Genomic DNA, 143,019 nt, shown 5'->3' with positions numbered 1-143,019 from the left:
GACTTTAATATTAGATTTGATTTAAAAAGGAATGTTGTGTACATCACAAGAACAAAATTCCACTTTGTCTAATTAATTGAATTTGTGGCTATTTTGCTTATACTATTTTTAACGACATGAAACTATATTAATAAATCTTTATTTAAATAAATAAATAAATAATCCATATCTACAGTATAGTATACTGTGTGTTTTCTACCCTGAGCTGATTAGAGAAGCTCTAGCGTCTGATCCAAGGCATGTGAAATGGCTCAGTGTTAATCTGACCATGTTTCAGCTTTAGACACAAAACTGTGAATTATATATGAAAACATAGAGCTGGTTGAATTATAGCAGCATATTACCAAACACCATTTACTATTTTTTTTGCAGTTGTTAAATGTTGTACGAGCATTCTTAGATCAAAAATTAATGGATCAAATTCAGAATCAGGCTATTTCAAAACATCAAATGTAAATAAAGTGTTCATGTGTATAAATGAAAACAAAAGCATGCAAAAACAACAAAAACAGAAATATATGGTGAAGAAATGTGCTTACCACCTCCAACCTGATGGTCTACCAGAGTACTGCAATCCAAGAGGAGTCGTCTTGGATTTGGCAAATCTGGGAGACTTGAAAAATTTGGAAAACATGGAAGTGGCATCTTCTCGCTATACTAATGTGAACAATATATACTCCTATAATCGAACTTATACTATATCTTAATCCTTTTTGGAAAGCATGGGAGTCTTGGACTACTAGTTTTGGACCTGTAAACTTTCATGATAATGAGAGCCTACCTCCCTCCCTCAAGCCTGTTGGTTTGTTGCACTCTCTCTCCATCCCATTGTGACTCACTTGGCACAGAGTTTCAGAAGCTTTTTATTTTCCTCTTGTTGACTATAGATCTTATTATAGGACATCAGATTTACTGTCATGTTTCCTAACCGACACCGCAAATTTGTTGATTTCTACGAGTCGGTTCTTCTAAACAATTCGTTTTATAGAACCGGTTCTAAAATAATAATAATACTGAATCACTCTGAAACATTAAAATAAAACCATTTGTAATAACATATTCTGTTAATGCTTGTTTTATTAAGTGTGTTTAATGTGTCCGAGTTTGCACGTATAGCCTATTAAACACTAAACACTTTACTGAAAATATTCTTAACGATTAAAAAATATATATGCGATATTAAAAACAACTCGTATGCACATTTTTATGATCAAACAACCATACCTTCAAATCGTAAGCACAAAATCAGCTTTAAAAGTAATTAACCTAACTTAATTGTCAAATTTTCGGTTCACTAAAATTCCTCGTATTCAGTTTACTCATCTTTTCTGGACACATTACGAGTCGGACATGTTAGGAAGAGTTTTTAATTCAGTCATGAAACATTCAACACCGATAGGTTCTATCATGATTTGTGAGTCGGTTCAACTGATTCATCCTTTTCAAAGTAATGATTCATTCACGAGTCGGACATCATCAATTGACTCCCCACTGTCGAATCTGTGTATGCTGTATCTGCTGTCGCCATAGAAACCTTAATCTGTTTGCGGTTTTTATTACACAGATTATGCTTATTTATAATAATTGCCGTTAACGTCTTTATGAAATATATAACGTAAAATGCGGTTTTAAAACCACGTGTTTATATTTTTATATTTATGTATATGGCACAAAGCTTTGCTGAATCTGTTGTTTTTAATCGTGTACGTTAAACAAATAGTCGTTGCTAAGGCAGCTATCCCGTTAGCATGTCGAGTTTAAATCATTATACCTGCTGAAATATAACAGTTAACATTATGCGGGTTTTTATGGGTAGAAAACATGCGTGAAATGTACTTTCGGTTTATGGAAAAATGTTATCCATAATATTCCGTGTCACACTGGCTCTCTGTTAGCCACATAGCCATCTGCTCTTTCTCTCTCTCCGTTTACTGTCAGACTCAGACACAGTCACACGTGAATTCTAGAGATATTTCATCTCCTCTTTTGGACGAGGTTCGGGAATAAGTGCAATATGGAAACGAATGTTCAGAAAAGACGAGAAAACAAGAAGTCGTTACGGGTTAAGGTCATTAGTCTGGGAAATGCAGAGGTGGGGAAGGTAAGAACGGAGTGTTTTGAACCATACAAACATCGAATTTAAGAAACCAAGTGGTTCTTCACCTTTGTTTATTGATAAGATCATGTATTGTTGATACGTATATGTTTGAATATATCAGTAGTTTGATGTTTACTTCATTTTCTCTCTAGGAAGTAACTGCTTTCCATTATAATTACATGTATTGTTATGTATTTGATATAAGTTACATGGATAACGTTTCTGTAAAATATTCGTTGCTAGTAATCTGTTTGTGTTTGATTTAGGAGCTCTGTTCATTTATTATTATTATGTTTTTTATTACCCTGCATAGGTATAGAAGCATACTATGTAGGACATGTGGAGTATTTCATAATATTTCTGTTTGTTTCAGAGCTGCATTATTAAACGATACTGTGAGAAGCGGTTTGTGCCCAAGTATCTAGCCACCATCGGGATAGATTATGGTGTGACCAAGTAAGTGGTGTGTGTTAACATATCGTTTCCTTCTGTCACTGTTTCCTCAAATATGACCTTCAAATCATTTATTCTTGATACATAAATACCTATTTGTATCCTGTCTTGTCTTTTCTATTGGCTCAGACTATTATTTACTTTTATTGTTATTTATTCATCACAGCGTACCATTCTGCAATGATGCTAAATAGTAAATAATATGATTGTAGTGATTTCAATTGTGCATACCCTTCGATGCACTTATGCCCATTAATAAAGTATGATTACTGTGATTCACTGATGAAATGTAAATGAAATTGTGTTTTTCTCCCATCTCAAGGGTCCAGGTTCGAGACAGGGAGATAAAAGTAAACATTTTTGATATGGCTGGACACCCTTTCTTTTATGAGGTATTGCTTGATTTATCATGTGCATGCACTTGATTAAGTGTGTTTAAAAAGCAAAATAATGTGTAGACAAAAAAGTCTCTTGTAATGGAGTATTGTTTTTTTGTTATTGCTCTATGCATACATCTAACTAACCACAGTGTGGAAGTATTGAGTTGCTGTCCATGTGACGTCCTCCCTGAAGAACCTGATGGCATTGGCGTTTAACATTTTTCTTGTTGTCATCTCTTTGTCAATAGAAATAGATCACAGGTTTGTGATGCTATGAGAGTCTGTTGTTGGAGGGAATTGATGTTGTGTGTTTTACAGGTCCGCAATGAGTTTTATAAGGACTCACAGGGGGTGATTCTAGTCTATGATGTTGGTCTGAGGGAGAGTTTTGATGCTCTGGACAGCTGGCTCACAGAGATGAAGCAGGAAATGGGCTCACAGGCCAACATGGAGAACATCATCTTCATTGTGTGTGCCAACAAGGTGTGTGTGCCACTAGTGTTTAAATATCTATTGTGATATCTGCGATTTCTATGTGAGAGACTGTTATAAAGTGTGGTCTCTGACCCGTTAAGGTTGACCTGACAAAAAGGCGAGTTGTGGATGAGAGTGAGGGGAGACTCTGGGCTGAGAGCAGAGGATTCCATTACTTTGAAACCTCTGCTCAGAGTGGCGAAGGCATCAATGAAATGTTTCAGGTCTGTGCTCGCATACAACTCTTTTCATTTGACTACCCTGCTGTTTGTTTTTTATAGAATGACTGTTCTTTATTTGTTATGTGTCCACCTCCACAGGCCTTTTTCTCATCTATAACTGATATGTGTGAAAATGGAGGCAAGAGACCCACTCCAGAGGTCAGTGTAGGTTTTACTAAAGAGCAGGCCGACACCATCCGACGCATCCGCAACAGCAAAGACAGCTGGGATATGCTGGGGGTTAAACCCGGGGCCACGAGGTAAATTGTATGCTAAATGTGTCTGCTTGTGCTGCTGAACTTTTGTATATCATAATCTGGATGAATGGCTATTTAGATATTACCTTTTGCTCTGTATAGTGGGTTCTGTTGCACAGTATCAGGTTAGTGAACTAAACCCTTTCAGCTTTCCTCCACTCACATTTTTAAAACAGTTGTGCTGCTTAATATTTATGTAGAAACTGCTATACAAATTTTTCAGGATTCTTTGATTTATAGAAAGTTAAGAAAAACAGTACTGATTTTATACTTCGGCATTAAAAGAAAAAAAAAATCTAAGATTAACGTAAGTAATTTTGACTTTATTCTCAAAATATTTAGACTTTATTCTTGTAATTTCGACTTTATTCTTGTAATATGACTTTAATCTTGTAATCTTAGATTTTTTTTCACCGTTTTTACATTTTAAGTTGTAATTTTAAATAGAATAGAAATCTTTTTTAGAATTATAAATGTCTTTACAGTCACCTTTGATCAATTGAATTCATCCTTGCTAAACAAAAGTATTAAAAAACAAAAACTTTCAAACAGTAGTGTATGTATATATGGAGTGTATATATTAGGTTTGGGTCTGTTGCCAATGGCTGACAGTCATCACGATGTTGAGATGACATCGTGATTCCCCACAAGATAGCAGAGATCACTAGTGCAAGCCTTGTTGGCGTTGTATTTGGATTAGGATGTTGATTTGGCTCTGTTTTCTTAAACCCCACAAGTCAATTGATGTTAATAGGTTAGTGTGTTCCCATCTTTGTTTAACACATACACAATGCCCACTAGTGACAGAGGACATAATGTTGCTTCAATAACCATTAAGGAAACCAAAGTTAGTATTTACTCCCAGGTTCAGGTTCGCTGGAAAAGTTAGTAGAATGCCAGATACTTAAAAGCAAGCAACAAATAGCTGTTACCGATTAATACTGTTATTTCCCATTTAATTAAACTTTTGATACAACACTGCTGATTTTGTTAGCTTGGCAGGTTTAATCATGTGGGTCAGATCATTGGAGAATGCCTCCAATCCAATTACCTCCCTAAATTCTCTCTGCCAGCTTAATCAGCCTCTTGTATGGGGCCAAGCCCATCTTCATTAGCTGATTCTTCACCGTGATTCCTCTTTAGTGGGACCACAGCAGTTTGCCATATCAGCATTTTAAAGGCCTGTTTGATGTGTGCAAACTGAGGCTAATAGGTTTTTCTCTTTTTTTTTCTGCTTGTAGGGAGGAAGTCAACAAGGCATACAGGAAGTTGGCTGTACTGTTGCACCCGGACAAGTGCGTGGCCCCAGGCAGTGAAGATGCCTTTAAAGCAGTGGTTAATGCTCGCACATCCCTGCTCAAGAATATCAAGTAGGAGCATGTGCCCACACTCAAGTGCATTTCACATGGTTTCCATTTCAAACACACCCTCCACACCGTGTCTGTGATTTGCTGGATTGTTTTTGTCTTCGTTGTGCCATCTGAATATTAGTCGTTGTCGTCTTTTTTTTTTCTTTTTTTTTTTTCTTTTTTTAAGAACATTCTTTTTTGTTTGTTTCGGTTGCCTGCTGTGGTGTTTTGTTAATTGAATTTGTATTAATTATATATATATATATTTATTTATTTTAATTATTAAATGTGCATTGAAAACAGTTGTCAGGGTAGTTTAAATATGTTATCAAAATGTTTGAAGTACAAATAACATTATAGCACCACAAAAGTGTTTTCTTTTTCACCTCAAGATTTCGTCAAAAACCGACAAATGACTCTCTTTAAGGCCGAAACTTAACCATGTTCCCTTGTTTTAAGTTGATCAGCTTCACATTGCCATTAGTTGGAGTTGGAGAATTACCTCACATTTGCAGAGTTCCCTTCTCAGTGACGAGTACGCTTAAGGCACATGGAGAAGCCTCTGGACTCCAGCAAAGACTTCGCAACAGCTGAGTTTGACAGTCACCAAAGCTGTCTTGTTTATAATGTAATATACATGTCAATGTCCAAAGTTGTTGTAGGGAAACAACAATAATGCTGTAAAGTGCGTATCTGTCAAGCCTCAGCCCAGATCATGTGCACGTCACATCATCTTGGAGTGTGAAGATGACATTGGTGGACCCTTCCTTTTTGCAGTCTGTCCTGTGACTGTTGTGCTGCTTTTTCCCATAGATGTACAGGTGAAAGACCACTTATTTACCAACTTATTTCTGAGTCAGACTTGTTTAATCCCGACGAACCTCACAGTGACACCATGACCTACATGGATGATTCCCAGTTTTTCCTCTGCTTCACCTTAGCTCACTCCAAAGAGGAGGAAGAGCATGAGAAGAAAATGTTACTTGTCTAATACCTTTGCATCAGTGCAATATAAAAGTGCATTATTTAAAATAAAAATAAATTCATAGTTATTTTTATGTAAGTCTATTTAGTTTTAACACTAGATGTCTAGTATTTAGTTTTAACACTAGATGTCATGCACATGCAGTTTGTTAATTGCATGTTAACTTATGGGTACTACATATATACATATGTAGTACCCACCTCTAATATATATATATTAGAGGTGGGCATAGATTAATTTTTTTAATCTAGATTAATCTCACTGTGATCTTGAAATTAATCTAGATTAATCTAGATTAAAATGGCTCATTCAAATTCTGCCGAAGGCATTCAGAATATGTGTGTTACCCAAATAAAATTGACAAACAGTAAGTCTTTGAGAAGGGGTTTATCAAGCTAGGTGGTGCATTAGAAAAGAAGCTCATCTCCTGTTTCCAAAATGCATCACAAAGTGCTTGAGAAAGCTGTAAACTAATTCCACATTGCACAAGGTGCAAACAACATTACTCGTGTTTCACACCAATGTTTAAGTTTTTTTTTTTTTTTCAAGTTTGTTGGTGTCAAGGTACAGAAACCAAATAATAGCACTGGATAGTCTTCAATGAAAAAATTAAATATACAATCAAACTTATATTTATTCAGACACCTTCAACATTTCTCACATTATTACAGTTTTGCTATATATATCAAAAATTATATCTGGTTCCAGTTATATGTTTGACTGTTAAAACTACAAAGAAATTCAGTCAAGAGCAGTGAGTGATTTTCGTTTTCATTTTCTTGGATTAACATTACAGCAGCCAGTAGCTAAATTAGGCGCGGTCACTTTAAGAGACGATGAACGCATCCAATATTATACACGTCCCATTTTTATCCTCAACTATTTACTTTCACTTAAGAAATAACTGAGTTTTTTCGAGCATAATTTCCAAGGTGGATATTTTGACATATTTTGTATGTATTTGTCGGCACAAGAGCAAAAATAAGCAAATTCGATGTTCTACTGTTTTGAGACGCCTTTCTCTGCGCGAGCGTGAACACCAGAACACCGTGGTGTTGAATTGGGCTCTTTCACATCTTTTTGTTTGTTCAAACTGCGATTTGCATTTGTTTGTTCGGGTGCAGGAGGAACTTCGAGGTGAACTTCGCAGAAGAGAGCTCGGTTCAGTGTCGCTGTCCGTGATACGCGGCTCTCTCTCTCTCTCGTGCGCACCTAACGGCACGCGCTACTCTTTTCAGCTTTTCCCCGTCTAGTTTTTGGATGCTTTAATGTTTAAATCGACAAGCGGTACGGCTTAACAACACGTGAGAAAGATAAGCTTTCCTGACGATGCACAGCAGTGGCCCGTCAACTGTCCTGAGCATCTTTTTAGGCTGGCCTCAGCCAGTCAGTTATATAAAATATCAAGGTGAAAGTCATCATAGCTTGCTTAGTCCCAACCCAACTTTGAGAATAGATTAACGGCGATATTTTTTTTATCGCCGATAAGAGTCTCGCGTTAACGCAGCACGTTAACGGCGATAATGGGCCGTTATCGCCGTTAACGTGCTGCGTTAACGCCCACCACTAATATATATATATTAGTGGTGGGCCGTTATCGCCATTAACGTGCTGCGTCTTTCTCTGCGCGAGCGTGAACACCAGAACACCGTGGTGTTGAATTGGGCTCTTTCACATCTTTTTGTTTGTTCAAACTGCGATTTGCATTTGTTTGTTCGGGTGCAGGAGGAACTTCGAGGTGAACTTCGCAGAAGAGAGCTCGGTTCAGTGTCGCTGTCCGTGATACGCGGCTCTCTCTCTCTCTCGTGCGCACCTAACGGCACGCGCTACTCTGTTCAGCTTTTCCCCGTCTAGTTTTTGGATGCTTTAATGTTTAAATCGACAAGCGGTACGGCTTAACAACACGTGAGAAAGATAAGCTTTCCTGACGATGCACAGCAGTGGCCCGTCAACTGTCCTGAGCATCTTTTTAGGCTGGCCTCAGCCAGTCAGTTATATAAAATATCAAGGTGAAAGTCATCATAGCTTGCTTAGTCCCAACCCAACTTTGAGAATAGATTAACGGCGATATTTTTTTTTATCGCCGATAAGAGTCTCGCGTTAACGCAGCACGTTAACGGCGATAATGGGCCGTTATCGCCGTTAACGTGCTGCGTTAACGCCCACCACTAATATATATATATTAGTGGTGGGCCGTTATCGCCATTAACGTGCTGCGTCTCAAAACAGTAGAACATCGAATTTGCTTATTTTTGCTCTTGTGCCGACAAATACATACAAAATATGTCAAAATATCCACCTTGGAAATTATGCTTGAAAAAACTCAGTCATTTCTTAAGTTAAAGTAAATAGTTGAGGATAAAAATGGGACGTGTATAATATTGGATGCGTTCATCGTCTCTTAAAGTGACCGCGCCTAATTTAGCTGCTGGCTGCTGTAATGTTAATCCAAGAAAATGAAAACGAAAATCACTCACTGCTCTTGACTGAATTTCTTTGTAGTTTTAACAGTCAAACATATAACTGGAACCAGATATAATTTTTGATTTATATAGCAAAACTGTAATAATGTGAGAAATGTTGAAGGTGTCTGAATAAATATAAGTTTGATTGTATATTTATTTTTTTCATTGAAGACTATCCAGTGCTATTATTTGGTTTCTGTACCTTGACACCTACAAACTTGAAAAAAAAAAAAACTTAAACATTGGTGTGAAACACGAGTAATGTTGTTTGCACCTTGTGCAATGTGGAATTAGTTTACAGCTTTTTCAAGCACTTTTTGATGCATTTTGGAAACAGGAGATGAGCTTCTTTTCTAATCCCTTCTCAAAGACTTACTGTTTGTCAATTTTATTTGGGTAACACACATACTCTGAATGCCTTCGGCAGAATTTGAATGAGCCATTTTAATCTAGATTAATCTAGATTAATTTCAAGATCACAGTGAGATTAATCTAGATTAAAAAAATTAATCTATGCCCACCTCTAATATATATATATATATATATATATAATAATTTTATATATATTATTCAGCGTGGTTGCGTTAAAGTGCAAAGACAATTACATTGTTACAAATTATCTTTGTTTCAAATAAATGTTGTTCTTTTGAACTTTTTATTCATCAAAGAATCCTGAAAAAAATTTATCATGGCCTCCACAAAAATATTAAGCAGCTGTTTTCAACATTGATAATAATAAGAAATGTTTGTTGAGCACAAAATCTGTATATTAAAATTATTACTGAAGGATCATGTAACTGGAGTAATGGATGCTGAAAAAATACAATATAATATAAGTTAAACAATACTGTATTTTGCAATTTTACAGTTGAAAAACATATTTTAGATCTTTAGAGACTTTCAGAAACATTATACCTTCCCCAAACTTTTGAACAGTAACGCTAGAATAGGTTGTGGTCACTAGTGCCAAGACTATTTAAAAATCTATAAAAGTGCTGTTTTCCAGTCTTTACACAATATTTGAGGGTTTTGCTAAGTGCAAAACTAAAAATGATATCGTTATTCATGTTGAGACAGTAACTTTATTTTTATTTTTAATAGATTTGGTTGATCTGTAAATCTGTCACAGTGATGGTATCTGGTCCAAGGATAACGCAAGAAAAAAGGGGCTTTGTTTACACCAACACTGGAATAAATATAACAGATAAAACTGTTACATTAGCAGAGCTGTGTAGATGTGCCAACATGCATTAGTACAACAATGTTTTGTTTGGCCCTTGTATATTAACACTTCCATGTAGGTAACAATCACTGTAATGCAAGTGTATCAAATATTGTATTTTTTTTAATGGAACTGTGGCGTTTACAACACAATGTGAGTGTACATGTGCAACGTAACCATTATTTTTAGATATGTATCTGAAAGTACACGTTTTGTGATCTCTATTTAATTAGTTTTCATTCATTTTCAAGAGCATTTGCTAATGTTCTGCCTTGTTCGCTACAGTATGTTCGACTATGTAACAATGTTAGAGTTACATCATCTGTAATGCTGTACTCCTAAATGTATCATTATCTACACACGCTACACAATACTGAATCTTTTGATTGGAGTCACTTTTGTTTTGATTTTGTATGTATTGTGTGACACTGATTTGTATGAGTTAGGCATGAGTAAGAAGCATGTTTGTGATTATGCAGAATACAAAGATGAGGCCTGTTTACATGAATGTCAAGGCCATTGCTCAATGGGAGAAGTGGCTCTGTTTTATGCACAGAAGCATTTACTTTCCCCATTCAGCTTAAACAGCTAAATAAAGGAATAATTGGAAATCACTTTTTGCCTTTTGTTTTTAAAAATTGTATTGTAACCATTGCATTACAAACTAAAAGAGACTAAACTAAAGACAAACTACAGTTTCCCAAAAGCTACAGAATTCACACAGAATTAATTTGTGTTCACAGTGGACTGGGAAAAAAAAACCTGCAAGAGGTGTTTTCATAAAAGTTTAATACTTTTAACTCAGTGACATGTTTTTAGAATGCCATGATACGTGAGACACTTCAAGACACAACAAGCGAATTTGTCTGTTTAGCAGAAATTAACATAGAAAAACAATGGGAAGTTGCACAGTGGATGCAAAAATGCATTCAGAATAAATTACATTTAGACTGTTGTGCGCTATATAAATATTGTAAAAATTGAGCAAGCAGGTAAATTCAGCTAAAACCCTGCGCTGTCTCTGCTCAAGAGCAGTTGTCAACTATCTCATTTTAACATTAACCAGCCTATAATAATGTCTAAACACATTTGTATTCTATATAATCTAACAATGGGGCATGATGGCCTGAAGATATGGTAGATATCTTTTTAAAATAAACAAACTGCTTTCCAAAATGCTTTTTCAGAGCAGTACAATTACCTCAACAAATAAACTCCCCTGTCACGGACGTTATCCTGTTAGCTGTGACCATGAGGCCTTAATGGATCGTATGCTTTTGCATACGTTTAATCCCTTATATTTCAAACTGTTACTGCCTCTGTGTGTGTGTGTGTGTGTGTGGGGGTGTGCATTAGATCCAAAGCCCCTTTGACACTGGCTCAGTGTAAAGTTCAAGTCCACTTATTTTTGCCTCTAAACATTTCCATCAAGATTTTTGATATTTAATAGTCTAGATATTTGCTTGGATCATGGATGAGCAGATGCATGCATTGTTACAAGATTTGTCAAGCTTTCAGCACCACATCAATGGCCAGTATCCTTCCATTTACTTTTATTGCATTTCTATACACAGTTTAAATCGATTAGGTCTTCTACAAATCATTCAGGATTAGTAGTCTGACCTTTTGCGACAATAGTCTTAGTGCACACATTGCATGCATTGGAGGTATATTGAGGGCATTACAACTTGTTTTGAAGTTGTTTTGAATTTGTTTTGGTAATTGTTAAGTGGTGTTGAACTTATATTATTCTTGAAGGTAAAAAAAAACCTACTTTGGGGTATTGAACTTGTTTTGGGAGTCTTTTGGGGTATTGTACTTGTTTTAGGGGTATTTTTTGGAGTATTCATCTAATTTTAAGGTATTCCTGTGTACAAACTCATTTGGGGGTATTCTGGGGGTGTTGAGTCTTTGAAGGTGTTTAACCTGTTTTGGGGTATTTTGGAGACTAATTGACTTGTTTTGGTGTAATCTGGGGGTACTGACTATTTTTTGGGGTATTCTTGGGGGTAAAGAAACTTATTTGCTGGTATTGTGAGGGTATTTAATTTTTTAGGGGTATTTTGGAGGCTACTAAACTTGTTTCAGGGTACTCTGGGGGTACTTATCTTATTTTGGTAATTATTAATGGGTATTGAACTTGTATTATGGGAATTTTAGGGAATATTAAACTAATTTTAGGGTATTCTTTAGGGTAAAAACAGGAAGGATCACATTTGGGGTTACATAACTTGCTTTGAACATGTTCTTGTGGTATTTTAAGGGTACTGTGCTTGTGTATTGTCATCTTACATATAGTGTTGTTTCATGCTAAAGTTTGCTTTTGGGCTTCATTGTGATACAGCTTCAATATTACATCCCGACTATTGAATCATTTTCTTTTCTGTCTTCTTTCAGGTTTGTGCAGTTGATAGAGGTCTTGAGTTGAGTTTTAAGATCTAAAGCCTGTTCAGATCAAGTCCATATCATGGCTTTGAGTTCTACAGAAGTCACTATTCCGCCTAAAATATGCACAGCTATGCCCCCTTCCCCCAACCTGAAATGCAAGCAGCTGATGTGGCAGAATGCAGTACATCACATTATCGACCAACGAGGAGTGCATCATGAGGGGTGAACAGCCAATTCTCTAAAAATCATTGTTACAGACGCCTACATCAATGACATCAACAGGCAAATTCATAACAAAGATGCACGGGGTAATGCAGGCATGCATAAGCTGCATTCCTCAGCAGCCTGCATCCACTCATTGAGCACAACTCCACCTACACACGGAAGTCCACGACTCGCTCTGTGATGCTGACTTCTTTGTAAGCTGGGGCTCCACGGTACGTGGCATCTTCCTTCCGGTTCTCCACCACAAGTTTAAATCTCATGATCTCAAGCATCTGTACCAGCAGCAATCCTTCTGGTCAGCGCCGAGCTTCTCTTGTAGTCACTAATGTCATTGATTTCCTTACTAAACTCCATATTCTCTCCATGCCTCCACCAACCTACAGAAAGCTCTTTCCAAGGCCCTTGAAAGCCGTGATGAGGTCAAAACAAAATGGAGCTTGTCTGATTTTATTAAGGCCTTCATCAAGTTCCACGGCCATGTTTATCTCTGCATAAGCAAAAGAAGATTAACCTTTGAGTTTCACAGGCAGTTGGAAAAAGGGATAATGTCTTACTGTAGTGTACTGTATTGGAAGCAATGCAATGGTGGAAGCTTACTGAACGATATCTTTCTATATTTTAGGAGAATCACTGCATGAGGATAAAGATTCTTGGAGATTGTTATAACTGTGTGTCCCTAAACTGCACATGCTTGCTGCTGTGTGGACATGGGTCTGGCAATGATCAACACTATACGGTGTGTATGTTACGTGATTTGTACAACTACTTAAAGATTTTATGTATAATTCTCAATGTTTCTCCTTCTCCCAGTTTAATGTGCAGAGATTATAAGTAAACCCGTTCATACGTTTATTTCCTATAATGAGTTGCTCTTGCACCTTCATAGATCTTTTGTTGATGTGTCCAATCCTTCTCCTGGAGGTCCATTGTCCTGCAAAGTTCAGGTCCAACCCTACTTAAGTACACCTTAACCAACTTAAGTTTCCCTCTCTCTTTGTCAGTTTTGTACGTAAGGAGCAGAAGAGAGAAGTGGACATGCGTATCGGGATCCACTCGGTTCTGTGTGGGGTTTTAGGTCTGCAGAAATGGCAGTTTGATGTGTGGTCTTGGGATGTAGATGTTGCCAAAATGCTATACGCTGAAGGAATCCCAGGGCAAGTACCCCAGTTCATTAGAATGGCTAGATTCAAGATTTTTAGTTGTCACATACATGCACTCAAAAAAATTATTTTTCACATTTGTTCACTTTACCTGAACAATTAATGTTGAATTAATGCCATTTTGGCTATTTTTCAGTTCAACATGATTGTGTCATGTTAAACTGACTTAAAACTGTGACTCGTTGGTTTAACATAAAGTTTTCATTTTGAAAGAACATGTTTCAATCAAGTACCTCAAAATAAGTTTTACACTTCCTATCATGCTTTGCACAGGACTGGATATGGGGAGAGAAAATGTTGAAATAAAGTGTTATTTTATGCAGTTTTTAGTAAAATGTGATTATAAGGAGACTTTTTCATGTCTAATGCTCTATTATATGGGCATTTTAAAAGACTTTATATTGGTGTATTTTGTGCGAGTTACCGTTGTGGTGAAGTGTGGAGCTTGTGGTTGGGTTGAGGACCTGCCAAGTTAGCTAAAATTATAAAAATAGGGAAGTTGCGGCCCTATGGTTAGAGTTGAACTGGCAATCGAAAAGTTGTGAGTTCGAGTCCCGGGCCTGCAGGAATTGTGGGTGGTGGTGGGTGGGGGGAGTGCATGTACAGTGCTCTCTCCACCTTCAATACCACGACTTAGGTGCCCTTGAGCAAGGCATCGAACCCCCAACTGCCACCCCGGGTACCGCAGCATAAATGGCTGCCCACTAGTGATGGGATTTATTAAACGAAGCCGGCTGCAATGAATTTCTGTGCAAAACAGCTTTTACTACAAACACTTCCACACAAGAACATTGTTATCACACAAGAACATTTTGATAGAAAACTATTTTTTTTTAAAGTAGATAAAATTAGAATAAATAAAATGGAAATGTCTACATACTACATACTATTACTACTGTAAACTTTGCAAATAGGACATCAGCCCCTTCAAGTCAATGAACAATAACAAAGTGGGCTGCAATGAATGTCTGTGGAAAACAGCTTTTAGTGAAAAATTTCTATACAAGTACAGTATCACAAAAGAACATTTTTAATGATTTTAAAATAAGTTTTAAATGAACACAAAATGCAATGTAAATGCATGCACAACTAATAACTAATATCATCACGCTATAAAGGGTTGGCCTGCGCTGGGTGCGCCCCTCCCCCTATAACTGTTCTGTCTCCTGGAGGAGCTCATTTGTATGAACACGCATAGGAAAAAAGAACGATAGAAAGAACGGCTCCTCTCCAGTCGCGACTCGGCTCCCATCATTCATGTTTATGAGCCGTTCAAAAGAATCGGTTCGTTCGCGAACGTCACAACTCTACTGCCCACTGCTCCGAGAGTGTGTGTGTGTTCACTGCTCTGTGTGTGTGCACTTCGGATGAGTTAAATGCAGAGCACAAATTCTGAGTATGGGTCACCATACTTGGCTGAATGTCACGTCACTTTCACTTTTGTCACTTTCAATTACAACAATAAAGGTTTGAAAATGTAACATGTTTTGTCCATTTATTCAATAGAATTAAGAAAATGTAAGGTGCTTATATAAAGCAAGTAACAATAAGTAATTGAAAATGAGTAAAGTTTATGTATTATACAAGCTTAAATCACAGTTCATCAGTTTTCATAAAATGTATTTAATTCATTTACGTTAACTGAACATGAAAAGGTGAAGCTTAAACAAATATTAACTTTTGCGTTGGATTTATGTGATTACATTGGATGGAAAATTGACATCTAATTGAATTAAATAAGTTTTAACTTTTGGGGTTAAATATTTTTTTGAGTGTGGTTATATGGAGAGCATATGACCAGAAGTGAAATGTAAGGCAGTGCAATTATTAAAGAATGCAAACACAAGAAAGTTATACAAAATAATAAGATATGGAAAAAGTTTTTTTTTTTTTTAAAGAATAAAATAAATATTATAGATATTATAAATATTATAAATTATACTTGCTCAACATTATAGAAATTGCTGTGTGCAAGTGTCAATGTCAGTATATTCAGTATCTTACTGATAATTAAGTGAAGTCTTGTAGAGGTTAAAATGCTGAGTTTGAGTTTAGGAGCCTGATGGCCTGGGGCAAGAAGCTCCTCCTAGTCGCTCAGTTTTTGCCATCAGGCTACGGAAGTGCTTACCAGATGGCAACAAAATGAAAAGAGAGTTACCAGGGTGATTTGTGTCCTTAATAATTTTGACACCTCTGCTTTTGCAGCATTTGAGGTAGATGTCCTGCAGAGAGGGGAGAGCAGACCCTGAGATGCGCTCAGCTAAGCGCACAACTCTCTGCAGTGCTTTGCAATCTTGACTGTACAGTTGATTCCAATTAGAGTATCAAATTGTATAATAATAGGAGGATTCATACTGTATATCACATGCGACCATGGACTGTCTAGATGGGGTAAATGAGATGGAAGAAGGTCGAGACTATGAGCGGAATTAGTTTTTTTATGACAACAAGAAGCCCCCTGAAATACAGAGGACCAGCAAAGATGAGATGACATGGAGTGCTGAGCTTACTTTTGATAACATCATTGGAATGAACTGCGTGAGTCTCTGTTGGTTATAACCTTCCTTAGATCTGAATGCCCTCTCTAGTTAGTCATATAAGATTTAAAGTTATCAAATCTGTTAAATAGTGCCACACTATGCTATTCAGGTAATCCTTTAGTAACTTTATCACCTGCATCAGTGGCATAGTCCATTACATTAGAAAATAATTTATAAGTAGTCTCATGTTTGTTAAACCAAACATAAACATGTTTACTTCATGAAACTTGTGTCATCATTTATTAACCCTCCACTTGTTTCAAACCTGTGTGAGATTTTTTTATTATTATTATTATTATTATTATTATTATTATTATGTAGCACACACACACACACACACAAAGACATTTTGAAGAATGTTGGGAACCAAACAGCTGACGGTAGCCATTGACTTCCATACTATTGAAATCAATGGCTACGAGCAACAGTTTGGTTACCACCATTCTTCAAAATATCTTCAACAGAAGAAAGAAACAGGTTTGGAACAATTTGAGAGTAAATGAAGACAAAAAAAAAAAAAAAAAATTATATTTGGGAGAACTGTTATTTGAGTTATTTGTCTATACTGTTGTACTAATGTTGGAACTATTTTTCATAGTTATGCATAACAGACATAAAAAAGTGTTTAAATTCTTTATATTCCAATATCAATCAGTATGATAAAAAGAAAACTAATAACCATTATTTTTCTCTATTAACGTCTAACAGCAGCTCTCATGTTACTACTGCAATGTATTTTAAATGTGCAAATGCTCACTGCTTTATCATAAGATACTGTATTAGTGACAAAATGTAAATTTCAGAGACAGGCTTAATCTTTTTGCCTTTTTTCCCCTTAGCTACTGGAAGAGCATTACTTCCAGGACATAGATAAAATCAAAACCATTGGCAGCTGCTACATGGCTGCATCTGACCTGTCTCCTGAAAAACAGGTGTGTGCTACATTTGACATGTATGCCTGAAGAGATAACTAGATGCATGACATGCCAGTGACCATATCAATATCAGTCAGTGTTGCTAATAGTATTATAAGCATCAGTCTGATTAGATAAATGTTGGAATCAGATTATAAAAAGATAAATAAAATAAAAAAATATATACAATAATAATAATATTAATAATAAAAACATTGGCCAGTCTAGTCAGGAGAAAGCTTTAAAAAGTATTCATAAATGATCATGATTATTAAAAATTAATAAACATAACTAGAAATTAAATAATTAACTAGTAACTGAAAATGTATATTTTTAATCAATCAATCAATCACCTTTATTTATATAGTGCTTTAAACAAAATACATTGCGTCAAAGCACTGAACAACATTCATTTGGAAAACAGTGTGTCAATAATGCAAAATGATAGTTAAGGCAGTTCATCATTGAATTCAGTGATGTCATCACTGTTCAGTTAAATAGTGTCTGTGCATTTATTTGCAATCAAGTCAATGATATCGCTGTAGATGAAGTGACCCCAACTAAGCAAGCCAGTGGCGACAGCGGCAAGGAACCGAAACTCCATCGGTGACAGAATGGAGAAAAAAACCTTGGGAGAAACCAGGCTCAGTTGGGGGGCCAGTTCTCCTCTGACCAGACGAAACCAGTAGTTCAATTCCAGGCTGCAGCAAAGTCAGATTGTGCAGAAGAATCATCTGTTTCCTGTGGTCTTGTCCTGGTGGTCCTCTGAGACAAGGTCTTTACAGGGGATCTGTTTCTGGGGCTCTAGGTGTCCTGGTCTCCGCTGTCTTTCAGGGATGTAGAGGTCCTTTCTAGGTGCTGATCCACCATCTGGTCTGGATACGTACTGGATCCGGGTGTCTGCAGTGACCCTCTGATCTGGATACAGACTGGATCTGGTGGCTACGGTGACCTCGGAACAAGAGAGAAACAGACAAATATTAGCGTAGATGCCATTCTTCTAATGATGTAGCAAGTACATCGGGTGTTATGTGAAGTGTTTCCGGTTCCAGTTTACCTAATTAATGCAGCCTAAAAATCATTTAACAGATTTGGATATTAAAAGCATATTAGTATGTTATGTGTATGCCAGGTTAAAGAGATGGGTCTTTAATCTAGATTTAAACTGCAAGAGTGTGTCTGCCTCCCGAACAATGTTAGGTAGGTTATTCCAGAGTTTAGGCGCCAAATAGGAAAAGGATCTGCTGCCCGCAGTTGATTTCGATATTCTAGGTATTATCAAATTGCCTGAGTTTTGAGAACGTAGCGGACGTAGAGGAGTATAATGTAAAAGGAGCTCATTCAAATACTGAGGTGCTAAACCATTCAGGGCTTTATAAGTAATAAGCAATATTTTAAAATCTATACGATGTTTGATAGGGAGCCAGTGCAGTGTGGACAGGAGCAACCATCAAGTCTTAGACAGTTTTCTAGGTTATTACAAGCAGAGTTTTTAAGCCCTGTAATTAACACCTCTGTTTTTTCTGAATTTAGCAGTAAGAAATTACTCGTCATCCAATTTTTTATATCGACTATGCATTCCATTAGTTTTTCAAATTGGTGTGTTTCACCGGGCTGCGAGGAAATATAGAGCTGTGTATCATCAGCATAACAGTGAAAGCTAACACCATGTTTCCTGATGATATCTCCCAAGGGTAACATATAAAGCATGAAGAGTAGCGGCCCTAGTACTGAGCCTTGAGGTACTCCATACTGCACTTGTGATCGATATGATACATCTTCATTCACTGCTACGAACTGATGGCGGTCATATAAGTACGATTTAAACCATGCTAATGCACTTCCACTGATGCCAACAAAGTGTTCAAGTTTATGCAAAAGAATGCTGTGGTCAATTGTGTCAAACGCAGCACTAAGAACCAATAAAACTAATAGAGAGATACACACACGATCAGATGATAAGAGCAGGTCATTTGTAACTCTAAGGAGAACAGTCTCAGTACTATGATACGGTCTAAATCCTGACTGGAAATCCTCACATATACCATTTTTCTCTAAGAAGGAATATAATTGTGAGGAAACCACCTTTTCTAGTATCTTGGACAGAAAAGGGAGATTCGAGATTGGTCTATAATTAACAAGTTCTTTGGGGTCATGTTGTGGTTTTTTTATGAGAGGCTTAATAACAGCCAGTTTGAAGGTTTTGGGGACATATCCTAATGACAATGAGGAATTAATAATAGTCAGAAAAGGACCTAAGACTTCTGGAAGCACCTCTTTGAGCTTAGATGGTATAGGGTCTAACATACATGTTGTGGGTTTAGATGATTTAACAAGTTTATACAATTCTTCCTCTCCTATAGTAGAGAATGAGTGGAACTGTTCCTCAGGGGGTCTATATTGCACTGTCTGATGTGATACTGTAGCTGATGGCTGAATGGTTGCAATTTTATCTCTAATAGTATCGATTTTAGAAGTAAAGTAGTTCATAAAGTCATTACTGTTGTGGTGTTGGGAAATGTCAACACTTGTCGAGGCTTTATTTTTCGTTAATTTAGCCACTGTATTAAATAAATACCTGGGGTTATGTTTGTTTTCTTCTAAAAGAGAAGAAAAGTAATCAGATCTAGCAGTTTTTAATGCTTTTCTGTAGGATATGCTACCTTCCCGCCAAGCAATACGAAATGCCTCTAGTTTTGTTTTCCTTCAGCTGCTCTCCATTTTTCGGGCTGCTCTCTTTAGGGTGCGAGTATGCTCATTATACCATGGTGTCAAACTGTTTTCCTTAACCTTCCTTAAGCGTAAAGGAGCAACTGTATTTAAAGTGCTAGAAAAGAGAGAGTCCATAGTTTCTGTTACATCATCAAGTTGTTCTGAGGTTTTGGATATGCTAAGGAATTTGGATACATCAGGAAGATAACTTAAAAAGCAGTCTTTTGTGGTAGAAGTCCTCCCAGACTGTGGAAACTTAACACTGGACTTCAAGCGGAACTCGACGAGGGAGAGGGTATCACACCCGAGGCTGTGAAACATCTGCGGCGAGCAACAGATTTGGCATTACGTGCAAACAAACATACTGCTCAAGCAGCGGGCTGTTCTATGGCTGGCATGATGATGGTTGAACACCACCTTTGGCTTAATCTCACCGACATTAAGGAAAAGGACACATCTTTTCTTAAGGATGCTCCTATTTCAAAGGACGGTCTGTTCGGAGAGGTGGTCACTTCGGTGGTGGAAAAGTTTAGGGCATCGAAACAGCAATCAGCCGCTTTCCGGCATCTAATTCCCCTGACCAGGGAAACTGAATGGCGTCAGGCTCCAGCGGCGCAACATCCTCCCACCGCCAACGAGTTGCCTCACGAGAAGAGCCTTCACCTATGGCACCCCCTCGTAAGTACTGGGGTCCTAGAGTTTTTCCACCAGCTTGCCAGCGACAGCAAAAAAGGTTAGACCTGAGCTGAACAACAAAAGCCTTTCGTCCTTGGGCCCCTAACAGCAGTTCCTGATACTCTTGCTGTTCACCAGGGACTGTGCCCACCACCAGAGAGCGCTGTTGAACCTCTCACTGCAGTCCCCATGTTCTAACATTGACTGTCTCACCGCAAAAGGCGCCTTGAGCAGCATTGGATCTACCACTTTGAGTGCCTCTTCAGACACTCTGCACAATCCAGCCTTCAGAATTCGAGGGAAGGCCCAGGGGTCTGGTGAAGATGGCCTATTTTATGACGGCTCACAGCTGCCGCATTTTCGCTAGTGACGGGGCCTGATGTTCATCTTGTTGGATTAAATCCTGCAGTGGACACGCTTCAGGATTATACACAACAAAACACAGCGACTATGACGCATACACTTCCCTTGCTTACGGACGCCGTGCGCCTTCCGTGCTCGGACATTTTAATGCATATGGAAATGCTGCAGCAGGCGGAGGCTTTGAAACCACTAAAGAATTGGACCCATTGCACTTAATCAGTCATTATTTATAAGAGGAAAAACATGTGTCTGGACTTTGTGTTAAATGTGATCTTCCTGAATCAGTTGAACCTATTTTAATAAAATGTAAAAGATATGACAATGAAAGATTACAACTTACACAAGCACTTATTATAGAAATAAATCAGATCTCATTTTAGAAAATGTTAAATAAAGATGTGACTATAGAAATGTTTCAATGATTAAGTATCTCAAAGAGTTGATAAATAGGATTTAAAGAATCACTACTAAGTTTATTATTATCATTCATTTTATTATTGTATTTCTTTTATCTCTTTTATCATCTTTTTTCTTTTGTTTTAATTTTTCATCCCGACGTGACAAACGCCAACTTTTCTGGTTTGTATCACTGCTTTACATTCGCTTCTTTTTTTAGTATGAGGTAAGGTACAAATGCTAAAACTCTGTTACCTAGTTTTCTAACTGGTAACAAAACAGCTTTTTAAATTTTTACAAGCTCTCACATCTTTTTCACGTGTTGCTTAACGAAACTTATCTGATAGTTTTTTGGACTTGTTTGTTTGTTTTAGATAAATAACCAGTAACATAGTTTTCTTTTTAATTTGTAACGTTTTTACACTTCTGCCTCGTAGGACAAAAAACGATCATTACATTGTTTCCATTTCTGTCTGTTTTTATAACCTTTTTCTTGAAATGCAATGTGTACTTAAAACCTTAATAAAATCTTCCCTTATACCATTTTCATGATTTCACCCTTTTTAGAGTTTAAAAAAAGCACATAGAGCCCAACACTTCTCCCTCTCTCCGAAATTCCTTATTAGGTTCATAAGTTCATATTTAGGTCACTGGGGTGTACAGGGAGGGGAGGGGGGGTACAAACAGGTGTCCAGAACAGATGTGTGGTATGGACAGATGAGGACCCAAGAGCGATTATGCAAAAGAAGCGTCTTTAATAGAGTAGCGTTGAAACAGAAATGAGTCCTCGAAATTACAACAAAAGGCGGCCGATGAGCCGGTACCCAAAAATGGTAAACACAGTCTTCTATATGAAATGGGCAAACAGAATTCTTGAAGATACACAGGCCGGCGCTCAGGCAGCGTGTAGAGATAAGCGTTAGCTGGATAAACACAGGCGGCTGGCACGGAAACTGTCCAGAGTACTCGTCAGCACCAGCAGGACTGGACAGAGAGCAGAGCAATAGGTTAACCCAGAGCACCGTTAGATCTGAGCTGTGACTGGAGCACGAAAGGCAGGATAGGGTCCGACACGACAGGACAAGACAGGACTGGCACAAGATGATTGCGAAGCATCAGTATCTACAGCAAACAAAATAATCAAGCAGAGAACACAAAAAATGGGGACTTAGAAATAGCCAGGGTGATTGGGGAGAAGCGGAACAGGTGTGAATCTATTAGCGAGACAGAGGAGTGATAATGAGGAACAGCTGAGGAAGAGTGTGAGTGTAGCGAAGAAAAAACTGCAAAGGGGAGGGGGGAGGAGAGAAGGAAAACCGAAAACATGACAGTGCCCCTCCCCTAAGCAGCGCCCCCTGGCGCTCCCAAGGGAGGAACCTGGCGAGTGCGGAGGAAATCATCGATGAGAGAGCGGTCCTCTCCTCAGGACCGTAACCCTCCCAGTCAACGAGAAACTGGAGACCCCGACCACGACGACGCATATCTAGGAGTTTACGCACAGTGTAAACGGGAGCATCCTCGACACGAATGGGGACAGACGGGGGGGGTGGGAGCTGGCGCGCGTACGAACGGTTTAATGCATGAAATATGAAAAACGGGATTGGATGCGACGCAGATTGGGAGGGAGTTTTAGTTTGACCGCGACAGGACTAACGATCTTAGAAACCTGATAAGGTCCGATAAAGCGGGGGGCCAGCTTGCGGGAGGGAGTCAGGAGAGGTAAATTTTGGGTGGATAGCCACACTCTCTGACCACAACGATACTTAGGCCCTCTGATACGATGCTTATTGGCGTACTTTCGAGAACGGGACTTGGTGCGACAGAGCGCGGATCTAACTATTCTCCAGGTGCGCTTACAGCGATTGATGAACGCCGTCACTGAAGGGACATTGGAGTCCGCACTCTGCGAGGAGAATAAAGGAGGCTGATAGCCAAGGCAAAAATTAAACGGGGATAAACCGGTAGCGGACGTAAGTAAAGAATTATGGGCATATTCTGCCCAGGGCAATTGCTCTGACCAAGATGATGGGCTACGAAAGGCTAAGCTGCGTAAAAGGCGCCCAACAATCTGATTGGTGCGTTCAGCCTGGCCATTAGTCTGGGGATGAAACCCAGAGGAGAGGCTGACAGACGCGCCGATGAGGCGACAGAATTCTTTCCAGAACTGGGACATGAACTGAGGGCCCCTGTCCGAAACGACGTCAGAGGGGAGACCGTGTATCCTAAAGACGTGATTGACCAAAACCTGAGCCATCTCCTTGGCCGAAGGAAGTTTAGGAAGGGGGATAAAGTGCGCGGCTTTAGAAAATCGATCCACTATAGTCAGAATGACAGTATTACCTGCTGACGGGGGTAAGCCAGTAATAAAATCAAGGGCTATGTGAGACCAGGGCCGGGACGGAGTGGGTAGTGGTCTTAAGAGACCTGCCGGCGGAGAACTGCTAGATTTGGTCTGTGCGCAGACCATACATGACGCAATGAAACGTCGCAAGTCACGGTCAAGAGTAGGCCACCAGAAGCGCTGGCGAATAGTGGAGAGTGTGCCCCGAACGCCGGGATGGGCGGTTAATTTGGAGGAATGAGCCCACTGAAGAACTGTTAAGCGTGCCGAAACGGGAACAAAAAGGAGGTTCTTTGGGACATTACGCGGAGCGACGGAGTGAGACAGGGCGCGTTTAACTACCCTCTCTATTCCCCAGACCACCGCACCAACAACACGAGAGGGGGAGATTATTCCCTCGGAGGTGGGGGGTGAGTCTGAGGAATCAAAGAGGCGAGAGAGAGCATCGGCCTTCACGTTCTTAGACCCAGGGCGGTATGAGATCGAGAAATCGAAACGGGCGAAAAATAGAGCCCAGCGAGCCTGACGTGCGTTAAGCCGCTTAGCGGAGCGAATGTACTCTAGGTTACGGTGATCTGTCCACATGATAAACGGTAAGGAAGCACCCTCTAACCAATGACGCCACTCTCCCAAGGCCAAACGTATGGCCAGCAGCTCACGATTGCCTACGTCATAGTTGCGCTCCGCAGGCGAGAGACGGTGGGAAAAAAAGGCACAGGGGTGCATCTTATTGTCGGATGAGCGTTGGGAGAGGATGGCTACCACCCCCACCTCTGACGCGTCGACCTCAACCGTGAATTGTTTAGAGCTATCAGGGGTCACGAGAATAGGAGCCGAGACAAAAAGAGACTTTAAGTGATCAAATGCCTTCTGAGCGGACTCGGACCACCTAAAACAAGACTTGACTGACGTTAAAGCTGTAAGGGGAGCTGCTACTTGACTGAAGTTACGTATAAAACGTCGATAAAAATTAGAAAAGGCCAAAAACCGTTGGAGCGCGACACGAGAGTCAGGGATTGGCCAATCGGAAACCGCCCGAACCTTAGCAGGGTCCATACTAACGCCATCTACGGAGATCACGGAACCAAGGTAGGTGACGCTGGGCGCGTGAAAAGTGCATTTCTCAGCCTTTACAAACAGGCGATTCTCCAGTAGACGCTGAAGGACTCGGCGCACCTGCTGTACGTGTACCTCGAGAGATGGGGAGAAAATCAATATATCGTCAAGATACACAAAGATGAAGATATTAAGCATATCTTTAAGAACGTCATTGATTAACGTCTGGTAAACAGCTGGGGCGTTCACGAGCCCGAACGGAAGCACCCGATACTCGAAGTGCCCAAGCGGCATATTAAACACAGTCTTCCATTCATCCCCCTCCCTTATACGAATGAGATGGTACGCATTACGAAGATCCAATTTGGTGAAAACTCTAGCCCCCTGAAGCAAATCAAAAGCTGATGACATGAGCGGTAAGGGGTAGCGATTCTTGACGGTCACGTCATTAAGCCCACGATAATCGATACAGGGACGTAACGACCCGTCCTTCTTTTTGACAAAGAAAAAACCTGCCCCGGCTGGCGAGGAGGAGGGGACAATGGTCCCGGCGTGAAGCGACTCGGAAAGATATTCCTCTAATGCCTTACGTTCGGGCGCGGACAGGGAGAACAATCTACCGCGAGGGGGGGTGGTACCGGGTAAAAGTTCTATACTACAATCGTACGGTCGGTGAGGAGGGAGAGAAGTTGCCCTTGAACGACTGAAAACCGCCCTCAAGTCATGATACTCCTCCGGCACCCCGGTCAAATCACCCGGCTCCTCCTGAAACACAGAAACAGAGGAAACAGGGGGGTTAGCAGACAATAAACACTTGACATGACAAGACAGGTTCCAAGAGAGGATGTTATTATTAGACCAGTTAATGTGGGGATTGTGTTTAACTAACCAGGGATGTCCTAAAACTAAAGGAGCAAAGGGGGAGCGGAAAATTAAAAAGGAAAGGGTTTCGTGGTGATTACCAGAGACAGTGAGAGATAAAGGAGTGGACTGAAAATGAACCCTGGGTAGGGAACTACCATCTAGGGCAAGAAGGGGAGTGGCCTCCTCACGCTCCCTCAATGGGACACCTTGCTTGCGGGCCCAGGACTCATCTAGGAAATTCCCCTCAGTCCCAGAGTCTATTAAGGCATTACAGGAAACTGATAAACCAGACCACTGCAGGATGAAAGGAATGACAGTGCACGACTTTGAAGGAGAGATAGAAGTAACGCTCGCCAGTAATCCCTCACCTACTGATGAGCGCTGGCTTTAACTGGACATGTAGCCACGAAATGGTTGGCTGCGCCACAATACATGCAGAGGTGGTGAATGATGCGACGTTCCCTCTCCTTGGCGGAAATGCACAGCCCACCTAACTGCATGGGCTCTGGTTCAGGCGGAGTAGGTTGGGGGGGGGAGACGGGTGCAGCGGCAGAACGAGTGGGGGGATCCATGAGCCTAGAGCGGCGGCGGAGATCAAACCTCTTCTCTGTCCGTATGGCCAAATCAATGAGGAGGTCAAGACGAGTCGGGAGATCATGGGCGAGGACCTCGTCCTTGATGCTGGAACTGAGTCCCTCAAGGAAAATAATCCACGACTGAGCGTCTGCCCTGATGGAGAGTGGACAAGATGCGGGACCCCTCTTCTCCGCGGGCCGAACGGTCAAATACCCGAATCATCTCCTCCTTGAAGTAGTCAAAGCTAGCGACGTACTCGACCTCAGCCTCCCAAGCAGCAGTTCCCCACTCGCGGGCACGTCCAGTCAGGAGCGAGATGACGTAAGCGACCCGTGCTCGCTCTCTAGCGTAGGTCACTGGTTGGAGAGAGAAGACAAGTTCACACTGGGTGAGAAATGACCGACACTGTGAGGGCTCACCGGCATAACAAGGGGGGTTATTGACTCTGGGCTCTGGGGATTCCAACCCCCTGGAAACAGGAGCTCCTGCTTTGAGTTGGTGAACCTGTGTAGACAAATCCGTGAGCTGGGCGGCCAGGGAGTCGACCGCGTGCCGAGCAGTGGCTAGCTCCATGTCATGTCTTCCGAGTATGGCTCCTTGCAGCTCAACGGCAGTCTGAATCGGACTTGCACTCCCTGGGTCCATTATTGGCTTGATAATTCTGTGGTATGGACAGATGAGGACCCGAGAGCGATTATGCAAAAGAAGCGTCTTTAATAGAGTAGCGTTGAAACAGAAATGAGTCTTCGAAATTACAACAAAAGGCGGCCGATGAGCCGGTACCCAAAAATGGTAAACACAGACTTCTATATGAAATGGGCAAACAGAATTCTTGAAGATACACAGGCTGGCGCTCGGGCAGCGTGTAGAGATAAGCGTTAGCTGGATAAACACAGGCGGCTGGCACGGAAACTGTCCAGAGTACTCGTCAGCACCAGCAGGACTGGACAGAGAGCAGAGCAATAGGTTAACCCAGAGCACCGTTAGATCTGACCTGTGACTGGAGCACGAAAGGCAGGATAGGGTCCGACACAACAGGACAAGACAGGACTGCCACAAGATGATTGCGAAGCATCAGCATCTACAGCAAACAAAATAATCAAGCAGAGAACACAAAAAATGGGGACTTAGAAATAGCCAGGGTGATTGGGGAGAAGCGAGAACAGGTGTGAATCTATTAGCGAGACAGAGGAGCGATAATGAGGAACAGCTGAGGAAGAGTGTGAGTGTAGCGAAGAAAAAACAGCAAAGGGGAGGGGGGAGGAGAGAAGGAAAACTGAAAACATGACAAGATGGCTTTTATGACCCTCATCAATCAAATTTTTGGAGACAAGTCACCCTGGATCCTTTCTTATATCTTTAGCCTATGAGGCGTGCAGAATCACTTTGCCCTTAGGAATTATAGCTCATTCCACAAGAGCAGTGGCTTCATTGCAGGCTTTTCTCAGTGGATCTTCTATAGATAATATATTTTATTCTCATAAAAATATGTGAGATGGATTAAAGAGCAGAGATAAAAGCATATATTGTCGCAGTCATTGTTTATTTTCATCATGTTTCATCAGTGTACCGTCTATCTGTATTTTATTCAGCTACATCTACAGCGGAAGCTGAATTTCCTGGAACTTCATCAGTGAGTCTCACTCGTGGAGTTTCTGCCCGAGGGAAGAATTTTATGAATGAAAAATACATTTATTTGAGTACTCATTATTGCTCACAAAACCCTAATTTGAGTAAAAATAGCTAAAAAAAATTTTACAAACTTTGAGGTAAAAATTTGCAATTCATTACGTTCTTCTCCAGGGGAAAGAAGTGTGCATTTGTTATATTTATACTTCAGTACTCAGTTTTGTATATTATAGTGTAATAGTGTTATTACAAAAGTAATATTCCTTATTTTGTTCAATGTTTTTATTTAGAAATAATAACCATAATCATTATTAATTTTATATAAATTGGCCAAATTGTGCAGTGGTTTGTGCAAGTTTTGGATTTTGGATGCCCTGTACAGAACATTAATGTAAAAACTTTCAGCGCCTGTAGCACCAGTGTGCCCTGTACTGAATATTAAAATGAAAACATTCAGTATCTGCAGCACCAGTGTGCCCTGCAGAACATTAATGTAAAAATATGCAGCGTCCGCAGCACCAGTGTGCCCTGTACTGAATATTAAAGTGAAAACATTCAGTATCTGCAGCAGCAGTGTGCCCTGCAGGACATTCATGTAAAAATATGCAGCGTCCGCAGCACCAGTGGGCCCTTTAAAGGACATTAATGTAAAACACTAGTGTGTCCTGTTCAAGACATTTATGTAAAAACATTCAGTGTCTGTAGCACCAGTGTTCCCATTACAGGACATTAATGTAAAAAAATTCAGCATATGCAGCACCAATGTGCCCTTTATAGAACATTACTCTAAAAACATACCGTGTCTGCAGCACCAGTGTGCCCTGTACAGGACATGAATGTAAAAACATTCAGTGTCTGCAGCACCAGTGTGTCTGTACAGAGCATTAATGTAAAAAAAACATTCAGTGTCTGTAGCACCAGTGTTCCCTGTACAGAGCATGAATGTAAAAACATTCAGCGTCTGCAGCACCAGTGTGTCCTGTACAGAACATTAATGTATTTGCAGCACCAGTGTGCCCTGTACATAACATTAATGTAAAAAATAAATAAATGTCTGCAGCACCAGTGTTTCTGTATAGAGCATTAATGTAAAAACATTCAGTGTACAGAGCATTAATGTTAAAACATTCAGTGTAGCACCAGTGTGCCCTGTACAGAATCTTAATGTAAAAACATTCAGTGTCTGTATCACCAGTGTGCCCTGTACAGAATATTAATGTAAAACATTCAGTGTCTGTGATTCAGTTTTCAGTGCTATATGAAAAAATAAATAAAAACAAATTACAGCCCTGGTTTTTACTGGAGGAAAAATAGGAAAATAACAGATAATAAAAATTGGTGTTTTATCTCCATCCTGCCACCAGAGATCACTCAAAGACCAACAAACATATTAGGCTACAATGTTTACAAAATTATAGTGTTTACAAAACTGACAAAAATAACTTTTCTATGTACTTGTGTACAAATAATTGTTTCTTCTCTATTTGGTTTTCTCAAAAAAGTACATCCATCTCCTTTTGTCAGTTTCCTATTTAATCTCTGTCCTATATGTTGGTGGCTCGTTAATATTCAACATATGATTACCATACTGGGCAGAAATGCAAATTTAAAAAGTACTAGTATCTATTAAGTTCAGGATATCTCTGTTCTAAAAAGTTACTAGTAACTAAAAAATAAGTACTACTTCTTATTAACAAGAAGAGTATAATTAAAAACTAGTCACTATTGAAATGAGTACTAGTATCTAATGTTTAAGTACTAGTATCTAATGAATAAGTACAAGTAACTTTACAAAAGACACAAGTACCTAAAGAATAAACACTAGTACCTAAAGAATAACCACTGGTAGCTAAAGAATAAGCACTAGTACCTAATGAATAAGTACTAGTACTTAATATAAAAGATACTAGTATCTAATAAATAAGTACTAGTAACATGAATAAAAGATACTAGTACGGCTTATAGATTAAATGTTACCCCGGCTTGCCATACATTTAATGTTTAGTTTCGCAATGCTTATAAAACAGTCCCCTCCTGCAAGTTATTCTCCAAACAGCAGCAAGCGTGAGCTGATAAGAATCTGGTCACTTGACGCTGAGCTCAGAGGTCCAACACACTAACTCACTCGCTGCAACGCTCATATCACTAATTTGATTTTAATAGGAATAAAAAAGAAATTAATTAAAAAAATGTCAATCACAATGGAAGAGATGAAAAACAAACTTCAGTCTCCAGGGGATGACCTTGTCTTCTTCGTTAATGGAAAAAAGGTAATCGGATGATTGAATAATTACATTGTTTAGTGTGTTTCACTACTGTTGCCGGTTTAGTCATAATGTGTTTTCCATTATTAATTCCGTGCAGATCACTGAGAAAAATGCAGAGCCTGAGAAAACACTGTTGACATATCTAAGGAGAAACTGTATCCTTTTGATCTTTGGAATATTAGACCATAACCACAACATTTATAAGACACTGATATTCCTGTCTTCTGAAAGGAATTGTTTGCTGTCTGTTGGGGTTTGGGTCACCTACTATTCATGAGGTTTGCTCAGTCAGGCAGTTAATTTCTTAATATCATATATTAGTAGTATACTGTATATAATTATTTTAATAATTAAATTCAGTATTTCATGCTTTTTGCCTTTCTGTAAACCAAAAAAAAAAAAAAAGTAATGTACATGTAACTAGTTTTATAAGTCCAACATTTGACTTATTATACAAAAAAACTAAATGAACCAAATTTTAAGAGGTCATTTTGAAGGGATTGGAACAAATACTGGATAGAAATAAATATAAAATAGAAATAGAAAGTGTGCGCTTATAGTATGAATTCACAGTTGGTTAATCTTTGTTTTTATCCTCAGTGTTTTAAGACATTAATTATTTACACAACTGCCATGTGATGTCAAACGTGAGATTTACTGATCCAAGCATGTCATTTTTGATTACAGCGAATGTCAGCTAGGTATTGACCATGAAATCATACATTGCCATTATTTTGTAGTTTGTTATTATTTTCTACACTGATTTGGGAACACTTACTTTTTCAGTGTGATTGTTTTCAAGCTGTTTTCCTTAGTGTCACTTCTTACAGTGGGTCTGACGGGAACCAAACTGGGCTGTGCTGAAGGAGGTTGTGGAGCCTGCACTGTAATGGTGTCCAAATATCATCCACATCAAAACCGGATTATGTATCTTTTTATGCACTCACATCTTGCAATAAAGTGCATCGCTGTCCTTAAAGCATGTAACAGGTTCATGGTAGCTGTTAATAATTTATATCTCATTAGTAAAGGGTTCTGAATCATTCGCCAGAGTTGTATAGTTATTCCTTGATGCAAAGCTTTAAGTCACTATGCGGTCAATGCCTGTCTAGCTCCGCTATGCTCTTTGCATCACTGTGCAGTAACAACCGTGGAGGGCATCGGCAGTGTGGCGAGCAAACTCCATCCTGTACAGGTCACAGATTAATTTTATTCTTCCAGAATTAAAGATAATAATGAAAAAAGCATATCACACTATAACATTAAAGGCATACTCTCTTTTGTCCTCAATCCATTACAGTTTTAACATTAGCTGATATATCACTTGATATGCTGGTGTCCTGTTCAATTGTGGTACAGTAGCTCTAACAACAATAATCTTTTAATCCAGGAGCGAATTGCAAAGGCTCATGGGTCACAGTGTGGGTTCTGCACTCCAGGAATTGTGATGTCTATGTATGCTCTTTTGAGAAACAACCCTCAACCCAGCATGCATGATATTCAGGAGGCTTTTCAAGGTATAGTAAGAGCATAGTTTCTGCATCTTGTTAAATTTGATACCTTATGGAAATATATATGTATTTTCTGAATAAATCTTTTTGTTTTTAATTTGTTTGCACACAGGTAATTTATGTCGCTGTACTGGGTACAGACCTATTCTAGAAGGCTACAGAACATTTACAAAGGTAAAATAACAACTGAGTAATGATTATAAATAATAAATATATTTAATGATATAAAAGAATAATAATTAAAAAAAACTATAAACTGTTTAATTAATATAAAAGATCGAAGATAGAGGTAACTGGCGCAATCTTTCTGAGATAGGTGCAGAATGAAAAGTGTACGAATTTGGCAAAACAGCAGGCACAAGTAAATAGAGGAGGTGTGAAACAGTTCAACATCAGCTAAGAAAGGCACAGAAATCAAAGACAGGCAACTTGAGGAATGTTGATACTTGCCCTGGTTGCGTTCAGCTCACAGGCACTGAACCTGTTTGGATGCCAAGCATAGGGAACCAGCAATACAAGCAAATACAGCAAATACAAGATGAATTTGTCTATGTAGTCTGAGCTGGCATAACGACACACTGATGTAAAATATTCAACAGAATTATCATAGGGAATATATTTTTGTCTATTGATTTCAGGATGGGGGATGCTGTGGTGCAAAAGGACAAAGTAATGACTGCTGCATGACTAATGGACACACACAAGAGCATGTCAATGTGAGTAGAACAGACATCCAGACACCATGCTCTATTTTCTCTGAGTACAAACACATTTTTGTCCTAAAGCCTTGCCATTCATGATAAACATGTAGCATACTTGGATTGGAAATCAATGACATGGCAGTCATTGCTGTCTCATAGGAAACCAGTCACATGTGTGAACTGGCACTCATGAGCATGTGAGATCAAACCTACAGCCATGAAGCAAAAAGTAGATGCTTCAAAACCACTGTTTTACAATGTTATCTAAGGACTTTACAAATAATTCTGACATTTCTTTCTCTATGTTTAGGACAATTCAACACTTCCAGCTCAGAAACTGTATGACCAATCAGACTTTATGCCACTGGACCCGACACAAGAGATTATATTCCCGCCTGAGCTCATGGTGCGAACAAAATAGTCTTAACTGCATTGATTGACCATCGTAGTAAAAATAGTAAAAAGGGGATTACTGCATTAAATAGATGCATCAAGACCTCTAAGTTATATTTGTGCTCTACAGAGTTTAAGTAAACAGCCCCAGAGAGAATTGAGGTTTGTTGGGGAACGAGTGCTTTGGATTCAACCCTGCTCCCTTGAAGAACTCTTGGAACTGAAAGCGACTTATCCAAACGCTAAACTAGTGGTTGGGAACACAGAAGTTGGTGAGTCTTGCATACATTAATAGAATCACTCCGATAGTTTGTTTTTGGCCAGTCTAGACAAGGACTGCATCTGAAATGGCATACTGTAGTAAGAGTAGGTACTTAATTTGTCTAGTTTGCAACTATTAAAGGTAAGGTAGGCGATTTCGGAAAGGCTATAGCAAGCTTGCTTTGAAAGCATAAGATCCCACCCTCCCTGCAAATCACTCTCCAAAGCAACACCTCCTCCAAAGCACATGAATATGCACAGGCAGACCAGAGGCTAACCATTGTCGCTTAGTCTGCAAATAGAGTAACGTAATGTGCTGATGATATGTCATGTCTGAATGTCTAAATACATACATTGACTGGCAGGTAGGACTGCCTATCCTAGCCTTCAAACTGAGGAATACTATTGGGTGAACGCTTTAAGGTCGTACACCTTCAACAGATGAGGCTTATAAGAGGCTTTCAACCAGCATAACAAAAAAAATATTTTGAACGAAATCACCTGCCTTTAAAAAGTATGTTCTCTATAGCATCTTTGTAATCTGGATGACACATAATGTCATTGTAATTTTTATATAATGACAATAAAGATTCTGATTCTGGATGTATTACATCACTGTCACTTTCATACAATTAAAAGTATGACATAAAATGCTTATTCATTCAGGAAAAAAAAAAAAAACAAGTAATTGAATCATTCACTCAACCATTAATTCAATCAGAAAGTAACTGTGTTGCTCAGTGACATGAAACAGTAGAATCAGTTTTGCTGATGAGGCAAAAATAGACAAAGTAACTTGCAATCATGGCTGTGTTCCACTCCACTTTTAGACACAAATTCGTGAACTTCCCTAAACACTGGTTCACACTACATGATTTTTTGCCCAATTTTAGCCTTGATTTTCCCCTCCCCAAACCAATCTATAATATAAACACTTTTTTTTTTTTTACATTTATAACAGCCCAAGCATACAACTTTACATATAGAATGCTGCATCAAACTAATTTGTGCGGGGAAAATGTAAACAATAAAAAACTCCATAGCAGATTCTAAGTGATCAAGGGATTAGGACGTTCCGATTCAGTCCAGTGCAAGGGTTCAGGCAGTAGTGGGCACTCATGAAACGTAATCAACATCTGAGTAAATGAGACGGAGGGAAGTTAGGACTGAAGGGCATTAAAAAATGAACTGAAACACAGCCATTGTGTCTAAAATGTAAGTATGATTACATATTATTTTTTTTTTTTTCTTTGTGCAGTACTCAAAGACCATAATGCGGAATGCACAGCTTATTTTAATTGCCTTGAATCTCTCCTCTAGGTGTTGAGATGAAGTTCAAAAACCTTCTTTACCCTGTGATTCTGGCCCCAGCTTTCATCCCAGAACTGAACATCATCCAAAACACACGGGATGGTAAGAGAGCCGTACACCTAAAAGGATGCTGTCAGTGTATGTTGTTTAATGGTTTAAAGCAAATATTACTTGTTATATTGTAATATTACTATATGGTTAAAACTGTATGTCCATTCATTTTGTCCTCAATCTACTCTATTAGTGGCATTTCACTACTTCGGTTAAGTTATAGTTGACAGTAAATCTTTGCTTGTTTTTTTTGGTTCACAGGGATTCAGGTTGGTGCATCAGTGACGTTGACTGTGCTGGGGGACGTGTTGCGTGCAGCGGTGAAGAAGCTGCCTGCTCATCAGACGGAGGTCTTTAAGGCTGTTCTTGAACAGCTGCGTTGGTTTGCAGGACAGCAGATCCGTAATGTTGCGGTATGTCATGTCCCTGAAAACAAAAAGTGATATAATTCACTTTTATATAATAAGATAAGATAAAATATAAGATATATATCAAAGATATAAGATATTAAGTGTTTTATGTAAGTTAATGGGCTTGAAAAAAGTTAATGTATGTTTGATTTAATGAAGTGCATAACTTGAAAAATAAAACATAGAAGTGATTATGAATGATTAAAAGTCACATTTTCAGTTCCTTTATGTGACTGTCATATTTATGTTTTCAGGCTGTTGGTGGCAATATTATGACAGCGAGTCCCATTTCAGACCTCAACCCTGTGTTTATGGCAGCCAGCTGCAAGCTAACGGTGATGTCAAAAGGTACAACATTTATTTGTCCTGTTCAAGGATCAAAGGTTGTAGCATTTCTGATACAGAGGCAGAGGAAATGTAGAAAAAACAGATGCAATCTCCAATGATATCCTATTGCATTAATGTGCAATCATTTTACATATAGTTCTGCTGAATGAGTCTGAATATTATGTAATAGCTAGAAGTCTAAATTAGAGATACTTTTAAATAGTTTTATAGTTTCCCAGTGTTTTACAACTGATTGGAAGATTGTGGTACATAGTACAGGGGTTAAGGATACTCATGCTAACTTTTCACAGTACAATGTATCAGTCTAGAAACATATACTGTAGGGTATTGACCTTGGGTATGTTTTATTGACACTGTGACCATGTTCTTTGTTTTATACCAGCAGAGAACAGTTGATAAATGAATTAAATGTTTAATGTATGTTTTATGAACTATATAAAAAAATCTCCGTCTGATGTTTATAGGAGAGAAACGTGTTCTTGAAATGGATGGCAAGTTCTTCCCTGGTTATAGAAAGACCATTCTGAAGCCAGAAGAGATTCTGTTGTCCATTGAGATTCCATACACAAGAAAGGTCTGCATTCAAAACATTCTGTGATTAAAATCACATTTTGATAATTTTGTCATACTTAACAATTCATTAGACTTTCTTTCTCTCTTTCAAATACAAAAGAGATGTGGTAGAATCTACTGGTTAATCTTTGCCATATAATGAAAGGGAAAGAGCATTTAGAATGTAATATATTAGCAAAACAAAAGTGGCCCAAAAGACATGCATGTTATATTCCAGTACAATACCTGGCTTTGTGCAAAGAAAAAAATGGAATTTAAATTTTATTTAAATCTTCTTCTACATGTTTAAACTTTATGCATTACAAATTAAACTGGGTTTAGGACAACATGATGGAGAGTAATGATGACCGAATTTGCTTTTTTGTGTGAACTACACTATTGTTTAAAAGTTTTATGTCAGTAAGATTTTTAAAAAATAATTACTTCTATTCATCAAAGATACATTAAATTGACCGAATGTTACAGTGAAGAGTTTTTAGCTAGAGAATCCTGAAAAAAAAAGAAAAGAAGACATGTTTCTTGAGTAGCAAATCAGCATATTAAAATGATTTCTTAAGGATCATGTGACATCATGTGATAGAATCACAATAGAAAAAGATCTATAATAGAAAACAGATATTTTTAATTGGAATACTATTTCACAATATTACTTTATACTGTATTTTTTTTTTTTTTTTTTTTAAATCTCACTAACATCACTTTTTAACGGTGTAATGTATCATTCATATTTCACATGAAATAGTTTAAATTTGGAGTCACTCTGTGCATTTGTGTTTTAGGGCCAATACTTCTCAGCTTTCAAACAGTCTCCTCGCAAAGAGGATGACATTGCCATTGTCACATGTGGGATGAATGTATTCTTCAAAGAGCACTCCAATATTGTGCAGAGTATCCGGATAAGCTATGGAGGAATGGCCCATGTAACTGTCCTGGCCACGGACACATGCAACAGGTTACTCAACAGGTAGAATTTCTGATATTCTTTTCTGACATTCAGCCTCATTCAAGAATCAAAGCATCAGTTTCACTCAATCTTTATTTGACTGAAGGCAATGGAATGAGGAGCTCCTAGAGGAAGCCTGCACGTCATTGGCTGAGGAGATGAGCCTGTCTCCTTCAGCTCCTGGTGGGATGGTGACATACAGACGCACACTGACTATCAGCCTCTTCTACAAGTTCTTCCTCAGTGTCCAACACAAGCTGTCTCTGGACCTGCTGAAGGAGGTATTCAATATAGTGTTTTGCACACTTACACAATCAAAAGTTTGAAAAAATCTACTTGGCTACAAAAAATGTGTACTGGTAATTATTATTTTTTGCAATTTGCAGATGTGCTCAAAAGTTATTTTTGGACATTGATTCTACTCTTTATTACTTTCTAACAGTCCAAGACTTTATGTTATTGGTCACATGACTATTTTAAGGGTTCATTGAAAAATGTGTCAACTCTACAGGGTGTGACTGTGGAAGACATCCGACCCGAATATGCTACTGCTACTGAGCTCTTCCAGTTGGACTCACCGTCCAGTGTACAGCTCTACCAGGTACAAATGTATCGGCATTTAACAGCTTCATCTGTGCTTTATGTGTTGGCTGATGAATCATGTTCTTTCACGAAATTCTACATGACGCAGTCCGATAGGTGTAACTCAGTCAGACATAATGACATCACTTTAACATGGCACAGCTGATTGGTCCTTTTTTGTACTGGTTCGAGCGGTTCACTAAGAAGATCCGTTTAAATAGAACAATTAGCTCATGAACTGGACATCACTAGTGCTTCAGAAAACCCTTCACCTTCCCCAGCTCCACCTGTATAGATCTGCGACAGGGTGATTCATGTATGCTATATAAAGGGTTTTTTTTTAATGTTTTTATTTTTTTATTTTTTTTTTATTGTGCATAAAATAACTGTATTTCTTTGTTTGCAGGCAGTTCCCCCTGGTCATAATAGTGATGATGTGGTGGGGCAACCAATCATGCATCTCTCTGCGCTGAAGCAGGCCACAGGAGAAGCGATCTACTGTGACGACATCCCCTGTTATGAAAATGAGCTCCATTTGGCTTTGGTCACCAGTACTAAAGCTCATGCACTCATAAAGTTAGTTGAAAATAACGCACGTCATGTTTTGGAGTGATTTAGTGTTGAGTTAAAGCCAAGTATATGACTTGTCATGTGCACATTGATGTTGTTAAAAGTGAACCCACGTTCATTGTTTTTATGACTCACATGTCATAAAAAGGTTCAGTTCTGAACTATAGTGCTATATAATTACAATAATTACCCATGATTATGTGTTAACTAAGCATGTACGTGTTTCTCTTTGTAGATCCATTGATACCTCCGATGCAATGGCAGTTCCTGGAGTGGTTGCATTTATCTCTGCTAAAGACATACCAGGAAGTAACATGACAGGACCTGTTGTTTATGACGAGACCGTTTTTGCAGATGATAAGGTGAATTTCCTGTGCAGTATTTCTAATGAGAGACCTTTTTACACACACAGCTATTAAACTGTTTTGGCTTTTATATAGAAGTCCATTGTTAGTTGTGATGCAGATTGGATTAGGCATAAGGCAACCATATCGCAAGGGCTTTTGCATTTCTTTCGCAAAACAGAGAGTATCATTTGGAAGTCATAGTATATGACGTCATGCATTTGTGACAGAAGTTTACGGATTCCCGTGTTAAATGTATCTCACATGCATCTCACTTGATTGCAGAGTAGGATATTCTATGACAAGGCGTTTTTCTACGGCATAATCATTTATTGATGCAGTTACACTTTGTCATGCGCTTTCATGGTTGAGTGTCTTGGACATGGTACAGTTAAAATATAATCTTAATCTACGTTATAAAATGTCACACATTTGCAGCAAAGCCCTTTATTGCTGTTTCTTATGAAAGCCTGTTTCCATCTTGCAAGAAAGTAAGAGAAATGAAGTTACTTTGTTACAAATATGATCATTGTGAGCTACTAAGTGTAATTTATGAGAAATTAGGTCACAGTTACGTAGAAATACATGTAAATTGGAATATATTTTACAATTACCTTTTTTTCTTCTGAGTTGGAAATGAGTTTAAATCACTTCTGTTCAAATGTTTTTAAATCTTTCATATGTGGCATTGACAGTGTTATAAACTGCTGTTCAAAAGTTTGGGATCAGTAAGATTTATTTTTTTTTTTTAAGAAATGAATTAAAATCGATAAATGAATCGAAAGTGAAAGTACAGACTTTATTGTTGAATAAAAAATGTATTTTAAAGTAAATGCTTATTTTAGTTACATTAAATTATTTGAAACTCTTTTTTTAATCTTTTTTTATTTTATTTTTATTATGAAATCTCTCAGTCTCTACAAATATATTAAGCAGTACAGCTGTTTTTAATATTAATAGTATGTAAATGTAGTAAATGTTACTTGACACTGATTTAGGAGTTATACAATTTAGCTTTTCATCACAGGAATAAATTATATATATATTATTTTTTTTATTTTTTATATATATATATATATATATATATATATATATATATATATATATATATATATATATATATAAATATAAACAGTTAGCGGTATTTATAATTGCAATAATATTTCACAATATTACTTCTTTTTTTTTTTACTTTATTAATTTAAAGCAGTTGTGATGAGGAAAATCATTCAAAGAAAATTCTGATTGCTATCATTATGATTGGAATGTGTGAAGTGTCTCACATGCATATAATGTGTCGCTTTTGTATACTCATGTAGAATCCTCACACTGATCTTTCATGCTAGGTCACATGTGTTGGACATATAGTGGGGGCCTTTGTGGCAGACACACAGGCCCATGCTCAGAGAGCAGCCAGAGCTGTGAAGATCAGCTATGAGGAGCTGCAGCCTGTTATTGTCACCATTCAGGTCTGTATTTACTCCACATTCACATGTACTCTCACCAAAGCAAATAGAATCATCTAGCTATGCAACAAAGGTTAATGTGTGGTGGACAGAACCCAAATGTAACACAGTCAGCAAGTTCTCAAAAAGTTCTTTATTTACAAAAAATGTGAAAAGCAACACAAAAAGGGGTACATCAGACCAGACTTTAGCCCACAGAGCTGGAAAATAAAAGATCTAGACAGGAAACAGAAGGGAACATGGCACACAGAAAAAAAAAAACATGACATGACAGAAGAGCACATGGCAAATGAACACCAACACAAATCACACATTCAGAAAACAGAAAACAAGGCAGGAGACAGACGAAAGTGTCTGGATGTCAGGATCCAGACACCAAAACCAAAATCAAACCAAAGGAATTTACAGTTCACATAAATTTGTGTATTGAAAATAATACACAAAAGGCTTTAAAAAAAATCAGACAGTGAAATGTAATCCTCATAGGACTGAAAATATGACCTACAACTAATTTTTGGTTTCAAAACCACAGATATACAATATTATTGCAAAACATTTGGTGCTGTGCTCTGATCTTTCACCCCTGCTTAGTGGTTTTCCTGCTGTCATCATTACATAACAGGATTTTTCAAGGTTTTCAGGGAAACATCTTGTTTAAAATACACAACACAGAGATAAGCTTGACTGGTTCGCTAACAAATTTACTCTTTCAAACAGGATGCTATTGCCAACAAGTCCTTCTTTCAGCCGGTGAGAAGTATAGAAAGAGGAGATGTTGCTAGAGGTTTCAAAGACTCTGATCACATCCTGCACGGTACAACCTTGTTTTTTATTTAAAATGATAATGACACACTGCATTAAGCCTCTTTGTGAAGAATGAACATTATCTAAGAAAGCTTCATGTTATTTAAAACCATGTTTTTTGTGAAACACACAGTCTGTGCTTCTGTGGTCTGCGGTTTTCTTCCACACTATTTACATTTACAGTATATCAAACGATTCTTGCTCAGACCTGTTCCTCTTTCATTTCCCGAGCTGACACTAAATATGTGATTCTGCAGGGGAGATGCACATTGGAGGGCAGGAACAGTTTTATCTGGAGACTAACTGCACACTTGCTGTCCCTCGTGGAGAGGATGGAGAAATGGAGCTGTTTGTGTCCACACAGTCGGCCTCCAAGACTCAAGTAAACAAAAGAGATCACTCTCTGTAGGGGACTGGTCAAAGATCTCGATTTATATCCACATTCTCAATCAAAACAGAGTTGAGACTGCACAAGAGAATGGTGATGGTGATGGTAGCTTGACAAAATGTAGAATTTTTGAATTGTATCAGAAAATTGTAATGTCAACAGTATCTGAAATGTAAAAAAATGATGTGATATGTAGTTGATTGTACTGTCCTAATGCAAATCATCTGCGGTGTTTACCTCAGGCCCTAGTGGCTAAAGCTCTGGGAGTGCCTGCCAACCGTGTGGTGTGCCGTGTAAAGAGGATGGGAGGAGGATTTGGAGGGAAAGAGAGTCGGAGCACCATTCTGTCCACTGTGGTTGCTGTTGCCGCACATACGTATGAATATTTATAACACAAACTAATGGAACCGTGCTGATGTGGCTATTTACATTAATTGATGTTGTAAGTAGCAGTGTGAAGGGTAAACGTTTAGTTTGGCCTTTCTCTTTTAGGGTCAAGCGGCCAGTTCGCTGCATGCTGGATCGCGATGAGGACATGCTGGTCACAGGTGGACGGCATCCATTCTTTGGACATTACAAGGTGAAAAATTGTGCAAATTAGCCAGATATTGTCCTTTAGGTTCTTGCACACCACGATTGGGCGATTAAGTATAATGTCTGTACACTATTGTCCCCGTCCTTGCTAGACTATTCTCATACACTCTTGCTCTGTCTAGGTTGGGTTCATGAACAATGGAAGAGTGATGGCAGTTGAAGTGACGCTCTACAGCAACGCAGGCAATTCACTGGACCTGTCATTGTCAGTGAGTAGGCGTCTCAAAGTTTTGAAAATCTGTCGCTCCCTGGTGGTCAATAATACACATTACAATATTTTTCTTTCTTATATTTGAAGCCTAAATGTGTATCCTGTCTATCAATGCACAGATCCTGGAGAGGGCACTGTTCCACATGGATAACTCCTACAACATTCCTAACATCCGTGGCACTGGCTACGTGTGTAAAACCAACTTGCCGTCTAACTCAGCGTTCAGAGGCTTTGGTGGGCCGCAGGGCATGATGGTCACAGAGAGCTGGATGAGTGATGTGGCTTTGAGTTGTGGTCTGCCTGCAGAAGAGGTTCATACTCGCTCTCACTGTCCATAGTACACAAACATTAATGTCACATGTAACAGAACACTCTCTACTATTTCCAGGTGAGGAGGATGAACATGTACAAGGAGGGGGATTTCACACCCTTCAGTCAACGTCTGGACCATTTCACCATCGATCGCTGTTGGGAGGAGTGCATGCAGCTCTCAGACTTCCACAAGCGCAAGGATGCAGTGGAACAATACAACAGGTTAGAAATAATCATAAATACTGAGCTCATCAACGCAACCAAAAGCTTCTGCAGTTTAAAGAGGCGTATAGTAATAAAACATGTTTTCTTTGATATTTTAAGTTTATTGATATGAATGAAGTGGAAATTATATTAACTTTTAAAACCTTTACTGACATAATAAGATAGAAAAATAATAACAAAATGTATATAAATAGTAAATAATAATAAATAATCACTAGCATAAATCTCTTTCTCTCCTTCAGTTTCTCTTTTTATAAACAAATTCAATTAATTGTATTGTTTTATTGTAATATTTAATACTGATATCATACACTGTACACTTTTCAATGTCACAAGAGCAGCGTCAGTATTGTTATTGTTAGCTAAATCAAAAATGTAAAAAAAAATATTATTGGAAAAAAGCAAATATGTATAAAAAAGGATGATAAAAAGAAAAGTCTTAAAAGACAAAATAAGAATGTTGCATTGGCAATTAACTGGAAAACATAAGTTGAGGTTAAAGTATCAAAATGACTTAAACTAAAGCTGAAATAAAAACAGAAAAAATAAATAAGATAAATTACAAAAGCACATAACAAACTTACTGAAACTTAATCTAAAAATAAAATAGTATATTAAGATATACTATAATAATATACATATAAATATATAATGTATACATATAAATATATAATAATACTTGGCAGCATAAAGTCAGAGCCAGAGAGCCAGCGCTTTATTGTTAGATTTTGTTTGTATATTGTTATAAAAATGTTCTCAGTTTAGGTACTTGGGTAAGAATTGCTGTATTGCTGTACTTTCATTCCAGGCAGCATCGTTGGACCAAAAGAGGATTATCCATCATTCCCACCAAGTTTGGAATCAGCTTCACTGCTGTCTTCCTCAACCAGGTCAGCCCTTTCCCTCTCAGGCTCCAAATAATTATTAGAAAGAGATTATGTGACTGATGGATATTTTTGATGCAGGCAGGAGCACTGGTACTTGTGTACTCAGATGGTTCGGTTTTACTAACTCATGGTGGAACAGAGATGGGACAAGGCCTGCACACTAAAATGGTCCAGGTAATGCAAACAAGGCACAACAAAAATACTAGATTAAATTGTTTGTCACAGCTGTTCATATGAATTTTTGTGTTGTGCAGGTGGCCAGTAAAACTCTTGGAATCCCCTGCTCAAAGATTCACATCACAGAGACCAGCACTAACACAGTTCCCAACACCAGCCCTACGGCCGCCTCCGCCTCCTCCGATCTTAACGGCATGGCCATCTATGTAAGCCTCATGCAACAGATATTCATATTTATGTACACTACGGCTCAAAAGTTTGGGGTCAAGAAGTTTAACATTTATAGTGATTGATCAAAAGTGACAGTAAAGACTTTTACTATGCTAGAAAAAAATATATTTTAAATTAATGCTGTTCTTTTGAACTTTGTAGTCATCAAAAAATCCTGAAAAAAATGCTTTTCCACAAAAATATTAAAGTAACTGTTGTCAACATCTATTATTATTTAATAACTATTTAATTTCAACAAATGGGCATATCCGAATGATTTCTGAAGAATCATGTCGCACTAAAGACTAATAGCAGCTGAAAATTCAGCTTTGCCTTCAAAGGAATAAATACTATCTTAAAATATCTTAAAATAGAAAATCAGTTATTTGAAATAGTAATAATATTTAATATTATTACTGTACTTTTTGACCACATGAATGCAGCCTTGGCGAGCAAAAGAGACTTCTTTCAAAAACACTTTTATCGACCCCAAAGTTTTAAACAGTACTTTATGTCAGCAACTGAACTAATCCACAATATTTCAAATCAATATTTGTCAACAATACACAATAACACCCAATTTTTTTCCACAGAATGCTTGCCAGACATTACTACAGAGACTTCAACCTTACAAAGACAGAAACCCCGAAGGCTGCTGGGAGGATTGGGTCAGCATTAGTTTTTGTATGCAATTATTCATCAGATGTTTCATATGTTTACTGTATTTTATATATTACATGGTATTCACATTTGCAGGTGAAAGCAGCATATTTCGACAGAGTTAATTTGTCTGCCAATGGATTTTACAAGTATGTTCATTTCAGAATGGTTACTTCAGCTACACTGAATCAAATTGTAACACTTTTTAACAAAAATGTCCTCTTTAGGAATTATTATTCATTTTATTATATTTTATAGGACTCCAGATCTTGGCTATGATTTTGAAACAAATTCGGGAAGGCCGTTTAACTACTTCAGTTATGGCGTGGCCGTCTCAGAGGTGGAGATAGACTGTCTAACTGGCAGTCATAAGGTAATGCCAGTGTGAAACTATTCAAACTTGTTATATTCAAATACCAGTTTTACTGACAACAGGACAGCCGGTCTGCATTATATATTATATATTTGAGATCCATACTTCAAAGTTAACTCTATCTCTCCTGTCAGAATCTTCATACGTCCATAGTCATGGATGTGGGCATGAGTTTAAATCCAGCGTTGGACATTGGACAGGTATGTGCTCCAAAAATATAATAAAATGGATTACACCATTGTCAATTCATCTTAAATCTCACCAGATTTGTGGCTGTGTGTGCAGGTGGAGGGTGGGTTCATGCAAGGTTTAGGTCTGTTCACGCTGGAGGAACTACGCTACTCTCCTGATGGTTACCTGTATACTCGTGGACCTGGGATGTATAAGATTCCCGCTTTTGGGGATATTCCCACTGAATTAAAGGTCTCGCTGCTCAGAGATGCTCCTAATGAGAAGGCCATCTTCTCCTCAAAGGTTAGATGAACCACAACAACTAACTCCTCTGTAAGATCATTGTTTGAGTCTGTTAACTCTTATGGCTGTTTTTTTACTTAGGCTGTGGGTGAGCCTCCTCTCTTTCTGGCAGCCTCAGTGTTTTATGCAATTAAAGATGCCATCACAGCGGCCAGGGCTGAGTCCAATCTGACTGGACCTTTCAGACTGGACAGCCCCGCCTCGCCTGAACGGATACGAAATGCCTGTGAAGACAAGTTTACTAAACTGGTATGTAGTTACTTTGACTGTTGGCTTGATATAATGCGTAATTACACACTTGCATGAGATCTGAATCATGGTCATTTCAAGAGCAGATATAAACATTTAAATCAAGTCAGATGTTGCCATTTTTTTACGTTTGGACTCGATTTTTATTTTAATTTTTTGACAAGGATGCATAATATTTACCAGAAAGTGACAATAAAGATATTTCTAATGGTATAAAGGAATGAATCAAATAAATGCTATTCTTTTGAACTTGCTGTTCATCAAAGAATCCTGAAAAAATATTTCCAAAAAAGTATTACGCACCACAACTGTTAATAATGAGAAGAAATGTACATTATCATATTAGAATGATTTCTGAAGATCACGTGAAACTGAAGACTGGAGTAATGATGCTTTGCCATCACTGGAATAAATTACATTTAAGGTATATTGAAATAGAAAATAGTCATTTTAAGTTGTTAGAATATTTCAGAAGATTACCGTTTTTATAGTTTCTGATCAAATAAACGCAGCCTTGGTGAGCATGAGACTTCTGTCAAAAACCAATGTTTTGAACGGTAGCATACATACAACTCCAGAATCAATTATGGCTTTCATGGAGCTGTTTGATGTGATTTTATTGTTTGATATCATGGGCCTACTGAAGTTTGTTGACCATTATATGTTTGCATTTATTTTAGTGTCCTCCTGCGGATCCTGGCACCTTTATTCCATGGGCAGTCCAGGTGTAAGACACAGCAAATCAAAATGGACTGTTTACTTTCTTAACGCACATTCTTCATCTCGTGTATGATTTATCTGTGCATGTATTCCAAAGGAAAAAAAAAATTATGTTGTTGTAATCTTTAAGCAAAATTCTGCTGGTCAGCACAGGTTGTTGGATAATGTTAGCTAAAAGCCCCCAAAAAGTGACATATTTGACTCACAAGCTACTTAATTCCTGATGGGTAAAATCAAGTCCTGCCCCACATTTGTTTTTTACATTCTGTTTCAATCTGAAATACGTTTATCAAAGTAAAATGGGTTGCAAATGGAAATTCACATTGACTTTAAAAGTCCTCAAAAATTAAAATGCACAACAGCAAAGGCACTAAGAGAAGAACATTAATTACCAAAGAGAAAGAAATTCTGATAATTTTGTTGTGAACAGATTATACTGTGAAAACAAGAGCACTTGTGCTTTTTTGACCTCTGTGTGCTCTTAGTGAAACGTACATTATATATGTGACCCATTACCACAAAACCAGTCCAAAGGGTAATTTTTCTACATTGAAATGTATACATCTTCCGAAGGCTGAATAAATAAGCTTTCCATTGATGTATGGTTTGTTAGATTATGACAATATTTGGCCGAGATACAACTATTTGAAAATCTGGAATCTGAAGGTGCAAAAAATCTAAATATTGAAAAGAATTGCCTTTAAAGTTGTCCAAATGAAGTCCTTAGCAATGCATGTTACTAATCAAAAATTAAGTTTTCATATATTTATGGTAGGAAATTTACAAAATATATTCATGAAACATGATCTTAATATCCTAATCATTTTGGCATAAAAATAAAATCAATAATTTTCTCCCATACAATGTATTTTTGGCTATCGCTACAAATATATTGTGGTGGACTGGTTTTGTGGTCCAGGGTCACGTATAACAGCTAAATGATTTGTGCACAAAGTAATTTTAGTATCTCATTGTAGAAATTATTAATTTATTTTGTAACTGAAGTTGTCTAATAATAGGGATAATAATACTGAGATAAAGTGAGTAGTATTTCTCAGGTCACGTGAACTCAATATGATATAAAGGTCACTATAAATATACAGTGCCTCTTTAAATAGTATTATTTACTACTATCATATATGTGACTTTTACTTATGGTAATTGTATAAAATCATAGTTTATTCAAATCTAAATATTGCATTATTTATGAATCAGATTAGACAGTGGTTGTCATATTAATGTCTCATGATTAAATTACTACTGTGCATATTCATACAGTTTGTTGAATCGTGTTACAAATTCTAATTACTTCTCTATGATTTTTTTTTTTTTTCAGAACAACTCAATGTATTAAATAAAAGTCTGTTCTAACGTTTACATGAGACTGATACCTTATTAAGGTTTTACTGTTTGTCACTGAAAAGCTCTTAACTGAGAGTAACCGTGTGTTCTATAGAATCCTGAGAGATTCTGGACGTTCTTTGTATTTCATTCCAATCACTTGTAGCTGCAAAGGTTTCTGATGGCAGAAGAGGGCGCCTTTAAAAGCCTAATTCAATTATTTTGATTTGTAAATGCAAAGGAGAGGACTACATACTGAATTTACACAAAAGAGGATGACTGTTATCAAAATCACAGGACAAAAGCTCGAAACTGCCATAAAATTTACAGATCCATCTTGTGTCTTCTCTTAAATAACATGACAGACTGGAAGCCCTGGTTTCTGTAAAGATTCTGGGCTTTCCAGTTTTTCAAGAGGTTTCTTGGACTTGTTTAACATACAATGGTTGTATCAGTATTGTCCTTGTAATTAGCTGAGATTTACTTCAATCTGAAGTTGAGTAAAAATGCACTGTATTAGCACAGTAAAAATATCAGTTAAACATTAACATTAAAGATTAAAGGGTTAAAAAAACGAGAGTTCTTATACTTTCTGTGAAAACGCGAAAATTTTATATTTTCGCATATTTCATATGAAAATATGAAAAAAAGTTAAGAGGAATCCCAGCAATATTAATGCGTGACCAGAAGACCTTAACAGTTCCTCAATTATCTGATAATTCTTTCCATATATCTCAAATTGTTTTGAAAGGAAACGTGGTTCAGTTTACTAGCTTCAATTCGACTTGTTTATTCAGGGTCGTCCTGGGCATTCTGCACACAGGTAATGTGTCAAAGTGACATTTTAGCATTAAACCAAATGCGAAACTCGTCAGAGAACATATAGGGTTTGACCTGCGCAGTAACCGACGTAACTAAAAAGCGAATGCTGTTTAAATGATTTGAAAATAACACAAATATCCGGGATTTCCGGTGGGAATATACGGAAGAGAGGTGTTCTGAGCGCTACGTGGCCAGTCACAGTCTATGGTGGCCACCTGTGACAGCAGCATCGGTCGCAGCAGCTCGTGTTGACAGTCTGACATGATGGAGTTTGACAGAGCAGAACATGACAACGAGACGATAGAGAAAACCAGCGAGAACGGCATTAACACCGAAACTCACTCCTCAGGCACTGAGGAAGACTGTAATTCATGCGAAGAACATGAAGGACCTCAGAAATCATCATGGAGTTTGGAGAGAAACTGGGGGTTTACTTTAGACGAGCTCTTCAAACTTGCACTGAAATTCTTTAAAGGTAGGGTAACTTAAACACGGATTACCAAGTAACCCGGACTTTCACTTTCCCTTTTCTGTTCGTCTAGTAAATGTTTATCACTTTATTTATTTTGTCCCGTCACACCTGCGGTTATGACTTTCTGTTTATTGGTAGCAAAACAAAATTAAAGTCCCTTTTCTGTGAGTCATTAGATCGACAGCAGTAATAACTCGTCCTGTACAGGAACTGAAATGCCATTTATATTAATCATTATTCAGGTTCTCTTAGATGTTGTCAACGAGTCCATGAGGATTAATGTAATTGTTGTCATTGTCTCATAGAGATGAATGGGAAGGCGTTCAACCCAGCATATGAAGAAAATCTCCGTTTGGTTGCACTACATAAACAGATCACAGTTGGTCCTTATGATCCAAACACATGTCCAGAAATTGGCTTCTTTGATGTCCTGGGAAACGACAGAAGGTAATGTTGGAATAAGTGTATAAAAGGCTAATTTTTGTGCAAATTATGACTGGATAAGGCCATTAGAGTATTATAAATTCCATATAATATTGTAGCTTGATATTAATGCTCTTGCCAAACATTAATGCACATATAATAGACAATATATTACCAAATATTAATGCACTTACTACCAAATTATATACCATGGTACCACCACAGCATGTTTTATAAGGATGTGCAAAATAACATTATGTATGTGCAGTGCTAAGTGGGTTTTGTTGTTGTTTATTCTTTTAAAGCCATATAGCATAATCCTAAAATGTCTATAAATGCTTCATTTAGTTTGTTTCACTCTATCTCTCAGAAAAGAATGGATACGGCTGGGCAGCATGGCTAAAGAAGATGCCATGGAGGACTTTGTGAAGCTTCTGAACTCCTGTTGTAGTCTGTTTGCACCATATGTGACATCACATAAGATTGAGAAGGAGGAACAAGAGAAGAGACGGTGTGTTCTGCATTAGTTACAGTGCCTAAAGTTTCTTATAAAGTAGTCTATTAAACTGTTAAGTCTTGTAGGAAGCCCTTTTAATCCTGTGTGTGTTTGTGTGTTTAGAAAAGAAGAGGAAGAACGTCTCAGGCTGGAGAGAGAAGAGCAAGAGCGACAGCGACTGGAAGAAGAAGCACGGCGTAGAGAGGAAGAAGAGAGGAGGATAAAAGAGGAGGAACAGAGAAGAAAAGATGAGGCAGAGAGGTTACAGATAGATCGGCAAAAGTAAGTGCTAGTGGTGTGCTGATATTCAATGAATGGTTTCACTTTTCTGAGCATAATGTTGCTCTAAATATAGTTGAACGTGACATTTATAGTAAATTATATGAGTTTAAATCAGTATTATTTACCTGTGTGTATATATATATATATATATATATAGAGAGAGAGAGAGAGAGAGAGAGAGAGAGAGAGAGAGAAAGAGAGAGAGAGAGAAAGCACATATAATATCAAATCAAAACATTAAATAAATATATCAAAATACATTTGAACTAAGCTTTCAGTAGAATTCAGCTTTAAAAAATTGTTTATCTCTATGTGTATTATTATCTATGTGTACAGAGAACAGATTATGGCTGTTCTGAATGCACAAACGGCAGTGCAGTTTCAACAGTATGCCAAAGAGCAGTATCCAGACAATCCAGACCAGCAGCAGTTACTCATCAGACAGCTGCAGGAACAGCACTACCAACAGTACATGCACCAGGCCCTCCGCTTACAGCAGGTATGAGTACAGCCAGAGACTTTAGATTCAAGTAAGCTTCTTACCATGATTCTTAAAGGGCTTGTCAAGATTTTGACATAATAAGAGTACTTTGTACCTTTAAAAAAAATTCTGCAAAACATTATATTTTGTTGAAAAAAAAAAAAAGCTCAAAAAATGACTAGTGTGCATATTTATATTATTATCTCTGCCGCTGACTATACAGATTTAATGGAGAGTTCACACAGAAACATGAAAGTAAACAATTTCAAACATTTTTGTTTGTAAATAATGATTTTATGTGGATAATGCTTTCAAAACATTTATTCACGTGCAATCATGAGAGGGCGTTGATACTTATTACTATGAAAAGACATAAGTCAATCGTAACATTTGGCGTTTATACTAGCAAGCATCGAAGGTCGGAATGAGGTTTGAAAATAATCATTTTTGCAAATATATGTTTTTGTGAACAAAAAAAATATTTATATTTTATTTACTTCATTTTAACTGAACCCCAAGAAACATGTTACAATAATAAATAAAATGTCATAAACCCTTTATATTTCTCCTGTATGACTTCAGATGGCCTTGCAGAAGCAGCCGGACTCAAATGTGAATCAAATGTCAGAAGCTCTTCCTTCTCCTTTGTCATATGAAGCTGTATCCTCCTGCAATCCCAACAGCCAATCAAATTCATTCGAGAGTCAGGAACAACAGACAGACTCAAAAGCCTTCCATTTGTGTGTAGAAGACAAAACAGGAGGTGTGTCTGTCTATCTCTTCTTTGTTAAATTGATCAAAGTGATAGTAAAGACTTTCACATTATTTTCTAACGATAGTGAAGGCGTTTATCATTGCCATTTCATTTATTAATAAAAAAAATATGAAGACAGAATAGAAATAGAATAATGACTAAAGAAACGTACAGATTTGCAATCACAGGGACCAATTGTATATAGTTAAACAGTTTATAAATATACAGTTCTTTTCATTTTGAATAATATTTCACAGTATTCTTGTTACTGTACGTGTTATTTTTTATTTTAAGATTTAGGTATTTGTGTCTATTTATGGTTGTATTCCACAGTAATAAAAATATACAAATATAATTGTAAAATAAACGTTATTTGTAAAAATATAATTTTAGCATACAAGTGAAAATAACAGACATGAAACACTTCTTTGCCCTTTTTCTTTTCTTTCTTGAATGCAGAAGTGCCTATCATTGCTTCCTCTATGTGGACACGGCCTCAAATTAAGGAGTTTAAGGAAAAGGTGATGCACGATCAGGACTCCGTGATCACAGTGGGCCGAGGGGAGGTGTTGACACTACGGGTGCCCACTCATCAGGACGGCTCACACCTGTTTTGGGAATTCGCCACCGATCACTACGATATCGGTTTTGGGCTGTACTTTGAGTGGAAGGACATGAGCATGCCAGCAAGCACTGAAACTACTGAAACTAAAGAAGGTAAGAGCATGGATCTCTTTGACAGAGAGAAATACTTAATCAAATATTTATTTTTGTTTTATTCTATTTCCTGATTTAAGGCACAGAACAAGTTGAAGGAGAGAAGCAGGCAGAACAGGGCAGATGTCCACTGGTACATGAGATTGTTCCTGTTTCCCGTCGTGACAGCCATGAGGAAGTTTATGCAGGCAGTCACCAATATCCTGGTCAAGGAGTTCATCTTCTGAAATTTGACAATTCCTACTCCCTCTGGAGGTCAAAAGTTGTCTATTACAGAGTTTATTACACCAGATAAACATCAGCAGAGCAGGTTCTGCATTTACAGTCCACCTTTGAGCATGCTCTTTAAGAGAGGCCTAGTGCTCAAGCTTTTGAATGCAAAGGAATTTGCATTGTGCTCTCAAGATACATGTATCCTGCTTTGGAGTCATGATCCGTGGGCATCCTATGCTTTTTAATATATTTTTACATACAAGAAGACCATTTTTCCAATATCTTATGTTTATTATGTTGAATCAATGAAGGAGTGGTGTATACTAATTATTTTATTTTATTGATGTGATTGATTCCAGCACTTTAAAGTTTAAGATGGATCCTAAAACAGGTGATATTTCACCATATTTTTCTTTGGTTTATAGGACTTTTTTTTTGTGTGTGTGTGGGTGGTTGAAGAGATCAAACAAAAGATTATTTAATAATTGTTTCTTTTTATATTACGGCCTAATCTTACTGTAAACATGATTGGTCCATTTTATATGTTAATTATAACCAGGATTTGTTAACCTTTTGAGAGGTTTTCTATATGGTTGCACAAAAAAAGCGTATTTGTGCATACAAGCAAGTCAAGAACTAGTAGTACTAGTACTCCAAAATGTTGGCTTTCTGGTAAAGGTTCTTATTGATATATTTTGGTATACAATATTGATATATTATAAGTGGCAGCTAATCTTGCAGCTAAGGTAGGGATTTTTGTCTTTTTAATTGTCTTTGTATTTTTTGTATTGCCCCATTGATATCTGTAGACCTGTGGGACGCAGTGCAATCAAATTTTTTATTTAACATTGTGTGAGGAGGGTTTATTTTATGTGAAATAAATGCTTTTATACCCTTCATAAGTGTGCATGTTTATAAAGTATATTTAAATTATCGTGGAAATTATTGTATAGGCCCAATTAATTTTTCTGCATTTTGTCAGCAATATAGTAACATATATATCCAAAACTTTAAAATCACAAGGTTAAATTCATCCGGCCGGCACGCATAAAGATACAGACTTTTTTATTGCAATAGTTCATACTTTATTGATGCATAATCAAACAGTATATTCATACATATTAAATTTATTTGGTAGTAAAACAAAATAAAAAATGACTCTAGTGTGTGTACCATAGTTTCTTAATATAGTATGTAGTAGTGAATCCTAAGTTCATCTTTAGTTACGTGTTATAGCAGCATTTATAGCACTGCGCAAAGCAGACAGCAGCCTGATCTTGTCTTCTTCTCTATCTGTAGCACAGATCCACTGACGCTTCGGGCTCTCCAGCTGAAAAGCGTTTCGAACATCTGAAAAGATTATGGATAGGTTGAAATGTATATATAATTGCATACTTTTAACTTTCATAAATACGACATATAAGACATAATTATTTATATATTTTGTCTGGTAGAGTAGTGTGGTATTGCTAACATGATGAACATTGCATTGCAGTATGAAGTTCTAATGAGACGTACACTTTGTGTCTGTGATTTCTGTGAGATTTAGACAGTGAAGAGCCACGGAGGCCAGAAAGGTGTGAGTCGTGTTCACTGTCAGGCAAAATGGCACGTTTGACACGCTCCTCTCAGTCAGCAATAGAGCATCATTGAAGAGAAACAACCCCAGGTCACTCACATGCTCATACATCCTGAGAAGAAAAAGAGAGAGAATAAACTCATCACAGATCAGCAGGCTTGCTTGAGTAAATCTGTTTCCATAAAGGAATAGTTCACCCAAAAAATTACAATTTGCTTAGCATCCTCAACCAGGTCACCTAAGATGTAGATGAGTTTGTTTCTTCACTTCAACAGACTTGGAGAAATGTAACATTATTTTACTTGCTCACCAATAGATCCTCTGCAGTGAATGGGTGCCATCAGAATGAGTTCAAACAGCTGATGAAAACATCACAATAATCCACACGACTCCAGTCCATCAAATAATGTCTTTTGAAACAAAGCTGCTTTGTAAGAAACAAATTCATCATTAAGGCAAGTATTCCACTTCAAACCGATGTTTCCAGCTAAAATAGATCATCCATAATATGTGACCACAAAGGAAGCGTTATTAGGAATTATGGACTCATATTTTGGCCAGAAGCTACTGTTTAAAATTAAAAGGCCTTAAATTATGGATTGTTTCTTACAAACAAACAGTGACGAGTCGTGGATTACTTCTGGATTATTGTGATGTTGTTTTTTTCAGCTGATTGGACTCTCATTCTGACGGCACCCATTAACTGCATTAAATTGCTGATCAAGAGATGTAATGCTAAATTTCTTATTTACTGATTTAATTGATGAAAGATTTCAGATTTCTCACCTGGCCAAAGGTAAGAATTGTCCATTTTGGCATGAACCAACCCGATCTCAAAGCAATTCGTACATTTTTCACAAGGTGGCTTATTCGTACGAATTTGTACGACCACACGCGTACAAATTCATACGATTGTTGCCAAATCGTACATATTTTACGAGTTGCACAATTCGTATGAATTTGTACGAATGACCTACACCTAACCCCACCCCTAAACCTAACCGTCACTGGGGTCGTATAAAATTGTACGAGTGAGTTGATACAAATTCGTACGAATAAGCCACCTCGTAAAATACGTTGTAAGATAGCGTTGGGTGAACAATTTCTTTAATAAAAAATATTTGCTTCTTATTAATTCAAACATATCGAGTTATGCTGTTGTTAGTTATCTACAAACAGAATATGACTGGCTTCCTGTAGACGGAGAGACTCCAGTTTCAGTGTCATTTGATCTCAGGTCAGTGACGGCACCTGAGAGAGGCAGCAATGTCTCCATTAAGGCAGCTCAGTAATGCCACATCCTGCGTGGTGACCAAGTATCTGCTTTCCTCCAACAAATTCTGAATAAAGTACAAAAACACTCTGTTATACTGTGTATGAACACTGACGTCTGAACATACACATGGCTGTCCATCCCAGACTTTTCCTTTTCTTTTAAGTACAGAACAGCCTGAGAGAACCTGATCTCTGTAAATAAATGGCTGCTGTAAACTATGGCTATGGTAAACTTACTGGGCAGCTTTGGATTGTGCTCTGTGCCTCCATGATCCTCGAGTCTCGATCAAGACTCTTTTTCAGCTGGGAATGAATAGCAAAGTATTTTCTTAAATGACGGTAAACACATCCATGTTTATATTAATTCACTGAGCAGAGCACTTTGTTTTTAATCACACCTTGTGGATGAAGCCTCTGTAAGTCCGCAGTGAGTTGAGAGCAGACGATAACTTTGTGTAGTCCGGATGCTCAGATGGTGTGTGTAGCGTTAATGCCTGAAGCAAAGTCACATACACCTCCACTCGTGCGGTTGGTGTGAGAAACAGCTCCTGGAGACTGGATATACGTTTGGAGAGTTGCTAGGGCCACTCTTGTACAACTTTTCTCAATTGTCTGAAAAGCGGCAGAGCTGTAATTTTTACAGTACCTCAGCATTCTGGTAGCAACAGTCCGGTCGTGTCTCTTCAGAAAGCTGCGGAATACAGGAAGCATCTCACGGCACTACAAAACATGCAAAATTATGTAACAGATAATGACTCAGTATATAAGATAATGTTCATGAGTTTTATACACCGGAAGTATTAAAAAAAGTTTGGTCTGTTTGTTTTTAAGTCTTTTATGCTCATTTAAAGCTGAATGTACTTGATCAAAAATTCTATAAAATCAGTAATAGTCATAGAAATGGTAATTATTAAAATAATATATATATATTTTTTAATGTAATTTATTCTTGTGGTGCCAAAGCCACATTTTTTGCAGTCATAACTCCAGTGATCCTTTAGAAATCATTCTAATATTTGGGGCAAGGAACCTTTCTTATTCCTATTATCAGTGTTTAAAACAATTGTGCTGCTTAATATATTTGTGGAAAGCATAATACTTTTTAATGAATTCTTTCATGAACAGAAAAGAAAAAAACATCAATATGTTAGATTTTATTTTTTGGAACAATGTATATTGTCACTTTTATAAATTATTATATATAAATATCAGGAATTATTAATTCATATACGTTATTCGTTTTATGCGGTTGTACCTGAACTTAACCTTCCCTTGTCATACGTAGGTCAAATCATCTGATATTTCAAAAGACGTGCTGACATTGGCAAATTCATGAGAGTCTGCAGGGGTCTCTATGTTAGCATTTGCAGCGTTATCCTGTTTCCTGTTTTTTTTTTTTTTGCATGCCTTTGCACATTGCTTGTACCACATGATTTTGATTTTGGCATTTATGTGTTTCAAATCTTTAGATTTAGTCAAAACTGCTTCACTGCTTCGATTATGATGACAATAAAATATTATACCAAGATATCCACTTATGGTTTGTTTTTAACATACCTTGTCTATAGTTCTGAGAATGGCAGGATAGTTGTTGAAAAAATTAGTGTAGACCCGTAACTTGGTGCAAAACTTGACACAAACATCCCCCACACACTGCAGCGGACCCCACTCCTCCCACCTCTCAGTCAGCTCCTTCAGAAAAACACTGTGAAGAGCAGAGTCTTAGACAATAACAGAGAGATACAGAAACAGAAATGCATATGTGGAAGCATGGAAATCTTTGACCTGTTTGTCTCCAATATATCCAGCAGAGGGCAGAAGATGGTGATGAGACTGACCGAGCTGATGATGGCTCGGTTGGAGTCCAGTGCCGCTCGGAGAGGGGTGTAGTACACTGTGGCCACGGCTTGAAGGTGTCTCACGTATGTTTTCTCACTATTTAAAAGCTCTTTGCACACAGCACTGCGTTTGTCTGCATCACTTTGCAAGCCCTAACAAAAAGGACACATTTTTAAGCACTTAAGGCATTGGGTAAACCAAATGAATGATCTAAAACATAAACATTAATAGTAACCTTTGGAGATTCTGGATTGAGGCCATTAAAGGAAGCACTTTCTGTAAGAAACTCCATGTTCTTCAAACCATTGTTGACTGAAACTTTCAGTAGAAAGTGACCCAAGAAGTCTAAGGGATCATCCTACAGCATGACAGTGAATCAGCTTCAGTATAATGCAGCAAGATAATCTGAGATTTACTGGAACAAAATGTTTCTTGCTTACCGGAGTCTCATTCATCAGGGTCACGAGTCCATGAACCAAACACTGTATGACCTCTGATTTAAGGGAAATGACAGGCATCTTAATGTGATCCCAGAGGAACAGACCTGGAAAGGCCACACAAACAAGGACAATGGTTTGAATACATAGACAGGAGGGTAAATATAAGGTATGTAATTGACGTAACTGCACAAGACTATGTTTTCATTTCTGACTTGCCCAGGATGCGGCCTCTGATCTCTTGACACATGAAGTGCAGCTGTGGCCCCAGCTGTTTCCGCAGATGCTTACAGGCTTCCTCTACCCATTCGGCCTGTCTGCACCAGCTAAGAAGAAAGGTCTCATGGAGGTACACCAATGGAGGAAACTCACCAGACCCAGACCACTCACTGAGAACTAGCAAAAACACAGAAACAAGTGATACATGACGTAATATATTAATAATCTAAACGAATGAATAAATGAACAAACAAGAAATGTTTTTTTTATCAATATTCAAATTAATGTTCTTTTAAACAATATTGTTTTAAAGCTTTTAATTTAGTTTTAAATTTTAATTTTAAGTTTTAACATTTTGCTGTATGCATTTGTCTTTTTTTATCTAATTTATTTATTTTTTAAATGTTTATAGGTAGTATTTATAAAGTTTTAGCTCTTAGTTTTGGATCGTTTTTTATTTATTTAATGCTACAATTGATTGCTTTTGTTGTCCTCATTTGTAAATCGCTTTGGATAAAAGTGTCTGATAAATGACTATATATATATATATATATATATATATATATATATATATATATATATATATATATATATAAAACATATTAACTGTAATTTCCTGTAACTGACTGGATGAAAAACATTTGTAATTCCCAGAAGTCTCTGCATTGCATTTCGAATTTTGTTTGAATTTGATGTTTTTTCTTTTAAATAATTATGCTTCCTCTTATTTATTTCTTATCTGTTATGTTTATTGTTTATCATGATGGTGTTAAGTGCTTGTGTGAATGACACTGTGCACCTTCCATGTATCTTATTATTTAAAAGCTGCTTGTGAAAGGCTTTGATTCATCACGTGACTTTCTCATCACCACCACCGGTTACCGGTGTATTACAAAGGTACAAAACAGATTTCAGTACTTCAATAAGTTGGTATATTAACATTATATCAGTTAAATTAAGGTAATAAATTGTAAATTTAAGCTAAAACTGTTAAACCTAAAATGGTGTTACCATATTTTTTACGGTATAATTCTGGCAACCACAGCTGGCGGTTTTTTACCGTGTATTTAACAGATAATTATTATTATTTATTTTTTTTACAGTGTAGGTCACTTCATAATTCTACTTCCATATGTGATATTTATATGTGTTATATGGTACTTTCGACTGAAAGTAATAACCCACTCTAAATAGATTTTTCTGTAACTCACTGTGCTGGTAGGAGCCCGTACAGATCCCTGTGGGAGCTCTGACATTCAGACCAGTCAAAACGGACAACTTCCTCATCAGATCCATCCCTGCAACTGAGCCATAAAACAGTTCCTGAGTGAAAGCTACTTACAGCAAATGTGACATAGGACAAAATGCCACTGGGACAATACAGACAAACTCTACCTGAAGCTGCCAGGGGAGCAAAGATGTTCAGACTCCCTCCTTCTGAAGCAGGAACTACCCAACCACACAGATTCTCCCAGAACTCCCTCACACCTGGCTTTAGCAATGTCTTCTCAGTTATGCTCATTCCTGGATAAAAGACAATGTAGTCAATGTATACATACATGCATATATAAATGTATATATACAGATACAGATGATGTTTGTTGTGTTTTGTTGACTTGTTCATAATTTACAGCTTATTTTGTATTGCAGTTTATTAAAGTGATTCAAATATTTGGTATAAATTTGACAGCAGCTGTGTGTTTTACATGGTTATAAAATCTGCCCTCACTGAGAAAAACTATTCCAGCAGGAAAAAATTGTCTGTTATTAATTTTCTTTGTATACAGTTAGATTGGACCCAACGTTGAATTACTTCTGAATTACCATCTGTGAGAGTTATCTCTTCTGTGCTTCCTGTCACCAAAATTCCAAGACTTTGCACCATCCTGCCTTGAATGACCCTTTCCGCCAGAGAAACCAGAGCCTTCAAGGTCATTCCTTGTGAGTCATACGGTAAAACCACAACAGACACTTGCACCGCGGCCAGAAGCAGCTAGAAATATAAAGTTAAAATCCTTAAGTTCATAAACAGCTGTCTATCATTCAACAAGAGACATAGCTCAATGATAGACAAGAATGAGAAATAACATTTTACTTCATATCCAGGAACACTGGATGACACAAGCAGGAAATGAGGAAGAGGAGTACAGGAAGATTTAACTGGCTGGGTGAACACTGAACTGAAAGAAATCAACATGCTCAGGATTATTTTTTAAATATTGTTGTGAGAAAAATTATAAAAGGTATATGGTATATATAGGTATATATAAGGTAAAGGTATACTAAAATATGACGCATAGAAAAATCCAGAAAGATATTCACCAATGTTGCTACCATGATACTGACCTCCTAGTTTTCAATAAATTGGTGGCACCTGTGCTCCCAAGAGTGTTCAAGCTTAAATCAAGCCGTGGGTCTCGTATATCCACATTAGAGAGTGAATTTTCCAATCGGCACTTGTCCTACATAAGAAAGCCATGACAAATAACACTTTTGTGTACATTTTCCTTGAATATAGTACAAGACTAAGACTGTGTTACATTCAACGTGACGATAAGTAACTAACACATGATCACCATAGTCAGTGATTTAATGCTGATTTGTAATTTGAAATACTTCAAATAAAATTAAATTAAAATAAATAATGCAATGAAATAAATTTGGACGAGTCATGTTGATAGACAATTGGTTTTTGCTGTACACTTTTATTGTTAGTGTCTCACCCCAAGTTGAACAAGAGCAGCAGTAAGTGGCTTATGAATGGTTCCAGTAAATGATGTGCCCAATTTACTGGTGTTTAACCATGCCCTCCTGGTCTTCAAAGCAGCTTCTGTGGAAAAATCCGACAGAAATATGAGGACCAGAACATTGGCCAACTGAGATTATTCTTACTTAGAGAATTTATATGAGTTAAAACTCCTTAACCTCAATCAGATCATTTCATCAGGACATGCATAGTACATGAAATGCATGAACCTTGGCACTCACTTTTATGCTCTGCTACTTTCTGTCTGATAGTTTGTCTTATGTTGTGTTCTCTCCATCTATCTTGCTGCTCCTCTGGTGCTGTCAAACTCTCATTCAAGGTACCATAGACGCCTGCTGCTTCCCGTGGAGTTAGAATATCTAAACTGGCAGTACAAGCCACATAATGTCTTTTCCATGCCCCATACTCATGATCTGATGGGCTGTAGGGAAGAAACCAGCCCAGACGGATACACTTCGGAGACCACAGACAATCCTAGAGAATCACACAGAGATCGTACTGTGGGTGAGGAACCATATGCAAAACATTGTCTTTGACATTACTGGCATTCATTCTGAAATTGTTATTTACCAACACTTCTGTTCTTTGAATGAAGAGAGAAATATGATAAAAGCCAATTATCTAATAAAGTAAAGGCACTTTTGTACTGATTAAATTCTTACCTGCTCTGCCAGAAGCTTCCAATGCCAGCACACCTGTGCTGCAGAGCAGATGTCTCGAGGACTAAGGAAGGACATGATGTAGAGAGACAGAAAGCGAGGGAGCACAGCTGTGAAGTCCATTCGAGTGATGGGGACTGATTCTGCTAAACAATCCCTGGTGAACCTAAAAGGATAAAATAATAATAATAATAAAAATAAATAAATTAATTAAAAAATATATTTGTCTGATAAAGTGCAGTTCTTATGTATATAAATCATGTAAGATCAGAACTGAAAATTCACTTGAGCTGGGTTTTGGAGCATCTTTTCAGCAGCTGAGAAATAAATTCTTTTCTTTGTCGGTCTGTCCACAGGTCAAACCAATGGAGGACGAGAGCTGTTCTTTCCTGAAAAAGCTACAAATGTATTAAGTGAGATTATGTGGTTCTAAAAAATAAATAGCGCGCACAAACACACGAAATATATGTAAAAAATAAAATTAAAAAATTAAAATAAAAAAATTACACAAAAATCTTAATAAATCAAAATGCATACATTTAAAATATTAGGTAAAAATTGTTAGCCTGAATGCACTGTAAGTCGTGAATTATATGTATTATAATTCATATTTATTTATTAAAAAAAAAAAAAACTAAAACTTTTTCCTGACCTGTTGGTTGCATGCTTTATTTGTTACAGGCGTCCATGCACTGAATCTGGTTTCTGTGGCGTCGAAGCGCGGCGCGTCCGTCAGCGACTGTCTGTAGTCACTAAGATTCATCTGCAATTGATTAATAATATCCGGATTTCCGCGGGTTTTTGACTTTTGATGGGTTCTAAATTCCACAGACGTCATAATAACAGTTAAGGTGGTTTAAACAGTCCAAAACTAGCACTTCCTGTCTCGTTTTATAGATATAATAACAAGCGGAGACATTTGATTAATTTGCAAATGAATATTTTAAATGAATATGAATGTATGTATGTAATGTATGTGTTCTGCTAAGTATCGGCTGGAGTTTAGTTCTAAACAAACCTCTAGTTTAGTCTAGTAAACGTCCAAGAGAACAAGCACATACTACACGCACTCGTTTCCCTGGAGACCAAATAACAAACGAAGCTCTGCACATTCCTTCACACGACTCGTGTTTCTTTCAGCAGCTCTTGTGATTTTGCTCGGAGACAATTGTTTTTACATTTATGTTAAAATAAATAAACTGCATCAATACTTCAGCTAATCTACATAATTGAGAGATCAGATGTGGGGTAATACAACTTGTACTTTATTGACAGAAGCATGAATAAAACATTTAATCAACAATCAGCCAGTAGCTTATGTTACACTTTACAGTTCCAACATTTCAATTCAAAATAAAATATATAAATATGACTATAACCAAGAATATACAATGTCATTCTATTTTCATTCTGCAGTATCAGGAAACTGACATCTTGATGAAAATATCTGATAGTTTCTTTCTATTAATTCCCTTAAGACAGGACAGAAATAAATACAAACGGAGCCCATCAGTTCCTTGTTAAAGTGAATTAGTGAAAATGCAAAGGTGCTGCTATTGAACTACTCCAAGGCAACATTTAAGATTAGAAGTCACAATGTTATCGAACATTACCTTATGGACGTATATTTCATGTGGAGACATATGATGCTATGAGAAGGACAAGTGAGCATTACATCACAACTGTTTGGATTTGTTCTTTGATATCATATCTATAAAATAGATTGCAAACAAGCCAAACTGACCAATTCTAAAGTTTAAGATCCAGAGTGTCACTGATATGACTGTAATACTGGTGTTTCTACACAGCTTTTCTGTGCTAAATATGCACGCAGTATTCTCCATCGTAGGGCTTTTGCAGTTCATATGCTGGAAGTTCTGGGAACATCTTGACTGTCAGCAAGGTTGAGCTTTTGTCTAAAGAATTATAGTTAAGGATACTCATTCAAAGCATATGAGAAATCACTTGCTTTTGACAACTTATGTGTATAAAATAATTATATGTGTAACTAAAAAAAAAGTAAAAAAAAAAATGCTAAAAATTGACTCATAACCCCCAGGCCATTCAAGATGTAGATGAGTTTATTTCTTTATTAGAACAGATTTGGTGACATTTAGCATTACTGTACATTGCTTGCTCACTAATGGATCTTCTGCGATGAATGGGTGCCGTAAGAAAGAGAGTTCAAACAGCTAAATCTTCACAATTCATCACAACAGTTAACGTCTTGTGAAACAAAAAGATTAGTGTTTATAATAAATAAATGAATCAAGAGGTTTTTAAGTTCAACCTGCTGTTTCTGATTAAAATACAAGTCCACTATCCATAAAACCACATTCAACAGTGAAAAAAATCATCTTGGACTCGTATACTGGCCAGAAGCAACAGTGCAAAGTTAAAATGCTTTGTTGAGTTTGTTTTTTTTACAAACAAACAGTTTTTTCAGCTTCAAAACATGTTAACTGATGAACTGGAGGCATGTGGGTTACTTTTCACTTTTTCACTGGAGGAAATATTATTATGGATTATGGACTTTTGGTCAAAAGCAGCAGCACCCATTCACTGCAGAGAATCCATTGGGGAGCAAGTGATGTAATGCTAAATTTCTACAAATCTTTTCCAATGAAGAAACAGAGTACATCTTGGATGGCCTGAAGGGGAGTACGTTCATTTATTTATTTATAATCATTTTTGGGTGAATTATTTATTTTGCTATACCCCTATAACATCATCCAGTTGAAAGTCATCAGCATGACTGGTGAAACCATGAAAGGATACATTGAGGAGCTCAACTCTTCCAGCTAAAGGAAAAAAACGTGAACTTCATTAGATTGTCTGGATAATTACATGAATTAACACATAGATTAGTGGATTTGTGACTAAATATTTAATATTGCTTTGCTTACATTTAAAAATAGTTTATCCATGTTAGTGTCATAAGCGGACTTCATCTGGTCTTCTGGCAGCTTATCAACTTCTCCATACAGGTCAAAATGCAGACAAGCCAGTGTTTCCTGCATTTCTCTCACATGCTCCATCTGATCAATGGAGCACTCATTGCCTGATTCAGAGAAGATTTTATTTTTAATCAAAACTGTGAACACACTTTAATGTAGCTGTACTGTACAGTAGGAGCTTACCAAAGGCTTGTAATTTTCCAGAGTGGAAGTCATTAAGAAGGCTGAGCAGCCCCTTCTCCATCTCCTGGACATCAGACACGTCTGTGAGAAACGAGTGCTGGATGTGGGCAGACTGGTTACTCTTACCCGACTGACTCTGAGGCCTCGGTTTGTCTCGCACTCCCCTAAAACCCCAAAACAAAATGAATAAAGGGACCAAAATATGAAGATTGAAATATGAAACAGTAACTTTAATAACTTACACAGATTTAATATGATGATAGATGACGCTCACCTGCGATACTTTGTCCTCTGACTGGAGTGCGTGACCTTACCACCAACACCGAATGATCTGCTGCTGGATGTTGTTTTTCGTGCAGTGACTTGGGGACGAGGCTGGTTAGAAGACGGTTTGGGGATTTTACGTTTCTTCATTTTTGCTTCCATTGTGTCATCCAAATGATCTACAGAATAAAATAGTGATGAGCAGAGAAGCCATTGGTAATGTCACATAAACAACGGTATCCAAAGCGTTTCCAATATATTTCCAAATGTTTTATTACTAGAAACATAGTAATTACATATTTCAATAATGAACCACAAAAGGTGGTGTGACCCGAGACGTTTCAAGTACTGTTTGTTCTGCTCTATAAAAACTGTTCTTTTTTAGACATTTCATGTCAACCTTTTTGTTTAGCAGGATATAGTATTGTGATGAAGTAACATTTAAATAACCATTAAATGATATAAATATAAATAAATGTACATTTTAACTTGATTTTGTAGCCTCCTCGGATGTTTCTCAGGCCCCCTAGCGGGCCCCTGGCTCGGGTTGGAGCCACTAATCCGCGATTACACTAAAATGTTAAGCGTTTTACTCACGATGAGCAGGCGACAAAATAATTCACACTGTCAATCAAAATACAAATAAACACTGTACGGTGTATTAAACAGTGTTATCACGGTCATTAATAATTTTACAGTAACACGGAACATGTAAATATTACACGAACGAGTCGAGATGCGACGCTGAGTCGTTAGAAAACGTCTACTAGTAACGTTAATCATGAGAGCAATTTAGTAACATGCACTGTATCATACGTATAATTTTACCGCATGTAGGAAAGCCTCCACTGTTTAGACTGAAATATTATCCCCTCTGAAAGACATTATCGATAGCATTAGAATGCTCTAAAGTTGATACCATGGTTGATACCATAGACAGTAAAAGATACAGCTGACCACCAAGTTTAAAAAAGGCACTTCCGGGATTAACACGTCATCGGGATAACATCATCACGCACTGTAGTAAACCGTCGAAAACTACAAATATATATATATATATATATATATATATATATATATATATATATATATATATATATATATTTATATTTTATCAACGAAAATGACTACTTAGTTCTTTTGAAATATTGTATAACAAACCAGTTACAGAGAGTGACTTAAAGATAAAAAATCACTAAAAAAGCCACTCGCTACAGTGGACCAATTTAATTTGATTAAAATACCAATACTAATAAATTACTTTTTTTTTTTTTTTTTTTTTTTTTTTTTTTTTTTTTTATTAAAACAGTTAGAACAAAACAATAATTTTCAAATAACAAAAAATAGAGACAGAGAACATTACAACAACATAATACAAAAAAAAAAAAAAAAGTGTTTAAAATAAATAAATAAATAACATTACCAAAAACAAAGAAGGATACAGAAAGAGGGCATTACTCACATGAAAGAAAACTAATAAATTACTTATATACTTATGGATTACAAAAATGACACGTCTCTTCCGGTTTTATTTTTTATGCTGGAACTAAATAGGCCAAACCTTTTGTTTGTCTGTTTTTTCTTCTTCTATTTTTGGGTGATCTATTTAACTGTTATCTACCTCTCATAAACACTTCACCCCATACAACATCTTTTCTGGTGTTGTTGAAAATTATCTTTTCTATTTATACTCGCTTGTCTCTGACGCATGCGCACCAAGTCAACCTGTCTCATAGCCGCACATGCGCAGTGTGCGCCACTGTCACAATCTGTCTGAAGGAATTTCGGAAAGAGTTTGGATCAGCGCGAACAATACACGCTTTCTGAAGACTTAAACCGATCGATACAAGTCTTATCCGTCTCTTGTCCTGGAATCAACTTCAGTAAGTAGCGAGCGAACCGTCTTGCTCCAGCTGGTGTCCAGTAACGTATTTCAAAACAAGAGGATGTTAATTCGTTTCTACTTCCCCAAAGCGGAACTGAAACTTCTCTATTAATTAATCAAATACATTTTATCAGTAGCGTTAAAGAACACCGTGAAACATCATGAGTAAACAGTAAGTAAAAAAAAACTGTCCGTAAGTAATGGTGTTGGGATCTTGGAGACTTGGGGGAATTCACGAGGACTTTCCCACTTTCAAAGTAACGTAAGGTCACTAACATTCTTTCTTCAGTTAATGTTACCTGGCAAAACTTCTCTGACCTTCTGGCGCTGGGTCTTAAAATCAGCAGCTTTAAGCATCATTGCTTTGAGTTTATACTCTCTGATAAGATCAGATTGTCTTTTTTAAGACACAAAAAAATATATGGTTTCTTCAATATTGGTTCGGAAGATTTGTCAGATCTTATTTAGAGAAGTCATTCTATAGTTTTACCGCATTCTATAGTTTTAATCCCATATGAACATGATAAAGGTCCAGATAGTGCAGTTAAAAGTCTGTCTGATGCAGAATACAGTGAAAATAGTGTGAGAGACATGACGTAATGACTTTACCTTGAGGAACCGGTTTTTGTTGACAAGCTGGAAGTGCATATTTCTTAAAAAGGCGTTCTCATGGATGATGCGTTCAGTGAAGTCAGTAACGTGTTGTTCAGGGTCATGTTAAAACATTTAAAACACTCTTGAAAAGCCTGGATAAGTAAGTTAACACCAAAAGAAGTGGATTTAAATAGATAGTTTACAAAAAAAAAAATTACAATTCTGTCATTTGTTCACCTTCATGTTGTACCAAACCTGAATGACTCTCACAAAGGCAGAGTTCGTCTTAGTCATTATTATCTTACATTGAATCTTTTGTCTTTTTGTGGTCAACAGAAGAAATTAAGTCATACGGGTTTGAAACGACATAAGTGAAACATTTCAGATGAAATATTCTACTTAGTTTGTTTCTGTGGATTTGCATCTACCTTACTGGAATTTGGAACGGGAAAAGGCTGCAAAAATGAAGGAAAAGCTATATGAGATCTGTTTCCTGTGCAGACAGGCCTGTTACACACTCATAAGCACTTTATTAGTCTTTTTACTGCAGTCTTACTACTGTGCATGTGAGATTTATACTGTAAGGTGTTACAGTTATATGCTAGTCGATAATTGACTTGTCGTGTCCTCAGAATGTGTTTATTCATTAATGTTTTATAAGTATTTCTGCTCTTCAGGGTTCTTTACAATGTGAGCCAAAATGGCTTGTATGTTATGTTGAACATGTCATTGACAAAAGCTTGATAGAAACATCACACTTTTTTATCTCTTTCACACCTTTGTTAACAGAGTTTTAAACAGCATAGATGTACGTATTTTCAGTTTTTGTTTAAGGGCGTATTATCATTGGTGTTGTCTGTGCTGTTTATGACCTCTTGGGGTTCTCTTAGGTGTAACACACTTTTATTGAATTTGTCATTAATTTTAAAACCCATTTCACCCTCAATTTTGTCAGGTACTCAGCCTTGTATCACAAAAGTTGCAGTTAAAACTCACGCTTTGGTATGTAAGACTTTCAAAAAAATAAAAATAAAATTAGTGAATGAGTAGTATGGACCACTTCTGTAGTCCTTAATGGAGTTTCACATTAAGGAAGATCATCTGAGCAACATGAGGCTGAGTATTGATGAATGATAATATTTCTTTGGTTGTGAATTTCCATGGGAAGGCTTTCTCTGTGGGCACCTTTTGTTTTTGTGGGTATGACTGGCTTCTGAACTTTGATTGACCTCTGACCTCCAGACCCCAGAGCGTTGAGCTTAAGGCCACAGGAGGGGCGGCGAACTTGGACACCAGCAAGATGGCAGACATGACAGTGGAGGACATCACAATGAGAGCCAACCAAGTTACAGATGAGGTATGCTTGTCATCTATTACTATAGTGATATAACGAAGTCTTTCTTTTTTTTTAATAGATGTGATTTTGCAAGTTCCTGTATGTGTGCCTTTGTTTGTGACAGCAAATTCTTTTTTTCTCTTTTACTCACAATTTTATTGCCCTTTTTTTTTTTTTTTTTTTTTTTTACCTTTATAATACTTTTCTTGCACTAACAGTTTTAAGATTTTCTTCATGTGTTCTTGTTGATTTAGCTATTTTCTGTGCTACAAAAGTTGTCAGATAATAATAATAACATAATCCTTTCTTGCTTTACTTATAACTTTGTTTCTTTCTCTCTTTCTCTTTCTTGCTGCCTCTGAAGGGACTCACATGAGCCTGTGTGCTGTAATAAAGACTAATAGCATGAAGGGGACACTGTGCTCATGCACCACAGCATGGGTGACTGGGGGTAAACTAGAGATCCAATAAACCCCCACCCAATTTTTCATTCTGACATTCTGACACCCTTAGAATAGAATTTCCCTGGTCAAAAGTGGATTAATAGCCATAGTTGGAAAAGTTTCACACATTTTTCACAGCTTTGCCTCACCATTGTGTTCCTGTGTATATCATGTGTTCCATGCATGGTTTCATAGCATTATCAAGGCTTTTCACATTTCGGACAATCTGTGACCCTGGAGCAGATTAAGTCGCTGGGGTATATTTGTACCAATAGCCATAAATACATTTTATGGGTCAAAAATCATTAGTATATTAAGTAAATATCATGTTCCATAAAGATATATTGTAAATGTCCTACTGTAAATATATAAAACTCTTTTGATTAGTAAAATGCATCACTGAGAACTTCATTTGGAGCAATTTAAAGGCGATTTTCTCAATATTTAGATTTTTTTGCACCCTCAGATACCAGATTTTCAAATAGTTGTATCTCACCCAAATATTGTCCTGTCCTAACAAACCCTACTCAATAGAAAGCTTATTTATTGATCGTTTTGTGGTCCAGGGTAACATTTCTGTGTTCACCTGTGTTCATCTACCCTTTCTGGCTTTATGAGCCAAAGACACACTGAATTGTTCAGTGTGCATTGTTTTATTTAAAGTTTGCATGCAGAACTCAAATTAATGTTCCACAGAATAGGTGCTGTGCCACATTACTGTAGCGATTTGACTACCTTTTGAATATGTGCGTTTTGTTTCTTTCAGTCACTTGAAAGCACTCGGCGGATGCTACAGTTGGCAGAGGAGGTACGATTTTTCCAGTGAAGGCCAGAGGCTTGAGAAACATGCTACTGTTATTTTGATGTACAGATACAGAATGCCTAGAGCTATCTTCATTTGCTCATTTGATTTGTATATTTTCAGAGCCGGGAGACGGGTGTCAAAACAATCACCATGCTGGATGAGCAGGGAGGTAAGTGACTGCATCATTCCTGAAACCTACATTATATCGTTGATATACTCTAAAAAAAAGTTGTTTAGTTGATGCTGGCTCATTTTATTTGTTGAAATCTGCTTCATTCTGTCTTGATTAGAGCAACTGAGGCGAGTCGATCAAGGAATGGACCAGATCAATCAGGACATGAGGCAGGCCGAGAAGAACCTGACTGATCTGTCCAAATGCTGTGGCTTGTGTGTGTGCCCATGTGACAGGTTCGCTATTGTAACTCCACTTATAATCTCCATTATGTTGTTTCATGCAACAACAAGTTCAGTAGTATTTTTGTGGGGTCTTCTCTTTGCTTTATTGAAATTAAATGAATCTCATTGAATGAGATTATTGAAAACCTCTTTTCTTTTAGAGTGACGTCTATTGAGCATGATGGGAGATATAAGAAGACTTGGGGCACAGGTAGTGATAACCCCGGCATGGAGGGAAAAGAGGGCGGAGTTGTATCCAGCCAACCCACTGCTGTTCGCAATGGACAGGCTGTTTCGAGTGGGTCAGGGGGCGCATCTGGCCCCTACATTAAGAGGTGAGGGGGGAAATAGCACTAAATAATAGGATTACATCCAGTGTCAGACTTAAATCTTTTGATTTGAATCAATTGTAAAAGCAAGTGAATAAAAAGGGTATGTTAAGCTTAAAATAGATTATAAAATCTGACATTAAAGCCACACTTTCTTCTCTTTTCTGTGGTTTTACTGTCAAATATTTGTGGAGCAAGACTGTTGCAAAATCATTTGAAGAAGCTTCCACTTTGTTGCATGCCAGTGAGTCAATATCAGACTGAACACGAACATTGGTCATTTTGCTTAATCAGATAGTGAGTTCCTGTCTGTGCGTGCATTTCTTGAGCTAGAATAAGCTACAGTCCTGTTCTCTGTTAGATAGTTTTTAGCTATTATTAGGATACACTGTCTTTGCCCTGCCACATGAAATATTTTTGGTGGCTGAATCATCTCAAATTTGACTCAATGTGTGTGGAATTTTTTTTATTTTATTTTAAGATCTTTACAGCTGGTTCATACTTCTGAATATTAATTTAGATTAATAAAAAGTGCTTTTAACAATATTACAGTATGTCTTGAGGTATATTCTGTGTATGTACTGTATGCTTTTTTTGATATTTCTGCTTTCACAAAAGAGTCACAAATGATGCGCGAGAAGATGAGATGGAGGAGAATCTGGACCAGGTGGGCGGCATCATCGGGAATCTCAAGAACTTGGCCTTGGATATGGGCAATGAGATTGAAAAACAGAACAAAACCATTGACCGCATCACTGATAAGGTAAATCTACACTGTCAAAAAACTAGACATGTAATTAAGTGGACCTGTGAAAATATTGATATTTATTTATATTAACATTATTGTTTTTAAACAATTTAATTAAAATATATAAGATATATTTTATATAAATATATATTATTTTTCCCAGGCTGATATGAATAAAGCTCGTATTGATGAAGCCAACCAGCGAGCCAACAAACTTCTGTAGAGAATGGACACTGCTAGCATCCCTTAGGAGCCTGATTGTTTCCTCCCTCTCTCTCTCTCTCTCTCTCTCTCTCTCTCTCTTTCTCTCACACACACACTTTCTGCTTTACAGCAATGAATTGCATCAAGTGAGTTAAGTTCTTCCAGTGCCATATGTGCCTTTTTTTGCCGTTCTGTTTGTACTATTGTAAATAGTTGGACACATGCACACAGATCTATTCCAGAGCCTCCTGTACAATCATGTCTTCACCCTTAATATGTGAGCCAGATATGCTGGACGCACTGAGTGCAGTTGTTTCTGTGTTTTGCTCACTGCTGCCCTCTCAGTCTGTAATGAAAGGAGTCTAATCTCTGGAGATGGTGATGGGTTTTGTCCATCCCTCTCCCTGCTCTTCAGTCAACACAGCTAAATGTTTCACTAATCTGAATGAAGGGCTAAATACTTACGACAGAACTTTTAATGTTCTGGTTCGCTCCTCTTATATAGCCGTTGATGTACGTTTGGGCTAATGATATCATTTTTGGTTTTTATGTAATTTTTTTTCTGTTTAGCTTTATCTGTGACTGATCATTCTCATATTTAATTATCTTAATACATTAATGGGCCTTGTGAATACAGTAAGTCCTGTTCAATGTTTAGCTGGAAATGTATGGTAACGTCCTTTTTAATAGCATAATTTACCATGCTATATAGAAATAGGACATGTCAATATGTATCTATTATACTGCCAATAAACCCAATAAAATCATTTCTTGGCCTCTTTCCTTTTTTGTGTGTAGAAGTAGCTTTACCAGTGGAAGGTGCTGCCACATTTCTTTGTTATTTTATGGTGAAATTAAATACATTTTGGTCTAAGGTCTAACCTAGCAGAATATTTTTTAAGCAATGCAACAAATTTTTATGGAAGGCTTGATCCTGACGCGAAATCTGCATGGAGAAATATTTTGACCTTATGAAATCTCAGATTACGTGGATTTCTTTTTTTAATGACCAGTTATGAAGAAAGATCCATCGTAAAAAATGAAAATTGAAAGAACAATCATTTGTGCTTCAACACCTGCTAATATCTCTGCTGCCTGTATAGCAAATATTATTCCTCATTATGTAGCAAGTACAACAACTAGCTCATAAGATAAGTTTGTTTAAATATATATATATGTTTAGCTTTTATAAAAACACTTTTAAAAGAATTCTAATGTCTGTATGGTCTTTCCTAGCCTACCTTGCTTAGGATTGTTTTATGGAAATGTATCCAAGATGCTTCAAGAAACCTACCTGCAAAGCTACCTGCAAACCTGCACATAAATGCACAGAGGACAAAAGCTGCTTTAAATGCAAAGGATGGGCATACAAAATTTTGATTCAGATTAGTTAATATAATTTAATGGAAAAAGAAAATCTATTTATGACATTATTTTTTACAGCATTCTCATTTTTAAGCATTTTAACAAGTGCCTAAAAGGTAGGTTTCTTGAAGCATCTTAGAGACATTGCTACAGTTCTTCTGGATTGAGTCTGTCTCAGTTTGTTCTGTTTCTTCATGATGATGAGATCAGATCACTGGCTGTTGTCAGACTATCTAACTGGATTATTACAATTAATGGCAAAATGAATGTTTGGAAATGTAAACTGATATTTCCTACTGGCACATTACAGCAAAAAGAAAATAACTGACTTAATCAGAATCAGAATGAGCTTTATTTCCAGGTATGTTTACACATACAAGAAATTTGTTTTCGTTACAGAATCTCTGCAGTGCAACAGAATGACAGCGACAGAACAAAAAAACACATAATAAAATAATAAAAAATGCAAATAAGTAAGTAAGGAATGACAATATACAAATTGACAATTGTATGGCAGGTATATTATAATAAGCAGTTACGTATGTACAGGTACTGTATATTATTTGCAAAAATGTAATTGTACATTTACTATGTGTGCTAGATAAATAAGTGTATGTGTATATAAATATAAATAGTGTAGTGTGTTCCACAGTTATTATCAAGTGTTCATTAGATGGATTGCCTGAAGGATGAAACTGTTCCTGTGTCTGGTCATTCTGATGCTCAGTGCTCTGTAGCGTCGACCAGATAGCAACAGTTCAAAGAGGGACTGTGCTGGATGTGAGGGGTCCATGGTGATTTTGCCAGTCCTTTTTCTCACTCTGGATAAGTACAGTTCTTGAATAGAAGGGAGGGTTGTACCGATGATTTGCTCAGCAGTCCGGACTACCCTCTGTAGTCTTCTGAGGTTAGATTTAGAAGCTGAGCTGAACCAGACAGTTACTGAAGTGCAGAGGATGGATTCGATGATGGTGGAGTATACTGTAACTGTTTCAGCAGCTCCTGTGGTAGTTTAAACTTCCACAGCTGGCGAAGGAAGTACAACCTCTGCTGGGACTTTTTCACAATGGAGTCAATGTGGATGTCCATTTCAGGTCCTGAGAGATAGTGGTGCCCAGTGCTGTTCATTATGGTGAGTGGAGGGTGAGCAGGGGGATTTCTTCCATGATTAGCCAAAGTCCATGATCATCTATACAGTTTTGAGCGTGTTAAGCTCCAGGTTGTTGAGAGTGCACCAGACAGCCAGCTCTTAAACCTCCTGTCTGTAAGCAGACTCGTCTCCGTCCTGAATGAGGCTGATGATTGTGGTGTCATCTGCAAACTTCAGGAGCTTGACAGAGGGATCCTTAGACGTGCAATCGTAAGTGTACAGGAAGAAGAGCAGTGGAGAGAGAACAAAGCCCTGGGGGGCACCAGTGCTTATTGTACGGGTGCTGGATGTGTATTTTCCCAGCCTCACAAGCTGCTGCCTGTCTGTCAGGAAGCTGTTGATCCACTGACGGACGGAGGTGGGCATGGAGAGCTGAGTTAGTTTGGGCAGCAGAAGGTTTGGAATGACAGTGTTAAAGGCCGAGCTGAAGTCCACAAACAGGATCCTCACATAAGTCCCCGGTCTGTCTAGGTGTTGCAGAAACCAATGCAATCAAATGTTTTCTGCATCATCCACAGACATGTTTGCTCTGTAGGCAAACTGACGAGGATCCAGCAAGGGTCCAGGGATGTCCTTCAGGTGGGCCAGCACCAGTTTATCAAATGACTTCATGACCACAGACGTTAAAGCCACAGGCCATGTTTCATGTTTGAAGCATGAAGGGACTTCACACAGCTCCAGTGATCTGTTGAAGATCTGTGTGAAGATGGGGGTCGGCTGATCAGCACAGGATTTCAGACAGGCTGGTGTAACACAATCTTGGCCTGGTGCTTTTTCCTTTTCTGCCTCTGGAAGACCTGGCCTACCGCATCCTCGCTTATCTGTATTACCGGTGTCGGGGATAGGGGGGTTGCAGGAGGTGTGAATGGTGAAAGCGATTGTTAGGAGAGGTCTTCAGGACGTGTTGCAAGAGTTGTGAATGGTGTTAACGGTTGTGTGGAGAGGCGTTCAGGGCAGGTTATGGGTGTTCTTTTAGTCAAACCTGCAGTAAAACCCGTTCAGATCGTCTGCCAGTCATTGATTCTCCACAGTGCTGGGGGGTAGTGTCTTGTAGTTGGTGATCTCTTTCAGACTTTTCCACACTGATGGTGAGTCGTTGGAAGTTAACTGTGTCCTTATTTTCCCAGAATAATTCCTCTTTGCCACTTTGATCTCCTTTTCCAGTGTGTATTAAGCCTGTTTATACAAGACATTGCTCCCCTCCTGTAAGCATCTTCTTTGGTCTAATGGACCTGTCTGAGTTTTGCAGTAAACCACGGTTTGTCATTGTAGTAAGTTAGGAATACAGACATCCTCAGAGAAACTTATATAAGATGTTACAGTCTCTGTGAGTTCGTCCAAATCAGTGGCAGCAGCTTCAAAAACACTCCGATCAGTGGTCAAATCAATATTGTAAATCCTGCTCTGCTTCATAAGTCCATCTTTATACAGTCCTTAATACAGTGGTGAAAATACTAGTGTTATAATAATTTTTTGCCACCACTGTATATAAGAAAGAAGAAGAAGAAAAAAAAAACATAAAATTAAAAGGACAATTGTTTTCCCATGTAGGTCAAAAAGACACTCTCTCTCTCTCTCTCTCTCTCTCTCTCTCTCTCTCTCTCTCTCTCTCTCTCTCTCTCTCTCTCTCTCTCTTCCAACCAACCTTTGCCACCTCACTTCCTCTTTAGAATGGTTGCCCACAAGAAGTAGCAAAGCCAGGTACAAAGAAGAGTAAAGTTCCCACACCTCTCACAAGGTTTTTTGTGATGCGAAGAGGAAACTTTAACATGTACAACCGAATGATCACAACACTCAGAACTGGAGCATCTTCAGAGTAAGTAAACAAACTTACAGGAACTAAAAGAATGAAATATAAAAAAAGTAGCTAAATATTCTAATATCATCTGTAGACACTCCTCTCTTTATATTTTTGCTGAAATTCTGCTATTTTCAATAGCTTAGTAGTGTGACTTGGAAAAAGGAATCACATTTTGATTGAACCACACCCTGATGCGTATTGGTTTGTATAATTATAACGCCGGATTTAAAGTCTAATATTAGGGTAGGGATATTTCCATGGATTTCTCTGGCAATCTTTGTTTATATCCAAATGTATAATCTCAAATTTGACTAACAATTTTCCCAGAGCAGAATCCCAGTTCAGCAGAATGGCAGACATGTCGGTGAAGGAGATGAAAATTAAGGCCAACCATGTAGCAAATGAGGTACGTTTGAGGATATATAAGAAGATGAGATGAATCCTTTTTGTTCTTGTTCTTTTATTTGTTGCTGTTTTTAAGTTCCTTTAAAATTACCAGCCCATATAAAAGCAACAATCTTTCATGACTGGAAATAAAAATACTTATTTTGCCCCATCTAGTTATTTTGCAGGTCAAATATGGTTTTGTGAGAAGTGTGGAAATATAGTTTATCAGAAGTATCAGTGCATTCACTCTTCATTCATCTGAAATATTTAACATATACTTTTTTTCATATGTGTGTGTAAGCAGCACTTATAATACATTTTCTCTAAATCTTTATACTGTCACAGAATGAAAAAGGTAATTGTGACTTTTATTTTACAATTATTCTTATTCTTATTATTTATCAGCAATTATATAGCTAACATTCAGCAATTCCGTTTTATTTAATTTTTTAATTGTGACAATCCTGAAAATTGTGTAGAATTCTATTTCAGGCTGGTATGAATGAACCTTGCATTGATGAAGCCAACCAGCGAGCCAACAAACTTCTGTAGAAAATGGACACTGCTAGCATCCCTCAGGAGCCTGATTGTCTCTCTCTCTCTCTCTCTCTCTCTCTCTCTCTGCATTGCATTCTGGGAGTGAATGAGCGTGGCGAGGGAGCGTGCTTGGTGGCTCTGGTGTTTGAGTTGCTTTTTCCTCTTCTTCTTTTTTTTTTTTTTTTTTTTTTTTTTTTTCCTTTTTTCTTTATTTTTATTTTTTGTTTGTGTGTGTGTCTATTTTTTGAGATTTTTCTTTTTTGTTTGTTTTTTGTAGGGGGTGGTTTGGGGCGTGGGGGAGCATGGCGGATGCAGGTGTGCGGGTTTTGAGCTCACTCACGCGTCGTCACGGTGTAAAGGTGGCGTCTGCTGTGAGCGTGGAGAGCTGTTGTTTAGCTGTGGGTGAAGTTGTGGGAAATAAGAACGTATTGTCTGCCTCAAGGATGAATAGTGCTATCGTTATCTTTTTAAGTACAGTAGAAAAAGCTAATGAGTTAGTTCAGAGAGGAATTGTAATTGATGGCGTTCTTACCCCTGTTTTACCACTTTCATTATCGTCAAAAAGAGTCACTCTCTCGAACGTACCGCCATTTATTAGTGATGAGGTATTAACACAAGTTTTGTCTCGCCATGGAAAAGTGGTCTCTTCGTTTAAAAAAATTCCAATTGGTGGCATTTCTCCTCTACTGAAACATGTTGTGTCGTTCAGACGCTCAGTTTACATGATTGTGAACAATGACGCTGACCTAGACCTTGCGCTGAATTTCCGAGTGGATGATTTTGACTATGTGGTGTTTATAACCACCGACAGGATTAAATGTTACGGCTGCGGCATGGCCGGCCATCTGGCCCGAGCCTGTCCCAACAAACAAGGAACAGCTAGCGTGGAAGGCGCAGCTAACGGCGGTGAGCCGCCAGCCGATGAAGCAGCCGCGGTGGAAGCAGCGGTGGCACAGGTGAGCGACCGTGTTGGCGCTCGTGGTGCTGGGACTGCGGAGAACACAGTGGTTTCAGTGCAGGAGGAAATCCAATGTTCAAAAGAAGTTGAAAACGAGGGAGACCAAGGTGAGTCAAGCGATAAAAGAGTTGTTGAAACTGATATGGGGGATGTTCGGGAGGTTGATGGTGGGCCTATTGAAACTGGTATGGAACAAACAGTGTTTAAGGTGCCATTGAAAAGGAAGAAGTCAGACAAGTTTTGTGATTTTCGGCATTTGAAGAAATTGGACGTTGAAGGTGCCTCTGATCATGTCGACTCAGAGAGTGATAGTGAGTCATCTGACTCGAGTGTTATTCTGTCACAAAGTGAGTTTTCCAGCCGCGATTATGATGTAGATGACATAAAAATGTTCCTTAAGTCAACGAAAAATAAGAGAGGAGTTTTAGTTAATGAGTATTTCCCAGATGTAGGACAGTTTGTGGAAAAAACTAAATGTTTTATGGCTGAAGGGCGTTTTTCAAATAAAGAAGTGTATCGGTTAAAGAAAATAGTGAGGAAACTCAACGTGGATTTGAATGATGGCAGTGAAAAAGTTTAATGCTATGAATATGATTCAAAGCTGTCTGTCTTTTTGCTTTTTATTTTTGAGCATGACTGAAGTGTGTATTGCATCCTTAAATGTGAATGGTGCAAGAAATAGCAAAAAAAGAACTGAATTGTTTGAAGTTATTAAGCAAAAAAAAATTGATGTTGCTTTTATTCAAGAGACACACAGTGATATTAAAAATGCGGCAGACTGGATGCAGGAATGGGATGGGTTTTCTGTTCTGAGTCACAACACCACACTTAGTGGTGGTGTAGGAATTTTATTTTCAAAAAGTTTTTGTCCAGTTTCATATCAAGTTGATGAGATTGTGAAAGGAAGACTCTTAAAAATAAGAGCAATTTTTGAAAAATACGTTTTAATTTTTATCTGTGTTTATGCTCCTACATCACCAATGCAAAGATTGTTGTTCCTAGGTACACTAGGTTCCACGTTACAAAACTGTAATACTGAAGAGTATCTGTTTTTAGGTGGTGACTTTAACTGCACAGAGAGTCATATTGACAGGAATCATATTGAGCCTCACATGGCTTCTCGTGAATGTCTTGTTAAGTTTATAAACATGAATGATCTGTGTGATATTTGGAGGCATTTTCATGATGGTCAGAGACAGTATACATGGGCTCATGCTCGTGATAGTTTTCTGTCTCTTGCAAGATTAGATCGTTTTTATAGTTTTAAACATCATTTGGGTATTTTTAAAAACTGTGTTATTTGTCCAGTAAGTTTTTCTGACCACCATATGGTTGTGTGCTCCTTCTTTCTAAATCAGATTAAGTCTCGGAGTGCCTATTGGCATTTTAATACAAATCTTTTGTATAATAAAGAATTTAAGGAGGTCTTTAAGGTATTTTGGGAAGATTTTAAAAAGGAAAAAGGTTCGTTTCAAGATTTAAAGCAGTGGTGGGATTTTGGAAAAGTACAAATAAGACAGTTTTGTCAACAGTACACTTGCAATGTCACCAAAGAGTTAGATAATTCTATGAAAGCCTTGGAGACAGAGATAATTAAATTGCAGAACTTAGCTGATGCATCGAGTAATCAAAATTATACAGAGATGATTTCGAATAGAAAAACACATTTAGCAGACCTGCTGGGGTTGAAAACACAAGGAGCTCTGATTCGTTCTCGTTTTTTTAAGTCTTGAACAGATGGATGCACCATCTAAATATTTTTTTAGTCTTGAAAAAAAAAACGGGCAAAAACGTTTTTTGCATGCTTTACGCTCTGAGACAGGAAATATTTTAACTAGTCATGCAGGAATACGTGAAAGAGCTTGTAATTTTTATGAAAATTTGTATAAGAATGAGTTGGGAGCAGGGTGGGATTCTGAGAGTCCATTTTTTGTAGGTCTGAGTCAAGTGTCAGAGGGGGGCAATGCAGATCTCTCAGGTGCTTTAAACATGGGGGAATTGTTTAGTGCCCTGAATAGTATGGATTCTGGAAAAGTGCCAGGAATTGATGGACTTCCAGTTGAATTTTATAAATTTTTTTGGACCGAAATAGGGGAGGATCTATTGTTTGTGCTTAATGATAGTTTGGCCTCAGGCAGGTTGCCTGTGAGTAGCAGTAGAGCTGTCATTACACTCCTCCCTAAAAAAGGGGATCTTTTAGAAATCAAAAACTGGCGTCCTGTTTCGCTTTTATGCTCCGATTATAAATTGCTTTCTAAGGTTTTAGCTAATAGGTTAAGGAAGGTAATAGATCAGGTGGTGCATTCAGATCAGACTTATTGTGTTCCGGGTAGGTCTATTTTTGATAATATTACCCTTATGCGGGATATTTTTGATGTCTCCAAGTTGCTCGGTTTTAATATTGGACTTGTTTCACTGGATCAAGAAAAGGCTTTTGATAGGATTGAACATCCTTATTTGTGGAGAACCTTAGAAGCTTTTGGAATTTGTCAGGATTTTATTGATAAAGTGAAAGTACTTTATGGTGATGTTGAAAGTGTACTAAAAATAAACGGTGGCTTATGCACTCCCTTCAAGGTTTGTAGGGGTATAAGACAAGGTTGCTCATTGTCTGGAATGTTATATTCACTTGCTATAGAACCCTTGTTGCAACAACTAAGAGAAAAAGTTTGTGGTTTGAATTTACCTGTTTGTAAAAACAATATAATTTTATCTGCTTATGCTGATGATGTGGTGGTTTTAATTGATGGCCAAAATGATATACATGTGTTAATGGAAGTTTTAGAGGATTTTAAAGCTTTATCATCAGCAAAAATTAATTGGAATAAGAGTGAGGCGATTTTAATTGGAAACTGGTCAAAAGGGAAACCAAAATTGCCTGATGGCCTGAATTGGGGAACAGGTGGTTTTAAGTATTTGGGAGTGTACTTGGGAGATGAAACATTCCTTCAGAAAAATTGGGAAGGGGTTGTTGATAAGGTAAAAGGAAAGCTTGAAAAATGGAAATGGCTAAAACCAAAGATGTCATATAAAGGGAGAGTATTAATTTTGAATAATTTAGTAGCCTCCAGTCTTTGGCATAGGCTGGCTTGTCTGGATCCTCCTTCACAAATTTTAGTTGAAATTCAGGGCATCATGGTAAATTTTTTCTGGGACAACTTGCATTGGGTGCAACAGGGTGTGTTGTTTTTACCTAAGGAGGAAGGTGGCCATGGTTTGGTACAATTGAAAAGTAGATTAGCAGCATTTCGTTTGCAATTCTTACAAAGATTTTTGTATGGATCAATAGAAAATGGATGGCGGGCTGTTGCATGCTCCATCTTACACAGCGTTATAGGGGTGGGCCTGGATAAATCCTTGTTTTTAATGGATCCTCTCAAATTGAATGTGAGCAAATTGCCAGTGTTTTATGGAAATCTGTTTAAAGTTTGGAACCTTTTCAATTTAAGGAGGAATGAGATGACACCTTCTATCCACTGGCTTTTGGAAGAGCCTTTAATAAATGGAGCTCGTTTTGATTTAACGAAGGACAATTCATCCTTTCATGGACTAAATGCGCTATTGTTGGATTCACAAATTTTTACTTTGGGACTTTTGATTCACATTGCCGGGGTGGACTTTAAAAATACAGAAGAAGTGGCTTCCTGCTTAAAGATCAAGTCTATGCGGACTGTTGAACGGATGCTAATGAGTTGGAAGTCACTGGTCAATGATGAAGAAAAAAGACTGTTACTGGACACTAATGGAATAATAAATGCTCCCATTTTACAAGAATGTTTCCCTCTTTTTAAGTTGTTTCCCAAATTAGAGGGTTGTAAGGGACCTTTTCTGGATGGTGGAAATTGTTTGTGTTTGGACTTTTTGACAGCAACTGGTAAGGCTTTTTATAAGATATGTGTTAAAGTTTTCAATAAAAAGGTTTTGAATGGAAAAGTTGACACACCTTGGCGCAAAATATTGGGTATAGAAGAGAGTGTGAAACCTGAATGGAGGTCACTGTATAAGCCACCGTTACCCAAAAGGTCAGGGGATATGCAGTGGAGACTTCTTCATGGCGCCATTGCAGTAAATGCTTTTATTTCTGTTATTAATCATGAAGTTTTGTCTGATTGTCCTTTTTGTTCAAAAAGAGAAACCGTGTTTCATGCTTTCATGGAATGTAACCGATTGAAACCGTTATTTTTATGTTTGGAAAAAATTTTCATTTCTTTTAATGAATTGTTTTTCATGAAAATTTTTGTTTTTGGTTTTAAATTTGTTAGAGGTAACAAGTTTACATGTCAGCTTTTGAATTTTGTTTTAGGGCAGGCTAAATTAGCTATTTATATGAGCAGGAAAAACAAGGTGGAGAGATTGTCTGGTGACAATGTGGTGGTTTTGTTTTTAAATTTGGTGAAATCAAAAGTGTTGGTTGATTTTTGTTTTTATAAGTCTACGAAGGATTTAGACACTTTTGAGAAGAAATGGTGTGGTAAAGGAGCTTTGTGCTTAGTTATTGAAGAAGAGTTGTCTTTTACATCTTTGATGTAATTTTTATTTCAATGCTTTTATTTTTTGGTGACATGATGTAACAGTTAGAAGTGTTGTAGCAAGTGTACTAAAAAAATGTGATTTATTTGTAATAAAAGGTGTTTCAAAATTCAAATTCTCTCTCTCTCTCTCTCTCTCTCTCTCTCTCTCTCTCTGTCTCACACACACACACACACACACACACACACACACTCACACACACTTTCTGCTTTACACCAATGAATTGCAGCGAGTTATGTTCTTCTAGTGCCATATGTGCCTCCTGTACAATCATGTCTTCACCCTTAATATGTGAGCCAAATATGCTGGACACGCCGAGTGCAGTTGTTTCTGTGGTTTGCTCACTGCTGCCCTCTCAGTCTGTAAAGAAAGGAGATGGTGATGGGTTTTGTCCATCCCTCTCCCTGCTCTTCACTCAACACAGCTAAATGTTTCACTAATCTGAATGAAGGGCTAAATACTTACGACAGAACTTTTACTGTTCTGATGGCTCCTCTTATAGCCGTTGATGTATGTTTGGGCTGATTATATAATTATTTGATTTTTATGTCACTTTTTTCTTTTAAGCTGTATCTGTGACTGATCATACTCATATTGAATTATCTTAATACATAAATGGTCCTTGTGAATACAGTTAGTCCTGTTCAGTGTTTGGATGCAAATGTATGGTAACGCCCTTTTTAATAGCATAATTTGTTTTATTTGGACTGACTCTTGGGACTGAGGATTGCATAGTAGCCTAATTATTTGAATCGTTTGAGGCATCGAAGAACAGTGCCTTTATTTCAACTCTTTAAGACTTTCTGTGTCCGCTGTTTAGGAGACTGCTGAGGAGGGTCCACGTGTGCCGTGAAGCCTGGAGGAACTGTCCTCAAGTTATCAGCCAGCCTTGTTCTCTCAAAGTCTGACAAATCTAATACCACATATAGGATGTAACATAAAAACGAAATCTAATGACATCCATTTCTTGTGGCCACAACTTCTTATGTTGAGGGAACTACATGTTTTTCTCGTGGCCACGGAAAAATTTCAGCGAGCAGGCTACAGATAAGAGACAGAGGATTCCCTTCATTTCCCTGTTTTAATTCCCCTTTGTGTTTGACTGAACTTTGGTTTGGTTTGAGATTTTTTTATCAGTTGCAAAAATTAAAACCATGTCTGATGTACCAATATTGTTTGTTGGTATAAAGGCTTGCTTTCTTTCAGTGAAATACAGCCAGGGTATTTGATGCTAAAAATTTGATATTTATTTGAAAGAAAACAGTTAAACAGCTCAGGGTATTTTCCCATGTAGGTCAAAAATGGTCTCTTCTCACCCCTATTTGTGCCACCTCACGTCCAGTTAAGAATGGTTGGCCACAAGAAGTAGCAAAGGCAGGTGCAATACCTGTCATAATCTAATAATTTCAAATATGCAACTCTATGGTTTAAACCATTGGTTCATCAACATACAAGTTCACACACATGATTTTAAAGAACATACAACTTCAGTATCTGAAATCTCTGGTCTGGAGTAAATATCAGAGGTGTATTTTGATGTGGAATATGGTTTAGGGGTGGGCAAGTACCTTCAACAGCCCCTTCCTGACTACGTCACTTTGAGAAGTTATGTAAATATGCTGTTTCTCCTTTTGTGCTCCCACAACTCTCTCTGAGGGATTTTTGTGATGCAAAGAGGAAACGTTTACATGTACAACTGAATGATCACAACACTTCAAGAGTAAGTTCACAGATACACATACACTTACATGGCTAAAAGAGTTATACATTATAAGTAGCTAAATATTTTACTTTATAGACAATCCTCTCTTACTTTTTCTTTTGCTGAAATTCTGCTGTGCATAATTGCTTAGACTTGAATCAAGTTGAACTGATTGTTTGTTACTGAGCTAGGAACCATTAAGTTAGAGAAAAATATTGTTTTGAATAAACCATATGATATGCATTACATAATAATACTGTTATTGTAATTACTGAATAGGAGGCTAAGAATAGTTTTTATTTTAATGCAAATGTATCATCTTACATTTGACTTACAGTTTAAGATCCCAGTTCAGCAGAATGGCAGACATGTCAGTTGAGGAGATGACAGCTAAAGCCAACCGTGTAACAAATGAGGTAAGTTAGTTATTTGTTTCCACAAGGATGTATAAGATGATTAAATGGATGATTCTTGTTCTTTTATTAGTTGCTGTTTTCAAGTTCCTGTAAAATTCCCAGCTCATGTGAAAGCAACGTTCTTTAATTTCTCTAAACTGAAAATAAGATTTTTCTTTTGCCCCATCTAGTTATTTTCAAATATGGTTTTGTGAGAAGTGTGGAAATAGTTTTGTATAACCACAGTTTATCAGAAGTATCAGTGTGGATATGCTCTTCATTCATCTGAAATATTTAACACACATATTTCTCAGCAAGTACTAGTTAACATCTAGCAATCAGACTTTTTTCTTTTAGAACTGCAACAATTCTGATGACAGAATTGGGAGAGATAAACTCAGAACTAAAAAAAAGTCACAGTTACCTTACCTTTATCACATGGTTTAAACAAGTTTCCATGAATATTTGATGTTAAGGTTTGACTAACTGTCCTTTTATTTGTTTTTCAGTCACTTGAAAGCACTAAACGAATGGTCCAAATGACAAATGATGTAAGACATCTTATTTTAACCAGTTTAACACTAGAGTAGGACTACTTCTTAAAAACACGCTGAAGAAAACCTATGCCATTATTTATTTAATATAGTTATTTCATACAATATACTTCAAATCCATCAACATATTTTTGACATATCACTTAAGACTTACTGATATCAAATTATAATCAAGCTTTGTGTGGAGGATTTTTGTTTTTACTACACAATGAACATTTCCTAATATTTTGCCTAAAAGATATTTTGATATCACTATTAATAAGGACTGTATCATCTCTGTAGAATACTTTAAATGTAATATATTTAAAGTGTACCTGAAGTATACTAACAATAATTCTACTTTAGCACAATCAAATACACTCAAGTATATTTTAGTTGGACTTCAGGAAGACTTCCACACAATTAAAGTGCATTAATTACTTTGATTTAATTTTGATTTAATTTACAATTACTTGAACTTGAAGCCTGTGTATTTTTGCAGAGTATCAACGCTGGGGTCAAGACAATGACTATGTTAGATAAGCAGGGAGGTGAGTCTCAATTCTCCTGATGTCTAAGAAGATGATGCAATGGATCCTTCTTGTTCTATTATGAGTTGCTGTTTTTAAGTTCCTGTAAAATTCCCAGCTTATGAAAGTTTCATTTCTTAATTTCTGTAAATTGTAAATACTTCCCCCCCCCCCATCTACTTATTTTCAAATATGGTTTTGTGAGAAGTGTGGAACCAGTTTATCAGAAGTATCAGTGTGGATTTACTCTTCATTCATCTGAAATATTTAACACATAGTTTTATTTTACAGTTCTTTTACTCTGGAAAACACTGGACTCTAACAATGCCTTGAGAAAAAAAAAAAAAAAACAGTAAAAGGGATACCCCAAAATGAAAAGTTTGTCATTAATCACTTAACCCCATGTCATTCCTAATTCATAAAAGCTTTCTTCAGCTTCGGAACAAAATTGTATATATTTCGGCTGAAAACCAGGAGGCTTGTGACTGTCCCATAGACTGTCAAGTAAGTTACACTGTCAAGGTCCAGAAAAGTATGAAAAACATCGTCAGAATAGTCCATCTGCCATCAGTGGTTCAACTGTAACATTATTAAGAGACAAGAATACTGTTTGTACGCAAATAAAACAAAATTAACGATTTTATGCAACAATTCGTCGCCACTATGTCTGTCCACATCAATGTACTGCCATTTTGAAGAATATGAGTTGGACGCAGGCAGCATATGTTTTTCTGTGTCAACCACGCCACAAGGATGCCCTGTTTTCTTTCAAATAAAAGCGTAAATACACGAAGAAAACGCATCTTTTTGATGTGGCAGACACAGAAAAGCATATGCTGCCTGCGTCCAACTCAAATTCAACAGTATTCTCATCGCTTCATAACATTACGGTTGAACTACTGATGGCAGATGGACTATTCTAATGATGCTTTCCATACTTTTCTGGACCTTGACAGTTTAACTTACATGGCAGTCTGTTGGACAGCCACATGCCTCTCGGTTTTCATCCAAAGTATGTTACATTTTGTTCCGAAGACGAACAAAGCTTTTATGGGTTTGGAACCACATGGAATTAGGGAATTAATGACAAACTTTTCATTTTGGGCTGGAGTATCCCTTTAATGTAAAAAAATAAAACATATACATAAACCCATATAAGAAATAAAACTGTTATCGAATAAGCATGTGTGTCCTGTTCTCTGTACTAAACACCTGAAACACTGGTGTCTCATTTTTTACTGCAGTCAATGCAATTTGGAAATAACTCAAACCTGTATGTGTGTGTGTTCAAATTTTCAGATCTAACCCCCTTTGTAATCATTAACAAATCTGTAATTTTAACTGATTGAAATTACTTTGTATTTAAATTACGTAATTATTCCCCAACAATGAGAATATACTATAATGTACACCTTTTTTTTTTTTTTTTTGCCAGTGAAATTCAGCTAATGTGACTGCAATTCACTTCTTCTTCTTCTTCTTCTTCTTCTTCTTCCCTTTTTCTTTCTTTTAGAAACACTAATGAATGTGGAACGGGAAATGGACCAGATTAAGCAGGACATGAAACAAGCTCGAAAAAACCTGAATGAACTGTCCAAATGCTGCGGCCTGTGTTTGTGCCCATGTAACAGGTTAGCTAGAGCTTAGATCTCTTCTGTATTATCTGAAATAATTTGCCTATAGTCACCCTTAAAACAGCATTAACCAGCATAAACCAACTTGGCCATGCTGGTCTAATCTGACATTTTTCAGTAGGGACAATAAACTAAGTTGGCACATTAAGTTTAAGGTTTTCACCTCATTGTTTATATTTGATGTCAGATTTCTTTGGATTTGAATGGATTGTTTATAGACTGAAGTCCACCGAGAGTGGCTGGAGAAAAAAGCAGGTCAGGGAACCAAAGGAAAGCAAGCAGAAGGTGCTATCAAGCCAACCGACTGCTCTTCGCAATGGGCAGGCCTCCACCGGCCCCTACATCACGAGGTGAAGGAAAAACAGCACTGAGAGTGACAGAATCAAACATTCATAGTGATCCAATGTGACTGCTTGTTTTGTTTCTGTAAGAATAACAGATGATGATCGAGAAGATAAGATGGAAGAGAATCTAAGTCAGGTGGTCGACCACGTTGCAATATTAAAGAACATGGCACTGGGCTTGAACAACAAGATTGAAGATCAAAACCAAAAAATGGATCGTGTCAATAATGAGGTACAGTTACTATCAAGTTACTTCACAGAGATATTCAGTAGCTAGCAGTACACGCATTAGTGGCAACTTTTATTTTGCATACTGGCATTTTGTAAGTTTCTGTTTATTAAGTCAACAAATATAAATGTCAATATTTTATTAAATTGTTTTGCCAGATTACAACAGTTACAAGTGAGGTTGCTGCGGCGGAAAAACAAGCCAGGAAACACCGATAAGAGAAATACAGAAAGGACCACCATCCTTCCCATCCTACAATTTTTTTTTCTTTTTAGTTTTTTTTTTTTTTTTTTTTTTGCTTTTTCTATAATCTGCTACTAACATTTCATTGTGACTTTAACACTTTTTGTTGCCATAAGTGCCTTTTTATTGTTGTCATCATTATCTTGATGTTTGTAAATTGCAGGATACAGTTGTGCCCAGTAATCTGCTAAACGAAGCTGTAGAATGATTGAGTTTTTCTAAAGCTTTTGATTGAAGTGCATGTCTAATATTCTCTGGACGAAATGAGAAGTGTTCATAAGACCGGTCAGATCAGCACTTAAATTATACATAAGCTAAGGCTTCAAAAAATTTCAATGAATGAATCTCTTTCATTTTAATGCACCAAACTGTCAATAAATGATCCTTTCCTCATGTTGTATTTTTTATTTTATGGGCCCTGGCCTTTGTTCTCAAACGACCAGCAGAGGCTGCTGTTAGACTGTTCTGAAATCCAACCACAAAAAATGTTTCCTAAGATGGAGGACCGAAGAAGAATGCTGCTTATTCTCTGCTTATGTAAGATAATTTTCTCTAAACTGGTCATAAAATATGAAAGCAGAACAAAACATTTACGATGAATTATCCTTGCTTTTCCAGCTATCCCTGTCATCATTTGTGTTCTCAAAGGTAGACACTGCAGTAAAAAATGCTTTTTTTTTTTTTTGATATGCTGATATGTTTACTATATGAATATTTACATTTTTACAGTAGTAGAGCCCATTTTTACAATCTTGCTGAGGGTTGTGTAAACTCACAATACAACTTTGCTTGCTCTCTTGTTTGTGTACTTTCTTCTCATTTATGTAATAGTAAATGTTTAGTATTATTTAACAGTATCCCTAACATGGACAGCATCTATACTATTTTCACTTAAGTTTACACTTTATATTACATACTGACTCACCCACTAGTTATAACAGCTGTTCTCATCGCCTTTGTTTTCTCATCACATGAGAGATTTTTCTAGTTAGCTAGGTTTTGTAGCGGTCTTCTTTGGCCTACCACATTTTTTTACTGCGGTTAAGAGCAGCAGAGTTTGCTTCTGTCTGAGTTCTGTTTTAGACCGAGACCCATGACGGGTAGACCTTTCAGAAGTAATTCTAGATTGTATAATTACATGTAGTGATATTCAGATCAACATCACAACTGTGATATTTTACAAAACAGAACAGTCCAATGAACATCATGTTAATGTTGAGGAAATGGCATCTTAAGCACAATATTGCTTAAAATAAAGCCAAAACAGGGCTGACCAACATGCAGTGTAAAGTAGTGCGTTTCAGAGCCTCTCCTGTAGAGACAAAATAAAAAAAAAATATTCATTCTTTCTTTTGGCCACCACAAACAGTGATTGACTGTTGTAAAACTCAGAAAGCAATTGATGTCAGGTCTATAATGCGATCAATTTTTTTAATAAATTGTACAAAGCAATGTCTATGTCTCTTTCTTTTTAAAAGTTCCCAACCAGAGGGCCAGGGCCCCTGGCAAACTTTCAAGGGGGCCTCAAGATGAATAATGATTTAAAATAAAATTCAAAACAAGATTTAATTAAAAAAAGAAAAATAAGCTCACTCTGTTTTATTTCATGCTCTCTGTTATTTATTTTATTTTCTGTTATTTAGTACTGTCCTGACTATGCTATTTCACATAGATGTTTAAATGAAAATGAACCCCATTCAAAAGTTTACATACCCTTGAATTCTTCGTCATCACTTAGGAACCTAGGTGTGCTATTTGTTCGGACTCTTTCCTTAGAAAGCCCCATGGACAGCATCTATACTATTTTCCCTTAAGTTTATACTTTATATTACATACTGACTCAATGTCAAATGCAGAAATGTTAATCAATGGACCTCAAGGTTAGACTATTGTAATGCTTTATTGGGTGGTTGTTCTGCACGCTTAGTAAACAAACTACAGCTAGTCCAAAATGCAGCAGCAAGAGTTCTTACTAGAACCAGGAGTATGACCATATTAGCCCGGTCCTGTCCACACTGCACTGGCTCTCTATCAAACATCGTATCGATTTAAAAATATTGCTTATTACTTATAAAGCCCTGAATGGTTTAGCACCTCAGTATTTGAATGAGCTCCTTTTACATTATACTCCTCTACGTCCGCTACGTTCTCAAAACTCAGGCAATTTGATAATACCTAGAATATCAAAATCAACTGCGGGCGGCAGATCCTTTTCCTATTTGGCGCCTAAACTTTGGAATAACCTGTCTAACATTGTTCGGGAGGCAGACACACTCTTGCAGTTTAAATCTAGATTAAAGACCCATCTCTTTAACCTGGCATACACATAACACACTAATATGCTTTTAATATCCAAATTCGTTAAAGGAATTTTAGGCTGCATTAATTAGGTAAACCGGAACCGGAAACACTTCACATAACACCCTATGTTCTTGCTACATCATTAGAAGAATGGCATCTACTCTAATATTTGTCTGTTTCTCTCTTGTTCCGAGGTCACCGAGGCCACCAGATCCAGTCTGAATCCAGATCAGAGGGTCACTGCAGTCACCCGGATCCAGTACGTATCCAGACCAGATGGTGGATCAGCACCTAGAAAGGACCTCTACATCCCTGAAAGACAGCGGAGACCAGGACACCTAGAGCCCCAGAAACAGATCCCCTGTAAAGACCTTGTCTCAGAGGACCACCAGGACAAGACCACAGGAAACAGATGATTCTTCTGCACAATCTGACTTTGCTGCAGCCTGGAATTGAACTACTGGTTTCGTCTGGTCAGAGGAGAACTGGCCCCCCAACTGAGCCTGGTTTCTCCCAAGGGTTTTTTCTCCATTCTGTCACCGATGGAGTTTTGGTCTCTTTCCGCTGTCGCCTCTGGCTTGCTTAGTTGGGGTCACTTCATCTGCAGCGATATCATTGACTTGATTACAAATAAATGCACAGACACTATTTAAACTGAACAGAGATGACATCACTGAATTCAATGATGAACTGCCTTTAACTGTCATTTTGCATTATTGACACACTGTTTTGCTAATGAATGTTGTTCATATAAATAAAGGTGACTTGACTTGACTCTTAATACTGTGTGTCAGTTCCTGGATGATCAATGACTTGTCTTTCTGCGTTGAGATAGTTGTTCAAGAGTCCCTCGTTGGACCTGAGCTGCTTCAGAAAAATCCTCCAGCCCCTGCACATTCTTTGGTTTTCCAGCATCTTCCTTTCCAAAAGTGACTTTATGATTTTTAGATCCATATTTTCACACTGAGGACTACTGTGGGGCTCATATTACAAAGGGTGGAAACATTTTTAAGATTATATTTTTTTTCATTTGGTACTGCACTTAAGAAGCTACATAAATACTTAAATATTTCCATCAAGACAAAACAAGTTTAATCTACCCTGATCATCCAATTCCAAAACTTTATACCCCCCAGCTCTTAAAGGGTTACTTCCCCCAAAAATCTAAATCATGCCATTAATGACTCACCCTTATGTTGTTTCAAACCCGTGAGACCTCAGTTCATCTTTGGAACATAGTTTTGATTTATTTTAGATTTAGTCTGAGAGCTCTCAGTCCCTCCATTGAAACTGTGTGCACGGTATACAACTATACTTTCATAGAGTTTTTTTTAGATACTGGCTCTTCATGAATTAAACGAGGTTGGAACTTCTTATATGGGCATTTCTCCCAGAAAAACGCACCCGCGCACCCATCGACCTGAGCAAGACTGAATGGGACTTGCTCTGGAAGAAGTGTGATTTCGGTTGTAAGAGAAAAATTAATATTTCAGCTTCCTAAAGAACCCAGCGTTATGAAAACAGTGCATGTAGCTTGATTTGCCCGGGTAGCAACAGAGTTTCACAAGTTTGTTTGTTGATGAATGTTTTAGAAACAAGGCCCAGTTCGACGCTGGAATTGCACATTGTTTGATACTGAAAAATGGAGCGGTTCCAGCTATAAATGATCCCGGTCATGATTCAGAACTGCAGACGTAAGTGAAACGGCACCAAATGTCTGTGTTTTGTTGGCAATCGGTGCTCAAGTGCTCGTCACGCTTTAGCTCTGCCCATGGCATGGCTCCGGGAACTATTTTTTTTTTCTGGAGAGAATCTTAAAGCTGTATCTTTCTTTTAAAAAATGACTAAATAAAACACTTTTTGGAGATATGACAGATGCAGTACTCTACAGCTGCTCAAGATTAACATGAGATTGAGTGAAATTATATGATATTGACTGATATGTGTTATGTCCCCTTTAAAGTTTACCGTCTCTCAGAGAGCATATATACTTCTAGTTATATATATATATATATATATATATATATTAGCATTTTATTTTCAATATATTACTTCTAGTTAAAAAATAATAATAATAAAATAAAAATGTGTGTGCTGCTTTGTCATTTCAGCAGTATTACCAAAATTATCTTGGGAGGCCTTTGAATATCATCTTAAATAATGTAGGTGCCTTGAAGTCAAAAAAGGTTGAGAATGTCTTATTAAATATATTATACATGCTTTTCATTTTTTTTAAAGCTTGTGTTATTTCAACCCCCAAGCGTTTAAGAGTTCAACCATTTGTATTAACTTGTATTAAAATTCAAGTTGACCATGACGCATTCCTAATATAGCAATTGTGGTCTTCCACTGAGTTCATACTTTCACGACATTATGTTGCTTCAATTCAGTTCACATTTATTTATAGAGCACTTTTCACTATAGACATTATTTCCAAGCAGCTTTGCAGGAGATTCATGTTTTAACATTACAATTAAGAGTAATGTTATCATGACTTTGTCAAAGTAATGTTCAAAAGACCGCAAGTTCCCCTTTGGGACAGGGGCGATTCAAAAATCTCTGGTGTCTGCTTATAACTAAATGTGTCAACGTTTTTGATCAAATCGACTTCATAAATGATTCAATGACTCACTCATCAAAACTTCTCGCCATATATTACCCTAATTTACAGAAAGAGTCACTAAATATATCTCCACCACCAATGCATAGGCCAACAGTCTTCTTAAAAGGCACAGACAAAAACCCTTTGGATTGATATCAGAATGGCACTCAAGTAAACCAGCAAACTGTTTTATAAAATAATACATACGGTATGATTCTACATTTGTAATGTTATCTGTCGGGTCTCGGGGCTAATCACCTGCCTTTTTGGTGTGTGTGTGTGTGTGTGTGTGTGTTTATCACTTGTCAGCTCACCGTGTCTACCTGTTTGAGTTTTCCCCGCCCTCCTTGTTTCTGTGTTATGAACCTTAATTGCTCGCCACCTGTTTTCTATGTTCTTCTAATTTTACACCTTTATCATTCCCTGTGTTTCTCTGCCTATTGTCAGACTGTTGTTACTCGTTTCAATAGCTCGGATCTTCTAGCTGTTCTTAGCACTCACCTTTGTCGTGTCTTGTCCTCAGGCTCCAGTGTGTTTAGCTGTTTTCTCTGCCCCCTGTTCCCCAGTGCAGAGCTCTTGGAAGCTTCAGTGTCATCCCTCCGGTCTCAGTGGTCGTACAAATAACTGTGGAACGTTACTCATCGGTTTGATTCATCTGCTTCGACTATTCTTCCAGTCACTACGAGTAATCCTGTGAACGTGACTCATCTGATCTGCCTCCTCTGCTTTAAATAAAGCCTTGCGTAAACCCGCATCTGAATCCTGCCCATTTCTCCTGACATAACAGTCTGACCAGATCATGGATTCAGCGGGATCTGATCCGCTCCGCTCGGCTCTCGTTCAGCAGGGAGTTTTGTTGGGACAGCATGCCACCCAGCTCGGCACCACCGCGCGGAAAGTGGACACTCTCACTGCCCGGGTCTCCGAGCTCATCGCACGGGTGGACGGTCTTCGGCGAGAGGCAACGAGCGGATCCGTTCTTCACACCGGTATGTTCCACGAGCCCGAACCTCATGCCAACAATCCGCCGGTCTATGATGGCGATCCTAACGCCTGTCAAGCGTTCCTCTCCCAATGCTCGCTGGTGTTCGCTCTGCAGCCCCGGCGTTACGCAAAAGAAGAGGCCAAAGTTGCGTACATACTTACACTTCTTTCGGGCCGTGCCCGCGAATGGGGGATTGCCGTATGGAGATCGCGGGCTTCCTGTTGTGCAACCTTCGCGGACTTCAGTCATGAGATGGCAAAACTATTTGATCGCTCAGCTCAGGGAGACGAGGCGGCGGCCCAGTTATCGCGTCTGACTCAGGGGAGGAGCTCTGTCACGGACTACGCCATCCAGTTCCAGACTTTAGCGGCGGCCTGTGGCTGGAATGAGAGCGCGCTGCGCGCCCGCTTTCTTGAGGGGTTGGATTTCGCCATTTCATACGAACTCGCGGCCATAGAGCTCCCGCAGGAATTGGATAACCTCATTAATCTCGCGCTCCGTATTGAGGGCCGTCTCAGCCGCCGCCGCAAGCAACGGCAAACTCCCGCCCCGTGGCGCCACCTAGAGTCCTCTTCAGCCAGTTCAGCCGACCGACAGCCCTCGGAGGAGCCCATGCAGTTGGGTCGTTTACGGCTTACACCACAACAGAAGCAGGAGCGTCTGTCGTCGGGGGCGTGTCTATACTGCGGCGGGGGAGGTCACTTCGCTCTTCACTGTCCGTTAAAGGGCCAGGGGCCACCAGTGAGGCGGAGCGTCCTGGTGGGCACGGTTCTTAGTGCAAGCTCTCCTGCAGCACGGACTCAGCTGCCGTTCCAACTCTCCGTCCAGAGTCAATCTCACGCTGGACTCGCCCTTGTGGATTCAGGGGCTGAGGGGAACTTCCTCGATGCTGCTTCTGCCCAACGATGGAGAATACCACTTATCCCCTTAGTTAGTCCCGTATCAGCATGGTCGTTAGCTGGCCGTCCCCTTACCACCATCACTCACATCACCCCCAAGTTAAACCTTCATATTGCTGATAGCCATAGCGAGCTGATCGAGTTGTTTATTATTGATTCCCCTAAGGCCCCTTTAATTCTGGGACACCCATGGCTGCACAAACACAATCCTCACATTGACTGGGTCAACAATTCCGTGTTAGCCTGGAGTCAGTCTTGTCACGTGTCATGTTTGGGTGCTGTTTTTCCTCCTGTCTCTGTGTCTTGTCTTCCTCAGGAGGATCCCTCGGACCTGGCCGGTGTTCCTGCGGAGTACCATGATCTTCGGGCGGTCTTCAGTAAGGCCCGGGCCACCTCGCTACCCCCGCATCGCCCCTACGACTGTGCCATTGATCTTCTCCCGGGCTCTTCTCCGCCTAAGGGTCGTTTATATTCCCTTTCGGGTCCTGAAAGAGAGGCCATGGACAAATATATACGTGAGTCACTTCAAGCTGGGCTCATCCGCCATTCCTCCTCTCCCGCTGGTGCAGGTTTTTTCTTTGTTCAGAAGAAGGACGGCTCCCTGCGCCCCTGTATTGATTACAGAGGTTTGAATGACATTACTATTAAGAACAGGTACCCCCTACCTTTAATGTCTTCTGCTTTTGAGTTATTACAGGGAGCTCGCGTCTTCACCAAGTTAGACCTGCGCAACGCCTACCACTTGGTGCGCATTCGGGAGGGGGATGAGTGGAAGACGGCGTTTAACACTCCTTCGGGACACTACGAGTACTTGGTTCTTCCGTTTGGTCTTACCAATGCTCCAGCCGTTTTCCAGGGACTCGTCAACAGCGTGTTGGGTGACATGATCAATCAATTTGTCTTCGTGTATTTGGATGATATCTTGATTTTCTCCCCTTCTCTCCAATTACACACCCAGCATGTCCGACGGGTTCTCCAGCGCTTACTAGAAAATCAGTTGTTTGTCAAGGCGGAGAAGTGCGAATTCCACGCTGAGTCAGTTACGTTCCTTGGCCACATTATTTCCACGGAGGGGATCAAGCCAGATCCCACTAAGATTGAAGCTGTCGCCCAGTGGCCGGTCCCTGACTCCCGGAAGGCTCTGCAGCGATTCCTGGGTTTTGCCAACTTCTACCGGCGATTCATCAGAAATTTTGGTCAGATCGCTGCACCGCTCACAGCCTTAACCTCCACCAAGGTGTCCTTCAGATGGAACCGGGAGGCGCAGGTAGCCTTTGACATTTTAAAGTCCCGTTTTGTCTCTGCACCTGTTCTGTTGGTTCCAGATCCTGAGGCCCAATTCGTTGTGGAGGTTGATGCTTCGGACGTCGGGGTTGGCGCAGTTCTATCTCAGCGTTCCCTCCACGATGGGAAGCTCCACCCTTGTGCATTCTTCTCTCGTCGTCTCAGCCCTGCAGAACGTAACTACGACATCGGCAATAGAGAACTGTTGGCGGTACGATTGGCCTTGGGTGAGTGGCGTCACTGGTTGGAGGGGTCAGTGCAGCCCTTCTTGGTCTGGACGGATCACAAGAACCTGGAATACGTCCGTTCGGCCAAGAGGCTGAGCTCGCGCCAGGCCCGTTGGGCGCTCTTCTTTGCCAGGTTCAACTTCACCCTCTCGTACCGGCCGGGCTCTAAGAACACCAAACCTGATGCCCTCTCTCGTCTGTTCGATGCTCCAGGGGGGGAGGTTGCGGCCGAGGCCATCCTTCCTGAGGGGGTGGTGGTCGGGGCTCTTTCATGGGGTATCGAGCAGCGAGTTGAGGAGGCCGGTCGAGGGGTGCAGGTGCCAGGAGAGTGCCCGGCGGGCAGGTTGTCGGTGCCGGCTGTGCTGCGCTCTGAGGTCCTTGAGTGGGGTCACTCATCCAGGTTAGTCTGCCATCCAGGTATTCGGAGAACGTTGTCTGCCATCCGACAGCGTTTCTGGTGGCCTACTATGGCCGCCGATGTTAGACAGTTTGTGTTGGCCTGCCCCACATGTGCCCAAAGTAAGACGGTCAATCGTCCTCCTGATGGTCTGCTAACCCCTCTCCCTATCCCTTCCCGTCCTTGGTCACACATTGCCCTTGATTTCGTCTCTGGGCTTCCTCCCTCGAAGGGTAACACTGTGGTTCTCACGGTGGTGGATCGCTTTTCCAAAGCTGTTCATTTTATCCCCCTGTCCAAGCTGCCCTCCGCCCGGGAGACCGCCCAACTGGTGGTGGACCACGTCTTCCGTCTCCATGGATTTCCGGTGGATGTGGTTTCTGATAGGGGTCCCCAGTTCGTCTCCCGGTTCTGGAGGGAATTTTGTAGACAGATTGGGGCCTCCGCAAGTCTGTCTTCAGGGTTTCATCCCCAGACCAATGGGCAGTGTGAGCGGGCCAACCAGGATCTAGGAAGAATGCTCCGCTGTCTAGCATCCAACAATCCGAGTTCCTGGTGCCAGCAGCTCTCATGGGCAGAATACGCTCATAACACACTTCCGGTGGCCGCGTCAGGTATGTCCCCTTTTGAGTGTTCTGTTGGTTATAACCCACCTTTGTTCCCCTCACAGGAACCCGACGCAGCGGTTCCATCCGCCCTGGCTTTCGTCCAGCGCTGCCGTCGCACCTGGGAGAAAGCCAGGAGGATTCTGATCCAAACCTCTGGCCGAACCAAGACTGCAGCTGATCGTCGCCGATCCTCTCCTCCTGCCTATGTGTGTGGTCAGCGGGTTTGGCTTTCTACCAAGGATCTGCCTCTCCGGGCGCCTTCTCGTAAGCTGGCACCCAGATTCATTGGGCCATTCCGCATCACCAAGGTGGTTAGTCCGGTGGCGATCAGGCTCAAGCTCCCTCCAACTTTTGGTCGGGTTCACCCGGTATTTCATGTTTCCAGGGTCAAGCCGGTGTTCTCTTCCCCCCTTAATCCTGCTTGTAGTCGGCCCACCCCCCCGCCCCCTCGTCTTGTGGATGGATCTCCCACCTATACGGTTAAGAGATTACTCGATGAGCGGCGCCGCGGCAGGGGGTTTCAGTATCTTGTGGACTGGGAGGGGTATGGCCCAGAGGAGAGGTGCTGGGTGCCGTCCCGGGACATTCTGGACCGCTCGTTGATTGAGGACTTCCGGCGACATCGAGGTAGGGCCCTTCCTAGAGCGTCAGGTGACGCTCCTGGGAGGGGGGGTACTGTCGGGTCTCGGGGCTAATCACCTGCCTTTTTGGTGTGTGTGTGTGTGTGTGTGTGTGTGTGTGTGTTTATCACTTGTCAGCTCACCGTGTCTACCTGTTTGAGTTTTCCCCGCCCTCCTTGTTTCTGTGTTATGAACCTTAATTGCTCGCCACCTGTTTTCTATGTTCTTCTAATTTTACACCTTTATCATTCCCTGTGTTTCTCTGCCTATTGTCAGACTGTTGTTACTCGTTTCAATAGCTCGGATCTTCTAGCTGTTCTTAGCACTCACCTTTGTCGTGTCTTGTCCTCAGGCTCCAGTGTGTTTAGCTGTTTTCTCTGCCCCCTGTTCCCCAGTGCAGAGCTCTTGGAAGCTTCAGTGTCATCCCTCCGGTCTCAGTGGTCGTACAAATAACTGTGGAACGTTACTCATCGGTTTGATTCATCTGCTTCGACTATTCTTCCAGTCACTACGAGTAATCCTGTGAACGTGACTCATCTGATCTGCCTCCTCTGCTTTAAATAAAGCCTTGCGTAAACCCGCATCTGAATCCTGCCCATTTCTCCTGACAGTTATCATGTTAGCATTCATACTATAATGAGAAGTTGTTCCAGTTCCAGCTGTGTTCTTCCTGTCTGAATGCAGAGCACAGCGATTTGGGAAGTTTCTGCTGAACTGGCAGCAGCTGTAAGAGCCGAGTGGAAAGAGTGACTGAGTCTCCTGGATGTGAGGAGTGAGTCAGACACCCCCCACCCCCCAATCCCCATCACTTGATCATCATCATCATCATTTAGTCATCACTTCAGTTGAATCCAGAACAGTACAGCCATTTCAACTTCCTCCCAACAGAAGAATCCACCCATTTTTTTGTTTGCTTGTACGACTCATTAAGGGTTTTAATGCAACACATCTACCCTGTTACCCAGTTATCAAGTGAAAATCGCTCAGTTACCACAGTGAGATAAAAATGCATAACTATGGTGAGATATAAAGATAATCTCCTCTAAAAACCTGAAACTTGAGACGTTCGGGTCAAGACGATGATTGTGGCTTTTCTTTGAGATCACTCACTTGTGGAAGTCACACCTCGCTGACAGGAAGCATCTGCATCTGGCGAGCTCACATGTTTGCAGTCCCCTAGAAGTACTTGCAAACAAGCCTAGACCCATAAACAAATTGATTTGTCATGCACAACATCAGACTTCTACAAAAATATTTGTATTTTCATAGCACACGTCTGAAATTATTCTTATAGTATTGTCTTGGTGCATTAACACACACGTTCTTTACGCTCCTTAAAGTTTTGAAAGCTCTTGAAATGAGTCAATTGTCTGTGAATGCAAACAGAAACCTTTAGAAGTTCATTACACTTGGCAGCATCGCAAATATGTTCCTCCTGTTGAAGGCTCCATCGATGTGCGCTCTTTGCAAATAGTATAGATACAATGATTAGGAGCATCAAAAAGGGTGCGTGGGGTGGATGGCATGCCATTCGCTCCCAACGGTAAAACTAACCATATGTTGGACTGCAGACCTTATGGAACTTCTTTTGAGGTTCCTGAGCATCTGGAGTTGTTTAACTTCAAACACTTCCAGACACTGTGGGGGAGGGAGGGAGGAGGGGGAAAGTTAAATATTCACAGCTCTGTTTCTGAGGTAAACACATCTGCAGACATTGTTTATGCATTCACCATGAACGCGAGACGATGAGAAGCAGAAAGCGTAGTCTGTTAGTGTATATGGTTTAGCTTAACCGTGTGCATGTGTGTATGTGTGTGAGTGTAAGAGAGAGAGAGAGAGAGTGTAGGGGGTTGTAAGAGGTTGGCTGACCATCCTAGACAGCCCCTTCCTGACTACATCGCTGACAGGAAGTACAGAAAGAAAAGGAGAAAAAGAGACGTGAACTTTTCTGTTTCTCCTCTTTGTGGGTTTTCTGCATTTTTTATGATTTCACTTACCCTCATCTGCAAAAAGAATACCTAATTCGGGAAGCGCTCCAAAGAGAAAAAGACAAGGCGTGAAGCAAGAATATGGAGGACAACTTTTGCGGTGTTCTGGGGCATTCTATGAGGGATTATTTGTGACGCCAGGGAAGAATGTTGAGCGTGAGAAGTGAATGATGAAAACAGCTGTTGGGACTCAGAAGACGGAGCGTCCTGAGAGTAAGTAGTTAGATACATAAAAAACAACCACTTAATATATAAACACAATGTAGCTTTATAGCAATATAGCAGAAAAGGTATTTGTTAAGTCGTAAAATTATGGTCACTTTTTTGGAAGAGATTCACTACCAGGCTGGATGAACGGCAGTATCTGGAAAGCTGGAAGGGTTTAAGTTTTTATACTTAAAAAAAAAAAAAATCTATATAAATCGCAAAAGTGTAATATTGAATGATTATCAGGGGTCCGACTGTAAAAGCCTAATAACCGTTTATTAATGAAATCCATTTTACTAGGCCACTAATCTGAATATGTGGGAGGGACGACCATGATCCAGATCTGTTTCTTTTCAAATACACTTGAAAATATGCAATGGGTTTGTATATTTGGAGTGCTTTTAAAACATAAATGTAAAATATTTTTGCTTACCAACAACTCTTTAGGTAAATATTTAAAAGAGTATTTAATATATATTTTACATGCAATGTTATTTAAAAATTTTTCAATCAAATTTATTTTTTTTTAAACACACTTACCTATCGCACCGTGCTTTTCTCTATACCATGTCTCGCTTGGTCAGGTCTACTACCGGTTATATTTAATAGATATTATCACTTTATTGTGTTTGCAGAGATTGAAGATTAATGGGAAGGCAAAATAAATCAACTAGTCCTTGACAAATATAGAAATGTTAATATACTGACTACATTTATGAGTTCTCAAGTTCATGTACAGTAAGCAGACAATGAATATTGATAGGTTTGGCTCTCTGTCTAAAATGGTAAGGCTTAAGCATAAGCTCAAGCTATACAGTTCCATGAAGAATATGTTATGTGATATCACAGTACAACAATACCGCAAAAGTGAGTTCTTCTCAGGAACTGGAACAGGGAAACATCCTGGTAGAACGGAAAAGAGCAACAGCTTAACTGAGAGAACACAGAGAACAAAAACACTGCTATGATACACAAGGCTCATTTCATCCTCATATGAACATGCTGACGCATTCTCTGTTGCACAACACAATATTGGCACATTTATTATGATCATATGACATTGTGCGTTGACCTCATGTTTTACAGGGAAAGAGAGAAAAAAAATCGACATAGGCAGAGACTTCTGTTTTTTCTTTTATGTTGCAAGTCACTCTCGAGTTACAATGTGTTCACATTCAATTTTGTTCTACTGAGATCCTTGTATGATCTTTTTTTATTTCTGCAGGGTGATCTAAGAAACATTCATCGGATTCTTCTGAAAGTTCTGTTTGTCCTCATTATGCACTATGCTGTCCCCTGGCCCTTCCACAGCACCGTCAGGCCTCTCCAAACCCTCTTCCCCAACAATATCTTCACCCATTCAGGCATCTTTCCATCCACAAACCTCTCCTCTTCCTCTAAGTCCTCCTTCTTCCTTGACTTCTACACTGACCTTCCCATTGGTTGATATCTCTGACAAGGCATCCCCTGACCCTGCCCCTCAACCGCCTCCTGTTTCATCCTCAATCTCATGTGTACAACCTTCCTCACCTCAACTTAACTCCAAATCATCCTCACCTCCTCCCCAGAAACCCATGTCTCCTCAGGGCCCAAAGCCACCCCTCCCAGCACAACTCCCCTCTGCTCTTCCTAAGAGCACCTCCACTGCTCTGCCTAAACCACCTCCACCTCCACCTCCTGGCCTTAGGCCCTCATCTCCACCTCAACCCAGACCACCTCCACCGGTAGTCCCAAAACCACAAGTCCCTACATCTCCAGTTGGCAAATCTAATAAACCTATTCTTCCTGGTATCAGCATCCTTGAGAAACTGATTAAGACGTGTCCAGTGTGGCTTCAACTGGGAATGAAGCAGGACAGAGCCATGCACATACTGAGCAAGGAGTTTCCTGGGGTGAGAATTTCATGCTGTTTTATTATTTATTTTAACAGGCAATCAAATACATTTTAAACCATTGTGCCATGCTTGAATGCTTTTCCAGCATTTTTCAAGAGAATATATTGTTTTAAAGATGTCGCATCAAGTTCAAACAAATGTAACTTCAAACTTCAGAACAGTCCAAAAGAGTGGAGCAGTCAGAAGAAGTGGGGAGAAGGCATGGGGGATTTCTCTAATACAAAATCATTCCAGTTGCTCCCTGAAAAATCCCACAATACACAGAAAAAACTAGGGAGTGTCTGAGCTCACTTTGAAGTCACATTTCTGAAACGTAAAACATAAATTACATACGCCAACTAAATAAATTAAACGTGATCTCATGAGAATACGTGTGTATTTTTACGTTAAATGTGGTTCTAACACACGTACATTTACTTACGTTTTTATGCACATAAAAACGTACGACTTAGACGTATTTATAGCAGTAAAACGTACAGTAAAACGTAGCAGCTAAAAAAACGTAAATGATCTAACGTAAAGTGTGAATGTATATGAATTCCCATGTATTAATATTAAAATCGTGGCTTTAATGATTTAAATCTGTTGTATTTAATTGTCATATCAATACATGTTTTTATTGAATTTATGGAAAGTAGTTTACTCATCTACTTAATAGGAAATAACATTTCTGTGCATGCTGCAAACCATAGATACACAAAAGCACAGCATAAAATTACAAATCGCATCCATTTTATTTGTTTGCTGTACTCCATATCTTTAGAATCCAGATGTTTGCAAGGAACATATCCATATCAATCGATCTTCATCTTCATTCTCAGCAACAGCGACCATCACAGTCAAAGCCCGCGCTCGTTATGATTCGAATTTGAAAATAGTGCCAGTGCACCACCCTCGAGAAACGTTACGACATGGTTTACGGCACTGATATCGAACTCTCATTGGTTCTCACATAATTCGTCACAGATCGCGACATGTCGTGTTTCAGTTAATAGACATTTGAACGGGCTGCAAGGAAGTCGACCGGAAGTTGAAGTCGACCGTGTGCCGCCATCTTGTACATCTTGTTTACATCTGAGGCGCTTAAAGACTCCGTTTGTCCATTTTTTATTTCTAAAGATACACGACAATGTATAAAGGGCTCCATTACCTTCTATGTTACATTATGGCCCCGTAGAAACAGTTTTTGTAAAAATAGGCTAATGATTGCGTCATAACCACTCGTCTCTCTGTCGCATTACCGTACAGACAGGAGGAGAAGCTCGCAGGCAATTAACTTAATATGGCATACTGGCGTTACATTTTAAAATACTATACAAAATAATTAATCAGAATATTTACTCCTGCTCACTCACGACAAAGAACTGCCCGCTCAAGCTCGCCATCTCTGCAAGATTAACGATGGCAGTTTGCACGCACAGCTACTATAAGATTTACATCTGTCAGACAGGTTGCTGTTGCTGATGATGTAAAAATGGGCTTCACTTGTCTCAATTGAGTTCCATTGGGGTCGCTGTGTCCATTTCTTTTACTGTCTATGCATTTGAAATCAGAACTGCGCCAGTGCACCTTCATGGAGAGAAGACGATTCATATTTTCACGGATTAATAAATTACATTCTGCTCTGTACCCTATAAAAACTATTACCTCCAGAGAGGACTGCGACTGGAACTCATTAACATTTGAACTACTTTTGGTACCACTTTTGATATTTTCGCACAAAATAAATGATTAACGTTATATTTGTTTGTCTGTTATTTGTTTATTTATAACAGTAACGTTATGTAGTTTTAAGAAATGGTTATGGGTAGGTTTAGGGGTAGGTGTAGGATTAACGTTAGTGGCTCAAAATAATGTTTTAATGTTATATTTTTTTCTAAAATTGTGTTTTATTATGTTTTATTATTTTAACATTCTGTATAAAATGGGTAGGTTTAGGTTCGGGTGGGGTATAGGCATCTTACATTTATCAAAAAAAAAAATTATAAAAAGGGAAAATATACATAAATATTAAAAAAAATTATCAGATACGCATTGAAAAGCAGCTTCATGAGCAAATTTCTATGGATAACTGACTGGTCAGAGAACACGTTCTATCTGTACGTATTTGAGGTTGTTTTTACATAAATTTCGATACATATCGAACCTGTAATTACGTCCACATAATACGTAAATGACGCTGTAAATACGTAAAGGCACATACGTATTGGACAGTTTTAATTTACGTCTAAATATGTACGTTTTGATTGTGAGATCAGGCTGCTGAAACGTAAAACATAAATTAAATACGCCAACTAAATAAATATAATGACACGCTATAGAAGATTTGAAAACTTTTTTTATTTTTTTTACATAATTCATATATTTCAACATAAATGCACATTGCTAGACAGGAAGGCCCAATAAACACATTTATTTAACATTTTAACAATTAATATGTGGCTGAAATGTTTTAAGAACAGTAACACAGTGATGTGTTAAAGAGAATAAAAAATAATTTCAAAAAGAGATCAGTTCTGTCTTTTGTTTAGTTTTTGAAGATAGACTTGAATGTGCATGATACAAACCTAAATTTTTATAATTCATGACTGAAACATTTTGCAACATGATTTTGATGTACCATTTACATGGTAATGCAATGTTTGAATTTAAAATGGGTTTCAAAGGATGAATTTTGAGATTTTAAGTTTTCATTTGATATATAATTTCTGATGATTTCTAAAATGTGATAGAGAAAAAGTCAACGAAGAAGTCTTTTTTTAAACAAAGGTCAAAACTCCTGTTATAATTTAGATTTTTGAGGGTGCACTCTTATCATAAATTAATCTATTACTTTTCCTACATGTTTAACCAAAAAAAAAAACATTGGGAAAATATATATTTGGGAGTTTTAGACCTTTCCAACGATTTGTAATATTGTAATAATGTATAATATACCTAACCTAACTTACCAGTGACCAAATTTGTGTACACAATCTACTAATTCATGAGCTCAGGAGCTAGGGAGCTGATTGAGACGCACCCTAAGTCAAAGAAGCCTCTTAGCTAGGATGATTAGTAGTTGTTTTGCTTCAAAAACACTGCAGCTTTTTCTAATTCCAAAGACCTTAGATAAATCTAAAAAAGTTCCACACTTAAGGCAGCATGTGAACATTGTCTGGTCCAGCCTGAGCTTTGTTAGCAGTTTTTGATATTTTAAGGATTTTCTCCTTCAAGCAGACAGAACTTAGTCTTGGATGCTTGAAATAGCTAGAGGTGCTGCCACCAAGCGAAGAGACTTCACTTGTGTGTGAACATACAGTACTTTAACAAGTCCATCTTAATGTTATTAATTACTTATCCTGATATGATTCCATTTACACCATAGTACAGCTGAACTGATTGTGTCAGTTGTTTGATTTGCAGATCTTTTTAGTCAGGAGGGATGCAAGTCAAAAAACAATGATTCTGGCAGTACACCTTCCTGACCAGCTGGGAGAGCCCCATGTCAAAGAACTGCATATAAAGGAAGAAAAGTCCTGTAAGTTATTTTGCATTGAGAAATGAGTGTTCTTTCAACTTGATTTAGTAAAGTGTATGCATAGAATGCCTTTATGCCAGGAGACAAACCCACACACAAACACATTTGCATACAGACCTGAACACATCCACACAGACAGGCCCACGCACAAACTAATTTGCATACATACCTGATCACGTCCTTCAGAGTGAGTATAGAGATATAAACAGACCTGAAAGGGTATTGCAGGGGCTTGTTGGTGGGGGTTGTAGAGACTGTGGGCCATTGGTTTCCTGTACCTAGCCCTGCATTGCAGTTACAGGATGTCCTACACTGGCCTCTTATAGCTCTACTTCCTGGTGTCTCCGAGTGTGTGTGTGTGTGTGAGTGAGAGTGCATACATGTGGTCATTTTAACAATCTTTAAAAAACAGTCTTGCCTTTTTTGTCCAGCTGTTACAAAGCTGATAATTTGTTAAAGCTCTCTGTGTCGGAAATAAACTCTGTAAGTAAAAGGCGGTCAGTTCGACATGTTTATTTACACATTGCCATTCATCATTATCCCCCTTCTCACCATTACAGAAATTCACCACTGAGTTGTTTCTATTTTTGTGTTTCTACGTCACCAGGAAATAAGTCACACAAACAAACATCATAAACTAGTGGCACCCATAAATTGAAGTATTACGGCTGAAAAGGTCACATCGGGGACCTGATGTGAGCCTAGCATTAACACTTCTGTTTCTTTCATTTGCTGCAGTGCTATACCTTGAAGGGTCTGTACTTGTGTTTGAGAACATTTTTAAACTCATTGCTTTCTACTGTGTTAGCCGGTAAGATAAAAAACAAATCACATACCTCCATGAATACCTATTTTGCTTGATTACATATACACTCAAACTTTGTATTTATTTGTTATTTTTTTACTCAGCGACATCCTTCCTTTTCCCCTGAAGTTACCTCAGGTCATTCAAATGGTAGCTAAATATGAGGACATGGAGGTGATCTCTTCTCTAGGATCAGGTAAGAGAACAGTGGATTCATTTCAGTCTGGGTTAAGCTGCACTCATGTCTGTAGACGTACACTTTCTGAACTGTTCTCAGGATAGATCTATGGTAAATATAGCCAAATGTATTAAACAGATCTCTTATTCAGTAGCAGCCCTGACTCACATGCTGCCCTAGGCGAGAGGGGTGGGCAGAACAGATAGCGGGTACAATACCATGAAAATTCTGCAGTTGACTGAGTGTTTCATTATGTGCATGTATAAGTGTCCCATACCACCCTAGAGACTATTTAAAACGCATGTGGAAGGGTCAGAGCATGTGTATGTGTTCCAAATTTGGTGGACTCTGTGTTCACCTTCTTGTGTGTGCCTGCTCAAACGATAATTGCGGTAAACGGTAAAATTGCTTCATTAGCAATGAACCATGATTAGTATAATTAATACCAAGAACAACAACTAATATATATATATATATATATATATATATATATATATATATATATATATATATATATATATATATATATATATATATATATATATATATATATATATTAGTTGTTGTAAATTCAGATCATCTGATCTCAACATGTCACCTCCTACTGAAGACAACCTACTTGATGTTAAATTTAAAAAAAGCTTTTATTAGGTTACTAGATGTCTCATTCTCATTTGAGATGGTTTTTCAAACCACTGTTGAGATCTTTTCATGTAAAACGTCTTTCAATGAGGAAAAAAGTAGTTCCCATATTAGTGTTATTCCTTAACATTGCAAAATTTCTATGATAATCCATAGGAAATGGTGAACAAAGGTAATGGTACCAAAGAAAATGCGGTACATAAAGCTTAATGATACATTCTGAAGACATTTCCAGGCAGTCTGAATGATGAAATAATGCTGACATAATCAGCTTAATTTAGCAGTGTGCTAACATGAACACATTTCTCATGCCAACACAGAGTTCTGGAACTCAGCTCTGAATAGTCATGAGGAAGTGGAAAACATTGCTGGTAGTTGTGGCGCTCTGGATAGGCAGGGCCAAAGCAGCTCCTGTGAAATACAGATTTCCATCGGCAGTGACCGGCTTTGGTATGTCAACCCAATTTTCATTGAGGAATGCAGCAACAGCTTCGCGCCCACATCTTCTGCTCCTGTTTTGAGGACCCAGAGTCTCAACACACCAGTCCAGGCTCCTCCCATATTCAAGAGGCCGCCACCCCTACGTCCTCGTCCTCCCAGTGCACCTGATTGTTCTCTAAACAATGCATTAGCCAAGCCATCAAAAGGGGAGTTCGTGGCAGTTCTCAGTTCTCCTCCCCCTTCAGTTCAGAAAAGGGAAGGAAGTGACTGTGAATGTGCAGACAGAGAACAAGAGAGACAGGGAACTCCTGCCCCAAGCACTGAACGTGAAAAGCCAGCTGTCTTACGACCGGCTCAGGGCAAAGAAGGAAAACAGCTTTCTAATACGTCTTCACATCGGGCTCCTCCAATACCAATCCGACGGAGGATCTCTGAAAAGCAAGCTTCAGAGGAACCAACGCAGCAGGGAGTCCACACCAGCACTTCAACAGAGGCAAAGGACAATATTTCAGATGTCCCGGTAGCATCCCTCATTTGTCTTGATGACAGTATGGAAGAAAGGGACAAGCCTATGTACCCAGAGACCCAGCAACTTCATGAAGCGCCAGTGGAAGAGTCTAAGGTAACAAATGGGGCTCCAGTGGTGACTCTAGAGGTATCACCTCAACCGAAGAGACCTAATGCTCCAGTGGCACCTCCCAGGAAGAAAAGATTCTCTCAGAACCTGACTGGACAAGTCTCCCAAAGCTTTGTAAACTCAGTAATGCCAGTTCCTCAAGAGCCCACTTCCACTGTTCCTTTAAAATCAAGCAGCCCCAGTCCCATCCACCACTCGCTCTGCATCGATGCCGGTCATCCCAAAGTCTCGGATGTTTCTCTATACTCCCCTGATGGTGGAGCTCCACCAGACCATGACTCTTACTCAACCAGCAGCACAGAGGAGGAGGTTGATAACAACGTGGCAACAAGTACTGCAATGAAGAGGACCCCCACAATTATGTTAGACCGTGCCAAACTACGACTGTCAATGGTGTCTATGGCAAACCTCTCGAATGTCCTCACAGGCTTCATGAACGCAGACCGTAAGTTGCAGAAGCGCATTGTTGAACTGTCCCGGGATGGAAACACATACTTTGGGAACCTTGTTAAGGATTATCGAGCTTTCACTTTGGACACCATGCGGAAACATACCTCCAGCACAGAGATGCTCCAAGAAATCAGGCAGATGATAACCCAACTGAAAAGCTATCTGATCCAGAGTGCAGAGCTACAAAATCTTCAGGAAGCAGCTGGATACTCTGAGGAGAAACTGGGTAATTGACCTCTGCATTATATTTCCTGTCAAAACAGCTTTTTTAGTATCTAAACAATTGTTTGTGAAAATGTTCAGATTTTCAGCTTCTGATGAGAGTATGTTTCCATCTAAGCAAATTTATTTAAGAAAAAATTAAGATTATCTTAAAGCACTGTTTCCATTCCATGTGTTCTAGAGAACAAAACCATAGATTCTCTGAAAACCGGTATATATATATATATATATATATATATATATATCTGTGTTTCTCTCTGTTTTGCTGCTCAGTCCCTACAAAAAACCTAATGAAGAAACAAGACCACACTAGACCAAGATAACCTTCTATTTTCTATTCAGTGCTCAGAGAGAAAGTCCGGGATCTGCTAGCATTTCTAACTTCCATAGTGTTTGTGGTGCATTATGAAGAAAGCTTCGTATTTTCCCCTGAGGAAAATGAACACTTTCGCATACACTGAGACACAAGATACTGTATGTTTGCTGCTTTTCCTTCTCTGTAGCACCAGAGTATTAAAAATGTATTAATGTCTTAGTAAGACTTTCACAGTGATATAAGCGTATAATATTTGAAGCCATATCCTCACGGATTGCTATGATTTAAAGTTTGATAGGCTTCAGATAACGAATTTTTATATATCTTCGAGACTGTATGGAATTTATTTTATGTTTATGCATTAATTATACATAAAAAAAATTCAGTTGCTTGTGGTGTATCTGATAACTGTTTCCCTCCTCTTCAGAGATCATTATTGAAGCAGCCTTATGCAAAAGTGTCCTGAAACCCTTACGAGTGGCTGTGTATAACGGACTGAAGGATATCCACTCCCGAGCAGGAAATTTGAAGAAACTAAAAGAAAACCAGCAAGTGGTTCAGGCGACGACCACCACGGACCTAGGGGTCACCACCAGTGTTCCTGAAATGGCCGTTATGGAGAAAATTCAAACAAAGCTGGGGAACCTGCACCAAGAATATTCACCTCAAAAGAAGATCGACCTGCTCCTCAAGACATGCAAAATCATCTATGAATCTATGTCTGTTGGCTGTCCAGGTGGGTTTCTTTTGGCATATTATGAATTAAAGACCCTGATGAATGTACGGTTGATCCTATACTTATGATGCACATATATGTAACATATAGGTGTATAAATAGGTAAATTGAGCAACTTTCGGAAAAATTATATGAGTTAGATATATAATAAATAATATATTTAGTTATAGCTATATATAATGCTTTTAGGAACTGTAGCTTAGATCTTTACTCATCAGTTCCAGAGAATATAAAGGAAAGAGCACAACCTCTATATAGAAAGGGACAGAAAATAAGTAACCGATGTTTCTCTACACAGCCCAAACTCCTCCCTTCCTCCTCACCCCTAAATTAGTCCTAATTTAATAAAAGCTGTCATTAGCACCTCCAAAAAAGGAAGTGCTACGGCTGTTTGTGCAGAGAACTGTTTACAGATTTGGACATGCGTAGTATTTGCATAATATTAACTTTTAAAGCTTGAGTATAGTATTCCTCATCAAGAACAACAGTACAAAGTAACAAAGTACATATTAACCAAAATTTGAGCTAAACTTCAAAAAGTGATCATTTTTTGTATGTGAGATTCATAAGTTTAAAGCTTTAATTGACACTGACCAGCATATCTATTTTAATTAAAATTATGCAATTCCTGTCGCTTTCTTCAAAGTCATGACACATTGTTTGTCATTTTTTCAGAATTTTAGACACACTTCTTATGGATAGTTTTTTCATATAATACAGATTTTGTCATACAATTCTCTAATGTTAAATGTGCAATTCACAATTTATTGGATCTGATTTTAACATTATAACAAATTCAAATTTTTATTGTTGTTGCTGGATCTGCAGGACTGTGTTTTCAGAACATTTTTCTGATTTATACAGTACATTCTCTGTCATTTTTTCCATTATGTGATCAAGGCACAGTTTTCTAGACATAAAAGGAAAGTAAAAAGTATGTTATTACAGTGGTTTTAAACTGGCTTCAGGATCAGTATTTTACCCTGGACATCAAGTGCTGTGCCAATAAGACTGAAAATAAAAATCCTAAAACCTAAATAATATTCAACAACTTGAATTATTAATAGTAGCCTATCATGAATTATTTAGGCCTGCTATTATGCAAAATTGTTGTTACATAAAAAAAAATACATTTTTCAAATACAAAAATAACATTTTTATTGAAATGAAATGGTTTTCAATGGTTAATAAATCACAGCACAAAATACAGTGGGCCTCATTTATCATTCTAATGTAGAAACAAGTGCATATCCGTGTGTAAAAATTAATTTAGGACAGACTTCACGTGTGATTCATGAAACATTTGTATGCCGCCAATCTCATCGTATTAAAGATCGCATGATAATAAATGTGAAGGCAGAAAACATCATTTGAATATCACGCCCCTAAAAACACCCTTGTTTACAAGCATCACCCCTAGAGTTTACGACTCTGGGAACCGAAACCTGGACAAAATAAGGAAGTAAACTCATGAAAGAGAAATTGATCTAACGCCAAAAACACCGGTTAACCTTGTAATGGGCCTTGGTCTTGTGATTGGTAATGGTCTTGTTTACATTGCTATTCGTGCATATAAAGCTGTAGCCTTCTATATATATATATATATATATTTATGTAATTTTACCGGTTAATGATCGACTGTTGAGCTACATTTGACTTTTATTTTCGTCAGAAAAAAAATGAACAAAATGCTGTCATTCTATAATTCTCCACCGTATTTACTATGCTGCATTCAAGTTCGAATTTAAAAACTTGCGTTCACAAGCTGAGACCAGACGTAAGATTTGATCGTATAGCCACCAATCACGTCCATATTGATAAATTCTAAGTTTTGCGTTAAACAACCATATGCTAAATTTTCTGTCGTATGTTAATTTTGTAAATGAGGCCCAGTGTAGCTGGCACAAGCCATGACCTTGTTGCAGTCAAGCCATAATTAATGTGCTGTTGGACATCTTTTATCTTGCATAGTTTTGGTTATGGTTTCGAGAATAATGGTATGTCACACAGCTCATCCATTTTGGCATCTGCTTTAATGGACTGCTTCTATACCAAGTGATGAATGAATTTGTGCTAAAATAACTTTTTTAATTCTACAATTTTCTAACAATGCACAATTAGTCAGTTGGGTTTTACATTTACCATTGTTTTTGTTTTGTTTTTTCTCTGCTATCAGAGCAAACCATCATGACCCACCTTTGGGTTGCAACACATCAGTTAAGAACCACTGATCTACTATATTTCTTTTTTATCCTACGATGCACACTATTCTTGTTTCAGTGCTTTCTTTAATAGGTATTCATGAGCACTGAGGTTAGCCCAGGCAAGCAATTATTCACCCCACAGAACAGTCACAAATGAGATCCATGTCCTCTATTACAACTTCCAAACTGCAAACTTAAGCGATGGTTCACATTCTAGTCTCATGGGTATGATCAACAATCCTTTTCTGAAGTCCAAAACAATCACTGTTGTTTAGGGTATGGTTCATTTAATCAACGTATGTTTCACAAACTCTTATAAAATTTAGTTTTAGTATAACGTTATAATACCATTAACATTTTTACTTTTTTATAATTTAAAGAAGAAACCAATTCAATGTATAATTGACATTTCAGGCTTAACACTACAGAAAAGCACTAAAGTTTTTTTCAGTTAGAGTATTTTTAACTTGTTTATTTTAATATAAAAATATGGCATGCAGTTGCATGAAACAATTGTATAAACATCATTCAATGTAAAATGTGATAATAGTAATTAATCACAATTACAATTTCAACGGAATAATCGACAATTATGATTTTTGTCACAATCGTACTGCCCTATTTTGTAGTTTTTATTGCTCTCCGTTTGTTGATTTTATTATCTTAAATTAACCTTACTTTATTACGCTGCAGGTGCTATTTTTGGATCAATAATAAAAAGACTTGGTTTCCTGTGGCAATGTAATACCGCAGTAACTTGCACAGAGAACACTACATTGCCTGTAAATTACCAATATTAAAATGCAACCCATTGCAATGCAATTTTGTGTTATAATGGCTCTGCCACTGTTTTGAAATGAGCATTGAAACAGATGAAATCCCAATGAATCATTCTTTGAAAGCTCAATATACTGCAAACAAGTTACATCTGTGGTTGTGTGCAAGCCTTTGTATGATCATAGAAAACATTTAATTATTTAAATGTGAACAGGAATTGCAGCTGAACTGTGCAATTGAGCTGTTCAGCCTTTTTGAGTCATTCTTTCTTTGGAAGGCCAAGCAAAGTAGTTTCACTTGCACAATGAAACACACAGCATCAACATGATGGCACAGCAACAGCGAGCATAAAAGTCATGCCTACTTTCTTTCCATGAACATTTGGGCGGCGTTATGTAAATCTTCTCACACTTTGATGTAGAGATGTGGTGGCGTGTTGGAACAAGCCATTTTAGGAGGGTGTGGATGACTCTTAACTTTTAAAAAGAATATCTCTTTGTATTTGAGACTTCAGTCTTTGCAACTTTACAGATCTTCTTTATGCACCAAGAGCTCATAACACCAAAGAGAAAGAAAAATTTAAATCACATCGCATGACCCCTTTAAAAACACAAGTTGATGACATATTACATATTACTAACCATGGACTACAATTAACACAACTAGAATATGTGTGCTTGAAAACATTAAAATATCTTCATCTAATGTAAGCCACAGACCTTATTATACTCTGAAATCAACAACCGCTCCTCTAAAAACCCATTAAAAAAATTCCTGAGGGATCCAAGGGTGAATGAGCTTTCCAGTTTGACAGCTATTTTACTTACAGTCTTCTTTACTGCACCGGTGATAGAATAACAGCGACAGGTACTGGCTGAATTCGCTATTACTAAAGACTACATCTTTCATATTCACAGCTAGAGTATTGTTTTTTTTATTTATAAGTCAGATGTTTGTTTATGGCTGATTATATTTGATAAGTAATGGACATGGGTATACAGATACAGGCCAGTTTTTTCATCCAACAGATGTTGTTGTATTTGTCTAAAAGATTCATTTATCGAATGTCCGAATTTAAAGATTAAAAGTCTGAAGTTTTAAAATGATTTGTCCCTATTGCCCATAGAGCATAATGTCAGTCTTGTGACACTTAGAGTTTGCAGCACAGCTCTCTCAGCATATTCTGAATTGTATTGTATTGGCGGGAGTCCAGACGCAGTCCAGGGTGCATTTCTGTCCAGCATATATTTCTTATTCTACATACAAATAAAATACAGGGAGTGCAAATGACTAATCAGGAATCTGTGAAGTGTTGCAAAGAGTGTGTTCGGGAATGAGAAAATGTGTTCTGTTAGTGGACAATGCATCGATCTGTCCCCTGTTAGCAGCATTATCCACAATGCAGATTATATTCTCAAAGCAATGGATTGCTACGTACTGTACGAGTAAATTCCATTCAAATTTAGAAATAACTTGTTCTGAGGTGGTTGCATTATTGATGTGATATGTATGATTTAATGTTGTTGTATTTTATTAATGAATGTATTTTGATTATTTTTCTGATTGTTATGTAACAGGAAAGGCTCACGGGGCTGATGATCTCCTGCCCGTGTTGATGTACGTCTTGGCTCGCTGTAACATCAGCGATCTGCTGCTGGATGTGGAGTACATGATGGAGCTAATGGATCCGGCACTGCAGCTCGGAGAGGGTGAGGACACACACACACACACACACACACACACACACACACACACACCCAAGCCAGATTGTGAACATACAAGAACCCATAGCGACTGTAATCATGAAAATAATAGATAGATTGCTTAGGGATAATCACAAAAGATGCATTGTATTAAAAAGTATTTTGTGGTAGATACGATGATGATATTAAGATGATGTTAAGATTTTTTTAAATAAAATGCCTGACTCATTTATTTCAAAAGGATAATTTGACAGTACTTAATGTAAAAAAAATTAATTTTACAAAATTGTATTAAAGAAAGATTAATGGAGTACATTTTACAAGAATTTCAGTCTTTCTACTTCAAAATTTAAATTCAATGTATTGCTTGCTGTTTCTTTATAACCACGATAACCGAGTGAAAATTGTTTCTACATCTTTTGTGTGTGTGTGTAAATACATCAACTGAAATAATATTTAGCCCTTTTTTCCATCATTTATCTTAATTGGAAATAATTGTAATATTTTAAACAAGGGTGATATTTACCTTAATTTTCTAATTATCTTATTGTCTTATTTTAATGTTTTTTCACTCTTTGTTTAGATTTTCACAGCTTGTATAATGTAGCAGTAATTTTAAGATAGATTTTCATGTTTTAAGATTAAAAGTCTGGGTCTAGGATGAAAGGAAAACAATAAAATCAACATAAAATACATTTGAAAAACACCAAGTATGAAGTTGTTAGTGTCAATGAAAATTAACCCCAAGGAACAAAAACAAAAACACCAATAAATGCATATTATATATATATATATATATATATATATATATATATATATATATATATATATATATATATATATATATATATATATATATATATATATAATTTTAGTAACAAAGCAACACTGAACATCAGCTAGAATAGCAAAAGTTACAGTTATAACTAGTGCTATCAAATGCTATCGAACGCATATTAATCGCATCCAAAATAAACTTTTCTGTTTACATAATATATGAATGTGTCACTGTGTATATGTATTACGTATATAAAAATGCAAACACATGCTTTAGGAAAAATTAAAATTTTACCAAAATATATGCTGTATGTGAGTGTATGTATATATACATAAGTATTCACAGTTAACACACATATATTGTGTAAACAACAACTTTTATTTTGGATGTGATTAATCTTTTGAAAGCACTATTGTTATAACCATTATATATTTACATTCTTCTAGGTTCGTACTATCTCACCACCACTTATGGAGCTCTGGAGCATATCAAAAATTTTGATAAACAAGCAGTGACCAGACATCTGAGTTTGGAGATCCAAGACTCAATCCATCGATGGGAGCGTCGACGCACCCTAAACAAAGCCAGAGCGTCACGCTCCTCTGTACAGGTATCATGACCGCCATAATGGCTTAGAAAAGCATTGGCTAGTCAACTGAGAATTTATTTTTCTTCATGTTGTCATCTTCCTGTCAGGACTTCATTAACGTGTCCTTCCTGGAGGCTGGATCCAACACCAAGACCTTGGGATTGCGTCCCAACACTAACGCTAAGGACCTGTGCAATCAGTGTGCAGAGAAGTTTGAGGTGCTGGATCCCGATTCTTATTGTCTTAGTGTGCTGGTTGACGGCCATTACAAGCCTTTGGCTCCCGAGGAGTTTCCTCTCACCATCAAATCCACTTTGCACCACAGTGAGCCACGCAAGGAATACTATTTCGTCTACCGCCACGGTCGCTGGCCAGAACAAGAGTCTGTGGATCAGACACCATCTACACCAGCTCCTGAAGAGAGTTTGATATGAACTAATGCATTTGTATGAGTGTGTGTGCGTGTGTGAGTGTGTGTCAGTGATAGGTGGGTCTTTAGCAGAGGGTTGAGCTGCTTAAATGGACAACTTTAAATTACGATAGAATGTAAGTGATGCACAAGAATGTAAGCTGACATTACGATGCCTAACCACATAGCAGAATGTGCTATTTGCCCAAGGAAATTATACGAATACAAAATCTGGCTTACAGGCTGGCTGACATTTGCTTTTAAATGTACGCTGGAAAGGACCAGGACTGGAATCTGAAATCAGTTTTGAAAAGATCAATTTTTTTTTTCTCCTATAGGAAAAACTCACATGAAGAGCCTGCATTATTAAAAAAGAAAGACAGAAAAAAAGAAAATAAGTAATTTTCTGAGACTCAAGATTATCTGTACACACAGATAACAAATATATCCTTCTACTTAGTTAGCCTTTCCTTCAGCAGATCTGTTGCTCCCAAACATTATACAGTCCTTGAAAGTTTAATGATTTACAAATGAAACTTCATCTTTCCGACTATGGAAATCTTTTCACAACTCAGGGCTCAGCAGATTGTGACTCATACCCTGTTTCGGTGCTTATTTCTTCATTTATTCGTTTCTTTAAGCAATGCATCTTTAAAAACCTTGAATTGGTTATGCACCTGGCATTGCTCTTCTATCATATACTGCCATACAGATATGCTCTATTTGTTATATTTTATTCATATTTGGTTCACTGTCACTGCTTGTTTTTATATCACAACATATACAATAGTTTAGACATAAGCTCTGTTTTTTTGGCAAATTATTTGAAGCTGCATGAATGCATATGTATCACATTGTGTGACTGTTCCAGTGAGCACAACATTTATTAAACCAAAGACTGGTGTTATATTAAAAATATATTCTGGTAATACATTTTACATTATATACGGTGTGTTCACATGGAAATGGCAACTTTAATATGTTAGTTCCCTAAAAAATACCACTTCAGATTCCCATCTCATCATTTCTATGATATAGTATATAATGTAATTTATATAAATAATGAGTGAATTACAGCAAAAGGCTAATTCAAAAGAGTATGTGCAATCATTGGGTGTTCCTAACTAAACAAATAAAAGCACACTAACTCTAAACAAACTGTTAAGAGGGAATTTAAGGGTCTTTACAACTACAGTAACTCTTCAAGCTGCTACAGTGAAAATCTAAATGTGATTCGGAACAACACAGCCCACAGACAGTTATTTAAAGAAACCCTCATATTAGTTAGTACAAGAGATTTTGCAATAGCATCCATCTTGCTTGTGCATGAACAAAAATAAGAGGGGGTGTTTCACCTGTCAGATTTAAGAGAACCAAAGCTTTAGCTCCAAACTGAGTGGGAAGGATATCTGTGCTTTTACAAACACTGGAATTCTGGGTATTGGAGCTTATGGAGACAGAGAGGCTCAGCTCTGTTTATTGCATATCAATGACGGAGAAATACAGCAGGGTAAAAATCTGACTGTAATACACGAGATGATTGCAAATGGATGATGTCATGCTGTTCGTCCCTTCCAGATGTTACAGTTTCATTAATCCATCTCTGAAATCTCTGATTACAGTGTCATTCCATGAAAATCATAGAGTGGTTTGTGTCTGATGGTGTACTAAACACAAAAATCTGAAGCATTTTAGAAGCTTAAACCTGATAATTCAAATTACAAACCAGATCTTTTAAAATATTACATAATGTGTTAATGATGATTTTTTTAATATTTGAAAGTAAAGTCTATTAATTTTCTATAGCTTATAGACATACTTCTTAAATGATGCTAACTTTTCTATGATCTCTTTCCCCCAGTCACACTAGATTAATCGCCAACAGAGAAGTGTCTTTTAAATGACATAAGAGGAAGTGACATCATGTGAATTCTCGGGGAATTCCATTTGAAAGTGTGCATAATACTTTAAGTGAACACTAGCTGTAAGACATTATTGTCTCATATGGCTGTTTAGCACCCTACACATATTTTAATCGGAATGTTATCTTAAAGGTCCCGTTCGCCAAAATTCATATTTATATCAAGATTACTGTGCAAATAAAGTGCTTGATTAAACATAGCATCTTTTAATACAAACGTATTATATAATAATATTGTGTATAATTTATATGAGTTTAAATCCCAGACAGCATCTCAAATAAATTACACCAGTTTCATAAATTAATCCTACAAATGCATCATCCAGGATCACATGATCATTAAAGGCAAATTGCTTCCCTGCCATTACATGTCCCAGCTGATTGCCTTTTAATGGGCGCTTCATTAAAGGGATTATTATGTATAACATCACACAACTATACACAAAAGACAGTTTTAGACCTTTAGAAAGATCTACAGACCGGAAAATCATTTTGTCTCAAATGGTCAAGGTTTTACTGGTTAACATGACCGCCATTAGCCTCATCTTGTAGATCTCACACATAATCTTGCAGTAAAAATGCATCTTTCCGTGTTGGCTCACAACCTTGATAATGAGAAAAGCCTTTTTTAATGTGCCACTGCCTCATCCCCCTCTCGGGTGTTCAGATATATTCAGAACGTATTCATTTTCATAGTTTTAGCTTGAAGTAGCAGTGACTTTTAGTGCTCATTTTTCACTCCTAAAGACATTTCTTGTCTGACATATTGTTTAAATCTCAAAGCAGTTTACTTTAGAAATCACCTGTCTTCAGAAAAAATGTCTCTTCAGAAGATCAACAGTTGATCTCTAAGTAAAGTTTGAGATCTTTCACAGTTTGTGAGCACAACAAATCCCGAGGTTTACATGAGGATATGAAAGACCAGGAGGTGAAGGAAAAGAGAGAAGAGAGAGTGCCAGCTTGTGAAAAAACACTTATGACTCACATCCGCGGTTAACAGTGATAAAACTTACAGATCTATGGAAATTGAGGCAAAAGTTTACCAAGCGCTTCAGATCATCTCCTCAGCCTCTCGCCCCTGAATCCCTCGACCTCGTCTGTCACATGCCCTGATTCTTTCCATCGACGCTTTCATTCTTGTCCCTCCACTCATGTCCTCTATAATGACTGTCAGGACCTGCTCATCTGAACCTTGCACTCACAACCGCTGCCCATTATTTTAAATGAGACCTCGCTAAAGTCCGCTTCGGTAACAAGCCTTCCTGTGCTGAATGAAAATGAATGTTTTCGTTCGCCGGAAGTCGCCTATAGATTGAATGAGTGTATTATATTAAATAACCACGAAATATACAGCTAATAAACACACACATTTCTGTTAGAAAACAAGGTGTTCTTTATGTGTGAAAAAAACAAATTAATCTCACATGAGCGGTTTAGCAGTTGTCAGATTCTGTGCAGTGTTTCTGAAGCAAAATCCTACCTGTGGTTGCGTAAAATGCGACAAATTGTCTTGTGGGGGCTTCTACGTGTTTGACAGGACCTTTCAAATTTAATGAGAGTGACGTCTTGCTTGGCCTAGAATCCAAACGTGTGCGTAGGCTGCTTGAGGACGGCAAACACGTCACTTCGAATTCGGTTGAGGATCCTCATTATCGACCCTTATCTTGCATCTCATGATCCTATAGGTTACGCCCAGCAACAGGTAGGTCACACGCTTGATTCAAGGACATTTATACACCATATTATGGAAAAGCTGGTACATGCACTTTTGATCATGATTTAGTGATCATCTGGCACTTTCCAGATTTATCTTGTTCCTTTTTTTGAGACATCATTAGGTGCTCTGACGTCCAAACAGTCGTCTTTTCTCCTCTGATTCTTTCCTCTATTTTAAGGCTCCATCCAAACAGGACAGTCAGGGGTGTGGCCTTCTCTGTTTCAGCTCTGTTTCCGTTTCAAGAATGACACATGCCTTTTTATCTTTTCTGTTTCCCCCTACAACTTCTGACAAAAAGAGAGGTATATATAATCCCACACAAGCAACGCCTGTATATATTCACACTGACACCTGACAATGCACAACAGAGTTTGGGGTAGAAATTGATCAAGCAATACATACGAAGAGGTACCATAGGCAACTTCTCAACTATTAAATACCTACCTTGAGTGATAGAGAGAAATACTGGACAACCACAAACCTCTTTGAGACATTGCATGGAAGATTTGCAAACCAGCTTGGAGTCACACAAGACTGATTGGATTTTTGACTCCAGACAGAGAACTTCACAGCAACAAACAGCCAAGAGGAAGAGCTTCTCCACAAAGGTGCCATACATTTTAGTATTAATTTTACTATAATTGTAAATGATAATATATTGAAATAAAATGGAGGCATATATATATTAAAATATTGGTTATTATTAAACAATGCATGCTATATTTAATAATAATATATTACCATTAATTCATTATAAAATGTACTGTACAAAATTAATTTAAATATATTTGCATTTATATTGATTTAAAAAAAATGATTACAGAGATGTGCATAATTTAAGTGTTTTTCTGTAAGAGGCTTTTGGGCATTTTAAAAGGACTAGATTATTTAAATATAATATTTATATTTATTTATTCATTAAAATGTTGTAGTTTTAAATGTTTTTTATATATATATAATAGAGAACCTTTAAAGCAGAAAATAAATTTAACTGACATTGACATTTCACGATAAGTCAACTGAACTGCCTCGTATTTTAAAAATATAAAATAATGCAGTTATTAATATGTACCTTTTTAATCTATTCTTAAAATACTGCTGTATAATGTAAATAAGTGAAAGGGTGTGAATAGTTGATATGGGCGTTTGAAATATACTTCTGATTGGCTGGTGTACGAGTTTAATTTCAAAGTGGCCTGAAGTCAGAACTATCTTCTAACAACAGTCAGCATTCCTCATATTTCTCATATCTGAGTACATTACATTCAATATACATTTTGGATGTTGCGCATTTATCTTCTCTACTTCTCACAACGGTATTTATTTTTATTTGACTGCTATTATGTCTTGGTCAACATATTCATCTGTAGATGGTGGCTTTACCCTTGCCTCTTCGTCCTGCCATATTGTTCTTAGTCCTGATGAGTGTGACACTGATGACATCTGCATTTCCCCAGCCTCAACTTCGACCTCTGCAAAGGTATAACGGCTCATTATATTATTATTAATTTTGATACAGCTATGTATCCTTTTGGTGAAAACTCCCTAAGCTTTGCATTCATGACGAGTCTGAAGTTAATTGCATTCTCATAGAGAACAAATTTGCCTTATGTACCAGAGGTTCTGGTACGGAAAACTTATATATACAATTTCTTTTTTATTAAAAGGATTTTTGTAGATAGGATTTATAAATTGGCAGCATTTAGTAGATTATAGGCTTCTATAAATACAGACATTCAGTGCAACTCCAATTATGGGTGTAAAACTATATTTTTCAAAAAAACTGCTCTGTAAAAGAAAATTAAAAATCATGATTTCATTGTCCGTAGTTAAAATGTCATTATTTTTATTTTTATTTTTTTTTAACACCAGCTTTCTATTATTCGATAGACAAATTTCGGTAACACTTTAGTATAGGGTCCAATTCACACTAATAACTAGTTGCTTATTAGCATGTCTATTATTAACATATTGGCTGTTTATTATTGCTTATAAAGTACATGTAATGCATGACATCCATAATCCTACCCAGTTCCCTAAACTTAACAACTACCTTATAAACTAATAATAAGCAGCAAATAAGGAGTTAATTGAGGCAAAAGTCATAGTTAATGGTTAGTTAATAGTGAGAATTGGACCCTAAAATAAAGTGTGACCCTAATTTCTGACACTTCTCTTTCTCCTTAACAGTAACTTGCCTGCTATTGGTCAAGAAGACTCCAAAGGTGAACAGTGGGAAGTTCTGTACCCCTCCATCTCACTCCGTGACTGGAGCATTCAGATGCTGACCGCCCCAGATTTTGGTGCAGCTAAGACTGGGACAGAACAGCTGGTGGGAGATGATTGGCTTCCCCTCAGCCAATCACAGATGGAGGAGGAGCTGGTGAAGGGCTGGCCGGGGAACTGGCCTTCACGGGTGGGTCACCAGCAGAAGAGAAACATAGTGGTGGCAGATGACGCTGCATTTAGAGAGAAGAGTAAGCTTTTGACAGCAATGGAAAGACAGAAATGGCTCAATTCCTATATGCAGAAACTCTTAGTAGTTAATTCAAAGTAATTAGAATGTTTATGTAATTGTATATATATATAAAATATGTTGAAAAATAGTATATTTCATGTGGGAGAAAAACACCATTGATTATCACAGATAATTAAACAAGTTAAAGGGTTAGTTCAACCAAAAATAACAATTCTGTTATCTATAATCATGCATTTTAATCCCGTATGACTTTCTTTTCTGCCTAGAACCCAAAAAGTACAATTTAGCACAATGTCTCACCTGCATTTTTTCCAACAAGAAAGTAAATCATATGGTTTTTAAATAAATTGAGAAATCTTTTTTTTTGGTGATCTGTCCCTTTAAAAAAAATATATATATATTTACACATATTTAAGAAATGTATGTAGATAAATGTGTTTTCTCCTCTTCTTTTTTTTTTTTTTTTTTTTTTTTTTTTGATGATCTTTTAATAAGGAAAATGCATGATGTGTTTGTTGGTCTGATCATGATTTGAATAAACACCTGAAAACCAGACTGATTGTTCGAGCAATTTTTAAATGGTTTAATGGTATGCATGGAATACGAGCTGCCATAATATATTTACACACTTTGTTTTTGTGCATTTTTTTTCAACATTTTATTAAACGCTTCCACATAGGTAAGACATATGTGAAGCCATGTGAATAACTTTTGATGTTCAAAGCCAGTTCTTTAGATGATTCCTTTCAGTTTGCGTGTTATAGAATAGCATTATCAATTTACACAGCAAACTTAGAAGCTCTAAAATGTGCAATCAACATAATTATATGAACACACAACTGTAACATTTCCCAGTTCATTCATACATAACAGTAAAATGTCTGAGTAACAGCTCTTAATGATTCACCAAGTGAGAGTCTGATTCACACTGTTTGTAGAATTTGCTTATGAGATTATATCTGATAAAACCATAAATGTACAGCTTTCCTATCATGACAAGATATTAAATTATTGTAGCTTTTATATATATATATATATATATATATATATATATATATATATATATATATATATATATATATATATATATATATATATATATATATTTGACCATTTTATTTCACTCCTGGAACCTTGTTGATATCACCCAATGATGTAAAGTTACAGTTACAGAGAAATGTGCCATATATTGCCTATACAAATTAGTTCCAAACAGGTTAGAAAACACAGGTTGCCTACATGTTTTGATAGCAGTGGATTACATTATCTGGATGAATAGAATAATAATAATTATTATTATTATTATTTAGATGCTGTAAAGGTACCATGAAGTGAACCAAGCTGGTAAATTGAGCTGTGTGTCAGAGGAGACAGGACCTCCCATGATGATATTAGTAATTTATCGCCAAGCCGAATTATGATGTGCTTAAAATGGAAATTTTAATGTTCTGACAGCAGAAAATTACATAGGGCCATGGTTAAATACACCCTCATGACCTCATTAGCCCCGAGCTAGCAGGCGATTAATCAACTGATTGGAGAGGCTTGAAGTATGAGGAAATCTCTGACGGCAGAGACTGCGACAGCTGAATTGCTGCTTCAGGTCATTTGTTGGGATTTTTTCAACGTTTATTTCCTTTACCTTCCAAAATGGCTTTACAAAGGTCAAGTCTCGCAAGTAGTGCCAGGAGGAGTTGTTAAAAACTCTTCTCACGAATCCTGCGTGGATGGTTCAGTATTCAGCCTCCAAGAAGTAATTTATAGGCTGTTTGTTGGGGATTACATTTCAGCAGAAAGTGATTGACTCCCACAGTTCAGCATTTATCTCCAGGTGTCAAAAGTGTCTACATGTCAGTTCAGAAGTGCAGAGGAAGAATTTAGGGCTCTTATGGTATGCACCAGCGTCTCTGTCAGGACTGAGAATTGTGGTGTAGGAAATCTTCCAGCTGCTCAGGCTTCGTGGTGAGGAAGCCTATAGAAACTCTATAACGGTGAGATGGATGAGAGGGCTGAGGATCACAGGAACTGTAATTTATCACTCCCTACAGCTGGCCTACATGGCAGCCAGAGCCAATCAGCAGTAGCCAAATTGCTTTTTGCACCCCATTCTCACCAAGTGGAACTGCGTCTCAAAGCTCATGTAGAATCACCCAGCCCTGCCATTTCTCAGTGGTTCTGCCACAAGTGTTGTCTGGGTGTGGAAGTGAATGCCGTGTGTCTAATATTTACCACTTAGAATGACTTTGATTACCTTGACGTTCAGTGTTAGCTGGATTTGCATTTGCTGCTTATTTATGCTTGTAAGGCATATTTCAGCTGTCAATGTCCAACACACCACACTTTCAAGATTATATAGGTTTTATTACATTTTGCAACATTTAAAATGTCACACCTAAAAGAAAAGAAACAAGATACTAAAAATAATTGTAATTATAATTATAATACAACTGGATTATATATTAATTCATGTATTACCATCCAATATCATCTGTTTTTTAATGAACTTTGTTTCATTCTGTCTTCTGTTCTCGTTATACACATGTACAAAACTCTTAAAGACTGGAAATTAAATTTGGCAAATTAAAAGTTTCTAGTTCCCATTGTAATCCCCAGGAAAAGAACCCCGTGAGAGTTGTTTCACTTTAAAACATGCTCACTTCTTAACACACAAAAAAAATCATTTTCATCTTCAAACTACATAAATCTTCAAAACATAATTTGCAGTTCACTTTTTACTTCAGAACTGTTTACAGATTATGGTAGGAGTGGACTGACCTTGGTATGCTTCTTTCTCAATTTTCGCTCATCATCAGCAAGCCTACATGGGATTTTATGCACTTATTTTAAGAGGGAACATATTTTAAAAATTCAAAAAGTACGAAAAGCATTTGTACACGGTAATCTGAGAGTACTGGACACTCATTTATATCTGAAAGCATATTAAATCTAACCAAAATATTTCATAAATGAACACACAAGGGGCAAGGCAACTTTAAACTCTGAAAATGATGAGCATTCAGATTCTACAGAAATCTGTGTGGATACCATGTGGAGCGCAATGAGAGCCACCATAACAGAAATCTCATGAAACAAACATCTCATATCTAACATCACAAAACAGTTGCTTGAAATTACAAAATCTGGTTAAAATCAGGATTTCGTGAAGCCACCATTTGTGCATCTGAGCATCAATGGTCTTTGAACACTCAGCTTAGATGAGTAGGACATTAAAAATTCTTCAAAATAGTATTCTAAAGAGACCAGAAGGATACTTCATCATGTGCCGGTCTGAACTCATGAAGGTTGTCTTCTTTCCCCCATAACACTAAAGGCTTTTCAAGTTTTTGTCAGCTCTGGTCACGTGTCAATGACCTCACGGGCCGGTGAGGGCTCTTCTGGGAGGGTGGTCGTGGCGTTTGGTAGAGTTTGATTGTGTGGCACAGAGTTCTGCTGTATCTCCATGGCAATCCCGGCTGGATCTTGTGGGGGGAACTCCTTTACTTGTCGCCTGTACTCCAGGAAGGTGCAGGCCTTAGTGGCAATGGCAACAACGTTCTTCCCTATGAAGATGGTCGAGACTCTGCTGTCTTGGAACAGCACCATGTTGACGCCTCTGATGAGGATGGTGACAATATTGATGGTCACCAAGCTGAGGATCGGGTAGAGCATCATCTTCTGAGGTGACACATGCTCGCCCTGCACGCTGATCTCGCTCAGAGAAACGCAAGGAAGGATGAGCAACAGGATGTAGCAGTAGAAGAACATCAGACCCTCGGCCCAGATGGGCAGACCTGTCCTTTGAGGCTCCCAAAGGTTAGCCTGGATGTCCAGGACATCCAGAAGGTCAAGTGCCACCCAAAAGAGTCGACCCCGCATGTCCTCCTTCTTCCGGAAGGTTCTTACATACTCCATACTGTCGAGCGCGACCAGGACGAGGTAGAGTCCAGGTACGCAAACCGATAGCAACAAAGTCAATGCCTTCCGAGCTACTGTCTCCAGACTTTTACGGTCAGCTTTGTAGTTCTGGAAGACAAAGTACAGCTTGATCTCCAGAACAAATATGTAGAGGAACCAGAGGATCATGGCGTAGCCACGCTTCGCAGTCCTTACCTCGGCACCAACCCATACCGCCACGTATCGCAGGACTATAAGAAAGCAAATATCTCCAACCAAGACAATGATGCAGACCCCAATTTTGCGTGGGCCCTGGTTCTGCTCCACAAGGTAGGCATCCATGAAGGCCATGCTGGTCATGATCACAATGGTGGTTAAACACACATGCCGCTTGTCTGGTGGTGGCAGAACCATGGTGCCGTCTTTTTATCAAAGTGAAAAACAAACAAATTGTACCCTTCACAAATAGCAAGGTTAGTTCATGGCGAGCACACTGTTGTCCATTGATGCTGGTGACTGAGGAGCCTGTTCAGCAAAGCTCCACACAGTCCAATGGCTGCTCTTTACCGCATTCCGAGCTTCACATGGCCTCCACACTAGTTTTGGTATGTCAATATCGCTTTGATTCGACGTGACCGTGATATATCTGTATTTTTATCCACTGCTGAGCCAGATTGTGTCGACTTCCTGACCTTACCGACATGGGCCTGCTTGTCTGTGTCAGCTGACCCACATAAACAGCATTGCTGGATTCTGTGCCGGTCTCTTGTCACTGTCTCTCACTCCTGCGTCGGAGCTGAGCGCACTGTCAGTCGTGAAGGCGGAATGGGTGGTCACAGCTCTCTTTCTGCTCTGCCGGCTCAGCACCTGTGAATTAAAGAAAGAAAAATGTGTTCTCTTCAGAGAATGTTTTTGACATTGTTCCAGCTGATGAAGCTTTAAAACAAAACACTAGGGGTCACTGTGGTAATTTAGCACAATCTTTTGTAACTAACCATCCCACAAGTCCTTGGGTTGATTTCACCTTCCTTTAAAAAGCCTTTTATGTTGACTTTAGCTGATTTGAAGGACACTGAATTTGCCATGTTTAAATATCCAAAAAGGAATACTTTTTGTGTGTAAAAGTAAGCATTTAGTCACTTACAGTGCATCAAGATGGTAAGCTGGTGCAATGTATCCTGAATTATGATCTCAGGATATTTTCCCCCCTTACATAATTCCTCAAGTTCTCTTGAACACTTTTGAATACTTTAAACTGAAATTCCTCTTTTATTTGTAGGGGTTCTGTAAGCAAGATCTCGCTATGCAGCAGTATCCATACTTAGACATGAGAGTGTCAGCTGCTTGAATATAATTCCCTAATATTCCTATGAGTTCTGAGTCACCAGCTTCCATAGCAACGGTTTCTATTGAGAAAGTAATAATAAGTGATGATGAGTCTAACGCAGCAGGGAACCCTCGGATTTCTGGAAAGCGAGATATTACTGGATGTGCACTGACTCTGATATCTAGGTGTGAGGTGATGATGTGAATGACAAAAAAAAATAAAAAATTCTGCTGATTCTTTGCAAGTTTTAGTATGCGCAGCAGGCACGAAGTGTAAAAGAAATGCATAACGTTGAAATGCTGGCATCTAAGAGAAAGAAAATATTCCCGACTGCACTGTGTTCTTATTAGGACTAAGCTCACGGGTCACAATCTGGATGTTATCGTGACTAGATTTCAGATGGAATATTAGGGAACAGCACATAAATTCGATTAAACAGATTAGTGTTGATCTACTGTCTGATGTATGAAATTCCAATCACAGCAACATTTCGTGCACCGCTCGCACAGCAGACCTTCACAATCTATTTCTAGTTACTTCACGTCAATGCTGCTCATGTTTGATATATATGGAAGCAAACATTGAGACAATTTGCTCACAGTCTTCTCAAGTGATTGATTTCTATCTTAAAGAGATCTTTCAATCTTGCACAATAAATCAGTACACTGAGAGAAATACATGGAGAACTAATGGACGTTGAAGAACAATTTAGAGTGCATGTGGCAGTATATCTTGCATTGTGTATTCTGCTGTTTCCGCAATCATAATTGTACCTGCATTTATCAATGCTTTTAGCTTTGGATAGGAGTTCTGGCTCTGTTCAGTGTAAATTGTGCAGTGGATCAATACCGCATCTGAAACATTATGTAAAGTAAGGATGGGACCTGATGGACATGTGCAGATAAATTGCCCTGTGACACATTATTGAGCGACCCCAGTTTAAATCATGTTTCATTTTCAGATCCCACAAAATAGATGAATACATATAACAAAGTATCAACAGTCTTGTTTCTGACATGTGCAGTAACTTAATTTGTCTGTTCTTTCAATATGACTGCTCTGTTATACTCAGAACAGAATTTGGTTATGCAGTGTGCCTCTACATTGCTTCCGGCCTCCTTCTTCTCCCTTTCTTTTCTATTCTAGCGCACAGATTTTCATTTCTGACAACGTGACTCTCTGACCTTGTGAACTTCTCTCATCTGTTCAGTTTCAGAATGTGTAGCTGAGCGGAAGACTATTTATTTTGGAGAGAACCACAGATTGAGACTTAAAATGCATCACACAAAGCATGATTTGTGGATTCTATTTTCTTTTGAATGTTTTTTTGCTTCAATAGTTTAAACATGTACTTACAAATATAAATATGAATAAGGTAGACTATTCATGTCTAATCTCTTTTAACATGACCTTCTGCTTTTTATATGATTTTCATTTATTTTCCTACTTTTTCATTTAGGAAACGATAAAATTCTAATTTGCTCCATTTGCTGTAATTTAAAATCTGTTTTAAGTACTTTTCTGTTTGATTTGATATAATTGAGTTTCTATCCTAGGGCTCCATAAGAAGTCTGTTTCTGCCTAAGAGTAAAAAAAAATGTAATAAAAAAGGTAATTTTGAGATAAGTGAAGTTGTGAAATATAAAGTCAAACTGGGAGATATAAATTTGCAATTAAAAGAAAAAAAGTTGCAACTTCGAGAAATAAGGTCGCTATGTGGAATATAAAGTCGCTTAAAAACAAAGTCACAATTGTTCAATATAAAGTCAAATTACAAGTGATATTAAGGATTATAAAAAATGCAACAATAACAAACACAATTTTTTGTCTTATGGCAGTTCAGGGTTTTTGGTAGATGTTCTGGATTTTACATAGCTGGTCTTGCTTCTCAGACACACGTGCACATCCACACACATTCCTCTCCCAATGAACTGTACTGTAAGTGAAGAGAGCAATGGAGTGAGAGCATTAAATCAAGAGTTTAATTAAAGTGGCAAAACACATGGGAGCAAATAAGTGTCTGGAGCAGTAGGGAGCGAGCTCATCAGCCCAATCAATACCCACATGAGGAATATTTCCCTCCTGTGAAGCAGACAAACCTTAGACACTCGCAGAAGCCCATAAGGCAAAGCATTCCAGGCAGTACTCTATGTTTGCTAATGGCTTCAAAATGCAACACAGTTGCACAGAACATAAATTGCACATGAATTTGCTGCATTGCAGCTACAACCCCTATAAATGAAATCTCCATAATATCTCAGTTGTTTCTCCAAGAAAGCAAGGGGAATAAATGATGCACAATTGAAGACATTTCTGCTTCTCAGATGTGTCTTCTAAAAAAAAGACCAGACTGATCTCACATACATTTTCATTTCATCTCATTACTTCAATTTTCATTTTGTTGCATAAAATTTTTATTTCTTTAAAGGAAATTTAGGAGAAACATCTGAAATAAAATAAAATAAAATAATGCATTTTATAAAATGCATTCTCATGACAATTAAGTGCATTTATTACCATGATCAACTCCCCCCAAAATAAAAAAATAAATAAAAATAGAGGGAAAGAAAGCAATTATTTAACAGTTAAAGTAAATACGTCATGACAGGCCCGTCAGTTTCAATCCAAGCTTTCTAGCATCTTCACTAGTTGTTTACACCTCGGATTCCCAGGCTGACACAGATCTAGCGACTTCCAAACAAACTTAGCAGAGAAAGCATGGACAAAGCTTATTAAAAAGTTTAAACATGGGTTGATTTGCATTCAGCATCGAGCTGGAGACACTTTATTAATTTTCAATGAGCACACAACAAGCTTTCCCGAAAGATATTTTCGAAAGTAAGTTTTAAAGATGCTTAATATTTCATTTCTCATGCATACTTAACAAACAGAAAAACAAAGTAGTTTATTTAAAAGCCGGCAGAAGCCTGTGGCTCTGTCACACATTCGCAGACAGCTCAGCAAATAGTGAGGGGCTGGATATACTTGGATATACTGTATATACGTACATACTGCATAGAAGTTGCTTTGTTGCTGTGGTAACAGGCATCTGTCAGTCCAAGACCCCCAATAAAAGAAAACAATAATGAGTGTGACTCTTATTTCCGCTCAGTAATGAAAAATAAAAAAAAGAGCCTCTGTGCTCCAACTTGCCTTGAAGTGGAGGATTTCGTGCTCTTTCCCTCTTTTCATCTTGGTGTTATTACAGCAAAAGACAGTGAGATCAGAAGGACCCTAGTTTTCTGAAGCCCTTTCAGTGGACACACATGGATATATGGTCTGGTATTGCAAAACATAAACACAGACTGCTGTTTGAACATTCCCAGTGCATTTGTGTTTTCTGTGAAAATGCCACATCTTCTCTGTGAGTATGAAAAGAGAGTCAACTAATCATTATATGAATCGATTCAACAGTCAGTTATTCTTATAAAAAGTGATTTGTCCATCAGTTTTTCTAACAGAAACTGATTCAGCACTTAGAATTTCTTATAGAAAATGACTCTTTTATGAGAATGCTACTTCTGTCACATAGGACCTGAGCTTGTCCTTGTATCTCCTGGCCTTCATCTGGTCCATCATCCCCAGCCCTCATGAGCCAGGTCTCTCATCCTCCTCCATCTCTTTGGAGTCCTCTCCAGGGCTGTTTCATACTCTCTTTCAACTCTTCTACTCATTGATTGACCTCTCTCCCTCTATCCACTGCATTCCTCCCCCTCATTCACTTAATTAAAATGGCGAGAGTCTGAAAATCTGAGAGGGGCTTTGTAAGGTAATGAATGAGCTTGCATTCTGCTCTAGTTGGGTGAATCTCACAAAAACAAGTCCAGGTCACATTTCAAAAACAAAACAGCAGGAAGTTAAATTTAATTATTAGGAAAATGAGACCTGTTTTATTTTATTTTATTTTATTTTAAAAGCCCCCACAAAATCATATTGGCCATCATTTTTATATGATTACCATAATGCATATGAATTATTGATTTTTCCTCCAGGATTTACATTCTTGTTATTATATTTATATTAAATACTTTTTAATTTTACATTTAAATTGTGTTTAAAACACAAAACAAATACTAAGATGTGGGGAGGACAACCGGCAATGTTTCAAGAAAGCATATTTTCATGTTAATTTTTTATTTATTTATTCTTTACTCTGAAATAGAATTTTTTTATAAAATAGTAAAATAGTAAAATATTTACTTTAAGCTGCCATTTTGTATCTCATCTGTCATTATATAAATGTATTTTTCTTTTCCCCTCTTATATATATATGTATATATATATATATATATATATATATATATATATATATATATATATATATATATATATATATAATTATACATTATTTTATTCTTATTTTTGTTACTTAAAAAAACAACAACAACAATTAAAACTATTTTTAAAATTTGCCAATAATTATTATTATAAGCTGCATCTTTTTCTCCTTCCCCTTCTTTTTTTGCTTCTTCTTTTTATTCTTATTAAATCTGAAAAGCTGCCCATGGAAACTAGCTTAAATAGCTTGAAAATAATGCCAAAATGTATTTAAAAAAATCTTGGAAGCTTACAATATTTCTTGTTTCTTTCTTTTTGATATCGAGGATGAAATCTGTCCCAGACATGTTCTTGACATTGGTTTCCTCTGTAATTTCTCCCCCATGTGACCATGTACGTATCATTGGCACAGTGAATGCAGTCTGTGAGTAGGTCAGTCAGGAACAGACAGGACCGGAGGGGAGGAAACAGGGCTCAGTAGAATCAGATAGAGAGCTTGACGGCCTGAAGGCCTCTCCAGTAATCATATCAACATGTTCATCCAGCCTGGCAGCTGCAATGAGGAAGAGCTCCCCGTGGAGCTATCTCAGAAAGAGCAGTCTGAGCTCAGCAACACAGACTCATAACGCTATCTTGTCTCTGCCCAGAGACAGGCCAAGACCCATCCTTTAAGACAAAGAGGCCACATGCACTTCCCAAATGAGGAAGTAAACCCCCTCCATGGGTTTGGGCTATTTTAGTGCAACATCAGTTCATGTTCCATTTGATGTTAACACGCTTTCTGAGTTAAAGCCCATGGAACAATATTTACTCTATCAACAAACAACCAATGCTACATTTTGCATGCTATTTAGAGCAAATCCCATCAAAATGCTTTAAAGTATATGCATTACTAATGTGTGTGTGTTTTTTTGTTTTTTTTTTTTCTTTTTTTTTTTTTGCCTCAAAAAATAGTAACAGATACCAGTAACAGTAAAAATCATATTTAGATGTTATTCTTACAACTAGCATATTATTTATAGTAACCTTTGTTTTGGACTATTAGTCAACAATCCTCAGTCAACAACACAGTTATAAGAATTATTGCAGAAAACCAGCTGAGGTGCAGCTTAAAAAAAATCTAATCATTTTGTACAGGTATTACTTTCTTCCTTTTTTGGGAAAAGAACAAAGATGGCAAAACTGAATTCTCAGCAGCCATTACTCCAGTCTTAATGTCACGTGATTCTAATATGCTGGTCTAATATGCAGCTTAATATTTTTGTGGAAACCTGGATTTTTCAGGATTATTTGATGCAGTTAGGGTTATGTTTAGTTTTTGGTCTGTTTTTCATTGTGCTTTCAGTTCACCTGTGACCTAGTTTTACTTTAACTCCTAATTGTCATTTCGTTCACCAACTGTAACTGAAAAACACACCACGATGGCTACAGCCGAGGAAGTGCTGTGGGGTTTGCGGCAGGATGGTCTCAGGTTGGAGCGATATGTGAAGGGTTTCCTCAAGCTCTCTAACCGGGGTGAGCTGGCACTACACCACTGTAGGTGCGTGCTTCCTGCTATAGTTGGATGATGAAATAATCCACTGTGATCTTCTGATGGGTGATTTATTCTTTGATCGAGCTGATTAATCTCGTGCTATTCTTAAATAGTTCTGATTTGGAAGTAAGGAAACTTCCCAAGCCTCGTCATCCAACTCCAGCAGGAATGCACAGCGTCTCCCCAGCTCACCCCACACAGAGAACCACCACATACCACTCCAACGGCTCCTACCGCATGCCTAACCCCAAATTCCCTGCAGTCCTCCAAAGTTCCACTGGAGTCCTCAGCCCAGGAGCGCCAGCTTCTCAGCAGTCAAGATTGCCTGTCGATTGGAACCCAAGCCCACTGCAATCCTCAACTCAAGCCTAACAGTGATTAATGTGGCAAGCCCGTAGTAATCGCTTCCCAGACCCCCAGTTAAGCCCAGGAAGGGCTCCTGACCCCCCATTAAGAGCCGGAAGGGCTCCTGGCCCCCTGTTAAGCCCAGGAAGGGCTCCTTATCCCCCGTTAAGCCCAGTGTTGGCTGCAGGCCCCAGAGCTCTGTATCCCGTCCAGCCCTCCTTTGTCTCCTTTGCTTCCGCTGGTCCCATCCAGCCCTGGCGAGCGTAATTTTACCAAGTACAACATGTTCCTGGATCAACATCCTTGTTGATCCTGAAACAACTTTCCAATTAACCAATCAGAATTGATATATAACTTTTCAGAAAAATTCAGTTTTAGGCTTACAACCAGAGTTAGGTGCTTCTACACCCTTGTTAATCAGCTATTATTTCCCACTGATTTTAGGAATAAATTATGGGTAGGGTTAGGTTTAGGGGTAGGAACGTCTCCTTCACTCCACCAACTGTAAAAAATGCATAGAATGTCCAAAAGAGCAGCATTTTTGGAAATATACATCTTTTGTAACATTATAAATGTTAGTTGACGTTGCTTTCTTTAAACAGAAAATTCAGGTAGGTAGACGCTGCAAAGTTTTGGTAGTAGATCAATCACACATCAATTTGTGTACAAGGCCAAAGAAAAATCAAAAGAGTGACTCTTATGAGAGAGAAAAAGCAAAAACATGCCACCAAAAGCCGGATGCATGTGATATTTTGAGCTCAACTACTGCGTAGTAGCACAAGAAGATAACACATCTGTTCTCAGATCAGTGAGTTTCCAACTTGGCACAGAGTGCCTAGAGCCTTAAATATTTTGCACATTCAAACACAGAAGAGTGCAAAAGAGAGTACATTACTTCTGTCGGGGATATGCCCCAAGCACAACTTCTGCTTCCCTCTTTCTGCCGTGACCTCGCTCATTCTGTCCTTTAAATGCCTCACTTCCACTTGTTTCACTTCCTCTCATCTCTGTGGCCACGCTAAAAGCTGCTTTATCCCTATGAAGCATGCAGTAACAGGATCTGTGATGACTGGCTCTGAGAGGGGGATCCTTAGGGGTGCTTCTTACTGCTGTTGCATGTTCAAAGCCTTCTCAGCAGCCTAGAAACAGCCGACGTGATGCCATGTTGAATCCCTTTCCACGCTTTAACCACCAAATGCTTGTCATCAGCCTAAATAATCAAAGTAAGACCTCCCCTGGGTGCCCGTTCAGGGCTGTCTGACAGTCTCCATCGTGCCTTAGGATGGTTGACCTTGCAGCATCTGCTGGCACACGGAAGAATGAGAAAGTATTGGAAACTAGATGCACTGAGAGATGAGAAGATCATAGAAAGTCTGCATTAGCATATACTCTCAGCAGGAGCGGAGTGTGAAAGGCAAACAGACTTTACAATGCTAGGTCCTATTTTAACAATCTAAGTGCAAGGTCTAAAGTGCATGGTGCAGGTGCACTTAGGGCATGTCCGAGTCCACTTTTGCTAGTTTAAAGACAGTAAAAAATGGTCTAAAAGGGTTGTCCCTATTCTCTTAATGAGTAATGGGTGTGTTATAAACCAATCAAAGTCTCATCTCCCATTCCCTGTAAGAGCCAGTTGTGCTTGCGCCATGGCAAATTTCCTATTTACACGTGAAATTTTCAAGTGCAAAGACAGATTGCATCCAGAGAGGAAATGGATCTGCTCATGCGCGAGCAAATAGGTAGCCTAATTCTGATGCAATGACTATCCATGATGACATATAGGCATTTTTATATTTATGTAGCCTACGCAATAATAATCTTTTACATTGCAATCCTTTAATTTTTAATATTTGGCTTGTTTGTGTGCTGACGCGCGTCCCTATGTGTGTAATAAGCAAAGTGTATGCGCGTTGTGCACCTGCCTATACTAACATGCTCTTTATATAACAAAAAAAAACTACCCCATTTGTGGGGCCAAGTGCATGCTGGTCTGAAAACGAGGTGTGTTCAGGCGCATTGTTGGCACACTGCTATTTTGAGGCAACTGAAATAGACTGCCCCATTGACCAACTAAAACCTGGTCTTAAGTCAATGGCGCAGTCTATTTCAGTTGCCTCAAAATAGCAACACGCCAACAATGCCCCTGAACACACCTCGTTTTCAGACCAGCATGCCCATGACCGCACAAATGGGCACAAATACATTTCCTATTTAAACAGCGTGGGGCAGGATGTAAAAATGATGAGGCTGAAACTAGCAAAAAACACTTGCACCCAGAACCACATTGCACCGGGTGTATGGTAGAGCCCCTTGTAAATCAGCACAGCCAACGAAGGATTGAATTCAACCGCAACTTTTTAAACAACCAAAATATGGCTGTTTTGTTGTCTGTTAAGGAAGTACAGATGTTCCTCTCTTTGATCCACCAACAGTTTGATGGAGTGACGCAGACTGAAAAAGTTTAATAACGACATGTGAATAATACCGCCCACTCTAAAGCGTCACTAAACTGCAGTGGAAATGCAAACTGGGCCGAGCCGAGCTGTGTTGTGTTGTACCACACAGTGGAAAAGCACCATAGGTGACCAGACTTTCCACAAACTTTAAAGTTTGCTGTCAGTAAGATTTTTGTGCACTTATTTAATTAAAAATAGTAATATTGTGAAATAATTACAATTGTTTTCAATTTTATTGTATTTTAAAATGTAATTTATTCCTGTAATGTCAAAGCTGAATTTGTAGCATAATTATTTCAGTCTTCACCAGTGTCACATGATCCTTCAGAAATCATTTTGATAGGATGTGGTGCTCAAGAAACATTTCTTATCGTTATCAATGTTGAAAACTGCGACTTTTTTCCCTGCCTGGCACTGTTTTCAGCAGCATAAAGCTGTAACGCCATTATAAAAAAAAATCTTATTTTACCCAAGTTGTGAATGAGTTCACAGTATGTGTTTAATGTGATGAATAACAAGTCTTTTCAAAGCATAAGATCATCAAGAAATGTCTTTCAATGAGTTATCCATGTGGGCTGCCTGAATAAACAAATGACCAATTATTTTTAGTGAATCAGAAATATTCAACACGCATAGTTCAAAGCGTAAGTTAGCAGTTTGTATCACAACACACTGGCCTATATAATTAACAACGTTATTAAGGATAGAAATAATTGATTAGATATCTTTTCTCACCTCATTTTTTATTTGTAAGTTGTTATGAAACAGAATCTAATTGACACACTACGGTGTAACAAATGCATAAAGAAAATGAAGATAAAATGCAAAAAGTCTTTAATAAAACCCCACAAGGGTAAATCCAGGACAGAACAGAACAGAACAGACAGGCAACACACATAGGGATGTACTGTAGTAGACCAAACAGCCAACAGTGAACAGAACACAACTTAAGTAGGTTGGCAAATAAAGATAATGTAACTAGACACACCTGAACCAAATGACATAAAGAACTACAGACAGAAACTAGGTCACACAAAGCACATGGGGAAAGAAAACACAACAAACAGTCCAGGGGTGTGACACTAATTGAATGTAAAAAAAAAATTCTAATTGCTACACAGGGTTAGACCAGCGGTTTTCAACTCCAGTCCTCACTGGAATCATGGTGAATATCCAGTGATGTCCACTTCGCATGGCACTTATGATCAAATAGTAACAAATGTCTGAAGTGACAAGAGAAACATAAAAGCTGCAGAATGTTTAGTTTGGGGGACTGGAGCTGTCATATGTAGGAATCAGAATATCACACAGATCCAGGAATGGCCTTTTTGACTTAGTAACCACTCATTAGCAACAAAATAGCCCTAAGCCCTAAAGTAATTGTCATCATTATGGTGCAGCACTCCAAAGAATCAGAGGTTCAACCTCGCAAGACAGGGTTCATTAACTAAAATTACATTAAATCCCAAAGGTGGTCTCTAAAAGCAATATCAGAAAAAGACATTTCACACTATTTAACCAAACCAAAGGATTTGTACTTGACACTTTCTACATGTAAATGTAAAGAGCCAAAAAGTTTGAATGCAGCCCTGCAAAATAATGGCTTCCAGTGACAGCTTTTGAGTCCATGGAAAGCATTTTTGTCAAAAACAGTTGTTTTTCTTCTCAACTTAGCATTTACCCCTTAACCTATTGATTTGTCTCTTTGAACACTGCCATTTCATTTCACTGGAAGTGGAAACACCAATCACAAGCACCTCTCTTAAGCTGCCTTTTTTTGCAGTGTGTTACTCTGTGAAAAAGGAAAGCACATATACGTGTTGCGTTTTCTTTGGTACTAAGAGGCTCAAAAAAACTTTGCCACAAATTATTATTCTAAAGTAGAATCCCATGGCATATAAAGATCAGGCTACTTTCATAGTGAAAGATGCAAAACTTTATTTAATTCTCAGATTTTCAGGACACTTCCTTTTAAGTACTATAGCTGTCCTACTTTGTTCTTATCTCACTTCTCTCTCTGATATTTTTCTCCACTTCTTTCCTTTGCAAATTGTTCTTCTTGACACTCCACTTGAATAATCCTAACATCACTTTATTGTTACAAAGTATTCTTAGGTCATTCCTTGCCCAATCTGTATCTCTCTCACTTATTACTTTTGTTTTCTGCTTTTAAAGTCTCCTAAACCAGGGGTTTTGAAACTTTAATACCAACCAAGGGCCCCCAATACTCTTTTAATACTGTTTTGGATGTACAAATATTTACCTGCAGTACAGAGTAGTTCAATACAGTGTACAGAGTGTTTCCTATTCCGTTGTGAAAAACCACAGCAAATGATCCAGTGTGTGAGTGAAATGTCTTAATGAATTAAACTGAATCACAACAAGTTTAGACCTTTTTGAAAACCCGCTGACTGATTAGTTTAAAAGAGTGATTTATTTGCGCATCTGTCATCTGATTCTAAACAGAAAAGAAGAAGAAGAAAAAACTTTTGACCAGATTGCTGAAATATTGTATGGAGAAAATGATTCTCAAGTTTGCAAAGATTAATATTCACTGACATTTAAAATTTAACTGGGACACAGCAATGTTCTGATCAGGCTTTTGCCCCAAGAAAAATGGTTTATAAATATAAATATCAAATATAAAATGGTGCACCAAATATGTTTATCCCTTTGTGAGAGACCCCCATTTTATAATACAAAGAAAGATTTCATGTAAATTAATTTATACTGAAAAAAAAAAAATATTAAATGTGGTATTATGTTCTTTGAATAAATCTTTCAAAAAATATATTAATTCTGTATTTAGTTTAAAACAGGCCCCCCTAATGTAAAATTAAATAAATAAATACTAAGAATGATTAAAAAGACCTGAAATATACTGTTTTGTCTTTTCTTTTCTCCCTTTATCTTTTTTTTGTAGCTCAGCCTAGACATTCCGGTTAATAAAATGTGTTCCACAAAAGAAAGAAAGTCATACATACAACATGAGGATGAGTAAATGATGATGGGATTTTCATTTTTAGATGAACTATTCCCTTAATAGCTGTATCTTGCCCAGAATAGTAAATCAAGCTCAAAATCACATACGGCGGAGAGGCTTCTTTACAACTTCATTCTGAGATATTAGAATAGATATTAGACATTAGAATGCAGAGCCTGTCTCACTGGCAGGATTTATCTTTTAATTTCTCAGCTGCATTGTTCCACTGTCTCAGTCATTCCCATGGGAATCTCAGCCACAGAATCAGGCAAAGGCAAGAGGCGAGACCCAGAAAGCTCTGCACTTACTATTTATGTCATTCTGGTTAAAGATGACAGGGAGGCTTTAAACTGCAGAACTTTGGCAGACTGGGCATTGGGAGTTTTCTCACGTCCACGAGATTCTTTATCTCAGCGTGACACAACTGTCCCCAGTGCTGTGCTAAGAAGGAGAAGAGAGTATCTCTACTCTTCCACTCTTGTGCCTCTTCTACTCTGTTCACATGAGAGCTGGAGCTTTGAGCAACCCAAGGTGTTTGCAACACAACAGCTTAGACACGTTAAAGAGAGACGGAGGACTAGGATTGTGTAAAGCTGAATGAGTAGAAACTGATATGGCCCACAGTGACTGAGGAAAATCCATGTGACCTTTTAGGGCTGCTAGTTAAAATCCAAAAACATTCTGTCATTTACTTCACCTTAACTTGGGTTTCAACTGCAGTCTGGTTCACATTTACATTTCTTGCCGTAGGGTCTAATAAAAAGTGTTTTAATTATGTTCATGATATTTGCCTAAGCAGGTGGCTAAGGAAACAGAATTACTGCTTTAGGTGCATCATATTTTATTAAACCACATCGGGGCATGTTATGTGTAATGACATTAAGGATTAATTATCAAAGGTCTAATGCATATAAGCACATGCTTTTCTCAACCTGAAGTCGTGATATGTGTGTAGGACTTTCTTTTTTCTGTAGAACACAAAAGGAGATGTTAAAAAGAATGTTCATGCTGCTCTTTTCCATACAATGTAAGTGAATGGGGACCATGGGCTGCAAAGCTCTACAAGTGACAAAAAGCAATAGCAGCATCATAAAAGTGGTCCATGTAACTCAAACACTGCATTTCAAGCCATCTGAAGCCATATGTGAGAAACAATCAAACATTTTCATTATTATTTACTAAAAATCTTGCTTGACCGCTGTAGTCATCATTCACTTTCATTGTATGAATATACATAATTTCCATTTGAGTTCAACAGAAGAAAGTCATGCCGGGTTTGAAACACACAAGGAAGAGTATTTTATAAAATTTTAGTTTTTGGTTGACCTATCCCTTTAAACATCATAATTTGTTCTTGAATAAAGGATCATAACCACAGAATATAGATAAGTAGATTTTTTTTATTTTTTTTATTACATTTGTTATCCTCTAATGTTATCTTGGTCTCAGGTACACTTGTTAGTTTTATAAAGAATTACAGTAAATAATTATATTATATTATATTATATTATATTATATTATATTATATTATATTATATTATATTATATTATATTATATTATATTATATTATATTATATTATATTATATTATATTATATTATATTATATTATATTATATTATATTATAAACATTGCAACCCAACCCGGTCACATTTTATTTTAAGGTCCAAATTCTCACCATTAACAAACCATTAATTAGGACTGTTGCCTCAATTAACTCCTAATTTGCTGCTTATTAATACTTAGTAAGGTAGTAGTTTAGGCACTGGCTAGGATTAGGGATGTAGATTGTGGTGATCCAGAATTTATGCTTTATAAGTACTAATAAACAGGCGATATTTTAATAATAGGCATGCTAATAAGCAACAAATTAATAGTGAGAATTGTTCCCTATACTAAAGTGTTACCCCCATTTCCAGCATTTAGGAAGAAATAATTGAATTGATCTCAGTAAGCTTAGAAACAGACTCTTGGCTACACAAGCCTCACCAATTTTATGCTTGCTACACTGAGAGACAACAAAATGGAACGACTCAGAGCTCCAAATCTGTTACAAAAGAGGCAGTAACCAGTGCAATCACACATTGTGGCAAATATCTTTGCTGCCTCTGTCTCTCTCTGGCTCACTTTATTTTTCCCTCTCTCTCTCTGAAAGGTGATTCAATTCGGGCTCTATGCGCTCTTAAGCGCTTGCTGCTCTGAGACTCAGAGGTCTCTGTCCTTATGCTGCTCTTATGGAAGGGCTGCACTACCCTGTCCAGGTAGATCAACAGAAACACGACAGAGCCACTCTCCATCCAGGTGTAAAAACTATAATAGCTATATTTTAAGTGACTCTGAAAGGACGACTCGGTACAGTGCTCAGTATAGCAAGACAAAGTGTCATGTTGAATTATTATAGTAGAACAAAGTCAGTCTAGATGGTAAGAGTATTTCAGGCCATGTGGATTCCCAAGTTGATTTCACTGTCTGATATTTCTAAGGAAGAAAGTGTTATGAACTGTCATCCAGCATCAGGGAAGAGGACCAAACCTGACTAATATATCTGTCACAGAAGAATATGTTCATTCACAGAGCACACGGCACAAAAGCAAGTGAAAGCGGAGCTCTAAAAAGACATCTTGCACACTAAAGGAACTCTATTTGCTTTACAACATTTGTCATGTGAAAGCATGTTGGCTACTGTACCGCAGTCACAATGCCAGAGAACTAATAGATGACTAGGTTGTCATGGGAACTAATGTTCAGTTGGGACAATGAATTACTCACGCTAAAATTGGGCAGAGTACATTTTTGGGGTTTAGACTAATGCTATTGATTACAGTGCTTGCCAAAACTCAGTTTGGGGACCTTTTTAAACCCCTAACACTAAGTATTACACTTCAGCAATTAATTCAGCCCAACCACTTTACATAGACATTTCATCCGCTTTTGGTACTTTTGGCCCTGTGGACTTTTAGAAAGTAAACTTGCTTAAAACTTTTTTTTTTTTAAATAGACTTTTCTAGCTCTCACAGAAAAGCTGGCACAAGCATGCAAGCCCCACAAAGTATATTCTATTGACCGTGACCCTGGATGGATGCATCTTGTGTTTGCACACTGCACCATTTGTCTTTGAGTGCTTACATTTTTTGTATAAGTGCTGTCAATCTTCTTAGTAAGTGCTTAATAGCTAATTTCATTAATAGCATTTTATGTATCCTTAAAGCTGCAACTCTTGGCACTCCAGTGGTTAATAAACAGAACTGCATGCATCTTGCAGAAGAACACTGTAGCCTGAGCTACTTCTTTCTGTTTATGTCTATGGCGAAGGTAATGGGCTACTCCGCATCAGTACCTACTCGAACCAGTCTAAATAGTCTGAAAATAAACACTTATTATAGATGTACCGTAGTAATTCAGGACAAGCCTAAAACACAGTTTAAAAAATGGATTCATTGTGTACTCACTTATTATAGAAATTCTGTACATTTTGAACACAAAAAGGTTACGGACTGCAACTTTAATTCAAAGTAATATTTCTAGACTTTGAACAGAATTCTGTTCAGAACATTTCCACCACAGTGTAATTTCCACCAGATCTCAAATCATTTATTGTGTTTAATAGCATTCTGCAGTAGAACTTTCTGATGGGACAGTGCAACATCACGCATGTTTTCAAAGTGACAAATGTGTTACAAGGAATTCACCCAAAAAATTACAAACTGCAGAAAATTGACTCACCTATTGCTTTCTCCAGTGAAAAAGTCATCATCTGAATAAGGAGAGAAATGTGCACAGATCAAGCACCATTTACACATGAAAACAGTGCAAAATAGTTCTAAACAAATATGTTGGTAGATTTTGATGTGAGAGGATAGAGATTTACTTTTTAAACTTGTTCAAATGTCTTAGTAATGGACTTTTCACAGCTTTTCTCTTCACAAGATGTCAGTTGATGCACTGGAATCCTGTGGATCATTGTGACGTTTTTATCAGCTGTTTGGACTCGAATTCTGATGGCACCCATTCACCGCAGAAGATCCATTGATGTCATGCAAAATATACCCAAATTAACAAATAAACTCGCCTACATCTTAGATGACCTGTGGGTGAGTTCATTTTCAGCAAATTTTTATTTTTGGGTGAACTATTTCTTTAAAAGCAGATTTTAGGGTAATAATACAGCCAACCATATGTATCAAGGCTGATGATATATAAAGTTCCACATACTTTCACATTATGCATTTATTAATTTGTGATATTTAGTTTAAGTGCTTTTTATCTAACATATATGGCATGCACTCTGCTAATAAATTCTGAACATAATATTAAACATTTATCTCCTGTACTTCAACACTACATAAACTCTTTATTGGAATTGTGTGGGTTTACTGTTGCCTTGGGAGCAACTTACCAAGTCACCTTTCTTCTAAGAAGAAGCTTATATGGCAGATAAACTCAGTTCTGATTCTGATATAGTTAGTGATCTAGAATGACAGCTACCCCTTGAAAGTTCCAGCATATTACAACACACACTCTATAGCAATCCAACTTTATCTAATAAGCACAACCAGCTGTCTTAACCATCATTCCACAGCGCTGACGGGCTGTGCATTCAGCATGCTGCCTCATGGGCACTGCTGCATTGTTTGATGCCAGGATCCAGGCCT

At 37.9% G+C, this 143,019-nt stretch overlaps 10 protein-coding genes across 14 annotated transcripts; 7 read left to right on the top strand and 3 right to left on the bottom strand.

Moving 5' to 3' along the window:
- Positions 1–1,495: 1,495 nt before the first annotated feature.
- On the top strand, positions 1,496–6,588 carry LOC127976804 (dnaJ homolog subfamily C member 27). Its single transcript, XM_052581476.1, has 8 exons — positions 1,496–2,101; positions 2,472–2,554; positions 2,874–2,943; positions 3,250–3,414; positions 3,507–3,629; positions 3,726–3,886; positions 5,125–5,253; positions 5,692–6,588. Exons 1-8 carry the CDS (start codon positions 2,015–2,017, stop codon positions 5,693–5,695), a joined length of 822 nt encoding a protein of 273 aa, XP_052437436.1. The 5' UTR covers positions 1,496–2,014; the 3' UTR covers positions 5,696–6,588.
- A 23,208-nt stretch (positions 6,589–29,796) lies between these two features.
- Positions 29,797–47,135, top strand: LOC127976496 (xanthine dehydrogenase/oxidase). Its single transcript, XM_052580944.1, has 36 exons — positions 29,797–30,013; positions 30,108–30,165; positions 30,841–30,937; positions 31,097–31,205; positions 31,401–31,527; positions 31,634–31,695; positions 32,160–32,237; positions 32,533–32,628; positions 32,746–32,887; positions 34,197–34,289; positions 34,500–34,651; positions 34,903–34,996; positions 35,461–35,570; positions 36,349–36,533; positions 36,619–36,793; positions 37,024–37,113; positions 37,501–37,670; positions 37,900–38,026; positions 39,355–39,477; positions 40,192–40,288; positions 40,536–40,660; positions 40,909–41,042; positions 41,159–41,246; positions 41,383–41,469; positions 41,591–41,782; positions 41,860–42,005; positions 42,817–42,898; positions 42,974–43,069; positions 43,150–43,278; positions 43,876–43,950; positions 44,039–44,091; positions 44,201–44,315; positions 44,450–44,515; positions 44,601–44,789; positions 44,871–45,038; positions 45,719–47,135. Exons 1-36 carry the CDS (start codon positions 29,933–29,935, stop codon positions 45,767–45,769), a joined length of 4,062 nt encoding a protein of 1,353 aa, XP_052436904.1. The 5' UTR covers positions 29,797–29,932; the 3' UTR covers positions 45,770–47,135.
- An 846-nt stretch (positions 47,136–47,981) lies between these two features.
- On the top strand, positions 47,982–52,661 carry LOC127976535 (Golgi resident protein GCP60-like). Its single transcript, XM_052581002.1, has 8 exons — positions 47,982–48,396; positions 48,699–48,840; positions 49,187–49,327; positions 49,436–49,594; positions 49,931–50,093; positions 50,658–50,838; positions 51,289–51,546; positions 51,627–52,661. The coding sequence occupies exons 1-8, from the start codon at positions 48,183–48,185 to the stop codon at positions 51,839–51,841; spliced, it is 1,473 nt and encodes a 490-aa protein (XP_052436962.1). The 5' UTR covers positions 47,982–48,182; the 3' UTR covers positions 51,842–52,661.
- Positions 52,662–52,791: 130 nt separating this feature from the next.
- LOC127976534 (epithelial cell-transforming sequence 2 oncogene-like) lies at positions 52,792–61,493 on the bottom strand. 2 transcript variants are annotated; one of them, XM_052581000.1, is made up of 21 exons: positions 61,187–61,493; positions 60,820–60,932; positions 60,538–60,700; positions 60,097–60,349; positions 59,832–59,938; positions 59,455–59,570; positions 59,204–59,288; positions 58,933–59,101; positions 58,504–58,632; positions 58,320–58,412; positions 57,109–57,285; positions 56,893–56,996; positions 56,688–56,810; positions 56,399–56,604; positions 56,171–56,318; positions 55,260–55,333; positions 55,012–55,168; positions 54,851–54,916; positions 54,590–54,678; positions 53,278–53,450; positions 52,792–53,109 (listed from the first exon to the last, which is right to left on the bottom strand). In XM_052581000.1, exons 1-21 carry the CDS (start codon positions 61,370–61,372, stop codon positions 52,979–52,981), a joined length of 2,862 nt encoding a protein of 953 aa, XP_052436960.1. In that variant the 5' UTR covers positions 61,373–61,493; the 3' UTR covers positions 52,792–52,978. The 2 variants fall into 2 exon arrangements, with proteins under 2 accessions (XP_052436960.1, XP_052436961.1); XM_052581001.1 differs by lacking the exons at positions 52,792–53,109; positions 53,278–53,450; positions 54,590–54,678; positions 54,851–54,916 and having other exon boundaries at positions 55,009–55,168; positions 55,260–55,304.
- Positions 61,494–61,778: 285 nt separating this feature from the next.
- Positions 61,779–64,933, bottom strand: LOC127976536 (coiled-coil domain-containing protein 28A). 3 transcript variants are annotated; one of them, XM_052581003.1, is made up of 6 exons: positions 64,767–64,933; positions 63,949–64,117; positions 63,675–63,838; positions 63,441–63,595; positions 63,313–63,335; positions 61,779–62,450 (listed from the first exon to the last, which is right to left on the bottom strand). In XM_052581003.1, the coding sequence occupies exons 2-6, from the start codon at positions 64,098–64,100 to the stop codon at positions 62,396–62,398; spliced, it is 549 nt and encodes a 182-aa protein (XP_052436963.1). In that variant the 5' UTR covers positions 64,101–64,117; positions 64,767–64,933; the 3' UTR covers positions 61,779–62,395. The 3 variants fall into 3 exon arrangements, with proteins under 3 accessions (XP_052436963.1, XP_052436964.1, XP_052436965.1); XM_052581004.1 differs by having other exon boundaries at positions 64,755–64,926; XM_052581005.1 differs by lacking the exon at positions 64,767–64,933 and adding an exon at positions 64,420–64,678.
- A 722-nt stretch (positions 64,934–65,655) lies between these two features.
- LOC127976528 (synaptosomal-associated protein 23) lies at positions 65,656–71,445 on the top strand. 2 transcript variants are annotated; one of them, XM_052580993.1, is made up of 8 exons: positions 65,656–65,821; positions 67,660–67,774; positions 68,963–69,004; positions 69,122–69,170; positions 69,292–69,409; positions 69,559–69,732; positions 70,345–70,489; positions 70,638–71,445. In XM_052580993.1, exons 2-8 carry the CDS (start codon positions 67,718–67,720, stop codon positions 70,695–70,697), a joined length of 645 nt encoding a protein of 214 aa, XP_052436953.1. In that variant the 5' UTR covers positions 65,656–65,821; positions 67,660–67,717; the 3' UTR covers positions 70,698–71,445. The 2 variants fall into 2 exon arrangements, with proteins under 2 accessions (XP_052436953.1, XP_052436952.1); XM_052580992.1 differs by having other exon boundaries at positions 65,695–65,995.
- An 11,572-nt stretch (positions 71,446–83,017) lies between these two features.
- LOC127975967 (synaptosomal-associated protein 23) lies at positions 83,018–87,077 on the top strand. The gene is made up of 8 exons (XM_052580038.1): positions 83,018–83,126; positions 83,446–83,524; positions 84,013–84,054; positions 84,539–84,587; positions 86,080–86,197; positions 86,419–86,550; positions 86,632–86,776; positions 86,932–87,077. Exons 1-8 carry the CDS (start codon positions 83,107–83,109, stop codon positions 86,989–86,991), a joined length of 645 nt encoding a protein of 214 aa, XP_052435998.1. The 5' UTR covers positions 83,018–83,106; the 3' UTR covers positions 86,992–87,077.
- An 11,659-nt stretch (positions 87,078–98,736) lies between these two features.
- LOC127976262 (ras and Rab interactor 3) lies at positions 98,737–115,755 on the top strand. The gene is made up of 10 exons (XM_052580554.1): positions 98,737–99,140; positions 100,360–101,026; positions 104,435–104,549; positions 105,288–105,360; positions 105,459–105,550; positions 106,495–107,928; positions 108,668–108,976; positions 113,535–113,666; positions 114,885–115,048; positions 115,135–115,755. Exons 2-10 carry the CDS (start codon positions 100,421–100,423, stop codon positions 115,459–115,461), a joined length of 3,252 nt encoding a protein of 1,083 aa, XP_052436514.1. The 5' UTR covers positions 98,737–99,140; positions 100,360–100,420; the 3' UTR covers positions 115,462–115,755.
- Positions 115,756–120,314: 4,559 nt separating this feature from the next.
- On the top strand, positions 120,315–121,847 carry LOC127976264 (tuberoinfundibular peptide of 39 residues). Its single transcript, XM_052580556.1, has 2 exons — positions 120,315–120,554; positions 121,265–121,847. The coding sequence occupies exons 1-2, from the start codon at positions 120,445–120,447 to the stop codon at positions 121,629–121,631; spliced, it is 477 nt and encodes a 158-aa protein (XP_052436516.1). The 5' UTR covers positions 120,315–120,444; the 3' UTR covers positions 121,632–121,847.
- A 2,068-nt stretch (positions 121,848–123,915) lies between these two features.
- On the bottom strand, positions 123,916–126,302 carry LOC127976263 (transmembrane protein 121). The gene has a single exon (XM_052580555.1). It carries the CDS (start codon positions 125,859–125,861, stop codon positions 124,911–124,913), a length of 951 nt encoding a protein of 316 aa, XP_052436515.1. The 5' UTR covers positions 125,862–126,302; the 3' UTR covers positions 123,916–124,910.
- Positions 126,303–143,019: the final 16,717 nt, after the last annotated feature.

This window comes from Carassius gibelio, chromosome B17 (genome assembly GCF_023724105.1).
Source record: "Carassius gibelio isolate Cgi1373 ecotype wild population from Czech Republic chromosome B17, carGib1.2-hapl.c, whole genome shotgun sequence".
Lineage (NCBI taxonomy): Eukaryota > Metazoa > Chordata > Actinopteri > Cypriniformes > Cyprinidae > Carassius > Carassius gibelio.
Note: the sequence above shows the minus strand (reverse complement) of the source record. Positions and strands in the feature narration are given on the sequence as shown.

What these genes read in the sequence shown, in the direction of transcription:
- LOC127975967 (XM_052580038.1), top strand. Translation starts at nt 83,107, where the DNA reads ATGATCACAACACTTCAAGA. An exon ending in ATGATCACAACACTTCAAGA is followed by an intron (nt 83,127 to 83,445) that starts GTAAGTTCACAG and finishes TTTGACTTACAG; the next exon opens with TTTAAGATCCCAGTTCAGCA. An exon ending in TGGTCCAAATGACAAATGAT is followed by an intron (nt 84,055 to 84,538) that starts GTAAGACATCTT and finishes GTATTTTTGCAG; the next exon opens with AGTATCAACGCTGGGGTCAA.
- LOC127976263 (XM_052580555.1), bottom strand. Translation starts at nt 125,861, where the DNA reads ATGGTTCTGCCACCACCAGACAAGCGGCATGTGTGTTTAACCACCATT.
- LOC127976528 (XM_052580992.1), top strand. An exon ending in CCAACCAAGTTACAGATGAG is followed by an intron (nt 67,775 to 68,962) that starts GTATGCTTGTCA and finishes TGTTTCTTTCAG; the next exon opens with TCACTTGAAAGCACTCGGCG. An exon ending in TTGACCGCATCACTGATAAG is followed by an intron (nt 70,490 to 70,637) that starts GTAAATCTACAC and finishes TATTTTTCCCAG; the next exon opens with GCTGATATGAATAAAGCTCG.
- LOC127976536 (XM_052581003.1), bottom strand. Translation starts at nt 64,100, where the DNA reads ATGGAAGCAAAAATGAAGAAACGTAAAATCCCCAAACCGTCTTCTAAC. An exon ending in CAGAGGACAAAGTATCGCAG is followed by an intron (nt 63,839 to 63,948) that starts GTGAGCGTCATC and finishes TTGGGGTTTTAG; the next exon opens with GGGAGTGCGAGACAAACCGA. An exon ending in GAAGAGTTGAGCTCCTCAAT is followed by an intron (nt 62,451 to 63,312) that starts GTATCCTTTCAT and finishes ATAATTCTTTAG; the next exon opens with ACAAAAGCTCAACCTTGCTG.
- LOC127976534 (XM_052581000.1), bottom strand. Translation starts at nt 61,372, where the DNA reads ATGACGTCTGTGGAATTTAGAACCCATCAAAAGTCAAAAACCCGCGGA. An exon ending in GATCAGAGGCCGCATCCTGG is followed by an intron (nt 56,997 to 57,108) that starts GCAAGTCAGAAA and finishes TGGCCTTTCCAG; the next exon opens with GTCTGTTCCTCTGGGATCAC. An exon ending in GTTGCTACCAGAATGCTGAG is followed by an intron (nt 55,169 to 55,259) that starts GTACTGTAAAAA and finishes ACGTATATCCAG; the next exon opens with TCTCCAGGAGCTGTTTCTCA.
- LOC127976262 (XM_052580554.1), top strand. Translation starts at nt 100,421, where the DNA reads ATGCTGTCCCCTGGCCCTTCCACAGCACCGTCAGGCCTCTCCAAACCC. An exon ending in GCTTTCTACTGTGTTAGCCG is followed by an intron (nt 105,361 to 105,458) that starts GTAAGATAAAAA and finishes TTTTTTACTCAG; the next exon opens with CGACATCCTTCCTTTTCCCC. An exon ending in ATACTCTGAGGAGAAACTGG is followed by an intron (nt 107,929 to 108,667) that starts GTAATTGACCTC and finishes CCTCCTCTTCAG; the next exon opens with AGATCATTATTGAAGCAGCC.
- LOC127976804 (XM_052581476.1), top strand. Translation starts at nt 2,015, where the DNA reads ATGGAAACGAATGTTCAGAAAAGACGAGAAAACAAGAAGTCGTTACGG. An exon ending in GACACCCTTTCTTTTATGAG is followed by an intron (nt 2,944 to 3,249) that starts GTATTGCTTGAT and finishes TGTGTTTTACAG; the next exon opens with GTCCGCAATGAGTTTTATAA. An exon ending in TCATTGTGTGTGCCAACAAG is followed by an intron (nt 3,415 to 3,506) that starts GTGTGTGTGCCA and finishes TGACCCGTTAAG; the next exon opens with GTTGACCTGACAAAAAGGCG.
- LOC127976496 (XM_052580944.1), top strand. Translation starts at nt 29,933, where the DNA reads ATGTCAATCACAATGGAAGAGATGAAAAACAAACTTCAGTCTCCAGGG. An exon ending in AGCAGATCCGTAATGTTGCG is followed by an intron (nt 34,652 to 34,902) that starts GTATGTCATGTC and finishes TTATGTTTTCAG; the next exon opens with GCTGTTGGTGGCAATATTAT. An exon ending in TGCACACTAAAATGGTCCAG is followed by an intron (nt 43,070 to 43,149) that starts GTAATGCAAACA and finishes TGTGTTGTGCAG; the next exon opens with GTGGCCAGTAAAACTCTTGG.
- LOC127976535 (XM_052581002.1), top strand. Translation starts at nt 48,183, where the DNA reads ATGATGGAGTTTGACAGAGCAGAACATGACAACGAGACGATAGAGAAA. An exon ending in TTACAGATAGATCGGCAAAA is followed by an intron (nt 49,595 to 49,930) that starts GTAAGTGCTAGT and finishes CTATGTGTACAG; the next exon opens with AGAACAGATTATGGCTGTTC. An exon ending in AACTACTGAAACTAAAGAAG is followed by an intron (nt 51,547 to 51,626) that starts GTAAGAGCATGG and finishes TCCTGATTTAAG; the next exon opens with GCACAGAACAAGTTGAAGGA.
- LOC127976264 (XM_052580556.1), top strand. Translation starts at nt 120,445, where the DNA reads ATGGTGGCTTTACCCTTGCCTCTTCGTCCTGCCATATTGTTCTTAGTC. An exon ending in CAACTTCGACCTCTGCAAAG is followed by an intron (nt 120,555 to 121,264) that starts GTATAACGGCTC and finishes TCTCCTTAACAG; the next exon opens with TAACTTGCCTGCTATTGGTC.